The 131197-nt window shown below is 43.2% G+C and overlaps 5 protein-coding genes across 7 annotated transcripts; 1 reads left to right on the forward strand and 4 right to left on the reverse strand.

The window, feature by feature from the left end:
* Window positions 1-31641: 31641 nt before the first annotated feature.
* On the forward strand, window positions 31642-53431 carry DAPP1 (dual adaptor of phosphotyrosine and 3-phosphoinositides 1). The gene is made up of 9 exons (XM_058838285.1): window positions 31642-31725; window positions 40055-40177; window positions 43008-43141; window positions 45831-45961; window positions 47262-47309; window positions 47549-47611; window positions 49531-49616; window positions 50165-50252; window positions 51225-53431. The coding sequence occupies exons 1-9, from the start codon at window positions 31664-31666 to the stop codon at window positions 51273-51275; spliced, it is 786 nt and encodes a 261-aa protein (XP_058694268.1). The 5' UTR covers window positions 31642-31663; the 3' UTR covers window positions 51276-53431.
* LAMTOR3 (late endosomal/lysosomal adaptor, MAPK and MTOR activator 3) lies at window positions 53224-58131 on the reverse strand. The gene is made up of 7 exons (XM_058838286.1): window positions 58046-58131; window positions 57757-57810; window positions 57528-57562; window positions 56822-56880; window positions 55930-56063; window positions 54793-54856; window positions 53224-54078 (listed from the first exon to the last, which is right to left on the reverse strand). The coding sequence occupies exons 2-7, from the start codon at window positions 57763-57765 to the stop codon at window positions 54005-54007; spliced, it is 375 nt and encodes a 124-aa protein (XP_058694269.1). The 5' UTR covers window positions 57766-57810; window positions 58046-58131; the 3' UTR covers window positions 53224-54004.
* A 5809-nt stretch (window positions 58132-63940) lies between these two features.
* Window positions 63941-87174, reverse strand: DNAJB14 (DnaJ heat shock protein family (Hsp40) member B14). Of its 2 annotated transcripts, XM_058837756.1 has the most exons (9): window positions 86864-87001; window positions 84992-85122; window positions 81006-81180; window positions 71861-72006; window positions 68722-68907; window positions 68278-68372; window positions 67520-67629; window positions 66148-66320; window positions 63941-64505 (listed from the first exon to the last, which is right to left on the reverse strand). In XM_058837756.1, the coding sequence occupies exons 3-9, from the start codon at window positions 81161-81163 to the stop codon at window positions 64381-64383; spliced, it is 993 nt and encodes a 330-aa protein (XP_058693739.1). In that variant the 5' UTR covers window positions 81164-81180; window positions 84992-85122; window positions 86864-87001; the 3' UTR covers window positions 63941-64380. The 2 variants fall into 2 exon arrangements, with proteins under 2 accessions (XP_058693739.1, XP_058693738.1); XM_058837755.1 differs by lacking the exon at window positions 84992-85122 and having other exon boundaries at window positions 86864-87174.
* Window positions 87175-88325: 1151 nt separating this feature from the next.
* Window positions 88326-90594, reverse strand: LOC131579097 (histone H2A.Z). 2 transcript variants are annotated; one of them, XM_058838592.1, is made up of 5 exons: window positions 90400-90594; window positions 89969-90046; window positions 89461-89574; window positions 88875-89004; window positions 88326-88723 (listed from the first exon to the last, which is right to left on the reverse strand). In XM_058838592.1, the coding sequence occupies exons 1-5, from the start codon at window positions 90400-90402 to the stop codon at window positions 88662-88664; spliced, it is 387 nt and encodes a 128-aa protein (XP_058694575.1). In that variant the 5' UTR covers window positions 90403-90594; the 3' UTR covers window positions 88326-88661. The 2 variants fall into 2 exon arrangements, with proteins under 2 accessions (XP_058694575.1, XP_058694574.1); XM_058838591.1 differs by lacking the exon at window positions 90400-90594 and having other exon boundaries at window positions 89969-90096.
* LOC131579202 (uncharacterized) lies at window positions 90507-94191 on the reverse strand. Its single transcript, XM_058838835.1, is given in 7 exon segments — window positions 90507-90696; window positions 92978-93101; window positions 93104-93133; window positions 93136-93324; window positions 93327-93461; window positions 93464-93485; window positions 94066-94191. Coding segments are annotated over 7 exon segments (816 nt in total).
* Window positions 94192-131197: the final 37006 nt, after the last annotated feature.

A 131197-nucleotide genomic window follows, 5' to 3' on the forward strand; every position in this document is an offset into this window, starting at 1 on the left:
TCACAACTTATAAAACAACATCCCAAATTTACAGTACCTGAACACTTAGGTGAGCGAGCTGGCATTGGGCTGGTAACACTGAACTGAGGTGGGGGAGAGCTAAAGTGATTTCTGGGACCCAGGACCTTACAGCCGCGTGCACTGGCATGGTGTGCAGCCCCGCCAGGGATGCCACAGGAATAGAGGAGCCGAGATGTGAAGCTGATGCCATCCCAGAAGTCTTCCCAGCACTGTCCATGTCAAAACAAGGGTTTCCCAGTGCTTTCAGCTCCTCATCCCACCCTGTAGCCAGGCTGCTCTGTTGCTATCCTCCCCATGGGCTTGCACTGTTTCTGCTGCCTCCTGGAAAAATGACCTGCCTTCTTTACTGAAGCCATCAGAGCCTTGTGAGGCTCCCTGCAGCAAGGGCAGGTTCATAGCCTGTTTCAGATAAGGGTCTCTGCTGCCTGGAGGAAAACAAGAGAGGTGGCTACAGTTTTTAACACTCTGCATAGATACAGGGTCATTTCTTAGGCTGTAGATTGACAGGATGGAGAATATTACTGAAGCACCACGTGATATTTTAACAGAAAGACACATCCTCGAAACCTGGAGGGTTTGGAGCAAGTCAGGTCACGTGCAGTGACCAGTGCTCCCCAGGCAGCAGGGATAACTGATTTCCATCCTTACTGAGTCTGTCCTGCCTCCGGTGTGCTGTTAACGAGAAGTTGGGCCCCAGCTTTTATGAGTACTGGGCTTTCTCAGCCTTAATCTTAGCTCAGGTTTATGTAGCTTCAACTCCCCTGGTACACACAGCGACTGCATTTCTCCACAGAGCTGTGGTAAATGGCATCCTCATCCCTAAAAACTTCACTGGGTCTCGTGTCCCATCCACACATATTACAGGCTTGCCCCTCTGTCTCAGGCAGCCACAATAAAATTATGGCATAACTAGAGAAAGACAATATTTTAGCATATTTGTAAGAGACATCTTAGTTTTAATTGATGATGGGCTAAGAGTAGATCCTCAAATACAGTCCTTTCCAAATGCCTGGGATGCCGAGGAATGCGTTTTAAACCCTGATCATTCATTGTACTTGGGTGACTGCTGGCAGCTGTAGCAGCCTGGCCTTCTGCTCTGCCTCTGCCTTCTACCAAATGCCTCCTCTCAAGCAAGGTCTCCACCCCAAGTTCTCAGTGCCCCCACACTCTGATCTCCCAAACCAGGGTCTCGGGTGTCAGTCTCTCACACCTTACTCTGCCCTTTACTGCTTGGTTTTCCTGCATTAAGAGCACACAATGAATCAGCTCTTTGCTTCCCAAACCTGCACAATAAAAACCGGTGCTCTTTTTCGGAGTAACAGTTGTTCGTGTGTTCCTGCCAAGATCTCCAGACAAGATCCCCACCAAAATGAGCATCGAAACTTGACTCTTTATTTATCTATTTTCACAGTCTAGTTTCTAGCTATGGCCCTGAGATATTTTTTTCTGCCCTTCTCCTTTGGTGTTATCTTGAACCTAATCTACTCAATCTTATGAACCCAGGCAATGACTCTCACAACTGAGGCAGAAACCACAACGGAGCACTCATACATGTATGTCTATAACAAACTTATGTCTCCAGCACAGGGAATTTATGCCCCTGGTGACAAAAATACATACATAAAATCCACAGCTGTTCTTCTCCACTGTCCGTCATGGCTAGCCCTGGAGGCCTGCATGCCTTAGGCTGTCAGATCAGGGTATTTCCCGTGGCACTAAGACATCACTACATGGTACAGAGCCACACAAATCCTAATGCCAGTTGTAAAAAGTGAGTCTCTGACACCCAGCTTAAGTGCTCTAATCACTGTATGGTGTTAGAAGAGCGGGGGAAATTAGAAGGATTTCCTCTTTTTTTTGTATCAGAAATTTCTGCACTGATGCGGTGCCAGCTCCTCTGAGATGCTTTGCTGCAAGTCTGGCCCTGAGCAAAGCATAAAATTCCATGGGGTTTAGGCTTAATGCCCTCTCCTCAGCCTTTTCTCTTAGCTACCATGAGTGTCAGCTTTTGTAAAGCCTGTTTTGGAGATGTTTAATAGCCTCCATGCATTGCATCAAAGCTTGGGTGCACAGCTTGGACCCAGGGCTGACTTCCCAGGACTGCTCTCCTGTGGCACTGCCTCACAAGGGATCAGAGTGCTTCAACAGCTTTGCAAAAGTGTAGATCATTTTGGGTTTTTTTTCTGTGTCTATTACAGTTGCCAGAAAAACTCCATAGCAAGCAAAGTGATAGACCTGTTTGTTCACAGCCAAAAGTACACAGGAAAACTGCAGCTCCATCACATCTTCTCACAAACAGCAATTTCTTGCTCTGTGCTGGCATGACATCTCCACTGATTAATAATCAGATCAATGTGATTTGGTTAATAATGTGGGATATAAGTAACTAACATGTCATCCTTATGGTTCTTGCAATACTCAGCTGAGGCGTGCATTAGCATCAGTGGTTTCCTTCTTTAAATCTCTCTCACTCCCTAAAAGTACTAAAGTCTAAGATTTCTGCATCCAAATCTGTCATGAAGTGTTACCGGAGCTGTCCTCACAATCACAGGAAACCTGTATGTTTAATGCCTTTTGTAACACAGTAGGTACTCTTAAACTCTTTCTGGTAAAAGTAACAACATACACTCTTAAAACACATTCCGTCCTTTGCTCATAGAGGTTAGGTCAGACAGGTAAAGGTGATGGGGAAAATGCAGACAGGCTGAATTAGCTATGCAGCTTATACATTACTCATGGAAGTAGCAGGGAGGTGGGATTTAAAAGGGATTTGAGAAGAGGCACTTAAAAGCGGAATCAAGAGATGAAGAATGAGGTCAGGGAGGCTGTAACTATACAGTAAGAGACCATACAGAAGAAGGCACAAGGGTTTTTTCCCTTCAACTGAGACAGACAGGGAAGTGAACAACTGGTGGGAGAGTATTTAGTTGAGCTTTCTCTGGCTAGGGAAAGGTAAAATATTAATCTGTCAATTTAACCTTAGGAAATGTTAATCCCCCTTTACATATTTTAGTTCTTACATTGTTAAGTCATCACAAAGGAGTCATAAAAATCAGACTCATACAGAAGAAAAATCAAAATATTATTTTCATAGAGAAGACAAACATTGTTCCAGTAACTAACGTGGTCTGCAGGAGAAGTTATGCTTCTTGCATGGAAAGTGATGTCTTTCACAAAAGATAAGGAAACAGCACAAGGATTCTGTTGGATTCTGTGCACACAGCAAAAGATGCTCGCTATAGGTCCAGAGAGGCATGAAGAATAATAGAGTCTTGGGGAGAAGCTTTAATTTTTGGATGATTATTCTCTTGAGTAGTATTTGAATACTGCTGGATTAAATTTTTCTATCAGTAATTTTCTGGTAACATTCCACATTGACAAAGTGAGCTCTGTGGCAAACTTCACCTTTGAAATCAAAGCAAAAAAATACATTACTGAAGTTTAGATGTGTGTGTTTGTGCATGTGTGTGTTAAGGAGAAGGGAAAACTGAAAACAGTACCCTGATTTTTCTCTCAGGACTAGTACCCAAGAAGGAGGGAGAAAATGCCATTTTGGGAAAAAAGAGGTGGATTTGTGGTTTATTAATAAATAGTGAACCCCAGTACACATTATAAATCTCCAAGTGCTACCAGATACACTGAAATGAAATACTATACCCACATGTGTGTTGGTATGGAAGCTTTCTAGCAAAACCAAGTGAAAATAAAATCAGATTTTTCTGGCTTGCACTAAAATAGTGTTTCTTACAGCATTTAGCAGGGGACTGACTGAAAAAGTACTAAGCAAAAACTGAGTGAAAACCAACACCTGGATGTCTCTAGTCAAGGACATCTTTCCTTTTCCATCCCAAGCCTGTTGAAGAGATTGAGGGGCTCCTAACACTTAACCTGCAAATGTAAACCAAATGTGCATGCCTTCTTGGCAGACCTCTCCCCCTCTCTGAGAGTCAGAACTTTCAGAAGAAACTCCAGAGCTGGTTGGATTCCAAGACCCTAACCTGAATGCTTGAGCTTGCAGGATCCAAAGGCCTTGGCGTGGCTTTCGGAATGGGAGGCCACTTTTCCTCCCAGGATGAGATAGGATCAAGTTCTGGCCACTGCCTTACGCTCTGCAGTGTGTTCCTGTGTAACTGAGCCCCTGTGAGCAGCACTGGCTGAAGTGCTGGTGGAACAACACCCCCTGTCCTCCCCACGGCTCCCTCTGGCCCTTGCTACAGGCAGCTCCTGCTGGATGCCTTACAAGGGTTGCAGAAGATATACATGTTTTTAAAACAGGTCCTCCCCCTTGCTACCCATCCTTCTCTTCCAGACCCCAAAATCTCGTGCCAAAACAAACAGGCAGAAACATAATCCCAGAACGAGTTTAGATTTCGGCCGTACTTTTCAGTTGTGCTGCAAACACAGTCTAAATATGTGTTCCTGTATTTATATGGGGTGTCTGCTACTCAGACAAAATAAATCAAATACTTGCTGAATTTTGTGCATGTCAGATTAAACTGTGTCTACAATGTGATACAAGAGAATATTCTGGCGGCTATTACATGTAGACAGCAATAGCACACACAAACTGCAGGAATCTGTTGAATAAGACTAATTATAAACACTTCATTGCTTTCACAAACATCCTGGCAGGTGCTTGTCCAGCCTGCACTGACAAACTTCTGCTTGCAGAGGCTTCCACAGGTCATCTCCCTGGTACCTGATTGTCCATCTGGCTTCTCCTTGCTGGAAATCCATTATTACTGCCACAGATGAAGGAAGAAGATGATTCCTACCCCATACCACAGGTTTTTTTTCATAACAAAGGGTGACCAGTGTGCTTCCTTCACTCTCCAGCTTTTCACTAGGCCTAAGCTGACTATAACTTTACCCATGGGACACACCAGCTACATCTCCCATCACAGCTCTTTGGGTGTCCCTTAGCCCATCTATAGGTGCAGTGAGAAGTGGTGCCTACAAGATAACAGGGTGGAGCCTCACCCACAGTGAGAAGAGAGAAGGAATAATTTTGTGTCCTGCTCATCCATTCCTGAGTATCATCCATTGTTTTCATGCTGGCATGATAGTGTCCTTCAGCTGGGCCCTATCCTGAGCATGTTTTCCATTCTTCCACCAGGTCCTAATGAAAGTACTGAACAAACACAATGGTGTTGACCCCTGTAAATTCACTGCTAACACAAAGGATTCAGTATTTGTAATTGACCTTCAACTGACAATCCAAACAGTCTTTTCTCACCTCATAAAATCACCAGCACAGTGCTTCCCTACCTGGGTAATAGAAGAGAATCACGCTCTGTGAAAGGCAAGCACCATTTCTGTTCTCTCTGCAAAGTTCATTGCCCATTTTAGAAGAACTCACCAAGAACAAATCCCATCAAACTCACATTGTTATTTATCCATTTTTTATGTTTCTCTCCCTTTGCCTACAAGAGTGCAAGTTTAAACCCACATTGCTCCAGGAACTGAAGTTATGCTGACTGATTTCAACTTTGCTGCTCCTTCCCCCAGGTCTCTCAGAGTCCCTCTTCCATAGGAACAACTCTCCCAGGTGGCTGGGTCTGTTCAAATCTTCAGCCATGGGTCTGCTTTGGAAATGAACTTTCCTCAGTGACCCTATTCTTTGTACAGTATTATTGGGTAACCTGAGAATTGCAAAAGTATCTAATTATTTGAACCGTGGAGATGATTGCCAAAAAAACCCGAAACCGTGACCTTTCCTTGAGTTGTTATCAGCCAAGCTTGTGGGGGGAAAGAGAGATGATTTATCACTGTTCATTAAAACTACACAAAACTGGTTACAGAGGTAGATTTCAGCTGAAAAGTTCAGGCTCAAAACCTGCCTGCATAGTTCAGGGTATTTGGACATGAGAAAACAAGGAATTATCTCTTGAAGCAATGTGAACGTAAATGGATTATATTTTTATGATGTTTTGTGTTATATTTTGAAAGATATCTTTTTTATACTCCAGGTGTTTTTCTTAATTTCCTCACGGTTTGTTAATTTCTTATTTTTATTACTAGATTTTGTTTAATTTAGTTTTAATATTTTAATATTTTTAAAAAATCCATTTTTAACTGGTCAGGGGCCATCACATGGAAACTTAAAGCGGTACCATTTTTTTTTTCCCTCCACTTACTTAAGAATTAAAATGCAAGCGGTCAGTCTGGATTTTACATGGGATAATACCATTGCTTTATGCAATCAACTGCTTTTCAGAGGGGTTTTGAACTCTGACAACAATTTGTTGACAAAGAAGTGCTCCTACAGACGAACGTGAGCTGGAGAAGTCAATTGCAAACCCGCTCTGAGATTGTAACATGAAATTGCCACACTTTGGAGAGCAGCCAGCGTCGGATTGGGATTAATTTGCTCCCAGTGTTCAATAAATAACGTCGGGAGGGCCCCGTGGAAGGCGATCCCTGCTGGATATGCAGCGCTCCTGCCACGGGGCCTATGTTTGGTCAGCGAGCCTGGTGCGTGCAGCGACCGTCCCAAGGCATTTCTCACTGGGCTTACAGTAAAAGCCAGCTAAAGTGCCTCCCACTGCCTGGCAGTGACAAGGGGGATCAAGCAGCCCCCGGAGAGAAGCTCCCTCGGGATGGACGGGGCTATATATAGGGGAGCTCGATAAACACCATTATGATCCGCACGCCCTGTGCCTGCCCGGAATTAGGGTCACATCCATGCTTTTGTGTGTGGTTCTCCACTTGGCTCGCTCGGCTTACAAATTAAAGAGTTGCAGGTGAGAAGCTGGCTACGTAATGAGGAGTTATAAATCCAGCCAGTTTCCATCTGACAAAACCTTTTAGTCAGTACGTGAGGCAACTGCAGAGCAAAGTAAGAATTAGGTTTTTAAATCCACGTGTAAAATCCATTGTAAAGGTCAGGTTTATAAGGAGACCATCCCAAAACGCTAATGACATGACAGTTTTATGAGGCTGGAAAATGATAGCTTGGCAGAAGCTGAGTAACACTAGAGCAAGGGATTTATTTAAATTGGACTACTTTTATTTATTTATTTATTTTTATTTTGTCCTTGATCCTTCCAGATCTCACAGAGATGAAAAATGTGTTAAGTAGCTCCCCACATTCAGCTGAGGTAAGAAAAGGTTATTTACGTGAGGTGTAATTTTACCCTCCAAAGGTTTTACATATTTTTCTGCAGAATATGTTGTTGAAAGTTATACAGATTTTAATGCCTATATTTTGCAAAAAATACATGAAATACCATCTCTTAATAGCTAGCCTCAGAAACAGAAATAGGAAGAGTTTCTACAGGAAATTTAACAGTTTTAACCTATAGAAACTGCATTTCTGCATAGAACAGGAGGACAACCTATTCAGAAGAGCTTCTAGTCAAATATATTCATTTAACAGAGGTGCATGCACACCCTAAGAATAAGCCTTTGTGTATCTAACAATAGCAAAATAAATTGCTCTTTTTCATTTGCAATATAAAAATCTCTCTCATCTTAATACTGTTTCTCAAAAAAAGCAGTATCAACACTGAGTCTGGATTTGTTGGCTTATTTTTTTCTTACCTTGTACAATGAGTTCATTCACCCTCTAGAAGGCTGCAAACACCTGAACACATCCTTCATCACCTGAGCAGTTCTTGTCATGCTGAAGCTTAATGCAATTTTCATTAAACTGCAGTTTCACATTTGCCCTTAAAACATACAATATTTCTCAATCTAAACACAGCTGTAGTTATGCCATAGCGTATTACCTGTAGTTATACAAAACACGCAATATCTGTCTATAGTTATGCTACATATTTGCATATCTGCTTCTGTGTTTCCCACAATTCCTTTAATTAATGGAGAAAAACAGGAATATTTTTTAAAGCTGGCAAAATAGGACTACTTTAAACACAAAAATGGTGTATTCTCTTTTCTGCATGGAGGCTGAGGCTCTCTCTCCAGGCCTGCTGCTTTCCCTTACCACAGCATTTTGAGAACATGGACAGTGTCTCGGCACCCAGGGGTGTAGGGTTTAGTAGGGTGCTCTGCACAGGCCTGATCCTGTGAGGTGTTGAGTGCTTCCCAGGAAGCGATGAGCTCTCTGAAATCCCTGTGGCTTACATCCCCAGGCTGGGCAGACACTGACCACATCTCCCCCGACACCCTCCTGGGAATCCTCTTCTCTGCAGCATGCACCAACCTCGTCCTCAAGTGTCTCCTTTGTGGAGGTTCTCCATTAATAAATTGATCATCCTGGTAATGAGGCAGGGTGAATTTTGGGCAAATACTGGCTGCTGTGGAGTTTGTTCTTGCCAAAATACTGGAGTATTTTCCCCCTTTGTGGCTAAAGTCTGTAGCTGCTCAGCAATGAGGGCTGGTGTGCTAACCCCCTGGGGCGATGGGCTACCTGTAGAGCCCAGCTGGATGCTGCAGGTCACTCGTCTTCCCTCAGCCCCAGAGCCCAGGACCAAACCAACCCCTGTGGGGCAATGCTCCCACTCCAAAGAAGCCTCCTCTGCTCAGAGGCTCTTGCACTTGCCAGGTTGTTTCTTATCCCTCCACCTGCACCAGCACACCGTGGCTGGGGGATCATGGAACTGAGCATGGATTGTATTCTGCGTTGGATAACTCCCAAGGCTGAGGGAAATAAGAGGGAAAGCCTTCCCCTTCCTGTGTCTGAATGGTTTCCAAACATCTCCGTGCATCAAGTTTGGGAAAAGAAAGCAAAAAACCCTCTCTGTTACAGAAAATCTGAACACTTAACAACTCTTTCTCCTCTTATGAACCATTTGCTGAACTTAACCCAAATTAACAGATAGGTCTGAAGTGTTCAGTTAGTAAAGTGACCAGCCTAAAATTGTGTTTGGCCACACTCTTGTAATTGTTATCTTTTATTACCAGTACAAGCCTAGATGGCACAAAGGGTTGCTACCCAGTGACACAAGGAACAACTGTATTAGCTGCTGGCTGCAGGGCAGCACGTAGCACAGAGATTCTTGAGATAGCTTTAAATTGGCTAGCTGGGGTGCTGGCCATTTGCTCACCTGCAAAAGCAGAGCAGTTAAGTTGGGGTATCTCATCTTTGGACATCTTTATGTGAGCATTTTTTCTTCATCATCACAATGCAGTCCCTTCTGCAGCAGTGAAGACCCTTCAAGGGCTGAACCTGAGAATGTGCTCCTTGTCAGAGAGATTTTGTTTGTTTTAGAATCTGTGATGGGAAAGAGATTAAAAATAATTTTTAAAAAAGAGAGAGTGCACAGATTTATTTTTTTTTTCACAAAAGCTATTTCACACCTGCTACTCTCTACTTCAGAAGACAGGAAAACTAGAACTTCAGCTGTTTTATTTTTTTTTTTAATTAAGTTTTATCCCTTTACTTTACATGTTTCCATTCCTATGTCCTGACCCTGCCAGTACGAAGCCCAGAAAGGAGAAAATGCTTCTAGAGTATAACTTTTCACCAAAACTTAAAGAACAACTGGCAAAGGGAGAGTTCAACCCCCCAAAAGTCCTAGATGATCTGTCATTACCAGACAGTAATTAGCTTTTTACTTCAGATGGTCATTTTAGTGCATAAAGGCATGTATTGTATACATAATTATGCACACCGCGGGGTCTTAGTAAAAAGATCTCCCAGAGGGGTACCTCTGTCCGAGCTACTTTGTGCTTTGGGATGTTTTATTGAATGGTATAAAACCATATGAGTGGGTTTGCATGGAAAGAAAGTAATTATATATGAGCTTAGTGCCTGATACCTTGACAGCACTGCAGGGATATATTTAGCTTGAATGAACTCCTGAGCCCTGGTTTGAATGCATTCAACTAGGGCATGTTCCTCTCCATGCTGGAAAAAGAAGAGTCCATTAAGGTCTTATTCTGGTGCACCAGCAGTTCAAGCCACTTAACTTTCCATGCAGTAAGTCACATGAATTGAATAGATAAAGAAAGCAGAGAACACAGCGTAAAGATTTTTCTGTCCCTGCCTGATAAAAAGAAGCACATGCTGATCTTTTTGGACAAATCGCTGCTCTCAGCTGAAACCTCCATACCTCCTCCTGTGAATATGTTGAATAGGATGGGCACTTAAAGTGAGTGGTTGGGCAGAAATCCAGCATCACTTGACAATAAAGCCTTACTTAACACGTATCCTGTTGCGGCTGTACAGTTGTTTCAGTGATCAGATACAGCCAAAAGCAGTCACAGGGATATGATGGCAACCTGAGTAGAGCTGTGCAGCAATGGAGAGAGTACAGCCCATAGATTGAGCCGAGCAGACCAAAGCTGATCTCTACTGTACGTGGCCAGGCTCTCAGGTTACATGATTAGGCCACTGCTTACCGGGCGTGATAGAACTAATCGCAAATGTTTGGGGGAAAGGCACGATTTATCAGATCCTAACCCACAGGTTCATGTTCTCTCCCTTTACCCAGAAACGATGGTCATCCAAGGTTACTGGAGAAGTAGCTGGGAGATCAGCAGCAGCTCTCCTGGCAGCTGCCTTCATCTGTTAGGCAGCTTTGTCACCCCGTGGTTTTGCAGCTGGCACAAAAGCTGGTCAGACAAGGCAGAGGCACACGTACAAAACCTTTCTGCCCCAACATGCATTAATGCCTGCTGAAGACACAATGGGCTTTCACAAAGAGCTCTCTGGGTACCAGTGAGGAAGAAAGTCATGACATTCTTGTTTTTAGCAAAGTAGTTTGGTTCCCAAGCTTGGTTACTCAGGAAAGGTTTGGGGAGTTGAATATTCGGTACTGTCACAGTATGCTGCTGCAAGAGGTCAAGACATGTTTGTCCTTTATCACATTCTGCCCAGATCTTATTTTCAGATGTCATGTTTATAAAGTTAAGTACTAGAAGTAGTGAAAAAAATATTTAGTAAGAACATATTAAAAATAAACCCGTATTAAAAGAATGTCTCAAAAAGGAAACCGCTAGAAGTTCAAGAAGTAGCTTCTTCTATTGTGCTTGTCAGAGTATGATACCTGCAACTGAAGCCAAAAACCGTAGCTTTGTTTTAGGAGGAAAACATCCCCCTCTTCCATTAGCAATCAGAGAAGTCAGCAGAGTTACTAGAATTCCTTATAAAGCTCTGATTCAAAGATTCATGGAAAATTCTGAATTGGAAGGAACCCACAAGGATCATTGAGTCCAAAGTTTGCTGCAATTGTAAAACCTTGCTGTTCTTTTTGTGCAGACTGTTTCCCTGCAAAAGAGTATTGTTTACAGAAGCAAAACACAACATCCTTTTAACATAAATGCTTATCAAATTTCTTGTATTTGCAAACTAGAGAAATAAAACTATATCCAGGGCTCGCATCTGGGTACTTTCCATTGATCAGGTGCCCCTGAATGTGAACTTTCTCCCATTTTGACTGGAGGAGCAGCTGTTCTGTTATTTTTACAGCACATCTCCAGATTTACACCAGCAAAAAGTAGAATTGAATGCTCGTTCCACCTGCTGAATAACCTGCAGCACTGGCTGCTCCAGCACTTCCACCAGGCACCAGATGGAGGTTTTCACCCAGCTGGACATTACCTGACCTAAGTTTCTGAACAAAAGAGCATGGCACTGTACCGTGTTGGATTTGTATTGACCAGGCAGCATTTTAGCAGCTCTCCTCAGTCTAATTTTAAATAGAGTGTACCATAGCAAGAATCCCCACTATCTCTTTTGTGCTGGACAGGACCAAAGCATATCTCAGTAGAAGACAGGAAAAATAACAAGTGAGACATACAAAATTTTTTTGCCTTAAGAACCTGGTATTGTCCACAGGCCTTTTTGGGTTTTGTTGGTCACATTAATGTGGTTTTGTCACCCAAGTGTTGAGGCAGGGATGCAATAGCTGCACCAGCTATTTATAGAGGCACTGTTTAAAGATCAACAGATGTTTTCAGCACAGCCATGTACTTCAAAGGTTACTTGCAAAGTCAGAGCATTAGAAAAAAATGTAATTCAGAAATTCACAATAAAACCCCTGAATTGCTGATGTTTTCTAGAGGAAACTAACCAGTTGTTAGGCTAATTGCTGTTCTAGTCCAACTGTTGGGGGCTACTTCCATTTTGATCAGTATTGGTTTGAAACATGGAAGTGTGGAAAAGGCAAGCCAAAGTTTGTGATGTTGTCAATAATCACAACAACACCTCAGACAATGTACATGTTAAAGTCTTGGCTCTTGATTAGAAGTTAATTTTGTTGTCAGTCACAAACATTTAAAATTGAAAATTAATCAGATTTTTTAAAAACAGCATAGATAGATGTACTGGTCTGGAGCATCCATTGGTCATTGTCAAGTTCTATATTAAATCACAGGTAATTTTTTAATGAGAGCTGACGCTGAAAATGGACCTACATACCAGAACACAACACCAATTCTGCCACACCATGGCAATGTTGCAGTGCAGCTATAGGTTTTCACTAAAATCATAGAGCAAGTTCAAAGTATCCCTTTCAAAATACAGCACGTTTTGGTGACAGACTGATTGCAGAATGCTTCCAAGGCAAGTTTCAGCTAAGTCAGTACAATCTTCTTCTCTTTGGGTTTATTTTACCAACTCTTATTAATGCTAAAGACTCTTGCCAAATTTGCAGGGTGAGCTGTCTAAGCAGTAAGTTATTTCAGAGTGCTTTAATCTGCAGGGTAAGTGCGTGCACCATGTCTGCACAAAAGCATAGGTAGTGCAGGCTGAGCAGCCCTCTGGCATCTACATGGCCAAGGCTTTTTTATAGGGACTGGGAGCTAAGCGTAAAAATGATCATCATTATCACTGTTAATGAAGGATGAAGAGCTCAAGCTAACCATCTGGTAGAGCCATCAGGAAGGATGTCAAAAATTGGCTAATAAAATTTAGTAAGTGTGAAGTTCATTTGACCTTTCCATATGGAAAGTGAGCTCTCCACACAGAGTACGCTCTCAGAGCTGCCAGATGGGAGGAAATATCTGCTACAATACCTTCCCTGCTCTCAGTTTAGCCTGTTGAGCAGAACAGAGCTGCTTTCACACATCTCTCGTTACATCTGACGAGCAGCATGGATAACCATCAGGGAGAATACTCTGACCTTCACTAGACATTCACAGAGCCCTGAGCCAGAAGTGACCAACTTTACCAGTGTCCTGATAAAATTCTCCATTTGCACTTGAAGGCAAGTCCCTTGCATGGCTGCTTGTGCAGTGGTACAGAGGAGAATCAGATGAAAAGGTTCTGTCCAGAAGGTCCCAGTGAGGCTTCAGTAGCCTTCATTAAGTGGTCACTATCCTTCTGCTGTGCTGGGCCTAAATTACAGTCCTTGTTGCCTCAAAACGCTCCAAATGGTACAAAGAGACGGAAGGCACAGTTTCCCACTGAGGGATTAGAACTGACCTCTGCCCAAAATGCTTGACTACTTTTGCCTAGAACGAGGCAAAGTTGAGCTGCTTTTGCTTTTGCAGGGTAAGGATGGGAACTTACTTTATATGAACTTTTTCAAGCTGATCTGACAGTCTCATGGGAAGTCCCAGAAAAATTCAGGTTATTGTGGATTTCTCCAACACCTTCTTGTCTCCCAGCTGTAATTGATGGCTTAAGTTCAGTTTAGAGGTTTGCCTCTTACAGGCAAATTATTGAAATAATGCATGATGCAACCACATTTTAAACAAGCTAACTCCCACCATTCTCCTGGATGGGACCAGTGTCTGCAGGGACCTTGCAGAGTCCCCTGCTAAGCAGCAACAAGGGAGGTGCATTTAGGGGCACCTAAGGGGCAGACTGGCACCTGTGGGACAGAAGAGACATCTGTTGTGCCCATATTTTAACAGCACTAATCCGGGTCAGGAAGAGCAGGTTTGAAGCCCTTGGGGTCTAAGTCAATCATATTGAAGTGCTGTGGGCGGTAGATGGTCTAATCAAGCTCTGCATGGGTCATGTTCATTCAAGGCAGAAGACATTTGGGAGTTCTAAGGAAAGCTAAACCCTTGCCAGCCGTGCCTGGCTGAAGTAGGTGGCAAAGGGGAAGAGAGATCACTTGCAGCTGTCCTGTCTTAGTGCAGGAGCGCGGGGGTGCCTGTGCAGCTCTCAGGAGCTATTTGAGAGGCCCTGGCTTTGGGCACGGGAACAGCACGGCAGGAGGTGCACAAGGACACCCAGAACGTGCCCACTCGATGCAGGATGAATGTGTCCCCCATTCCTGCACTGTGTGACCTTGCTGTGCAGCAGCACAGACCCCAGGGGCAGGGATTGTGTCCCACTCCATTCAGCTGAGGCGGCTCCCTCCTGCGCAGTGCTTGGGTTTGGTGCCTACGTTGCTGCTGACTCCAGAGCCAGCTTACCTGATGTTAACTTTGGCACCTCAGCACCCTGCTCCCTTGCACGTGTGCTCTTCACTCACTGGAAACTGAATTTACTGCCAGCACCAACAGCCTCAGTCAGGCTCACAGAGACATGGAGTTCATCCAGCTTTTCTCCCTATGGCCTGGGAAACCGTGCCACGTCATGGCTTGCCTTCCACCCTCTTTTCTAAGGAATCAACATTTTCCTTAACAAGCCCCTCAGCATTCAGCAGGGCAGCCTAGCTAAGTAAATGCTACTATAATAATACCTAGTGCCCACTGTACAGCACTGTTCATATCCAAGGACATTTAAAAGTATTGAGTTTCTGCAGCTCTGAGGTAGGGACATTTATGATCCTTATATCTCTAGGTTGTAAATAATTCCCGAATATGGCGAAATGCGTGCAGAAATGGTTAAAGAGATAATGGCTATAAAGCCACTAGCAGTTTGGGGAAGAATATAACACATGTAAGTTCTCTGAAAGTAACAGGGCAGACCAACTTTGACTGCACTTTTAATGAGAAAGGCTTATATGTCTTTGTAGAGAAATATCCTTTTTGCTACTCTTATAGTTTATGGATGTGATTGCATTTCATCCATTTCCTTTACAGGCCACAGGGTGGCAAAGATTGCTTGGTGCTTGGCTTCTGCACGGTGAGATGACAATCTGCAAACAGAGGTCCTCAGCACTTGGATTGGTGGAGCCACATGGAGCTCCCACTGCCCTGGAGCGAACAGAAACTGCAGCCACCGCAGCATGAACTCCATCGTTTGGATATGCAAGTTACAGGCCCTTCCCAGAGGAGGTACACAAGATGAGGACCAAGACAAAGCTTCAGATGCAGAGCAGAAGATGGGCTTCCAGGTGGAGTCCATAAAAGGCCAGGTCTTCATGAGTTCCAGGTCTTCAGAGCCTAAAATGGACTGATGGCACTTCAAGGCCCCGCTGATGATTCATGCTACAAATAAACTTCAGGAGGCAGCAGGTGCCAGCACTCATCAGAGGATGAAGTGCAATTGTTTTCTAGTCAACAGAGTAATTTGAAAAGTATTTGTGCCATCTTGCTAAAAACACAAACTGTGTCACATTTATTTTTAGGAGCAGATATCCGTCCAGGAAGAAACCACAACCAGTTATGTCACACATAAATAAGAGCTACCTGCTGATACCATCACAGAGCTTACTACTGTGCTTTTTTAAGTGGCCAGCTACCCAAATCCAAGGTTATGTTTTTCCTTGCCACATGGCAAGGTATCTATCTAAACTTTAACTTGCATCTGAAATTTTCTGATTTCTCAGTAAGTAAAATACTCCCTGGGGTAGAGGTGTTGGGCAGGGAAGAGAAACTATGAGGAGCAGGGTTGTAGCCCTCTACTCTTTGACATCCTTCTATCCCACACTTTTGTATTTTTAATCATAAAATTATCCCACACTCTTTTAGTCATTAAAAAAAACCCCAAACAACTCCTATATCATCAACAAAGCTTGTGTTACAGAGAAGATGCATAAGTCTGAGGAAAGGATGTGTGAATCTACTTGTATATGAATGAGGAGGATTATGTCAAAAGAAAGAACTTTCTGAAAGACTTTCTTAAAATTTTCTTTTTCTTCTTGCATCATATGCTATTGACAGTACTGGCAGTACCAGTACAATGGTTATCCATTGTCCCGCAATTCCAGTCCTAAAAGGCTGTTTGACCCTCAGTTCTTTCTGAAAATAACCATATCATTCATGGTGCAAGGTTCTGAAATTATGCTTTCACTATTGTCACCAAAAATTAACATTTTTCTACATCTTCTTCACTTTTTTGAAAATTAGGTCAGCAAACCCAGTGTGAACAAGCACTACTTAATTCAGTAAGGTTGTATGTTTTCTGACTACATAAATAATTTTGAATACATACCTTATTTTGAATACTTAACCAAAATGCAAACAAGATGCAAACCCACACATATCAGTGGGTAACATTTGGGATTCATACTTGTCGTTTAATTCTAATGTTAATGATAGGGGATTAAGAGTTAAGAGCTACGATGTAATTTTGTCTTCTTTTTCCTCTGAATTTTTATCATCATCCTCGCCTTTTATGGCTACATAATGAGAGAATGATGATGCAATTACTGCACTGACAAAAACCATTTTTAAAAACTGATACAAGTGCCCTTGATAGGTGCAGAGAGAGTGGGCAGCAGATGGAAGTTGGACTGGATGATTTCCACAGGCTGTTCTGACTTTAATTTTCCCCTAATATTTTTATATGCCTATTTATATGCCAACATTTAATATTACCCTTCTGTACATCAGTTCATCCAAACAGAAATACCCCCACAGGACAGAGAGGCCTTGGAGGGTGACATTGCTCCACTCCTCCTGTGCCTTGTCAGACCAAGCTCTGAGGAAAGGCACTGTGCTCTTCTCTAAATACCACATGGGCCACATCCCTGGGGAGCCCTGGCAGCTGGGAGGATGGGCACACAGACCTGGCAGCTATTGGCATGGAAAGACCTGTAGAGAGAGCCAGTTCCTCCAGACACCAAGCCTTTCTTTTCCTTGCAGGCCAAGGACGAGGTGCTGCTGTGCATCATCACATCCCCCAGGATGAAATTTTCCAGCACGGGGGATGCTCAGGATAAGGAGTGCTGAGCAGGGTCTCCCCAGCATGTCTTCTGTCATCATTCACCTCTTGACTTCTACCTTTGTCTCTGTCACTTCACAGCTGTCAATGGCCTCCTGACCCTGCTTCTGGAGTCTCATATTTCTGAAATCCCTTGTCTTTTCAGTCCAGCCCATAAAACAACAGGAAAAAACCATGAGTGCTTTGGCACTGTGAAAAGCAAGAGGGTCACTTCCCTCTGTTAAAAGTGGCTGTTCTCCCAAATAGGTCCTTCTGCAGCATGATATGGAGAATGGCGGGCACTGTGTTCAGACAATGCCATCCCTGTCCTGCTTCCCAACAGTGCAAGCAACATATGGTTCCTGTGTTTTCCAAATCATAGTCCATCCTGGATGGAAAACTGTAAAAATAGAAAATTCTCCTGTTCCAAATATCCAGCAGCTTACTACCTGCCCAGCACCCAGTCAGCACTTTACAGATAGCTGTCTGAGGAAGAAGCAGGTATACCAGCCTTTCTTCAACTCCTGCCTGCTGGTGTTCTCCTCCTCCTGGATACATACACACATTAATGCATCACAGGGAGTCCTGTGTTACACTACATAATTTTGGGAGCTACAGATTACAATGGAACCCCAGTTTTTCTGCCAGAGACTGAATATGATCCAGAGAACTTACAGTTAAAGTTAAAGAACAATATCATTTTAATTAAGCCAAAGATTAAGATTTTAATTCTCATTCTAATGGAAGTATATATTCCCTACCACCATTCTTGAAACTGTAACACTAGTCCCTCCTTAAACCCAGGAGCAAATCCATCAGATATTCTTAACCTATTAACCTGCATTAGGATCCCTGAGACCAACACATGTTTACAAATTCCCTTTTTTATTTCTCCTCAATGACATTAGCTTTGAGGAGGAGCAGCTGCTTATACCATGACCCACAGGTACTGAAAGCTATTTAAATATAGTCTGCAAAAAGTAATTGCTAGGACTAAGACTAGAACCAACAAAGAGGCTCTGGGTTTTTGCTTTTGTTATGTGCCTCTCACCTCTCCACTCCAGGTTGTTTCTTTCCTCCATCTTTCCTTCTTCATTACTTCTAGTTCCTATCTACCCTGTCTTTACTCTTTTGATAGCTTGTCTGGCTCCCTGACAATTTGCCTGCAAGTGTGATGGTGCATGTCCTGTGCTGCAAGAAAACATCTGAGCTTTCCTTTAGTCTCATGTTTCCCAAGAGTTCACAAACTGCTTTCAGCACCCAAGCCCCCCAGGCATGTTATTAGGCTGCATCAGTGCCTGGGGCTACTCTCATCCATCTTTCCTCTCCTGGCACTATGGAAACACTTGTCCAGAGCATCATTTCCACCCCTCAGTGCAGAAAGCTTCGGTGATTTAAAGGCTCTTTTTCCATGTGGTATCTCAAAGGATTTTTTTCCCCAGTGGTATCTCAAAGCATATATCAATCAAATGCACATAACTTTCCTACCCAGTTCAGAATTTGATATATTTTATCTACTCTAAAGTAACTAGGAACAAAATACTGTTCTAATGCTTAATTTTATAAAAGGTATGACATTGCCTGCATTTTTCTTTTGGTAATATTTTTTTCTCCTTCACTGTTGCTTTAGTGCAAGTGGTAAAAGCACTTAAAATACCATGAACTTGTTGGTTATGAAGTTAAGAAGGTAGGAAAAAGAAGAGTGCTTGGAAGGCTGTTTTCTGCCCTCATAATTTCTTCACTCCTTTACTTCCTCTCATGATATTATTCTTTCCCCAGTGTCACAGAAATGCTCAAAGTCTTTGATTTTGATGAATGACTTAATGGTGGCTTGACTTGAAAGGCATTTTTTTTATTCCATCTTCAGTGAGATGGTAGGGGTACAGCCTGGTGCAAGCAGGACTGCTCACCCTTAATTTAAAAGGCAAACCAGAAGTCCCTGGCTAATCCCCAAGACATGGCTGTGACCCTCTGAACCTCTCCTTCTTCCCACTCACCTCCTGTGGCCCAAAACAAGGCAGCCTGGAGGTCTAGGTGCAAAGTCAAGAGCAGCTTCAGCCACGTTGCATTTGTTTGGTCTGCAGTAGGAATCCTTTATTTTCTGCTCCTGCTGAGATGAGGCAAGGATGCTGTGATATGACAGCTACACAAAGAGCACAACACCTACCTGAAATCCTGTCTGTGTTTGTCTCCTTGTTAACACATAAAACAAACAAACAAAAAATCCTGACTAGGTAATGAGATAAAGAGGGAAACTCTGTAAATGTCAGACAAAGTCCTGCCAAGAAGGTCAATTCAATTTTTCCCACCCCTCTGGCTTCAGACTTCATGTGCTAACTAACCCCAGCTGCAGAAATTTAAATCTGGTCTTTAAATTTAGGTGACGGGCCACCTTTATGGTTCATCTGGACAGCTGCAACTCTATCCCAAGTGGAAGGGGAGGGATTCAGAGCAATTAGGAATTGATTAGGTATTGCCTTGAAGAGTTTCAGGATGCTCATACCCTTCAGAAATTGCGAACTGTCATTGCTGTCTCTACTCTCTGTCTGCTCCCTTTATACTTTATTTCCTATGACTGTATTAGTTATATTCAGGATTACTCACAAAATATCAAGTGCCTTCATTTGTGCATACAGCATTTACCTTTCTGATTAATGCTCCCCCCAAAAAAGGAGCTCAGAGAGTTCCTGACCATCACCACTACTACCACCATCACACCTCCAGAAGCCTGTGACCACTCTCCAGGGATGCCTGTGACTGGTTTCCCTGCTCAGATGCCTGTTTGCAAAAGCAGAGGTGGGTGAAGCACGAGTGCCTCAAACCTGCACTCTGTACCACTTGGAGAGGAGCCAGTTCTGCCCAAAACCAGCAGTAGCAGGCCCATGAAGATTTGTACTCTCCTTCACTGCTATAGGAGCAGCAAGCCTTACAGCTCATGTCTATCATGGCACAGCTCAAAACAGCACTGTGATCAACAAAAGAGGTTTGTCCCAGCTTCCCTCAGTGTACATGAAGGCACCGAGTCCCAAGGTGAGAGTTCAGTAGTGGGAGAATTCATGGTGCCAGAAAGCAGCCCAAAGTTCTCCCACCACAGAAACCCATTGCTAACTCATATTTGTGCCATCCTGGGCCCAGTCAGTGACAGGCAGCTGCCTGGCAGTATTTATACCACAGCCACCACTGCGGTATCTGGGGAGTGCGGTATAAATACAGACCCAGCAATAGCCAGGGAAGCCCAAAGAGTGGGCGAGGAGGGTGAGTGGCCAAGGCAGCTGAGAGACCTGTTGATTGAGTGCACCTCCCTCAGCTGTCCTCAGCAGCAGGTTGCCATGGATTAGAAGTGGGGAAGATTGAAGGAACTGATCTTTCTTTTCCCCCCTCCCCTTTAACAACTCTTTCTCACTCTTTACTTGAGCCCATAAGATCCTTCATTTGAGTCTCCAGCCACAGCACTTTGTGTTACTACAGAAAGTAAGCACATAACTATTCTTCCTCAGGAGAAGATTTGGCTCATGCCTGCCAGCCTGCTGCACTCAAAAGATGAGGTCAAAGTTGTCATCCCTGATTTACAGATGGGGAAATCCTCCCAAAGGGAAAGTGCAGAAAGCACCTTCCCTCAGAAGGCCTGCAGCTCTGCTCAGAGGAAGGAGGTTCATGATTTCACTCAAAAATCCAGTCGCAGTGCTTTTAAGACAACAGGTAGAAATGGGTTGAAATGCAGGGGAAAAGGAAATGGTTGTTCAAGAAAAACTCCTGGACATGCATCTCTCTGTGACATATTTAGTTCCTTCCCAACACATATTAAAGACAATGATTTTCAACTATCTGAACAGCTGACTTTCAGCAGTAAAATCAATGAGAAATTGAAATATGAGCTCTGCATGTTGATTTCTTTCTTTCCTCTAAATATATTACAATTCTCTGTTCTCAAAGGAAACCTTTGAAATGAAATACAGGTGGGGAAGAATTCCTCACACAGACAAGGGACTTGCTTCAGGTATTTGCAAGCATGTAGCTGGCATACAGGAGCCCATCCAGTCTAACAATACTTGAGTACACCTCCTCGCTAGGGAAGGAAGGGCACTTTGCTCTATTTTTTCCACTCAGAATACTGTATTTTCTTCTGAAACAATGTGGATGCCACAGCAGCCTACCCACTTGCTGCAATTGCCACAAGGGTTTCTTTTTTGACTCAGCTGCTCTGCAGGGAGCTGGTCTTGTCAGCAGCACCCTGCTGCACAGATTAAATACTTAGCAACTACTTTTTGTCACCCCTTCAGAGCTTCTTGTACAGATGGAAAGGCTGGAATGAACTGCTCTTTAGAGTAAGATCAGGTTCGGGATGGTGAGATCAGATTTGGAAGCTCCTTTCTGCCTGCAGCAGTGGAAATAGGGGAGTGCATGGACAGCACTTACAGCACAAAACTTACCTATGGCTCATGGAATTATTATCATTTGACTAATTTGAGCTATTTCTGCCCTTGCAAAAGAAATAATCTACTTTGATGTTGCTGGAAAACACTAAAATTACTACTCACCTCTTTCCATTCAGAGGGGCATATGGACATTACCTCTTGTGAACAGCATTTCCCCATCTGTCCTGGCTTGATTTGCTTAACAGCCTGGCTAAGGACTCTGTCCCTGGTAATTTGGAACGCCAAGCTCTTTACTAGATAACCAAGGTAGTCTAAACCAAGCCCAGCTTTATGTGAGGCCCTTTTATCCCTGTGCACAATCACTGGGAGAGCTTTTGGGAAGAGATCTCTGACAGATATCTTCTTAGCCCACTCTGAGTAAGGTGCCACAGCACCAGTTTGCCTTGGCTTGATTGCAATGCATGCTCAATAATATTTTGCAAGTACAGGACATTTTTGCAAAATATCTGTTTTAGACATCTTTTCCCCAGTTTTGCAGCAGGCTTCAGAGGCAATTTCCACAGTGACTTTGCTGTGGAAGCTACTTTTTTTGCAAGATAAAAATCTGTAATAAAAAAAGATCTATTTATCAGCCTGTCAGTATGAGGGCTCCCCAAAGCCACAGGGTTTGATCATGAAAGATCTGATGCAGCCTTTATTTCCTTGCAATGTGTGCTCCTGTAGATAAACATCTGCTCCTGTATCAGTCTGAAGTATCTGACAGACCCCACAGCACCAGCTATGTGCCAGCTCCTCCTGGATAAGATTTCCTCTTCCCTCCCCTGCTGCTGCTGTTACTCGCCGATGTGAGTGTGTGTTTATGCTTAGACATCCCTGAACACAGCTCTGCTTCAATGTATTGTATTTCTGTACATTTCCAATGTCGAAACAAAATAAGAGGACATAAAAATAGGGGGTTTTCTGGTGTCAAGCTGTTTAACTTTCAAGGAGGATAGTTTACACTCCCTGTATTTCGATCCTAAAGGAAGCATGGGGTACTTAACTACATGTGCTGGTGGCAGCCAGCAGCCAGCTGAACCTTCCCACAATGTGAAGCAGCCCAGAAATGTGAGCAGAACCTGCCACTTAAAAATCCAAAAAGCAGTTTTCACCTTGAATCCCAAACAAGCAAAAGCTCATTTTCCAAAGTGCTAATGGGGGCTGCTGCTGCCTAGGTTATTTCTTGCAACCGTGATAGCAGATGAAGAATCAAAGTGACATTTTACCTCTTGGCATCAACTAAACTGCCCCCACCTTCACCCTCGCACCTGACTCCACAGTTTTTTTTTTATCTGGAGATGCTGATTAAGATCCCTATTTGTGCGCTGGTGAGACATCTCCAAGGTATGCTGGATGTGCAGCTCCCCTTCGATGAACATGATTATGAACATGCAACTATTATTCAAATGGATTTTTATCACTTGCAGAATAAGCCATGGAATAACTGCTGTTCAGCTTTTTAGAGCTTTGTTACACCCAGCTCAATTGCTTTAAAGTCATTGTCTGCAGTTTTGCCAGAAACACTCTGACATGACTTGTGACCCATACAGAAATCAAAATAATGTTCACTAACTCAAGCAGATAAACATTTTGCTATATTCTGAGATCTCTACATTGAACCTGCATTTTTTATAATGAGTGGTTTTGTTCAATGAACTTTTCATTTCCAGAATTTCAGTTTATTTCTGTCAGCCTCAGGACTGCTATTAATCCTGCACTAAACCAACCTTGAATTTCAGCAGCATCTCCCAAACAGCTGAACTTCATTTTAGCAGCTTAAAAATAGTTTCAATCTGATCATTGATTTTCCTTGCCATGCCACTTCCATCCCAGAAGACAATGACTTTCAAACTTTCATTAGTGATACAGAAAGGTGTAAAAACACCTGTGTTCTGCTCCCAGCAGTGGTACAGGTTGCTTGGCTTTACCAAACCACACAGCCCACCTGGGCTTCTGACTAAGTATCTCCAATATTTGGTGTTACTCTGTGCCCAGTTTGGAGCCATGCCAGAAGACAGATCTCTGTCTGGCACTGGCCCATGCTGTGAAACCGTCGGGTGACACATTTCTGAGTGTTTCAAGTAAAACAGCAATATACATGTGGTGAGGCGCTACAGGTGCCTGCAGCTCTGTAGGAAAGCCTCTTTGCTTTGGTGGGTGTTTAGTGTGACTTTTACCTGGTCTTCAGGGCTGAGAGGATAACTCCCAGGGGAAGGACCTTATGATCCCTACAGAAATATGGCAGGGAAGCCGGATTTATACATTAAGCTCTCATGCTTTTTGTATTTGTGCAATATTTAATTTTTACAACTGTTAGTAAAATGCTTTCTCTGGGTATGGCACATATACTTTGGCCAGGATTATGTTTTTATAAGGCTGCAAAGATCTGAGCTATTATAGAAATGTTGTTTAAATAACTTAAGTTTCCTGGATGTAAGTGGGGGCTTTGGACCTTGTGCATAATTACACTTCTCAATAGATTATGGACCATGGGGTTTTGGTTTTATTCCAGCTCTGGAAAACAAAACTGGACTATCAAATCATTTTAAAGCAAGAAAGAAGTTAATTAAATTTTAATGTTTATAAAAATAATGATGTAGAGAGCTAGCACCTTGTGAATTTCATGTTTCAAACTTAGGATTTCCTGGGAAGTCACACATAGCCCAGTCCCCCTCCAACCCATGACATGCCCTAAATGTGAAAGCTGGAGAAATATCAAGAAATAAAGGTGGCCTACAAGAGAGCCCAAATTCTGGTTCCAGGTGTTACAACTTATTGTTAGAATTGAGAAAGAAAGCTGACTCACACACTGAGTAAACATGAAAATTGAATTTCTGAGTTCAAAGAGGAGATTCTTAACTTTCTGAAACAGAATCAGGCCATAATAACAATAAAAGCTCCATGTTTCTAAGGATGTCCTCCACTTTCTTTACAGTATCAAGGTTGTGTCTCAAACCTCAATTTCCTTAATTCTTCACCTTAAACCATAAAAATCCTTACCAGTTCATTCTCAGGTCATCCACAAATTCTCTCTTTGTTCAATTACAGCTTGCATTTCAGGCACCTGTACCATAGGATACAACTGTCTTTTGATTAGTTTCGCCTATCTGCAATGAAATTGGATCAGTGGCTGGACTTGGAGCACACCCACAGTGTTGACAAGGCCTGAGCTATATCAGCTTCACAGCAGTTAAACAGGAGTGCACCCTGCTCTGCCCTAAGGTAACAGAACCAAAGACCACTACCTGAAAGCTGTATTTCATTCAAACCAGAACCAGTCTACTATGCCAAAATCATGGTGACAAGGACACATCTGAGCAAACTCCCCAGCCCCTCACTACTTTACCTGTTTATGTCAATCAGTTTGGGGATTTTTAACTTTTGAGTTATGTTTATCTGAACCAGTTTTCAAGGTCTAATTATAACACATGAAGTGGGGTGAGATTGCTGCTATGAAAGTCGCAGTATAAATAAGAGGGCTTGATGGGCTGAAATGTTGGCACAGGCCAGACCTGTGTGTCACGTGGGTGCCCAGTGCAGCTGTTGTGGTCCATGGTACAATAAATAGCTATGGGGAAGGGAAGCAGCACAGTCAGGCAGGATTTTTTAATACCCCCTCCTGTGCTACTTGGCCAAAAGCACTCACCTTGCAAAAAAAAACAAACAACAAACCAAACACCAAAAAAACCCAATATCTGGAGTTTAAATACAGAAACCACATCAGTTCTGGTGCTTTTTGAAGGTTCTACAGCAAAGCATAGCATATCTGCCTGCATCCACTGCCCTCTCCTCTTTTCACACAATTCTCCACAGATGACCCAAGCTCGGCTTTCCCTCAACAAAACCAGCAGAGGATGTGCTCTCTTCCCCTTGAGCACAATGAGAGAATGTGCTGAGCACAGCAATGTGCACAGCCTCTCCCACTGCTGCAGGAGAGATCCACCGGAGTCACCCTGAAATGGGCACGCAAAGATCATGCCTGCAAGCACGGGCAGACGGATATCTCAGGTAGGACCAGGCTTGTGGAGAGGATCTCTATTTATAACCTGGACCCTGCCAGGAGACTGCTCTTGGGTGTTAATGTGACAGAGTGTTGGTTTTTAAAGTTGCTGAAATGCCTGAACATGGAATGGAGTGGAAGATAAAACTGCTGCTGGCTTGCAAATGGTCATTGATGCCATGTGCTGGTAGGAGAAGCAGCCATCCATACCGGGCATTTGCAGTGCATTGAACAACCACTAGACCAATTATAGTCCACAAAATGTTAGTTATAAAGCTCCTGCACCCTTTCTAAGGTTAGGCTCTTATTCATTTTAGAAAAACATTGACCTCCCACAAGGCATACACATCTTTAAATTGGCAACTGGCAGTGAGCTGTGCTTTTGATGAGGCACTGGAAAATGCCTGGCATCTGTAATTCTAGCAAGATGTCTTCTGGGATAACCCTAACATATTATGCTCATATAATGTTAACATATTAACCCATGCTTCCTCTGCAAGGAAAAGGCACTATAATTGTAATCATTGTTCTCAGAAAGCAAACTGCATCGCTGTTTTGACCCAGATTCTCAGTATCCTGCTTTATGCATCAGCAGTGCCATAAAATGCAAAATGATGCAACATTCAAATGTTTTCAGAGCTACTGATGTAATTTTACTTGGTTAAAATAACTTTTTCTCCTGAGCTCCTTTCTACTCAGGTCTTGGTATTACTCCTAAAGCTTGTCCTGGTATCCATAAATGGTTGCATAGGGTAACAGGGCTATCAAGTTTGATAAGGTGCAGATATATTTATATATTATTATTATTATTATTATTATAATTATCATTATCAGTTATTGTATTTATTAGGTATTGTATGCTATTTATTATATCATTATTTTATATATATATTTATTATCATTATTGTATGTTATTTGAACATAAACTTTGAAGTTGCAAAAAGCACAAATGAAAAAACCTAGCTTTTGAGCTGTAATAAGATTGCACAACAAACAGTTTTACAAAACAGCAAGTAAGACTGTTCTCAGCCTTTTTTTCCCCTTCCCCCCTTCTCTAGAATAAACAATTTAATTTCGTATTTTATGACACTTTTACCTAAGCCTAGCTTTTCATGACACTTTTACCAAAGTCCAAAATCCCATGCTGCATCTCCATCAGTTTTGATGTATGGTGGACACTGGTGTGTGTGGTCAGTTCTGCTCTGGGTGCAGCCTCTACCTTAGGCTGGACAGTGGGTACTGCAATGCCATTGTGAGGAGCTGGGAGCCAGAACAGAGGTGGAGCTGGCACCCTGGGCTTTGCTGCCAGACAGAGTTATGGGTTGGCTTCATAGGCAAGCAGGAATCCCTGGAGCAACTCCCAGCTGGACTGAGGACATTCAGGACCCAACTCTGAAGGTGCTCCCCAGCCCAGATCACTACAGCCAAGAGCCATCTTTGAGGGAGTCCGGAGAGGCTCCTCCTTTCTACATCTTTATTTACTGGGTGATCTTGGAGCACAGACTTGCCAGCCAGGTCTGATTCCTCTTGGACAGAGGCTGAGCTGCCAGCAGGTCACTTGGCTCAAGGCACCACATGGCCCACAAGAGGAGCTGCCTGTCTCCAACCTTGCCCTTCACCCTGGCCTTTGGCAACAAGACCTGCTCTCCCCCACCTCCTCATGTGTGCTGCCACTAACAGCCACTGAAACCCACATTTTCCAATTTAAAGATAATTTCTAGGTGTTTGGGTTTATTTCTGGAGATTATCTAGGGGTTTGGATGGACAGGAAAACCATTTGCACACCATCTATTCAGAGAGCAGTTTTCAAGAGGCTTTGGCTGCGTCTAAGAAGACATGAAAAACGTGAAGGCTTCAAGCACACATGTACATTAAACAGTGGATTGACAAAGTTTCTAGAAAGTTTTCCTTGTAGAACTGAAACTGGAAGCACATAATCTTCACATCATTATCCACATTATTGAAACTGTGAAAACCAAGCCATGTGCAATAACGCAGCTGTTCTAGCAACAGGCATTTAATCTCCCACCATCATCTCAAAATATACATGCTCCAGCTCCTGATTATACACACAGCAATAAAGGGCTAGGAAAAAAAATTAGCAAGCATCAAGGGAAACTTCCTGTACTTATTTCCATGTCCCTATTTAAGTTCAGAAACCAGAAAAAAAAAAAAATCCTCCTGTACTTAGCCCTAGAGGAATTTCCTAGAGCAAATAAGAAGAGAGAGTGTACTGTGTTGGAGATGATAACTATGTTTGGTCCCAAAAGTTACATCATGAAAAGTATGAAGAATGCTAGTTTTTTTACTAAGAGCAAAGTTAAGAGGCTTATAAAATTGAATTATTAAATCAATATCTCTGGGATCCCATACATAATCATATTCCTTTGTGACATGGCTGGGCCTATCCCACTTGGCAGGAAACTCCACAAAGACTTGGGAGGGCATGGCTGTTGCACCTCTTGCTGTGCCTAGGCAGAAACATGTTCCTAATCCAAGTCTGGGGAATGAACCCTGACAGCAACACAGCTATTGTGATCTTTAGTTATAGAAGCCCTGCCCAAACTGTGGAGAAAATGGGGCAATTTCCTTTTGTACAATTTGTCTTCAAGCCATTTTCCCCTAGGAACCTGGGTAATTTCAAATTCTTTTTCTCACCACTGTTCTGTGTTTCCTGTCTGAATAGGTTGCAGTCAACACAGGTCTAGTTGCCACATTCTGGAAACGTGTTGATGGTGGACATTAGAAAAAACATTAAATAAACATGCCTTAGGTGTCTCAAAATCCACAAAGTAAACCAATCACCATGTTGATATCCAGTATCTGAAGTGTTTTTCAGCATAATAATTGTTTCAGATAAAGACTCCGAGACAATCTGTGCCACATTCAGAAGGGAAGAATCAGGATAAATTCAGAAGAAGATATTAGTGTGCATCCTGTGTTTAAACACGGTGGAAAGATTTCTGTAGCTGCTTTAGGGGTTTCACAGAATTCCATGGGGTCATACCTGAGTGCAGTAGGGATTAGATGTCTTGGGCACTGCAAAATTGTCAGATACAATCACCTTAAAAGGAATAAATCAATGGCCAACTCTCTGTTGTGTAGGAAACCTGTGCTCTGCAGGTGCCCACTGTGCTCCATCCCAACCTGCCCCTCGTCCCAATTGTGTTAACAATGTCTTTGTAATACATCTCTTTCTTTTACTTTCATTTGGGTGAAATCACTGTCTTTGTGACTGACCATCTTTGCTTGGAATGGTTCACAGCTACCTATAATCTGTTCAGGTTATTGGAAGGTGAAATAGTAAAAGACAAGAAATTTTCAATTATTTCCTGCCAAGTTCTGTAAAGTAACTAGAGTTATTTAATTATACTTTTGCAGCAATCATGTCTATCTATTAGTCACATGCTTATCTATCCCAAATTTTCCTTTATTTAGTATATTTAAAAGTACAAAATTACAGCTACCTGAAAAAAAATTTAAAACTTTCAAACAGTTTTAAGCAATTGCTGCATAAAAACTGGAAAAACTTAAAGAGCCATCATGATCCTGGGATCTGACCACTTGCAGGACACATGTGATATAAGCTCACCTAGCAATCCCACAATTTCTGCCCAAACAGAACACACAATCTCCAAAAGCACATCATAAAAGCAAACACCTGCTGGACTGAGAGACTTGGTGGCTGCATTGTAAAGTATTTACTGAATTTTGAAATCTGCTGGTAAAAATGGCATTGCAGAGTACCATAGTGTGACACAACACAAGGAGTAATTGCACAGGTATTGATTACTATTGACCCTCCCCATTTTGATGGCTGTACTTCTCCTGTTTTTCATGACCTAAATTTAAAACATAGGGGTTTGGTGTTTTTTTCCTGTGAGATGGTGCAGTTAGTCAAGAAAGACTGGAAGAGACTGTTTTTTTAAATTAAATCACACTTTGATTTTTAGCTGACAGCTGTGAGGGGATGAGTGGAGAGCCAAACTGTCCTTCAGGGGTGCTCTGTGGCCAGCAGCGCTCGGGCTGAGCTGCAAGCACCAGAGCACTGCTGCTATCTACAGGTCTGCTCTGACAGCACTGACACTGCACACGGAACCAGTGCTCCACCAGGGATACTCGTGCTTGGGAGCAGCACCCAAACACAGACACTAAAGTATTCTGGCTTTGGGGAAGTGCAAGATGGCAATCTGTAGCCTTTCTGTCCAGGGGCTAGCCTGTGTCAAAAACCCAAAATCAAGTGGACTTCATTAAAGGGAAAAATTGTCTCTGCTGCACGAGAGAACAATTTCTGCCTTTTAATTTTATTTTATTTATTTTTCTACAAATGAAGAGGAAACATTGCCATCTCAGGTGTAGAGTCCCAGATGGGAGCCCCCTCTCACCACAACACACTGCACAAAAGATCATGGTGTACACAAGGGCTGGAAAACACCTTTGAGCCTGCATTGCTGAACTTTTAAGATCATTTGTGATATAATTAGAATTTACTAAAATTTAGTTGTGGCTTTTCGTTGCTTGGATTTTAATTAATTTTTCCTTCTGTGCCTTTTCCTCTGTAATCCAGAAATTTTCATAGGTGCTTTTTTGCCTCTATCAGTAAGACAGACAAGATAACCTGGAATGGGTTCATCACTGCTGAAATCAAACACAGCAGCTTCAGGAACAGGAGAACAATAATAAAGAAATCTATCCAGCAAATACAAACAAACAGCGGAGACATGAAAACATCTATTTAACTAAATGTTGTGGATTTCAGAGTCAGGTTAACAAAGACAGTATCAGATCACAAGTTTTCAACAAGCAATAGAGGAAGTGGCAAACTAAGAAAAAGGAAAAAAGTATTTTTCCCCACTATTTTTTTTCCCCCCTAGTAAGGAAAAAACCCCAGCTTATTTGCAAAATCTTGATCTACAACTGAATGTCTGCCTGTCAACATGAACAGGTAAGTACAGAAGCAGAGCACCTTGCAGCCACAATTAGAAGCTCAAACAAAGGGCAGTCTGATCTGACACATGGAACCTCTCTGAAGTTTTTCCCATTTGGGAGGCTAAAAAAACTCTTTTCAAATTCTCCAAGATCAGCAGGAGCTGCAGGCTAAAAAAAATCCTATTCCAAATGACTCTTAGCTCCACACTGAGCATGCAGTTCATATGACTGCTTGTGGGAAAATAAGTAGGTGTTCTGTCCTCTTTAAATACCATATTTTTTGGAAACAGCTGACTTTCAGTACTGGATACCAGATGAAAACTTCAGTATGACTGGAAAGGAGCATTCGGGGTTTGTTTTATTTTGGTGGTATTTTTGTTTTGGTGTTTTGGTTTTTGTTTTTTTTTGGTTGGTTGGTTGATTTTGGTGGGTTTTTTGTTTTGTTTTGTTTTTGTTTTTGTTTTTGATGGAGTCCTGTCCTTTTGTCAAAAAAGTTTAGTAAGGAATTTGCCACCTGTAATAATTACTGTCCATGAAGTATTGGGGAATACAAATAACCTCTTTAGTATTGCAGGAGATCGTTTAAGCGTTGGAAGGAACAGACACCACATAACGCTCAGAAATTTCTCATCCACAAAGCTCAGCCCTCTTGATGCTTCCAAAGAGGGAGTGAAGTTGTAAATTTCTAGCAGTATATGTTCCTATTCCTGTTTCCGAAGGACAGCGTGACGCCTTCAAAGGCAGCCCGGCGGATCCCCAGGGGAACCAGCGGGTCAGGGAGCCGGGGCCGTGTCAGACCCTGGGCAAGGAGCATCCCCCTTTCCTCGGCAATCCAGCGGCAGCGCCACGGGAAGCTGCGCTCGGAGGGGCAAACCACAAGCTCCCTGGGTTCTGGGGGCTGGCCGGGGATAGGATTGAACACCTGTCACAGAACAATCCACAAATTTCACCTCCACAGATTTCCTCGCTGGGTACTTTGGCGGACACAGAAGAGGCGAGGGGCATTTGTGGATTGATGGCGGGGGAAAAGCGAGCGGACAACGAGATACCAACCTTTGGAATACGAACATCTGGGAGGGGCAGATAAAAACAACGGGAAGTATGAATTATTCTGGCCACAAACCAAAGTGTTAGCAGTATGGGGGCGACACCGGGCACCGCTGGAAGCCGGGGGGGCTCTGGCTGCTCCTGCTGAGGGTGGGGGTCTCCCCCTCGGGCCGGGCCGGTGAGGCGAGGCGGGCCGGGCCGGGCCGGGCCGGGCCGGGCCGGGGAGGGAGGGGATGGGACGGGCCGGGCCGGGCCGGGCCGGGCCGGGCCGGGCCGGGGAGGGAGGGGACGGGCCCCGCCCGGGGAGGTGCCGGCCCGCACTTCCTCAGCCCCGCGGAGGCGGTGAGCAGCGGCGGGAGCATGGCCCAGCGCCGGGAGCCGCGTCCCGCCGCGCCGCCCCAGCGGGAGCTGATGGCGCTGGGGTAAGCGGCGCTCGGGGCAGCAGCGAGGGCCCCCTCAGGGACAGCCCCGGGCGTGCCGGGACTCCCGGCGGGGCGGGCAGGGTGGGAGCTGCTGGGTCTGGCTGCTGGGTCTGGGTGGCGAAGGGAGGGATGAGGTAAGGCGGGGTCTGTCCCAGCGAGGCCCCGAGCGTGCTGTGAGCCCTCGGGGAAGCCCAGCGCCTCGTCCCGGTGGCAGCGCTGAGAGGCTGGCACAGCGGACCGGGACAAATAAAGAATAGCTAGAAACCGGGAGTGCAGACACACGGTTCGAATGTAGTGGAAAGCTGGTGACAGGGGAGCAGCTTCCCTCTGAGAATCCCTGCGGCCTTGAAGCCATCGCCATCGGATAGAGCCCAGGCTGTGCCGTGCCACATCCCTGCCTTTCCAGGGAGTACCAAACCCAGAGGCTGTCCTCAGATCCCTGTCCTCCCTGTGCCATCCCTTCAGCTGTCTCCTTGGAGCTTGGCCTGGGCCCTGGTCTGGGGAGCTGCTGTCTTTGCCGGGCCCCGGGAGGCAGCAGGATTCCCAAAGGTGCCTGTGGCTCCAGCAGGGAGAGCAGCGGGCGATGCGCAGCCACTGCGAGCACATCACGCTTACCGAAAAGCAAAACCCCAGGAGCAAAAAGGAAGGCCGAAGGTTGCAACAGACCTTGTTCCCTGTCTGATGCGACTCGCTCATTTTCTTCTGCCGGTTAGTTTTGGTTTTCACAGGAGAAAGGCCTGGCTCACTTTGTCGCCGGCAGCTTTGCCGTGGGCAGGAATAAACGCGGGCTGGAGGAGCAGGGCAGGTGGGTTCAGGCAGGGTGGGATCAGTGGCAGCAGTGCAAAGGGGAGGCAAAGCAGAGGAAAGGCCAGTGATCATTCTTACAAAGCAAAAAAGGCTCTGGTGTCACCTCTGCGTTCAAGCAAATTGATGAAAAAAAGTAAAGGTGTTTTGCTTCCTGAGTACTTGAGGATTAGGACCAACTCATTGCTTGTATTTGTGATTAATTCGCTTAGCAAATAAATTAGAGTGCAACAAAATAGCTTGAAATTAGTATCTCTACAGTGGTGCTACTTTCCTGTATTGGAGAAAACCTTTTCATTAAGTGCCTGTTAACTGAAGCACCTAACAGGTATGAAATTAAGTCGCTTCGCAGCTGTACCCAGAGTAGCCATTATATAATTTTTCATTACATCTCTTAGATTATGCTCATCCTAAAGCAGTATTTACAGGGAAGAAGGAAAGAAAAATTAGTTGGAGCTGTTGTGGGAAGCATGATTCCCAATTACCAGACTATTTGTTTACTGACTTACACAATGTGGTCTGAGTTAATATATGCCAGTAACGTGTGCCTATAAGCAGCAAGGAGCTCATCCTCATAGACAGTCTTGTAGAAATGCTGCTTGATGTGGTACTTATTGTGGTATCCATCAGAAGGAAGGAGTACAGATGAGAGGACTACAAATATGCATTTTTAAAGCTGTACCTTCTTTATTTTACTTCTACTTCAATGGAAAAAACTTTTCACCCTTCCACAGAATACTAAGCATCTCCTTCAGGGAAGTGTGTTGAATTAAATAGATTAAAGGTGAATAAGCAATACCAGGCAAAGAGTCCCTTCAAATTATTAAACAAGGCCCTTTCTTTTCAGCTAGTACTAAAGCCACTTTTTTTTCCTTCTTTTTTTTCCCCTAAATATGAAAAAGTTCTCATGCAGCAGACATTCTTGCAGCATAACCTGAAAGATCTCTTAATGTAAACACCTTTTCAGCTGTGACAAGTAGGTATGTCACTCTCCAGACCATAAAATGAATTTCTCAGTCATCACAAGGGTTTTCCATCCTAAATTCAGTCCCATATTCTCACAGTGCAGAGTTCCCCTGACAGCTGATGCAGTATGCAGCATGACTGAGACTCAGTTGTGGTGAGGAGTCTCCAACAGAGACAATGGTCATTCAAATGAGAAGTAGCTTCAACATTAACGTAACTTTGGGGGGAATTTGAAGCAGTTTATTTTAAAGCTTCTGCTTTCTGGTGCAAAAATCAAAGAAGTTGGATAAGGTTTAAAGAAGTGTGAAATGGGAAGGACTTTACTCTTAAGAGAAAAGACTGAGTACCAGGACATGCTCGTAGTTTACCAGGTTAGCTGTTCAACAGAATGGAAAGTTGTCAGCAATGTAGTGAAAACTCAGATTACAGTCAGCTTCAGTGTATTGATGTGCATATAGGTGGGTCTAATGCTTAATGAAAAGGGAGCTCAAAAGCAGAACACATTGTTAAAAACTTGTTGCCTCGCCGATTAACTTTGTCCCTAAAACTACCAGAATATTTAAAAGGGAACACTAAAGTTTGCCACAAGAGACATAAGCACCTTGGCTCAAAGGAAAAGGAAACTGAAAATAGGATTCTTCTCTGAAGGCCTCTTTAGTTATTCCTGGATTCAACCTGTTTTCCAGTGGCCTCTGTTGCTGTTAGAGCTGACGGCAGTGTGGAGCTCCTGTGGCTGAGCACGTACTGCGTGAGTTTGGGGAATTCCCCTTTGTTATTTGCGCAAGAGATGAGAATGTGGAATATCTCATCAACCCAGTAATTACAGGCTGGTCTGGTAGCACAGTTTGCATCCCAATACAGCAGTTTGGGTGACACTGTCTGTTGAAAGTGAAAGGCACAGGGCAAATGGAAACAAATTTTTGCGACCTTTTTTCCTTCTACAGTCCAAGCTTTCTTTGTCACCCCTTGCAGCTGAGCTCTTATGCTCTTCCCGGTTTGACAATACCTTCACAGATGGTATTAGTAAGACTGGACATTTCATGCTTTGTTTTAGTAGCAGAAGAGAAATTAGGCTACAGGCCTAGATTAGGTGATAATTAAATTGAGGAACATGTTAGACTGGAACACAGTAAATGGTCATAAGAATTTTTTTCTTCATCTCTGTTTTTGAATTTAAGAAAGAGAAAAATTGAAGTGACTAGAAAGTGGGCCAAATAATGTGTGAAAATCAGAATGAAGGCAGTTAAAAGAAGGGGGAGAAAAAACAGAAGTGAAAAGCAGAAGCTGAACTAGTGAAAGTCTATAGTTAGAAGACAGAAACGTTAAGACTGGATATATGATGTTATTTCCTCTTGTTTCTATTTTAAAATTATTTTTCCATATAATGGCATCCTTGTATTCCAGCAAAGTACTTTATACAGGTTCATGATTAAGTGTTTCAATGTAATACATTGAAGGGATGTCTAATAAGTACCAGTTTGGTTGCCTGACACCTGTAACTTCTGACTTGGCATTCTTGCCCTTTTGGAGATTCTCTAGAGCTCTCTCAACACAGGCACCATTAAAAACATGGCCAAGACTTCACTTATAGTGATGTGAGGTACAGAGAACACTTTTGCAATTTTCAGATGATGGGCACTGGAAAAAAAAAATTAAAAATTAAAAATCCCAAACTACTAAACTTGGCAGATGAGAGCTGGAAGTTACTGAAATACAGAACGCCAGAAATAGAGAACTAGTGAGTCAATTTTACAGTAATTTTTGGAGCAGGGGTACGTGAAGAGCATTGCATCCAACCAGAGGAGATAAGTCAGTGCTTTCCCTTGTGCTCCATTGAGCAGTACTACTGCTTTAACCTAAGAGTAGGAATACATCTTTGAGGCTAGAATATAGTTTCAAAGTGTAGGCAAATTCAACTCCTAGTGGCAGAAGATATATTTGATTAAAAAAAAACAAAACAAAACCAAAACATAAAACTTGCCAGCATCTATCACTACAAAAAAACCCCCACAAACAAACAACAAAATATCCAATCAACCCAACTGAGGGTAAATAACCGCTCTGGGTAATATTGGAGTAAAGTCCTACTGGGGGCAGAGGTGGCTCATCTTCCCAGCCATATGGGTCGTTGTTGCCTTTCAGAGGTGGACAAGAGATGAATTAGACTTGCTGTGTTTCTGCTTCAGAGAGCCAAAGTGCTTTCCACCCACCACAGAGCACCAGCACTACTGGCCCTGCTGCAGTAGGGGAGGGAGCCTCTGGGAAGAGAGCATAGCTCACCCAGCTGAACACCAAGAATCTCCTTCTTGCTTCACAGAAGGAACTTTGAATTGCCTGACTTTCACCAAAGCAAGCCAAACATGCACACAGTTTCTAGTACTGAGAACATCTTATAAGGACACAAAACCTAAGTGTGACCTCTGCCTACTGCATTTATCTGGTAGCTGGGTATACTGCAGAGTTATCACTCCAAACACACCAAATAGCAGCCAGAACTTCCAGCTGTGCTCTCTTCTGGTGCTACTATCTTTCATTTTTATGAGGAAGAAAAGCAAGTGTTTCTACTGGATGTTACACAGTTTGCACATAAAACTGGCTCAGAAGAGAATTGTGCAAGTCACTCAGCATTCATCCTTTCATGGATAAGTGTGTGTGCTCCTTGTGTATTCTGTTATTGTTAAAAAGTTTATCCACCTGATGCCAGCTACAAGTTTATACAGCAGCTCCTCTATTTACCCAGGCAGATCTTTTTTGCAAAATATCCACATGATTTCTTTGAAAACAGCATTATCAGAAATGACAGATGCCATACCTAAGGACTTTCATCTGCAGGGGACATAGAAATGAAGTTTCATTATCATTTTTCATTGGAACAGCTTGAGTTGTTAAAGAATGAACATTTTGAGGATGATGTTCTAACCTAAACAGGGAATTTCTCACCCCAGACTTTGCTGTAACATATTCCTGATCTTCAGCATAGTGTAGGTAGCTCTAGCTGCTGCATTAACTACACAGAAGTCTTCTTAAGAAGAGATTTTAATGTGAGTACATCCTGTTCTGGAGTTGTGATCATTAGCACAGCTGCAGCAGCCACTGGATTATTCCATGGGGAAACCCCACTGGTAACTGGAGGGGCAAACCTTCAGGGCAAGGCTGTGTGCTCTGATGAGTTTGGGCATTCTGGGGCACTGGGTTCTTGTTTCCTTCTCTTCCCTGTAAAAGATGTCACTGAAGTCCTTCCTCCATGCCATCACCAATGCAGTGTGACCTAAAGAATAGGCTGATATCTAAAAATGCTTTCTTCTTCAAGGGGTAGCAAAAGTGTTCTCACTTGCTGTGCTTGTCCATTCCAAGGCATGCTTATACTGGCCATTCCAAAGAGCAGGAAAGATGGCAGAGTCATTCAACAACACATACAGACAACACAGCGTGCTTACGTGGACCGGATAAAGGCATTTAACATCATTTAGGATGAAGTTAAAGTAACAAGAATGGATAAATGACATCATCTATAAACTCTGAGCCTGAGATTGCTAGTCAAATTGCAGAAAAGGAAACCCAAAAAGTTGACTACACTTTTTTTTTTTTTTAATAGACAAAATGAAATAATCAGAAAGGAGAAACCTCCCAGAGATATGTATACATATCAGGAGGGTGTACAAGGGCAGCCAGAAGAAGTGGCTCTGAAGGAGGGAGGGAATTTCACCCACCTTTCTTCTTGTGTTTCTCAGAGAAATCTCAATCAAGAACCTCAGGCAATTTTTACACTACTGATGATTTTCAGTCTGAAAGCTGTCAAAGTACAGAGCATATTTCTGGACTTGTTTTGTAGTGAATACAAGACTCTATAAAGATGACTTTTGGAAGGACCTTCAGAAACACCCTGATTGTCCAATGTTATCCACCATGTTCAAAACCAAAGATTTAAGACAATCCAGCTTTATGAAGGACTTTCTAGGGGCTTCAAAGAGATGGATGTTTGTGAAGCATTTTAGTTTCCTTAATGTCTTGTTAGAAAATGGCATAAAGGTAGATACAGTACTGTGTTTTGTATCAACTATTTCCTGCCCCAGATAAATCTCAGAAGACAACCAAAGCTTCAAAGCTGAAGGTGGACTGCCTTTTACAGTTTTGCCAAATGAGCCATAACTCCCATCTTGATTTGCTTGCCAATTTCAAAGAACTGCTTAAAATTTTTTTTTGAGACAGATAAATAGAAGGAATGAAAAAAAATTATGCTGAAGTGTATCTAGTAGTGTCTAACCACAGGACTGTTTGAGTTTATTTTTATGCCTGGTGATTTCTGCTTGTACTGCCAGCTCAGGCTTGATTGTAAGAGCAGACTGCATAGGTGTGTATTTGTTTATCTTCCTGGTGGTCTGTGGTGGAAACTCTAAATTTTCTCCAGCAATTCAATATTTTACCTGTGTTTATGCAATTGGAACAGAGTTTGTGTGACCATTTTCACAGTGGAACATCAAAGTAGCCTGATCAAACCATCTGTCACAGTCAGGAAGAGAAAAAGCCCAAAACTACATGTAACAGTCCCTTTGACACCAAGATCTGCATTACTGTCTCACATCTACTTCCATTTTTTGAGCTGAACAAGAGCAACACAGTAACATTTGAGGGATTTTTGTCTGAGACAGCATATTTAGGCAAGAAACTGGTGCAGCCTTGTCATCCAAGTTTTAAAAGTGCACCTTCAAACAACAGTATTTTCCCAATTAAGGGTTTTTGTTGTTGGTTTCTGGTTGGTTTATCTATTTTTTTTCCATAATGGTAACATTTCATTAGTGCCTGGCCTTTTGTGTGTAAAGAGAGAGCGGATTTAAACACAGCATTTTTTAAACCTGAGTGACTTCTCTTTCAAAAGTTTAGTAGAAGGGTTTTTTTTTTTGGAAATAAGGTAATGACACAGTTATGAGCCACCTCAAACTAAATTTGCCTCCTCCATGACAATGACCACTCACAGATTTTCTCAACATCTGGTTCTTTTGCACAGAAGTGAGCCAAAAAGCGTCAGGAAATCCCACCCCAAACGCAGTGCTGCATTCTCAGCTGCAGGTCTGGCCATGCTGATATGATCCTCCCCACATCAGGAATGATCTGACCTTTGCCTGTTACTTACTTGAGCAGTTAATCCCTAGGCGGATTTTGGCTAACAGGTGTTCCAGAGGATGACACTTTGATCTTTAAATATTCATTATTTTATTCTACTGTGAGGATGGACCACATTCTAGAGCCAAAACAGCATTACCCTGCCTGTATTGAGTTTCACATGGATCTTCTCTTCCTCTGGGTTAAGAGTCTGGAGATTCTCACAAAGCAATTTATCAGCCAGCTGGCCTTTCAAATGGGCAGCCGTCCAAATTGAGAGTTAAAGCTTTGTGCGAGAAGCCAACTTTGGTGGAAACTTGGGATGAACAGCTAAGGAGAAAGAGGATACAATTACACCTGGTTTCATTTCGAAGACTGCCATGATACAAGTTCTGGAAAGTGCTGCAAGGGCACTTCTGCTTTCAGGGAAACCGTGTTTCTTTGGCTGAAGCAGTGACAGGCTTTGAACCCAATGTTACAGGAGTTTTAAAGGAAGGGAAAGGTGACCTGGCAGCACTCCACATACAGACAAGGGAAGCTTGCTCCCAGCAGAGCCTTGGGTATAGTATCCCTCCCTCCTTCTGCTCCAGAGCCTCGTGTGTGTGTGCATGGCTATGGTTATTATCGCATGCCTTGCAGGATTGCAGCTCCAACCTTTTATAGCTCCAGCTTTTTGTGCTCAGTCTCAGGTTCATTTCCAGTGAGATATTTGCCTCTTGTGAAAAAGAGGGTGTTTCTATTGTGGAGCATTCTGAATGGAAACACACCCATAAACTACGCTTCCTGGACTTCTTTGCAGGATTTTCTTCCGGTGAAGTCCTTGCAAAACTTTTCATATAAAAATGAAGTTAATTTTCACTGAAGATAAATTGAAACAGTGTTTAGATGTTTTCCTTTGTTGCTCAGATCACACCTGGCTGAGAGACAACAATAGCAAAATATCTTAATTTTCACTGAAATTCTGTCAGTTAATTTTGATCCCTTTAATTATGAGCTTAGGCAAACAGGTTTAATTGCAGAACTTGGCAGTGAAGATGCGTTGAGGAAAATAGAGAGTTTATGAGGAGTTTAGGTGCTGCCTGTTTGCCCAGAAGTGTACCAAAGAATATACATATGTCCGCTTCTGAAAATAGACAAGGGATTCTGTATACCCCCCAAAACTGCTTTCACCTTCTCAGCGCAGACCTGGGTAATTTGTTGCTTGTGCAAGGAGAAACTGCAGAGTTTTTATATCCAGTGAAACAGTCAGCTGTTCGTACACAACTTTGTGTTAACAAAAACCAGTTTTTTGACACTGTCAAAAGGAGGCCACTGCCAGGGGCACTGATCTGTGTAAGCTGTGGGTGCCTGTGAGAAAGGGGATAACACAAAATTGTAGAGGAATTAACCCTGCTCCAAAAAGCAGCAGCAGCCAGTTAAGGGCAGAGTGAAGGATGCTTAACCTCTTGTGTCTCCCCAGGTGGTACCATGACAATCTCACCCGACACGCAGCAGAAGCACTGCTGCTCTCCAATGGGAAGGATGGGAGCTATCTTTTGAGGAAGAGCAATGAAAGGGAAGATCTGTACTCCCTCTCTGTAAGGTAGGCTATGTGAACTAATCTAATGCTGCAGCTGCTTCCATGTTTGAATGTCCCATGCATTACAAGGTGGTTTTTTTTTTTCCCTAGGGTTTAAACCATTTTGAAATATATTCCTATTGGTATAATCCCACTGAATGACATTTTTCTAGAGGAAAAAATTGGATTGGATTTGACAACTGCTCTCATTTTTCCAATTTATGAATTAGTCTTATTGGTAGAAAACGTAATTCTATAGAATGGCTGTAAATTTTCAGTCTGAGTGATAAAAATATGCATGACAGTTAAAAGAGCTTAAGAAACAGCTGGTGGGAGTAGAGAAGTTTTAAGATGAGGACAGCAGCAAACATTTAACAGATGCTAACCTTACTAGTTTCTGAATCCCTGTATAGGAACCATCATCTCTGAAGGATGATCCAATGTTTGACTGGCTGGTTTCACTCCTCTGTTCTGTGCTAAGGTTCAGTCTTAGCCAAGTCTGTGTGGCTAAATTGAATAGCATCTTGTGAGGGATCGATGTCAGGGCCTTGAAGTCAGTTACAGCAATTCAGGACACAACTGTTCAAGATACAACAAATACAGAGCAGAGGTAGCCTGGCCTGGTTACTTCCCTACTGAATCACATTTAAAGAATCTCCCAGAAGGAGAAAAGCCATGACATTTTAGTGAGGCAGCCTAAGGACACACGCATTAGACATGATGGAGTGTTTCACCCATTTCTGACTGAAGATCTAGAAGCAAGCATGCCTATACACACACTGTTGAAATTATTACTGCTACAGGCAGCCAGTTATACAAAGGGTGCCCAACAGGCCTGAAGGTGAGGTTACAAAATGAGTATTCAGAGTAGCAATGACTGAAATGACTGCAAGTGTTGTCAAAAAGAATAATGACATTTATAAGTCCTTAAAAAAAGGTAACTTTAAATTAATCATTGTTTTTCTGTTTTGTTTTTTTTCACTTCAAAATGTTAAACATTATTTGAGATAACTACCTCGGACAATTTATATATATATATATATATATCTTGAAGGTAGTTTTAAATAGCATTCAGGAAACAACTTATTATGATAAACCGAAATTTAAATAGTTATTTTAATAGGAAACAGAAGTGTTAGTTAATGAATATAAATTTTCTGCTTTAATGGATTTTTAGCATTAGAAGACCTACACAAGTCTATTTCAGGCCCATTCCAATCTCTTGCTTAGCTCTTCATGTAGTGAGAATTACTTACTGCATTACCATATGAACTGAGCAGCCCGGTCTGAAGTTTGATCTTTCATTCTGTTCTGTTACCTTCTGTTGTTTCTGCTGGTGCATCTCCTTTGAATAATGATTTTGATTTTTAAATGTTTTACAGTTTTTCTACTGGTTAATTTTACATTTTCTTTCAGTTTTTTGACGAAAATTAAAACTTAATTTTAGAATAAGTAATTCAGTTTTGTTCTGATACATTTCTGTAGAATGGATAATTTCAGAAATTCTAGCTTTTTCCTTCTGTCCCAAAATATTTTCTGTAGTTTTTACGTTATTTTCTGCTTCAGCCTCATAAGGAACTTTGGTCATGATTATATTTTGGGGTTTTTCAAGGAAAAAATGCTTAGCCATCCCTTGAGGTTTTTACTGACAGCTGTAGGAAGAGAGATCACATATTGCCTGAAATCCCCTCCCCCGGCTACATCAGTTTGAAAAGGAAGTAGGAAGCAGAGTAGAATTTGCTCTCATTGCAACATCATCTTGAGAAATTAAACAAAAAGATGGGAAACCCTGTAACTGCAGCAGAGTCACAGCAGCTCTTCCCTTGAGTGAAGCATTTGCACTTGGCTTGTTGTGCCCCTGCTGACTGTAGCACAAAACACGTGGGACGCCCATAGAGTCATCTTCTACAGTTTCATAAATACTGTTCAAAGATAAATATTTAAATACCTTTTTGAAATCATAATCTTCTTTGGAAGTGGCAATAAACAGAGATATAAACAAAGAGAATGGCAATAAACAATGAAAGAGAAGCTATAATTAATTTTCTTCATCACGTTTTTTCAGTATATTTGCTATTTAAGATTTTCCTCAGACAAAGTTTACTCAACTATTTTCTGTGCTAGTAACATTAACAAAAGTAACTTTTTCACTGGAGAAATACTTGAAATAAGTGCTTCACTGTCTTCTGAATGCAAAATAATTGCCTACCCAGGAAGTGAGACCTTGCACACTTCTCTAAATGCTATCAGGTTTCATAAACAAAAGCTGTTACTTCCCTTACAGAACAAGGACTCTGGTTCATGTTTGTCAGTGCCCATCCTAGTGGAACCAATCATCCAAGTACAGAGACAAAGCCAACAAACCCTAAAGCCCTAGGTATTTAAAAAAAGGTTACTAAACCCCTGCTTGGGTGCAAAATGGAAACTGCCTTTTTTTTGAAAGGGAAACAGAAGATGTTTTCAATGAGTTTGGGATGCTACTTGAAAACCAAGATAGATACTGAGTGCACCATCAAGACTAAAGTCCAGTAAGTGAAGGGGTTTAATCCTATTTAGGCAGAAGGCTTGAAATCTCTTTTGTGAGTCTTTTTGCTGATGTAAGAGTTAAATTAACCAACTTGGTCTTTCTAGGCTTCCATCGTCTCATATCTCTAAATCAGCAATTAAAATCTGATTTTCAGATGTGTAGAGTATTAGTGAAGGACAGTAATGGCAGTAGTATTACCACTAGGACAGTGATTGTCTGCCTGTGATCTGGGTCAGATTCCCTGCAGTGAAAGCTGCTATTTAAGGATTGTAAGCGCCAAATGCCTTTGGCATTTACATCTTGACAAATTTTCCTCTTCTATTTTAGGGGAAAAGATTCTGTGAAACACTTCCATGTTGAATGTACAGGAACTTCATTCAGATTTGGATTTAATGAATTTTCTAGCTTGAAGGAATTGGTCATGCATTTTGCAAACCAGCCTTTAATTGGAAGTGAAACAGGTAAGGAGAGCCATATTGTGTATATGAACTCATTTGTAGCCGTTCTTCACAAAGATCTAACTAAAAGGAGCTTTTGATGTGTTAGCAAATAGATGTTCTGCTAAAGTGTTCATAAATTCACATCTGTATTTGTGTCTAAAAAAGTTCCACTTCAAAAAGTCTTTCAAGGTCTTTGAAGATAAACCACATTGAGTTTTGCTATCCAGGGCTGTGAGCTCCTTTCAATTTCTCAGAGGAGGAAGCATTTCAAAATACCAGGAAGATTAGAATGTTCTCAAAAATGGCAAAACCAAAGCACGGTGTTAGTGAGGAAATAAATATGCATCTATGAAGCTGAAATCCCCCAATAAGAATAAATGGAAAAGCAACTTGAAATTGTTTCATCTCACTATTCTTTGTCCAAGGAAGGAATCTACAGTGTTATGCTCCTCTTTCCTGTAGGGAATGTGTTTTTAACTAGCTCTCCTGTTCTTCCTGCAGTGCATCACCATGCTGGTGCCATCTGCCATCACAGTGATTTTTCTCTTTTAAGAGGAGAGAGAAAAAGCACAAATTTCTTTAACAACCAATGTGCTGCCTGAATTAAGGGTCAAAATATTAAACTTGATTCCTACATGTGAATTGAACACCATCAGACTAGAATCCCTGAAGAAACAAAGTGGATATGATCATGATAATGTCAGTTTTATGTTTAGCTTCAAGTGTAAGAAGACTTGATTGATTGAAGACATGTCAGTACAAATTAATGCCAAAAGCTTCTGTATCCTCTGTGGCAAGTGTATGCAAATAACTCAGAGCAGTACTAATTATATATGCAGGAGCCCAGTTAAGTGATAGCTGGCACATGCAATAACTGTAACACGTCACACACTAAATTTGCACCAGTGCTCTGCTAACACAAACATTAAATTCAAGGGCTCATTTGCCAATTTCTTCCCCCAAGAAAAATGCAGCTGTAGACTCAATATGGCACTTGTATTTTTCAAAATACTCTCCTTTTAAATTGCTTTCAAAACTGGTTCAAACACAGAGCTCCTACATGTATCCTCTGTGCCAGTGAGCTACTTTTCCTGGGAAATCAGGCATGCACCCACAGGCATATTCACCCACATGAAATCTCCGTAAAGATTTCAGAAGACATAAAACTTGTATTTCCCCATTCCTCACTCCTTCACTACAGATGAAGATATTAATAAACAAGACATTGGTTTTATCTGATCTCTATGGATGGGATCAAGACTTGCCATCTTAAAGTTTCCTAATCAGATTCTACTGGGTGTGTGAAAAATCTAAGTCAAATGTGCTACAGAATACTATATATATATATATATATATATATATATAACACCTCATATCAAGAAACCTTCCACCTTACCATACCATGGAAAACAGTAGAGGAGGAGACAATTAACACTCAGGCAATACTCCTTCAGATACAGGTGCCAAATTTCTCCTGAGTCATAACCATCTTTTGTTAAAAATGGGGTAGGGGACTCATCAGAGGCAACTCCAATCCAAGCATCAGCAGATGCAGACGTGGCAGAATAATCTTGCTACAGTGCAGTTTTTGCCAGATCTTGTGTATAATTGCCAGACTATTCTCTACAACTGTCTTTGTGGAGGAAAAAGAAATTCACAGAGAACTTATTAGAAAACAAATACCGTATGAAATGTTATATTAGTCCTTCCAGTTCTGCAATGGGACTTTTTATCCATTTTTGTATCCATGTGTACAGATGATGATACCCTGATTGTCTGCAACAGCTTAGGAGTATTTTCTCTGGAATGGTGATGGACCTGTTCTCAATTTTATTTTGAATAGTAAAGCATATTTTTTCTGCAAGTCCAGATAGAATTAAACCAATGTCACTTTCCACCTGTGGCAAGTTGAATAGATCACATTTGCATACACGCCCTGTGTCTGCAAACAGATTTCAGCTGCTTACTTCAAATACAACTTTTCCACTTCTCTTTTTAGCCCTTCCCATTACAGAATACTTTTAAATTACTCATACATCTGCAGGTTTAAAGTCCAACTTATTACCAGTTCTAGCATCCCTCCTCTTTAAGAGCTGCAATATCAGCATGAAATGCAAATGGAGCAGCATTTGGTGTGCTGTGACATTATTTTTAAAGAATGGAGTTAGACGGAAGAGCAGTTGCTCTTTTAAGGACGTCCTTCGCTATTTTGAAAAGTACAATAGGTTCACTGTTGAGAGTGCAGCTTTTTTCAGGGAACATGCAATAAACATGACCTTACTTGGAGAAAAGGAAGAATGGCTATAATGAAAAGGTTTAACTGGGAGGAGCTGTGGTAAAAACAGTTGAAGGTGATGGTAATGTGGGTTTACTGTTACGAAGCCTGTAGCCAAAGGTCTGACAGATTAAGTGATTTAAGCACTACCTAGTGGGATGTTGGCAAACTCAATGACTCTTATGGCCTCCGGTCTAGTTTAGCATCCTGACTATATACTCCAAGCCAGCCTCTTGGGCAGGAAAGGAATTTAATGAGTCAAGAGATTTCATGCAAGCATTTGCAAGGGTAAAGGTTTTGAAAAGGTGCCATATATTTACAGTTTTTAATTTTAGGAAAAGGTGAAATTAACCATTCCTCAGAGATGTAGCGACCGACAAGTTATTTTCTAAGCTGCACTTGCCAGATGGATTACTCCTGCTCTTTTCTCTCCAGGAACCTTAATTGTATTGAAGCATCCCTACCCACGGCAAGTGGAAGAACCTTCCATTTACGAGTCCGTCCGTGTTCACACTGCAATGCAGACAGGAAGGACAGAAAGTGACCTTGTCCCAAATGCTCCCTCAGTAAGTTGTGTTCTGGTGGGAGGGGTGCTTCTGGCCTGAGTCTAGCACGATTGCTGGAGTGAGCTATGGAGTAAGACTGGTTATTAATCCCCTTATGGGTTTGTAAACACAAGAAGTCTTTGCCAAACAGGGAAAAACAAATACAGACTTGCTCGCTGCAGTCCCATGGCAAGTAAAGGCTCTTATAATTGTTGTCACTTCAGTGCTGTCCCTGGGAAAACATTGTCTGCAGCTGACTTGGGTGAGTCTGACTATCCAAACAAAGAATATATGAAATATTTTCATTCTCATTTTATCTTTTAGAATAATTTATCATTATTAACATTATTATGAGTTTTAAAAAAAACAACAAATACACACAGAAAAAAAATCATCATATACATTTGGGCCACCTATTCTGACATTTGAGACTTACTTGAACAGCAATTAGAGTCTCTAAATCCCTTGTAACTCATATCTAAGTGAGACAGCTGATTTCTCCAGAACAGTTTGCCCTGAACAGAGAGGAAAGTTAATTATATACTGTACCTTTTGTGGAAAAAAGGAGGAGTTATGTTAATATGGGCTAATGAAGTTGCTAGAAGAACCACTTCTGATGTGTCTCACAATAAACCTTTCATCACTTAGCTACATTTTAACCTCCAAAGAAGCTTGACTTCCACATACCACCAATAAAAGATAATATTTTTTCAAGTGGCAGCTTGGCAAGATTTTGATTTTCAGAGATCTGCAGTCTCACAGACAGGTCCCTACACAGAGTGTCAGTATCTAAGAAGTCATAAGGTCCAAGTGTCACTCAGGACGCCAGAGAAACAGCTCAAACCCCAATTTTTTTAAGAAGCACATTGAATATAACAGGTTTTTCCTCTCAAGGGTGGGCCTGGTTGAGAGAAGAGAGCAGCTCAGTGAAACAGCACTTTCCCGTTTGCATTTGAGGAGCATTTTCTGGGGATAATTCCACTGTCAGTTAAACCCTGTGTGCTTCTGTTCACAGCACGTACCAAGGCAACCATCCAACTAAATAAATAAAGTTTAGCTGCAGCTTTTTTGCTGTGTTTGGCTGAGAAGGTGCAGGCCAGAAGCTCCCTGGGGGAGGCACAGTCCAGGGGGCTGCCTTCAGAGCCAGCACAGCTCCATGTTTGATGGCTGCATGGGCCCGAGGGGAGCACTGAAGTGAGGGCAAGTGGCTATGGGGAGTTTCCCAAAGGACTGATCCATCCTCCTGATGTAGGCAAAGAGAAGGATGTGGGAAATAGAAGCAGAGCCTCTAACCCCAATCCCTTTCTTTGTTACTTCACAGCTTGGTACCAAGGAAGGATATTTGATAAAACAAGGCAAAATAGTCAAGGTAAGGAAAACTCTTACTTGTTTATTCCACTCTGTGATCACCCACAGAAGCTAAAGATGATGTGGAGCTGAAATTGCTCCATCTGTGTTTCCCTGCAGAGAGGAACAATTTGTGTTTTGAGCAACAACAAAGCACAACTGTAAACCAGAGCAAGCCAGCAGCTTTAAAAGGTTTTCTTTCCTAAGGAGTGTCAGACTAAACTCTCCCAAAACAGTTACCATTTGTTCTTGATCTTTCAGAGCTGGAAGACAAGGTGGTTTACACTGCATAGGAATGAACTTAAGTACTTCAAAGACCAGACAGTAAGTAGCAAACACCAGCTCTACTGTTTAAACATCACACAGGCAGCTGCAGCCTCCTTGTATCCCTAGCTTCTCACATTTGCATCACAGCTTCTCAAGTTAAAGCTTTCCATACCGCCAGTGGGGTCAAACCTGCCAAGTAAAGTCAGTTCTGCTGACGACTTCAACAAGAGAAAGTAAATTTTACATCTGAAAACACTGTGTTCTGCCAGTCTTAGCTACTGGATAGAGTTTACAGGGCTTTTTTACTCAGAATAGTTCTGGTTGGACGGGACCTCAAAGAGCACCTCCTTCCAAGCCCTCCACCAAAGGCAGGGACACCTTCCACTAGACCAGGTTGCTCCAGGCCTTGTCCAGCCTGGCCTAGAATACATTTTTGGGTTGTTTTTTTAAGTTGATTTTAAGCTACCACCACAACACAACCATTATTGGCAGCTTAGACACAATTTAACAGAGAGCATGCTGCTAAAATAGTACTAAAAATATCATAGTATCCTTTGCCTTCTTTAATTTCATCCTTTTGTTTTAAGTGGTCTCACAGGATACATAGGAAACCATTAATTTAAAAATTACTTCTTACAAAAATTAACCTACAGCATCTGGGAACATTGGGTCCTTACAGTTGCTGCTCCATTTCTATCTTAATCTGCGTAAAGATAAGAAACACTTCTGGAGTTTCTTTGCCCTTACAATGCCTCTGTTTGAGGTTGCTTCATAAACACAGCCTGTTCACCTCTGCCAAGCCCTATTTCAAGCCTCTTGATGTTTTTTACACAAGAGCAGATACAACTGCCTTCTCTCACCAAACATTACCATTTATAAACAGCTAGGTTTTTGCAGGGCTTTCCATCAGTTTTCATTTCAGTTCAAGACAACTTGAATTCAGTTTGCAGGGTAGTATTTCAAAGAGCAGCACTCCTTTAGAGACTTACCAGGCAAGAAGAATTCCTGTCTTTGCCAGGAATATGACCTCCTTCCAGGCAGCAGCTCCCGTGTCTCTTGGCACTCCTGTTGTTGCTGCAGGGTTGCAGGTACCCACACGTGAGCAGCCTGCAGCCGACCCTGGGATAGCATTTGCTATCACACCACAGCACAAGAGGCTTTCTTCTAATGTAGGGTATTACTAACAGCCACTCAGTCAGCAAAAATATTAAGGGAAGATTAGAAAGAAACACACACCTCTATATACCCAATGGAGGACCATGGAAACAGCTAAGTGTGTTTGGGCAGAAAACAATTAATTAAGCTGCCTCTTCCGAAGTATTAACAGTGTGAGGCTGAAACAGATGGAGGAAGAACTCTCACAGCTGGGGAGAACAAAAGTCCTAAGGGAGATGAGTTGCACCTGACCTTGTCCAGAGAAACTTTTATATATACGTGTGTGTATGTTTGGGTACACATGGACACACAGATGCTCCTCAGGCAGTCAAACCTATCATTTCTGCTGCAAACACTACTTTGGCTTTGCTTCTACATTTCTCCTTACCCAGCTTCATCCTTTTAAGGAATTTAGGAATTAATTAAATCTCCAACAGCTGGCTAGTCTGATAAGACTTATACCCATGCCTTTGTCTCTGTAAAGCTTAGCTGAAAGTGGTACCAGATTTGCTGCTGTCTCAGTTACATTACACAGCCAAACCCTCAGCAGCCTCCATGTAGCTCAAACATTCCTGCAGTAGAGATCTCTGTTGCTTGTCCAGATGTGAACTGTCCTGTGTTTTTCATGTTAAGCTCACTTCATATCATGATACCACTGATGTTATGCTTGCTAGTTTGAGTTTATAGTGTTGCAGCCATTGTAACTATGCCTGGAAAAACCTGTGGAGGTGCCTATAAAGGTCTAGATGCACTGAAGATGAACTGAGAGCCTTATCTTCTATTTTCATGTGTCCACATTTTAAAAACATTTTCTCTTCAAGGCTACGGAACCAATTCGAGCACTTGACTTAACTGAATGCTCAGCTGTGCAATTTGACTATTCCCAGGAAAGAGTCAATTGTTTCTGGTAGGTTGTAGGATTTTCTCCATGTTGCTGGGAAGTTCAAAATAGAAGGGGAATTTTGAAATGTAAATAGTGCATGCTTCTGAAAGATCCCTTGGTGGCTGCGATCCTGCTCATCCTCTAACTCAAAAGTCTGTTTCTGTCAGCCAGTTTCTGTCAGTCCTGCATGGCTTTGACAAATTACTCCAGCCAAAAGGTAGGCCCATTTGTAGTGGGCATTTCTAATTCTATAAGCATCTGTAATCATCATCTAGACTCATGGATCTTGGGGTCAGGCACTGATACAGGTCACATGGTAACCTCTTCTTAGAGGTGCCCAAATGTGGATCTTTTATCCTTAGAAGGGTCCTTAGACCTGGGCTTAGAAGGCCCTGGGCTGTAAATGACTGTCAGCCATTCTCTTGGTTAACCTCCCTCCTGGTGGCTGAACGGGAGCACAGCCTCCCTGCACTGCTCTGTCTCAGTAAATATTGGTACAGGCCAGCTGGGCTCAGTTTTGGGGAGAACTGCCAGTTGTTCTAGCAACTTAAGAAAGCTTTGTTTACTTACAGTTTAGTGTTCCCACTAAGGACATACTACCTGTGTGCAAAAACTGGGATAGAAGCTGACGAGTGGATTAAAATCCTGCGGTGGAAACTGGTAAGGTGATGTGTGCTGTTACACGGCATCCCGGGCAGCAGCACCTGGTACTGCCATCATAACCCCCCCAGGACTGTGGCACCCCAGTCCTACAGCTCTCAGCACCTGCAACAAGGGAGTACTTGTTCTGGCTGCCAGGCCAGCTAGATTGGAATATGCAGTTTCCACAGAATCACAGAATCAATTAGGTTGGAAAGGTCCTCTTAGGTCATCAAGTCCAACCCTTGACCAATCACCACCTTGTCAACTAGACCTGGCACTGAGCACCACACCCAGTCTTTTCTTAAACACCTGCAAGGGATGGTGACTCCACCACCTTCCTGGGCAGCCCATTCCAATGTCTAACAAAACCTTTCTGTGAAGAAATTCCTCCTGATATCCAGTCTAAACCTCCCCTGATGCTGCTTAGGGCTATGTTCTCTCACTGGCAGCCTGGGAGAAGAGACCAACCTGACTACCCCCTCCTTTCAGGGAGTTACAGAGTGGTAAGGTCATCCCGGAGCCTCCTCTTCCCCAGGCTAAACACCTCCAGGCTCCATCATCTGTTCCTCATAGGATTTATGATCGAGCCCCTTCCCCTCCACTGCCCTTTTCTGGACTCAGGCACCTTCCTGAACTGAGCGGCCCAGACCTGGACACAGCAGTCAAGGTGTGGCCTCATCAGTGCCATGCACAGAATAATGGATCTGCCTGCAAACCCACTTCAGTGTTTTTGGAGTGCATTTTTAACAGGCATGCTCATTAGTAAGAAAAGATTACTTCCATCTCTAAGGATGTCATTATATGTGCTTGGTAAACAATACGGCTCATCAGCCCAGACCGCATGTTCTAGGTCACAATAGCAGGAATGAGAAGACAAGAAAAAGTCATAGAAGCACTGCTTCCTAAAAAATACCAGGAATTGGGCTGCCTGTACTCACCCACATGCACGTGCACGCAGACAAGCAGTAATGGACTGTCTTTCCATTCCAGTCACAAATACGGAAGCAGCTGGAGGAACGCAATGCCACCCTCAGTTCCTAGCTGTGTGCCAGCACTCCTGCTCCACTGGCAGGAATGGCCTCTCTCCAAGGGGAAGCCTCTTACCAGTGGGCAGCCTCACGTCTCCAGTGCTGTCTGTGCCCCCACACAGATGTCACCCAGCTCTGCACACACAGGATCCTGCAGCTCTAGGGCCGCCGAGTCACGCGTGGGGATGGTTGTACAGAGTGTGGGTTTAACACGTGTGGTGTATGCTTGTAATACACTTAATCCAAACACCTGCCAACTAATCACAGAAGTGGTCACTGTTCAAAACTTTTGTGGTTATTCAGAGCACTCAATAATTTATTGCAAGCTCCATCACAACAAAGGATCAGTATCATGTTCTGTAACCTTGAACCTTTTATTTAAAAGAGGTCCTTTCTGGAAACATTGTCTTTTTATTACCTGTTTAGGCTTTAAACCACAAGAAAAATGACAGAATTACATTTTGTAAATAGTATCTATATTGCAATCCAGAAAGTAGTATTTCAAGGCCCTTTTCAAAGTGACAGATGTGTGACACTTAGTTCTGGTCCGACAAATTTTTATATGGTTTAGCTTTATACCACAGTGATGGCTACAAGGGAATGTTTGTTTCAAACAGCATCTGTAGGTAATGGCGAGCAGCATCATGTAAGCACACTTATGTGTTATGCCAGGGTTATGAGAAACAGTAGCTGCTTCCTGGCACTCACAGGACACACATTTAACAGCGTTGTGGCTCACTACAGAGACAAGAAGTGCAACCCCATGAGGTTGGTGCTGTACTCAAAACAGATGTTACATTTTGGAAGCAAAGTTTGACACACTGGAGAGGCTCAAGACCAGCTGCAAGATGCCCTGAGCAAGATCCCCTGCGCAATCCTGTGCCTCCTCAAGGGGTGTGCAAAGAGGGGGTGTTTGGTAATTGCCTTTACTGGGAGTGCAGAAGAGGAAGGCAAAAGCACATTGGAAGAAGTAAGAAAATCTAGATTTGGACATATAAATAGCATTTTATTTCAACTTAGAAATTCAAAGTATTTGTAAATAATTTTATACAGACTGTTTTCTGAATAAAATGTTGTTATAAAACTACCACAGGTCTTTTGTATTCCTGTACTGTATTTTTAAAGGTTTGTCCTCCTTTTTCCCTTAATGAGGCTTTAACAAACTGGCATCTCCCATTTAGTTAAAAACCTTTGCCGAGTTTGTGTGAGAGTGAGACAGCAGCATCACTGTCCTTTGAACACTGCTTGGAAATGGAGCTTGTAGAGAAACCACAAACGTAGCCTTCCCTTTTTCACAGCAACAGGCTGCTTCACAGAACATTGGAAACAAGTTCAGCACGTGGTGTCACAAACTGAAGCCAGTGACCTTGGGTGACAAGCAGAGCAGAAGCAAACAGCAAGGGGAGGCCTTTGCTGGAACACAAACACATTTTGCCAGAAATACACACACCTTCCAGCTGCTTCTGTAAGGACCAGCAACAGAAGTCTCATTCCAGCTTAGTTTAAATGGAAAAGGGTTGACTGACAAGCTGTAACCTCCTTTTGAGCCAAGAACTCCCAGTTGTCATTTCCAGCACCACTGTTTCCCTCATCTGCCTGAGGCACCAAAGGTTGATGAGATGTGAACACAGGGCCATGGCATCCCTTTTCCCAGCCTGGGGCACAGACCTGCCCAGAGCTGTCCCTCAGATCTGCAATGCTTGGCAGTTTTCATAAGGGGACATGGGAGGGAACAACAGGGTGGGGCTAAGTGCACAGGCTTGAACCCCAGCAACAGGATCTCTGCACTGCCCTGGGACTTGATATCCTTACTGCCCAACTGAGAGAAGCACTGGTTAGTTTTCAGCCTATAAATTCATGGATTTTGGACATTTACAAACAATTAAGAGACCTGTTTCTCTCCAGAGACAAGCAGATGTGCTGTGGGGTATTACAGTGCAACAGAAGAGTGGACCAGGCTCTGTCATTTAAAAATACTGTTTTTTATTTATATTTATTTACTTAAGAAAACCTAAGGGTAAATAAGCTGTCACCAGTGATGAACCCACACAAAGACTATGAGACATGAGATCTTCACAACCATATTACACAAAAAAAAACCATGAAGAAGTGAGACATTGTTTGGGTGCTTTTAGCTAGGCATCATGAAAGTCCCTAAAGCAATAGCTTCCATAGAAACAGCTTTCTTCCTAGTGGAAGCAGGATGCAGCTAGCATCCAGATTAGTAGCACTCCCTTGCCAAAGTACACCCGGTGTAAGAAAGCTGGGATACTGACTGATTGTACCGACACATCACCGCTAACACACTTGCTCTCACAATGCCTCCAACCACGTCTTTGCTCACTCTCTCCACCTGATCTGCTTTCCCACAACCTAGTGGTGGCCGGCCTGTGGACACACCCTGCCTGGGTGCCTGGTGCCCTGTAAAACAAGAGATCTGGGGGTCGCTCCTTTGAGCCAAGGGCATCGCACCGACCTGGCTCAGCTGGCTGAGCTAAACTCCATGGGAGCTATTTTGGTGGGCTCTCCAGTACTGCACAATACAAGCATGGCCTAAAGTAACATCCACCTACAACACATTGGTAGATCATTTCAGATTCAGTACTATGTACAATTTACTCTTACTTAGTATACTAAGGAGCTGTGGTATTTCTTCCGAGACGTGTTATTTGACTGACGATTATTGAATCTTTCTGTCCACTGGGCTGCAGAGGAATGCTGCACTCTGGCAATACCATCAGGTTAAGAAACTTCAACAACCTGCCTCAGTTCTTCAAACAGGGGCGTGAGCTCCTTCTCCAAACTTACAATCAGCCCTGGAAAGAGAGGAGAGACAGAGTATTCCATCAAACAACATCACTGAGAAGCCTCTCTCCAAAGCCTGCAGCTCCCTCCCCTTCCCAAGTCACAGGCAGTGTTTTCCAAAACCTGAAATGTTTCATGTGAGCTACTCACTTTCCAGTGAACAGGGGGCAGCACCCCCAGGCAGGGTGTCTACAGTCCCTGGCACTAAAAGAGGCACCCTGACACTAAAAGAGGCACAACTCTCCCCCACTACTGCCTTGCTGCTTCCCATAGCTGCTGTGGCCCAAGAAGCTGTACGAGAATTAAATCCCTTCTGCTCATATTCATTAGCCAATGTCCTCACGAGCAAGGCTAGAGTCTGGCTGAAGGATTTCCCCACCCCACAGAACTAAAGACAAATCTGCACATGTTCCTGAAGACTCTTAACTTGACTGACAGGAAAGAGACCAAACAGCTGCCTTGTACAGCACAGTACCTGCCCGTGCAGCAAGGGCAAGGTTAATCACAAGACAAACTTGCTTAGAGAAGAATGGTAACTCCAGAAAGCCACCTAAATTCTGTGAATTTTTACTCTCACCTTTTCCTTCTCACCTTTCACAATATGCTAACTAAATTCACAGCAGGAACAAAGTTAACTTGAAGTGAATTCAGGGAATTTATTTTCAATTATTAAAATACCCAGGCCTTAAAATACTGCAATCTTTAAAACAAATATGTAAACTTACCTGTATTGGCATTGCTACTAGCAATGAAACTCACTACCAAAGGTAAGCGATTGAACTGCACCACCTGCAAGGAGAGAGAAGTGCTCAGCCAGCAGCTAACACATCTTGGATGTCAGGGCTCTTTCCACAGATTTTTTCTGCAACAAGTAGCCTCCTCGGTTTAAAGGACAAGCAGGAGCAAGAGCCACAGACGTGACTTTTCAGTGTTTCTGTTTCTTGTATCTGACTCATGGTTAAAAACACCAACACAACTTACAGTACAGTCCAGGGAGCTGCACATGCAAAACCTGACATTTCCCTCTGCCTCCACGTTCTACAGAACCCTACTTCAGCTGCAGATCCTGCAGATTACACTACGGAGACCACACCCTCCACAGGAAACAGGAGGGTAGGCAGGTTTATTGTTTTAAAATTCTGTTCCCTGAACAGAAGTATCTGTCCTCCCATTAAGAGGGCACTGGCACCCTGGACACAACAGTAAGCTTGTAGCATCTAGAGAGTCAAAGCAATGTACTGATGTGGGCAAACTAACTCATTCACCCACTTAATTTCCGAACAAAGCCTGACATGCTGTAGGCTTAACAGCTGTTCAATTTACTGCAGTCATAATTAAAAGATCTCAGGACCACCAGAACTCATGAAGGAGCAGAAATGTAGTAGATGATGGACTTCTGGACACTAATAATCAATTTATTTGTGAAAACTGCGAGTTGTATTTCAAGGCTTCCTTACCTCAAAGCCATACTGGCAGGAAGATTAGCTATGAATTAGGCTGCATGTGCTTTAATTAATGTTAGGTGTCACTAATTATAAACATTGTTTATAAAAGAGAATATGAACCTTTCATAAAAGATTCAGAAGACCATTTGAGCAACACCTCCTGCAAATTCAGAGTTACTACACTTTCCCACTGTCAACCAGTAAATCTCAAGTTTCAAGAAATATAACTTAAGTTTAATAAATATTGTGAAAGTTTGGCTTAACCATTTAAGCTGTGTAAGAAATAAGCCAAAATTACTTCAATAGCAGCCTAGTGAAAATCTACCAGAGCTTAAACAACCTTCTTTCTCTTGCTCAATCAATGTAATGCAGGAACAGCTGAAGTCACTGAGGACAGGGCACACTGAGGTTACTCACCTGGTATGTATTGTAATAGCAGATGATACTTTTGTTTTTAGAGAGTCCTAACTTACTGCCCTGATCTGTGGCAAGGGCAAACGTGGACAAAAAGCCAGGTCGCAGTGCATGTTCTGGAGCATTATCATTGGCAACTAGAACAAAACAAGAAAATCCTTATCTTTACATGGTGTCTCTGACTGCATCCCAAACCCTCATCCAGCTTAGTGCTCTGCCAAAAGCAGAGAAACATGCAAGACATCTGAGGTGCTCCCACAGGAACACCAGACAGTTTTCACAAGCTGTACATCATTTAATGCTCTCTGTATGATCAAAGCTCGTTACACCAGCATCCTTCTTAGCATAACTAAGAAAGAGTCTCTTCCTTTAGGATGCACAGCCTGTGCTCACATCCCTTTGGTTCTGAGCCCCACACTGTTTGCACCCATTCCAGCCTTTGAATACCCTGGGGCATTGAACAAAATAAATCTGCAATACTTGAATCTTTGTATCCTTAAACTATTGTACTCACAAGGAAAGAACATCTGAAACAAGGGCTGCAGAACATAAAAACTAAAGTACTAAAAAAGCCAACAAAACACTGCCAAGCTCTCTCTCCTACTTAGCATCAATCAGCCTGTGAGGGACTTAAAGATACAAGGACCTTACAGCACTCCAACCCCTACCACCCAGGAAAACTTCCATGGACTACAATTACTGAGGGCACAAACAACAGGATCTATTTAAAAAGGTACATAATCAACTACTGAACTTTTACTTAAAGTCCAATTCAATTCTACCACTTGGGATATTTAGTTATTTTGCATAACCAGGAAGATTTTTCTGTACTTGTCCACCCCCTGCTGTTCAGTCAGGATTTCAGCTGCAGAGCATAGTGAGAAGCTGAAGTTACCTTTGATAACAGGCACACCATCTCTATCTGAGACTACAATAGCATGAAGACCTTCAACACTGCAAAAAAACGAAAGGAAGAAGAGATACCATTTAAAAAACACAATAATTAGTAGGAAAGGATTTTTTGTGTGAACAAATGTGCAAAGAAGGGGAAAACATTGAAAAAATCTGATGCCTTCACTAATTTAGTATTTGTTCTATTTAGTACAGGTCTGGTGGCCCTAACAATAAGAACTGCTGGACCAAGTCCAGAAGAAGCCATGAAGTTGATAAGAGGCCTGGAGCACTTCCCCCACAAAGACAGGCTGAGGAAGTTGGGGCTGTTCAGCCTGGAGAAGGGAAGGTTGAGTGGAGACCTCATAGCAACCTTCCAGTATCTGAAGGGGGTTTACAGGGAAGCCGGAGAGCGACTCTTCATCAGGAACTGCAATGACAGGACAAGGAGTAATGTGTACAAATTGAAAACCTGGAAATTTAGGTTAGATATTAGGAAGAAATTCTTTACTGTGAGGGTGGTGAGATACTGGGACAGGCTGCCCAGGCAGGCTGTGGATACCCCACCCTGGAAGTGTTCAAGGCCAGGCTGGATGGGGCTCTGAGCAACCTGGTCTAGTGGGAAGTGTCCCTGCCCACGGCAGAGGGCTGGCACCGGACGGCCCTCGCCCTGTCCCCGTGTGCCCGCCCCCCGCACGGCCCCGCGTTACCTCGGCAGCTTCTTGTACAGGAACCGCTTCAGGTCCTGCGGGCAGAGACGGGCGGCGCGTTACTCACGGCCGCTCGGAGCGGGCGGGGCAGCTCCGGAGCTCCCTCCCCGCCCCGAAACACCGCCCGCCCGCCCGGACAGCCCCGGCATCCCGACCTCGGCATCCCCCGACCGCACCCCTGCCAGAAGCCACCGCCCGCGTCCCGCCCGCCCCGCGAAGCCGCACTCACGTCGGCCATGGCTGGGGCCCGCCCGGTGCTGCCGCCGCCGCCACCTCCGCGGGCCTGCGAGACAAGACGACAGGCCGCCCGTCACCGCGGGCGCGGCCACCGCCCCCGAGGAGGGGAGCGGCCGAAGGGAGGGCGCGCTCCGTCCCCGAGGCCCGGCCGGCCGCCACCCCCCGCTCCGCTGCGGTGGTACAGCCGCTCCCAGCCGCGCCGGGGAGGGCGCGCGGTTGGGCCGAGACCACCGCGGCCCGGGAGGGGGGTGCGGGGGGCACTCCCTCCCGCCCCGCCGTACCTGTCCGCGCCCCCGGCGCGCCCCGCACGGCTCCGCCGCCGCCGCTTCCCCTTGGAGCCGCTGTCACATGAGCTACGGCACCGCCCTCCCGGACCCGGAACCGCTTCCCGCCGCCCCCGCCCTCCGCCCCGGCAGCAAAACTAACCAAAACCAAAACAAACCGCAGCATTTTTGTTAAAGAACATCAACAGCAGAGAGCGAACGTCTTTTTCTGCCGAGTTTCTGCCAGTTTTACTCTTCCAGTGTTGCTTATTTCTCGTACTTTTGGATCTAGTCCATCAAAACATGGACCTCCAGGTTAATAATGTAACAGCTAATGTGAAGAAATAAAATATATTAATTTAGTAGATGCCCACAGTGTAATAAAATAGATTAATTTAGTAGATGCCCACAGTGTAACAATGGTATCTGTTTTCAAAGTCTTCTATCAGCATGCAGAACCCTTGTGGTAGACTAAAAAAACCCCAAGCCTGCTCAGCACACAATGCTTTTTCTCTAAAAAACCCAAGCTGCTACAAGCCAAGCACAGAATCACAGAATCATTTAGGTTGGAAAAGACCTCCCAGATCACCGAGTCCAAACTATGACTGAACACCATCATGTTAACCAGACCATGGCTCTGAGTGCCACATCCAGTGTTTCATCAATCACCTCCAGCAACAGCAATTCCATCACCTTGCTGGGCAGCCCATTTCAGTATCTAGTCACCTTTTCTGTGAGGAATTTCTTGCTGATGTCCAACCTGAACCTCTACTGGCACAGCTTGTAGTAATTTCCTGTCATCCTGTCACTGGATGTGTGGGAGAAGAGGCTGACCCTCACCTGGCTACCTGCTCCTATCAGGAGTTGTAGAGCAGCCAGGTGACCCCTCAGCTGCCTCTTCTCCAGGCTAAACACCCCCAGCTCCCTCAGTTGCTCCTCACAGGACTTCTGCTCCAGACCATTCCCCAGCTCTGTTGTCCTTCTCTGGACACGCTCCAGCACTGCAATGCCTTTCTTGTAGTGAGTGGCCCAGAACTGGACACAGCTCTCGAGGTGTGGCCTCACCAGTGCCGAGTACAGGGGACAATCCCTGCCCTGCTCCTGCTGGCCACACCATTGCTGATCCAGGCCAGGATGTCCTTGGCCTTCTTGGCCCCCTGGGCACTGCTGGCTCATGTTCAGCTGCTGTCACCCAAGGGCAGGACTCAGCACTTGGCCTCGTTCAACCTCATTCCATTGTCTCAGCCCATTGACCCAGCCAGTCCAAATCCCCTGCAGAGACTTCCTGCCCTCCAGCAGATCAACACTGCCACCCAGCTTGGTGTCACCTGTGGATTTACTGAGGGTAGACTCAATTCCCTCATCCAGATCGTCAGTAAAGATACTGAACAGGACTGGGCCCAATCCTGAGCCCAGGGGACACCACCAGTGACTAGAGCATTGTTGATACCTGAAGATTTTGCTTAGATGCCAGTATCAAATTACAATTTTAAAAAGTGTAAGTTATATATGTGTATATATACATATACATATATATATATATATATATATATATGTGTGTGTGTATATATATTCACTTGGAAATTGCTAATGTTTCTAAACATATAGGTCCAGTGAAGTTTCCAAAAAGCCCAAAACAGAGATAAGCCACTTTATGCAAGTAACAGAGGAAAAGGTCATTCAAAAGAACAAATTTATTTGAATACTGAGAATTCATACCTCCTTCTTAATCCAAGCCATGCACACACAGCAATTTGATAAGGACTTGGTCATATTAGAGAGATACTTAAAAGAGAACCCCATAAAATCATTGTGTGAGCTTCTGCTAGTATTTTTGAAAATGCTACCTGGGACAACCTTGATCTTCTCCTTTATTAAAATATTCCCCACTATACACTAAAAAGGTTTAAAAATGCAACTTTTTTAAAATTATTTGAAGCCATGATGCTCAGTGATTGATTTTACTTATTTCCCTGTCACATTTTGAATAAAAGCTATGAGAATCTATGAGATGGCTCCTGTATTGCTATTAATGGGAATTTATTTTCCCATCCCAATGTAGTCTTTCTATACAAGGAATAAGCCAGTACTGAAGGAAGAAGGGTATTCCGTACGAAGGATAACATTATAACTAAACAGTGTATTTTAATATTACTTGTAAAAATGTGGAGAAGCCCAATCCTCAAACCCAATTCCTGCCAAACTGAGAAGTATGGGAAGTATAGCTTATAATGGTGTCCTGCTTTCAGCTGGGATAGGGGAGTTACTTTTCTTCCTAGCAGCTGGTACAGTGCTGTGCTTTGGATTCAGTATGAGAATAATGTTGGTAACACACTGATACTTTGGCTGTTGCTGAGCAGTGCTTACCCTAAATCCAGGATTTTTCTGTTTCCCATGCTCTGGCAGCAAGTAGGTGCACAAGAAGCTGGGAGGGAGCAGGGCCAGGGCAGCAGACCCCAATTTGCCAAAGGGATATTTCATCCCATGGAGCAGCTCATGGTCAGCGTATAAACTGGGGAGGTTGGTCAGGAGCTGCTGACTGCTCGTCAGGGACAGGCTGGGCATTGGTCAGAGTGCGGTGAGCAATTGTACTGGGCTCACTTCTGTTTCTTGGGGTTTATTTCTCCCTCTCTTGTCTCCCTTTTCATTGCTATTGATCATTGATATTTGATTTTGTTTTGATGATTGAACTGCTGTCATCTCTGCCCCCAGGTTTTACCTGAGTTTGATTCTCCACCCCGTTGCGCTGTGGGGGTGAGTGCACCTGGCTGCACAGTGTTTCATTCATGGCCAAGGCCAATCCACAACAAATGGCCTGTTTCTTTCCTATATTTATTACATTACATTACATGGAAGTAAGTTATAGCTTCAGGAATTAATTTATTTATTATTACCTGCTTTTTAAAAAACAAAATGCTTTTACTATTACACTTTCCTTCTTTTTGACAGAGCTACAAGAAGTCAGAATAACAACTGCTTAAAAGTGAATGAAATTCATGAACAAACAACCTTAAAAAATATTCTTGCCCTCGTATTTTAATCCTTTTACAGCATTTGTTACAAAATTGTATTAAAAATATTTATAATTTAAAGTTGTCTTTGCTGTTTATTTAAATGCATCTGTTGCATTTTTAGTGCTGTGATGTTCTACCATTTCTTGGAAACTTGTAAAATAAAAAAGACTGTTTAAAAAAAAGGTAAAAAATTCCAATTTAGACTTGTTTTACCCAAACAGAGAACTTGTAGGGAAATGTTCATCAGATGTGAACACTGAACTCTCTTGTGACTCAGGATGCTCCATAAATAGAACACATACTGATGTTATATTTCAGCAGATGCAAATCATCTCCTTTTTTCATTAGGCTATGTCAGAGTCATGCCAAGATTTTTCTCTTTTTGCAAGGCTTTTCTGTCTGTGCTTTTAAAGGACAAAACCAAGAACCCATGCTTGTGCTATCTTTAATTCTAGATTAAATGAAAGGTAATGACTAAATAAAAACAGTTAAGGAGCAGGTAGCCAAAATGTTGAGGGATTTTTAGTCAGGCTGTTCAAAACCAGTTTTGCTTTCCCCTTTTTTTTCCAGTGTCTTATTTTAATGAGAGCTTTGCCTTCTGAAGAAAGGTCATCTGAAAAGATTTAAGTACTCCACCCTCTTCAATTTGCATTTTGCTCATGAGAAAATGAATTCTGAACTTTCCAGCAGATTCCCTCAACAAATCCAAGGAAGATATTGACATTTCTGAAGAAAAAAAAACCCTTCAGACTTTAGGAAAAAAAAGCAACAATCATGAGGAGAAAAACACCCACTTGAAATATTAAAAGAATGTTTGCAGGCCATATTTAGAGCAGCTTAATCTTTATGCCACAGGAAATCACAGCATCCTTTTGCACATTACTACATATTTCAAAGTGTGCAACTATTTAATCTGTTAAATGCTAAGCAGCATACTTCCACAAGTATAAACATATTATTTCCTTCTCAGAAAGTGCTAATTGCAATAGGTAATCAAATGAAATGTTGCAGTCTAGGTCTCACTTTTAACCTTCTGGGGTGTCTGTGTTGCCATAGGGCACAGCCACCACATTATTCCAGTTTGCAGAGGAACTGATAGCAATCGAACCAAGCTGACACAGCTCAGCATCCATCCATTTCCACACTTCTCACCTGCACCAGAAGTGGCTGCAGGGCAGACACAGCCCATGGGATTATTATAGGCAGCTTTGCTAAGACCATCTGTTCACTCTGACTTCACAGTTTCAATATTTGATAAATGTGTTATATATCCCTTTTCCTGTTAACTAAAAGATCACTTGCAAACTCAGACTCATTTGTACACAGGAAGGCCCAAGTACTTGTTAAAGCCCCTGGAATAAATTTCTTCTTTTAAGAAGACACAGGAGTACCAGAATGTACTCAATAGTTTGTTTTCATTAATATAATTACAATACATTCTGGACAGTTACAAAATCTGGGGAATCTCGTTTTCTCCATAGATTTTGATTGCATATTTCAAACATCTGGATGCCTTTCCATTTTATCTGAACCCTTTTACTACAGTCTTGGCAAGGACATTCAGTACAGCAAACCTTTTTTTGGTTGTTGTTTCAGGAACTTTTAGTTCTGTTTTGTGCCCCAGGCTTTCATGTCCACCTTGAATGCTGGCTTAGCTGCTTAGTTTAAAGCCTGCAGCCAGTCTCATGTTACACCAATTCAAGAGAAGACATTTCCACTGGGACAGTTTAGAAAATTGATATATGCAAAATGTTTTCTGGGTCACTTGGAGCAATAGCATTCAGTGTATTTGTAAAGTCAAACATACCCTGCTCTGGATCAGAAAGAATTGCAATGAAGTCAGACAAAGTATTTAAATTTAGGAGAAATACTTGGCTCCACATGAACTGACAGCATTGTTCAAAGACAGCAATTTTCTCAAACAAAATATATTGCCCGTAATACAAGCTATCTGGCATTCTCAAATACAAGAAACGTTCCCCTGCATAACACTGTTAAAATGTAAAAAACATCAGCTACTGGACCTAAAAACATTTTCAATATACTTTGATAAACCTGAAGTACATTGTACTTAGCTGCTTCAGAACACCTCTTTGCATCAGCAGGTGTGGCTACATATAGTTTCCATTTCCAGGCCACTGAGTTACATGATCTTCTATACAGGAGCCAAACAGTAGGCTTGCTCATTTCTACGAAGTCAGTCCAGCTACATTCTGGTCCCAAAAAATGCATACCCTATCTCTTCTGACAAGTGATAGGGCTCTGACCATAGGAGCACACTGCAAAGCAGCAAAGCATTTAAATAGTTGGCAAAATTGAAAGGCACATAGCTTGTCCTTAGCAAAATTTCCCTGTTCCAATTGCGGTGCCCGTTGAGGAATCAGTACTGGGACCCAGCTTGAAATAAAAAAGTAGTAAGGAAAATGGAAGCCTGCCAGGGAAAAAAAAAAAAATAGGTTGCCTTTTTATTTTAGTGTTTTTAGTGTTGCATGTTTTCCTCTACCTTTCCAGTGAAAATTAAGGAAGCTATGGATGCATGTTAACCATACGTATGGACTTACTACTACTGGAATACCAAATGGTAGAGCTGCTGTAAACTGTTGCAAGTACTAAAAGCAATGTTTATAATGGTCTGTACAGCATTTGCAAATATTTACTTTGAAAAGAGATTAGTGTAGTTCTTATTTTTCTCAGCATTGCTTAGAAATGCTAAAAAACTACAACAGCTAAACTGCTACTCTACACCAGACCAATATACCCCAACAGATATTTAGGAATATATGCCATTATATTTAAAAATACCAAGTTCCTCTAAGCGGTAAACCTAGAAGATTTTACATAGAGTTAGAGATAAAATATTAAAAATTATTGTTTCAACTCCACACACTTGACATCTGAATAGGAGTGATGTAATCATACTATTTATTCCATCAGTGAGACAAAATGTAGTATGGAACTAAATTTCTGAGATTTTTAAATAGAAAGTCATTTAACTCGTATATACACAAAGTGTTCTTTCCATAGATATTTACATGGCAAATATGTTAGAGGAGAACCACTATGACTAAGTCTCTACAAGTATAGCATCCTTTCTGAGCTATTCTCTCTGCTGAAAGAATTCACAGAAGCTTTGAAGTAAAATCTAGACAATTAAAGTTACCTATATTTCACAGTAGGTAAAGAAGCCGTTAAATGATATTTCAGCATAAGGTTTCTGGAAACAGCTACACAGTAGAGTTTTACATCCACCCTCTTTTCCAGCATCCACGGTGAAACTAAATCTCTTGTCAGTTTACAGGAGAGATAACAGCATACGTAAGGTGTGTGTGTAACTGTAGCTCATTCTCCTCGGTAGAGGCTGGTCAGCCGTTCTAGTTCTTTGCAGTTCTCCATGGACATGGACTCTGCTTTCTTTCGGAGGCGGTCGTCTCGATATACTTTTGCTGCATAAAGTAAGTCTGTTTCTTTAAGGAGAAAAGAGAAAACATTCTTTTGGTTACAAACTGAATACTTGGAACATGACAGAGTTGTACAAAACACCTGAGATTTTTACCCTTGCCCTTTTTTCCTTCCAACTTCCCTCAGACTAAACAGCACTGCTACAGTTTTCCTTTGCTGGATCTTTGTAACAATTCCATCTTTTTGAGCAGTTAAAGCCTTATCACCCTTACAGCTCCCTCAGAGTTCATAAAACAGTATCTGATTAAACAGAAAAAAACACAACCTACAAAAATCCTCAACAACAACAGAATAACAAAAAATGCCCTACTACTTCTGGTCAGACCTCATTAAATATTACAAATATAGGGCACTCTCAGTGATCCTGCAATGTTATTGATAGTTCTAGCATCTTGTCTGTGCCCTAAAAAATCCAATCTGAATGTTAAGCCCTTTCCTTCAACTGATGCTGATTCAGACTGTCAGTATTCAGAGCTATTAATAATTAAGAGCTCTCTGTATTATACTGGTGCTCAACAGCTTGACAATGCTGAGCATTTTAATTCTGTAGAAGATTTTTTGTCACTTCAACTCAAAATGCAAGACATTCTTAAACGTCAATCAACCCCAGATAGATTTTAACTGTCACGGAGATTTAACACACAACTGGTATTTCAAAACCACAAAATCAGCTGTTTCTATTATCAGAAAAAAAAACCATTAGGAACCTCTTATTCAAAATCAGTTTAGGTAGCTTTCACAACCTAATAAGTTACAAGTACCAAACAACTGCACTGCAGAGACTAAAACTGGGCGGGAACACGTGATCTATTCAGAGAACTGCATTCTATTTGCTTTTGGTCAGTTTACTGACAGTTCATGAATCAATTATTTTTCCAGTTAGCTATGACTGAAGTTTACCACCTGAAAAGTTAAAACCATCTGGTTTCAATACTAATGTAAATTTTAGCGGTTCTGTTCCCACATAGCTCACAAAATGGTCACAGATAACAGAATAACTGGTTAAAATTGATGCTGATTTAGAAAAGTCTGTTGATCTTCAGTATTTTTATGCTTTAACATTGAATTGTAGGTTTCTGAAAAGAAGTAACTCATTGTATAATATTAGATTGGAGAAACAGATGGCAAACTAAACCCTCTTGATTTACAGGATGCGCTGCCTGTCCTTGGTTGCCTGGAAAAACAGTGTTTGTATCTACTGTCGTCCAAGGAAGATTCTTTTTTTGTCTCTCTGGAAACACCTATGTAAGCTTCTGTATATTTATTTACTTATATAAAAGCACTTAGGGAAATGAGTTATTGCCATGATAAAGTAATGTGGAAGACATGAGAATTCTTAGAAATTGCAGTGAGTCAATGACAAAAGCTTTATCATAATCAATTTAGTGTAGTCTAATTTTCTGAGAAATGGACACAGATAATAAAGCAGCAGGTTAAAATTGCTGATAATTTCCAAATGGTTGTTAGATCACTGAATAAAATTCAAAAACAAAGTGACACCGTGGACAGTTTTAAAGTGAGGAACAGCAGGGGACTTACTTTTGCATTGAGATATTGTAATAATACAAGCACTTCCTTCTTGCCTGAGGCAATTTAATTTTATAGTAATGCATGACTTCATGAAATTATACACATTACCAAACTTACTTTGTTGCCTCTCCTTCCAACAGTTATTACGAATGTTGGACACATAATCCTCTTCCACACTCTTTTCAACTTTCTGTAGCGACACTCCTTTGTATTCATTTCTAAAGTCCTTATTGACATAATAAATGACACCCAAATTTTCTGTCTGCATTTTTATGGTCTGCCCTGTACTTCTGCAAAAAAGAAGGGAGGGGGAGAGAAAGACTAAATATTAATTTATTTTTTTTATACCACAAATAGACTTAAAAAAAATACTGCTATTACAGAATAGTACCAGCACATTCATATATTTGCCATTTTGAGACAAATAATGAAAAGAATGGCTCTATAATCTGCTAGAGAATAAAATTATTGCATTTACCTGATCATTAAACTTCTGCTGCTTAAACACTTGATCTCACAAAAAAAATTCCACTTTACTAAGACATTTATTTCATATCTCTTTAGGCAAATATAAGTCTTAATAAAAAAAGAAATACATTCAAACTCAACAGAAACAGGTCACTGTTCTGTTGCAACACAGTACAGGCATCTCCATTCTGAAGTGTTTGCTGCCAGCCCTGATAAATTCATTTTCCTGCTGGCATTCTGCAGATTAAAAATCAAAGATTGGATGCAAACATTTTGGCAGAGAAGCTTTTCTAAGCATTGCAACAGCTTAGTTACAGAAGGGGAAAACATCCTACTCCAGAAATAGAGAATTTTGAAAAACAGGAGGAAAAAAACCTTTCTGTTGTGGGGCTGAGAGATCTGCAAGGAACTTAGAACTTCTAAAACCATTGTGGTGAGTGGGCTAAGTCTACTACCTAGCTGCATGCTTGATTCAAGTTATTTATTTTTCACAAGAAAAAAAGGTTTAAATATCCTACTGTACAAAATAGGTAAGTTTCACAAGTAGAATTCTTCAAAAGAAAATGAGGATTTTACCATCACCTAGAATGAAGCAAAAAATAGACAATCTTCCCAGCCATCATCAAGTTTAACACTTAAATAAGGATAGGGAAGTTGCTTTCAAGTTCTTCACCTTCTGCAAACAAAGATTACCCTCAAAAGAATAATGAGCCTTAGCAGATTTCAGGTTTTGATTATGTATGTTGGAGATGTAAACACCTTTACAACATGTCATGTTGCATGGACCCACTGCCTTGTACTAGACCTCCTAAACTCCAGGTACCGCTGACCATTTTCTCAACTACATCCTCACAGCACCTAAATTTTTTGTTCTGCTTCATCTACATCTTCCCTCCCTTTCTTCACAGTAGGAAATCAAAGATCAACTAATGAAAGACTCTCCACAATGCTTCTAAGTGGGAGAGGGTGATTACAATACCTTCCCCTCTGCTTTAAGGTGATGTAATTAAGCGTTACTTACGATCTTGGATATAAGGCGTAAGGAGGGTTAGATACCATCAACTGGCTCAACAAGGAGACAAAGATCAACACAATAATAGGCATCAGCTGAATGACCATAGAGAAACCTCCCTAAGGAACAAAACAGATTCAGGTATTTCATAAATCATCAAGCAAACAAGTAAATTTGACAATACTTAATGCTAAGCATGACTTTTTGCTTTAAGCCTCCAAAGCTGCTAGGAAAACAGTAACTGCAAACACTGTGGTATTATTTGAACTTTCAAATACATACACAATATTGACAGAGTGCTCAGGCTGCAAGAGTTCATGGGTTAGCACATACACACAAGCAACTACCAAATAAAAACTGGATTCAGCTACATTGTATACCATGATTTGGTCTCATCTATACAGTGATATGTGATTATACAGGACTAGACATAATTCATGTAGGTCAATATTGAGCCGTAAGTTCAATACTTACCTCAGCCCAAATAAATGTTTAAATGCATACAAGGATTAGTGGCCAGAATTAGTGGCATATTTAGGTTAATAATACCAGTCACCAATAAGAAAGTGACATACAACAGATTTACAAAACCAGGCTATTACCTTCTCAAATTTGCATGCCTGTTTATCAGTCAGTAAGCCAACCACCTGCTGAAGTTTAAAATACCCAAATGGCAGGTACAAAGTGGTCTACAGTACAGAGCTCCTGTACAATCACACCACTGAAAGCAGATTTCATAGTTTAAAGCCAATGGTGCTTAAACTTACATCACCCCTCTCTTCCTCCCTCTCGTGCCCACTCTGACGGTGCTGGTTTGGATGGCTGTAGCCAGCACGACCATTAGAAAATGAGTGTACACTACCTGAGGAAGGAACAGCCACATTTAAATCATGTACAAAAATACGATTTAGAAGTCAGTACACAAGCAACATAAAGCACTTTACATTACTGCACAATGGCATATAAAATGACATTAAGGTATCTTACATTTTCAAAGTTGCTTAAAAGACGTATTTTAAGCTCTACGATAGTAACCCCAAAGAACTGACATTTTTCGGATTTAGCAGCGTTTGAGGGAAAAATAAACTGATGCAGATTGTAGAGTTGGGGTTCAAGGCTGGCTGGAATTATTCTACTGTTTTATAATGTCATAAGCTCTAATGCCACTCTGGCCAGTACATCTCGACAATTATACTGATGAATACAAATACCTGTTGGAAAGGCCCCTCCAAAAAACATGTTGAACAGATCCTCTGGAGTAATATCTGCCTCACAACCTCTATGGAAGTTGAATCTGCCATTGCTAGGGTGATTGCAAGTTTGCTCTTCGCTGCCTGTAAGGTCATACTGCTTTCGTTTTTCTGGATTACTCAGCACAGCATATGCATTTCCGATTTCTGAAGCAAGGAATAAAACACAACTCCCATAAATGCATGATAAAAGCTATTCCAGCATGAAAATTGAAATTTCAAAGTCAAAAACAGGCAGCAAACGATGTAATTCACTGTATGTTACTACACAACTAGAGTAGAACAAGGTCCAGAAACATCTCCACTTTTCTTAGAATAGCTTCCACAAAGTTTCCCACCAATGCTATTCAAAGTCCTTTTATCTTGTTAAACAAGGCAGAAGAGCTTTGTTTTTCTAGGGGAACACCTACACTTTTGGAAATGTTCTCTCTCACTGCAGTTACCAAAAGAGCTTCAAGCATTACAGTGAGACTCTGAACCTGGGTAACTGCAGTTCGCTCTAGCAGCCTAGCTTAAAAAAACATCATAGACTTGGCAGGTTTTCTTTGGTTTCATTTGGTAAGGGGTCATTTCTTGGAATGCATCAACTTCATTGTCTACAAGAGTGTGAATGTATTTCTCTTCATGCTTCTGAAGGTATTTTATGCATTACATTAATAACACACAGTTTTGCATGATGTAACATGAGGAATACAACATGCATGTGTGACAGGAATGCATGTGTTTTTTGGCCGATCAGTATGACCTCCGTGTCTGGAGGGCCTGGCCTGGATGCTTGTCCCTGTTTATGCTATGGTATCACAAATGAACAGCTTCAATTTTGGCAGTAGAAAGGAAAAAAACCTCACTTATATAAGCATGGGAAAAATCAGCAAGAAAACCCACATATTCTACTGACTTTAGAAGCCTCTTTCTTGCTGTGCACAGACATAATGATCTTGCAGATTGATGGAATGTTTGTGCTGCCATTTGATGAACGATCTTCACTCAGTCATATCTTCATTAAACCCTTTCTGCCTTCCTCTCTACTCTCTCCTCCAGTCCTCTCCAAAAAAACGACCTCTTTGGCAGCCAACCAACCCAAGGCACAGGAATTATGATGTTCAGTGTTGAAAAGCCACAGTCATCAAAAGTTCGTGAAAGGTGCAACACTATAACCTCAACACAGGCAAATAAGACTGTGGTTTTATAATTAATATTTTAAACATTATCCAATGTAAGCAAGAGTTAATGAGTTTTAGCTATGTATCTTTTAAAATGCCCTCAGGATAAAACATAAGCAATTCCTTTAAGGGGAGGAGAAAACCCAAAGAAATGAAGCCTGGTATTTTTCACTGAAAGCATGATATAAATCAACATCAAATACCACCCTGTTGCTCAATACAAGGATAAAATTGGCAGTAAAAATTTAGATTTTCCCAACAATTAAAAACTTAGATAAATCAGGTGACTGAATATAAAGTCAAGTCACCATACTGTCACAATACGCTTGTTTGTTACTTGCTCTTGATTATCTGGTGCTAATTCACAACAGATTTTAATTGAATATAATTTTCTTTTCAAAAAGGACATAAAAATAAAAAAAAAGCCACTGTTCAAAAGTTTCAAAGGAAATATTCTTGACTAAATTGGTAAAAGACAGCAGAAGTTATTATATTTGCACAAACTTTTTGATTTAAAAATTCACTTCAGTGAGACTGCTCAGTACAATGGAACAGTAGCACTAGGTAGGTCAAGATCTAAGTACCTTACCTATCATGAAATTCAATTCTGTTTTAAAATGTGACCTTTCCTTAAAATAAAACATTATTATGAAATAAAACCTATTATTATGAACTCCTTTTCTCAGATGGATGTCAAAAACTCATCAGACACCTTTGAAGGAAAACTAAACCATAAATTTACTCAGCCATACAAAATGATTATGATAATTTCAATGCAAGAAAATGCTAGTTGTCATTAAACAATTTTTGGTAAACAAGATTCCCCTATAAAATTTCCTGTTTGTTTACTCATCTAGTTAAAAACTAGAAAGTGAAATTTAGCTGAAGAAATCAGACTTGTACAAAGTGCTCATGTTAAATAAAATATTAATAAACAGATTTTAACATTTTAAAGATGATTTGAAATGCTATTAACAAGAAAAACTATTTTATTCCTAGGGCCCGATACAATTTTATAGGAATAGTATCTTTTAAATAAAGATATCACATAGCTGTATTAAATGACTCAACAGTAATCAACTTTACTGCTTTGCTCTATCTACTTTTCACCTGGAATTGTTAATATATTATTATAATTACCTCTTAAAGTCTGTATCAGAAGTCTTGCTCAGGACTTTTTTTTTCTTTTTTCCCTCCCCAATTTAAGTGTTTTATCCGAATGATTTTTTCAAATGTCTGCATGTAAACCTCACACAGGAAAAAAATAAAAAGATGTACCACAATCAGATTGTTTATGCATCATCATTTCTTACAGATTCACATTTTTCTTCACCTGAAAGTGTAGTTTCCTTTAAAAAGCTTTTCTTCAATAATTTCCCCTGTGCAGGTCTAAGCTGGGCAAGGTCAAGTCAGACCGTAAATTTTACCTAAAAAGTGGTCAAAGACAACTCCTAGTAAGGCCATGATTGAACTCAGGTGTTTTGTGCAGAAAAAGTAGTAAAACTACACACATACAAAAAATGCTATGGAAGAGGTAACAGCGTGGCATGTGTTTCAGTAAAAACTACATTTTGTTATCAGGGATTTCCATTTTTCTAGCTCAAGTACAGTAAAGATCCAAGGTAGTAAAATTCAATGACTACATTAAGTGAAAAACAGTAAAAAAGTGCAATTGGGTTTCACAGATCAAGTGTTTGTTCCCCATACTGAACATTACAGTCAATTTTATGAAACCAAGCCCTACTGCCGAAGTCCATGTTTACTTATCTATATTTCTAATATAACAAAGGTCAAGTATTTTCTTCAATAAAAATGCCACCTTAACAACAGCTAAAAATACATTTACATTTGTAAAAACACAAGTGACCAATGCAGATAAATGTTTTATTTGGATGAAGCTTAAACATAAAGAAATTTAAAGTAAAAATGGGGTTTACTTTTAAAAGCCTCTGTTGCTCCAGGTGCATGGTTTTTGTCTGGGTGGAATTTCAAAGCAAGTTTTCTATAAGCCTTCTTTAGGTCTTCTTCACCCGCGTCCTTTGACACTCCAAGGACTTCGTAATAATTTTTACATTTCTTTATACTGCAAAAGAAAATGACATAAAATGTTGCAAACAAAAGATGCAGAAGTAATGGGTTAACATACAGCTGCAAATGAGGTCATACACTACATTGGTGCACCACATTACATCTTTTGCTTTCAGTATAAAATATTTTTTAAATAGCCACTCTAGAAACAAAGAATGTATTTTTTTCACAATAAACTCAATATTTAGCTCATTACGTACATTTCTTTTACTTCTACTGTAGAACTACCACAGCTGTAAGAAAGGGTTTCAGTTTGCAACTACTGTGGCATTTTCTCATCCACAATTACATTAATACTGCTGTTAATAATGCATAAAAAGAAAGTTCCAAATTTACTTTGCACAGCTAGCAGGTAGGATAATCTGTTTGGACTGTAAACAGCAAATGCACTTCAGTATAAAGGATATAGAACAAAGCAAACAATACCTCCCTTTCTCCAAACAAAAGTCAAATCCAACCACCACTCAAGCATTTACTTTTCAGGGAATAAAACATGTGAGAATACTTCTGCTGCTGGGAATGCACTGGATCTTAATTTATGTAAATTCAAAGTCACAGTAGCAGCTCCAGCAATTACATATTTAACTCATCTCATATAAGCAAGTGTAGCATTTTTCAAAACTGAAACCTCAGAAATATTTTTTGTAGGCTGTCTAACCCAGACAAGAGAAGTAAAATCCGGAAATGATGTAATGATTTAGTATACTTTAAAATACCCCAGAAGAAAGAAAGAGCACTTACAGGAGAAGAGAGAACATTAATTCTATGTGGGCTGGAAAAACTGATCCAACCAGTAAATACAGCTTAACAATCAAACCAAGTCACTTGGGTAAGAATTCAGAAAGAAAAGGCTGAGTCCCAAATTTGCACTGCAGAAATGAGGCACACTGACATTGAGTGCATGCCAAAAGAAATGGGCTGGTCTGAGCAAGAAATAGAAATTACATCCATAAATACTTTAAAAGCTTCATGTGAGTCGCTTCACATGGCTGTAATTGTATCTGCATTCTCTTGCATGCACAAATTTCTACTTAAATTTGGGTTTCATGTTTCCAAGACTACACACAGGGCAGCCATGTGGAAAACAAGGGGGCAAGCAAGCCTTTGGCATTCTCGTGAAAGAAGAATGGGTATCCCGTAATTAAGGAAATGTGAGCATCACAAGTACAACCACACCATCATGTGTGGCCCGTCCTACTTCACAGATTGATCAAATCAAGTTTCATTTGAGGGATCCTATTTCCTGTGTTCAAATACAGCAGCTTTTATGGAAGCCTTGGTGCAATGCTCACAAGAGCACTGAATTGAATGTATGCAGGCAGCTGCCAACACAAACATCCTGTGAAATAAATATAGCTCATTATATTGAAGTAACATTTAATAAGCTCCAATTAGGAAGCTGATAGAGCTAGCTAAAAAGAACACCATGAATCCATCAAGAAAGGATAGAAAGAAAATACATTAAAATATACTCTTGAGTACTGGAAACCTTTTTTTTTTTTGTAATCTGTATAAGCAGAAAGAACTGTGGTAGTGTACAGATCCCTTAATACCTAGCCTCAATGCCTGGATGTCTTATGAACTGTATCAACAGCAGGTAGCTTTATTTAAATGTGTAACAGTATCAAATTAAGCTTTCATTTCATTAAGTTGCTATCTCAGCATCCAATCTAACTTTTCTTCAATAATTGTTTCTGAGCTATCTGTTTGTGGGCCAGACTCTTCAGAACTTTGGTTGATATAAAATTACATAGCAAGCTGTCAATGCTTAGCAACGTTGTTATTTTTTTAGCATTAAAACTCTGGTGTTAAACATTCATTCAAGTATTTTTAAACACTGTGCATCCTCAACAACTCTCTCCCTTAACAGCATATTGTCATTTTTCATGAAAAAAAAAAAAAAACCTAACACAGAAGTTTATTTATTTACAGACCCAATATACATCCCTTTCACAACTCTAAGATGCCAAGAGGAGAAATATGGGGAAAAAAAGAACAATGCAATAGATGCCAACCTGTTCTTCTAACTACCCAAAACCCACTTGAGAGTTCCCTCCTGTTCACAACCAGTGGATATTCCACAGTAGACAACCCTCAAAGGAGAAATAGAAATGATGGGTATCAACCAAAAGATCTAAAGGATTAAATGCAATCACCTCCATGCAACAGCTATCCTTGAACCTAGCCCACAAATGAGGTATTGTTATTATCGAGAAACGTGTTCAGCTGATGTATAACACATTTCTGGTTTTCTTTGCTAGTGGTAAATCTTTTCTAGTGGTAAATGAAAAATTCTACAAACACAAATGTGGAACATGCATATACATATGGAAATTTTGCAGTTTACCGGGACTTTGGATTAGGCAGATCAAGTTTTAAAGCTAAAAAACATGCACAGGGGCCAAAACCCATACCTAAGCCTGGAATTTTCAGCAGTGCCCTTATGCTACGAAGCCTTTGCCACACTCTGCCATTAGCCAACAGTTTTACACAATTGCTTGGTTACTTCAAGGCCAAAACCACCTGGACTGTAAGTAGCTAGCATCTGGTCAATGCAGTTTCCTCCTGGAAGAGAGCCAGTGACTTTTGCCAGCAGGTTCCTGACAGAGCATAATTCAGGGCAATCATAACAGGACAACACCTCCATTTTTCTCCCCTCAACTGAGTTCATATGAGTTTTGCACCAAAACTTGCACTGATCCCCAGTGCAAACGATGCATGAGACAAGCAAAGATGATTAGAAGGTGCTTTCCAATTAAACAAAGTTATCAGTGCTTGTGATGTACTCCTGAGAGGCAAAACTTGAATGCATCACAAACTGAACCTGGTAAGTCAGTTTATCACAGGACAAACTGAGGGGTCACCAGGACTCAGGTCATACACGGCTGCACAGCCACAAGGCTTCTCTAACACTGCTGGACCACAAAGCCCAGCACATCAGTGCCTCAGATGTCCCACCCCTCTGCAGCCCTGAAGAGATGCTCCAAGTCTTCTTCCCCAAAACTCCACTCTCCTGATGAGAAATTTCTCTCCAGCTGCTGGAAGCTGTTGGAAGTCATGGCCAACTTGATCCTTGTCCCTCAGAAGATGCAGACCTTTCTTGGACATATTCCTCACATCTTTACTCCAGTAGACTGACCTCTGACAATCCTCACTCAGCCAGAATCCCTCACCTGCACCACTGAATTATCCTGTGGAGATCTGTCTTGGGAAGGCAGGTCGATAGAAGGATCCACTGCTTTTTCACCTTTCTTTTGTTACAGGGTACACAAATCAGCCAGTAAAGGCATTGAAAAATTAAGGGTAAAACCAGTGGAGGTTCTGGAAAAGCCCCATCACAGATGTTACTGCTGGCTTTTAATTGCACCTGAAACTCCTGCAACACTCTCAGCATGAACAACTTTCTGAATGCTGAATTTCAAATTGTTTGTTTGGTCTTGCTGCCCTTAAGGCACTGCAGTTCCCACTGCTAATCTTCTTGCACACATAAACTCCACAAAGACATTTCTTTTTAAAATTCTAATGTACACATCACTTGCTCACTAACTGCCCATTTTGTATGGAACAGGTTATTTTTGTTCTTTATTTCTGGCTTGTTTGAAGTTTGTTGTTTTCACTGATACTTTGCTTGGGGTTTTGTTTTTTTGTGAATTGCTTTTCTTTTGCTTTTCATTTCTAGTTGGATCACTTCTGTATCTGAATTACTATCAAATTATTTCTGTTGTTTAGGTAACTTCTCTCCTTGTTGAATTGTTAGTCCCCTACCACCACCTTGGCACTTGTCCTTCTGATTAACAGATTTGCTGGCTGTTCCTGAAATAACAGCTGACTTTTACAGAATAGACTTCTCAAACAGCATGAGAGCAAGTGATGGCCTTCCTTCATCCCCAATCTGTTGACAGAGGTATCTCATTGTGACTTGCAAAGCTCCACTACCCCAGCTTGCAGCTGACAAGGCACCTGCAGTAGAACTGGTCAGTCAGCTTCACACTGCAGCACCAACAACTCCACTGGGCTCCTCTCCATGCTCTGATGGCTGACAGCAGAGGAAGCCCTTCAGGTCCTGAAACGTCTCTTCTCAGCTGCAGAAGCCCTAGGGCTACCACCACTGGTTCTCCTGTGACTACAAAATTATGTGATCCTACTGCTGTGCTTGTCAGATCACTTTTCAAATCTACAATTCAGATTAGGTCAGCACTTTTATCAGATTAACAAAACCTATCAGAGATGCTTGCCTTACTGTATCAAATACTGCAGCAATGCACAATCATGAAATTTGGAGCATGATGAGGTATTTCAAAGGGTCTTCCGAAGCCTCACAGGAACAGCCCAAAAGACAAATACTTCAATCAGAAGTATGTCGAGGGAGCCATAATTATTTCTCCCAATGGAAATCTGAATTGAGCAGCAGTGAGCAGAAATGTAAATGTCAGTGACAAAAAACCCAGCAAGAGGAAGCCATACTGACTTCTGATCCTAGAGTTGAGCAGAAAAACACAGTAAAATGCAGACCAAAATCTATGCAGGTCAAATTTCCGATTATGCCAGAGAGTCTGATACAAATGGTATCTCGCAGCTGAGCTGGGAATGTGCCAATCACAGTTTGGGTAACATAAACATGGCCTGAAAGAAGTACTCTAGATTGAGCAGAGAAGGTCACAGCATTGTCAAAGAACTCGAGCTGGTACTGGCATATCCCTAGTTTCTGAAACAAATGCAGCAGAAGTCTCAGATCTCTGTTGCACTGATAGATTCAACAACACATTAGGGTGCTTGTCTTACTACCTTGCTCTTGAATGTAACTGAGCAGATGGTTTCTACTGTGTGTATTATATGAAATATTCAAGGCTGTGTTTACATCAGCATACTTTTCTCCAGATTTTATTTAACCTTTTATTTTAGTTACAACCTTTCTGACAAAGTCCATCATGTCTTCTCTGCCACTTTCATGTGAAACGCTCTATGATTATGATTTCCACCTTAATTTCTCAACCATTAAACTGGATATTTCAACAATTCGTGGCAGCTCTACAGCCTAATTAAAGGCATGCCCCGATTCTTTGCTTTGGTGGTTTGGGTTTTTTTAGCACATATTGATTGCTGTTATTAATCCACTTTCAGTTAATTATCTTCTCGACACCATGCTGGAAAAGAACCAATATTTCTCTTTTTGCTGGATTTGCAAAAGTGTCAGCAGAATGCCTGGAAGAAGTCAGTCACGTAATTTCTACTATTAGTTTGATCCATGAAATATGTAGAAGCAATTTTTTGGTTGACTACATGAATTCAAATCAAGTTATTGATAAGTCCTGACCATTACTTGATGACACTTAATCCTGCCTTGCAAGGTTTCTATAGAACTCATGCATCTATTCATTTGTTTTGGTTCTATCTCAACAATCCAAATAAAAAATTTGATTATTGTACTTTCTTCCAAGAAGCAGGCACTGGCAAGGCAGGAAAAGCAGTATTCCACCACAGTTTTCACAAGACAACAATGCAAATTTAGCATACTACTTGTCACAGCAGTTTTCTTTCAGACGTCAAAAAGGCAATATGGAATACATGCTGTGGTTTATTGACTAAAAAATAAGAGACCAGAGAGGTCAAACACCTTGTGTGAATTTTAGGATCATTTAAATAGAGCCTGTATAAAACACAGAACATGAAAATGCTTCATGCTTCCTATTTTTTTTTTTTTTTTTTGTGCACACGATTCTCACACATTTGTCTTAAACTGCCATTGCTTGGGTAGCTTTCAGTTGCCTAGAGACACCTAGGGCACTTGCTTTAAAATGACATTAAATCTACTGTGGGTCCTAGCATATTTCTGCTAGTCTCCTGTCAATACCTCCCACATGCAGGTCACCTAAGGGTGTTAAGGCAACTTGATCCAGTTCTCAGTGACAAGGTAAGAATCATTAAGAAAAAGATGCATGTCCTACAGATGGGATTTTCAAAGCATTTCCATTTAAAAGCAACAAAGTGTTGTGGTATCTCTCAAGCCTCAAACCGTCACACTGAAATAGTGAGCACAGCTCCCACAAAGAACAGCATTACCCAGCACTTATGCAATCAGAGGAAATATGTTACATCTTACGCTTCTCCCTGCTGAGCAACTTGCAAGCTCATGTAATACTCTACAGAACTGTTATGATAACTTGCTAGTGATCAGTGTCCCCTGTGTACGTGGAAAAAATGAAGCCAGCACAGAGGTGCTTGTTTGTACTGATACCTACTCACATTACTAGAGCAACCCTGATGAAAATTAATGCAGCTAAATGAGTTACATTGCTCCAAGCATGCTTTCACTATGCTTCTTAAATCTTCTGTCACAAGCAAATTCATGATAGCTGTACAACTCCAGGAACTTTAATCAGTGATCCAAGCCAGGGAGCTCACAGTCAGTTCCCCTGTCTGACAGCTCACTAAGGCTTACCACAGAAACATTAGAAATGGCATGGAAGCGTAGTTGAAATCAGAAGCACTTTCCCTATGTCTACATTCAGTTACTGGACCAAAAACGCCTACAGGAAGAATATTAGAGGATAATGACCTTTTGAATCATGCACATGCAAACCAACTCTGTTCGTCCAATGTCAAATTCATGCTATGTGTCAGAATTTATTGAAGTTTGGAGATTTTGCTACGTTGCTGTCTATAACCTTCTTCCCTTACAGGAAAAAGAGACTGGGCATGAAACACTGTTTAAAACCACCTCTTCTCACACACTATTTCTTTAACCAATTCAAACATCTGAAAACCATTCCACTGCGGTATGGCAGAAGCATATGGTGGTGACAAACTCTATTCTCTAAAGAATACCCTCCCCAAAGGGGCATGTTTCATTTAATTGGAAAAATCTGGGCTTGACTGAAGCAATATCATATGCTGCCTGTCATGTTTCCAACTAGAAAGCTCATTCTCATTGTGGTTTAAACATGAACTTTCTCTCAATTACCATCACTGAATGTGTTATATTTTTACATTTACTTTCAGCCCATTGTTTGCATTTAATTCTGTTCTCCTTGGCAAGGCACACATGTTTTTTAATTCTTAACCATAAATTTTTTAAGTGGTTTGTTTATGTTACTAACTAATACCATGACAAACATTTCAAAACTTCCAACATGAACTGAAAACTTGCTCTGTTGATCACTGCTCATCTAAAGAAAAATTCCATCTCACTCTAAAGGTTTATGAACTTCTATATTAAAGGACAGCAGCGTTCCCCAAGTGAAGGTGAAGATACTATTTTAACACATGATTTTAAGTGGTATGTAAAACAAAGAAACGTGGGTTGTTCTGTAAGGTATTACATTTGCCTATTTTGCAAAGATCTTGCTAGGTTTTAAAACTCCATATTCAATATTCTTGAAGGTATATTCCATCAAATTATTCTCATTATGCAGTTCTTGAATACCCCTAACACTGGCCCTGATCTGAAGAAACTGGATTAAGTTTATATAGTATCTAACAAATCCCTTCAAGAAAGCAATGCTCAATACCACAAAAGCCTACCAGAGCAAAAGTTAGCTCTACAGCACCACTGATCTCAAAACAAAGTAGGCAACATACCTTTTGCTAAAACAAACAAACAAACAAACAAACAAATCTTGCAGGGATCCTGATATCAAAGCAGATTACAGCTCAGAATGGCACATCATAGGTGAGTGACTGCTGGCACCAATACAGCTCCCCTTGCAGCAGCTTTCTGGGAGTATGTTACATATCTTACTTTGACCTAAGCTGCATTTAGAGAGAACTTTTTTCTGGATATTTTGTCTCACACACGTGTGTACACAGACACATTCTACATTCATTTTAACAGTTGATATAAGGTAGCAAAAAATGTACAAGCTTGTCCAGGTTTTACTTTAGATGTATCACAAAGGACAATAACATTAATAAAGTGGAGAAGATGGTAAAGGAAAAGCTCTAGTAAATGACACCAAGAGAATAACCATGTGAGAGCTACTGGTTTCTACCTGCCTGAATGCAGGACTTCTGTATCAACCAAACTTTGTTGATACAACTTCAACTTCTTTCCTTGCTGTTAGCACAGCTGAACAGATTATTGAACTTTAGGAAGATCCCAAGATAGTATCAGCAGTAACATACATTCCACAGATGCACACAAAAAAAAATCCCCCACAAATTTCTGTTATGCACAACAGTTCATCCAATATACACAAACTAGGAGACAGGGACCTCTTGATTTCCCTTAAAGCTCCCTTGAAAATACTTGGGCTAGGCTTATCTGAAAATAGCAGGGTTTGAGGTGTGCAATTTCTTCACTATATCCATAGTTCTTTAGCAGAAACCTGGGCACATATCAAACAGTATTTTTCTTGCTCCTACAGCCAGCAAGTGTGCAGTGATAACATGACTTGAGTTACTCACCTCAAAAGGACATTTTTATTGACGTTTGTTTCTTTTCACACATCCTTTCCTGATGTCACCTCATCTTAATACTATCAAGCTGCACTAAGCAGGGTTTATCCTGCAACTCAGACTATGTGCTCCAGATTAAGTTGCTCAGGAGCGTTTATGTCCAAACCAAAATAATTTTAACACTTGTCTAAGACCCGCCTGTACAGCAAGATTAGCTTGAAAATAAACTTTAGGAGTGAGCATGTATCTTTAGAATAAAAATATTGAATAGAAACACTGTCCTGCAAGTTGTACAACAGAATTTTCACCACTTTTCCTATTTACCATGAGATCTACTCAATAATTATTTAGAGTATTATTCTTCCATAAAGTAGCCTTGATAGTTTGAAGAAAGGAGTAGAATCTTTCTTGCAGAAAGTGACAGTGTCTCATTCAGTGTTTAAAACCAGCAAAACTCTCCTCTTCCTTCTAGTCCAAGTTCAGTGCAAGTAACCCCGCTGAGTAAAATTCAAACTTCCTGTGGCTCCTTTAGATGATAAGAGTTGAAAGGACAAGTACATAATACACAGAATGAAAAGCAGTGACATATTTAAGCCATACCTTAATACTCCTTCCATTTGGTCTTTGTTGTAGCCTTTTCCACTTTCACCTGCAGCAGATGCATTGCCCTCCTTCGTGTTATTGGGCTTACTTTGATCACTGCTACTGGCTGATTTTCGGCAGTAAGCGCCTCCCCCAGCAGTACTTCCATTCTTCATAATAGCTTCCAACAGAACTATAAAAACAACAGTATATTATGGTATCACCACAGGTATTAGTGATTAAGTCAGGGCTCTCCAGCATCTTAGATGAGAGCACCAGATTCCAAGACTAGCTGCTACATCCTCCTTCCTTATCAATCACCCTTTTGTGCCACAAATGTTTCTGCAGTCAGTAAAACAATTCCTTTTTGTGGCAAAACTATGGAAAGGTGTTTCAAAATTAGTGACTGGACTCCTCCCATCCATCTCTGCCAAGGTAATGTAACACTGGAGAGAATTTATCCAGCTGCTCCATTTCTAGATGTTTTTTAGAGGCACTAAACCCGTGCCTTGGGGTGAAAAACATCTGAACACCCGAATAAGCAACTATAAACTGAAGAGGAACTAACGTTCTATAGAAACTGCAAATTATTCCTCACAGATATCAAGCCCATCTACAGCACATTTCAGTTCCTACAGTACATATCTACCTGTAACCTGAGTCATTAGTAGCCACAAACTGATGCTCTATACCTTACAGGCAATATCAGCTGAAATTCAAACCACTGTTAAAATGCCACAAAAACCACTCGGGACCAGCCAAGTACACTCAACTCAAGACCTGAATCTTGAAAACTGGTTGGCTTCTGCTAACTCTTAAAATCCTCTTTCAGTCCATGTTCTGGCAGATCTCAAATTTAGCAGCTTTAATAAACATTATACACAAAGTCTGGTTTTTCTTTCTGTACATAAGCCTGTATTTTGGGGGTATCTGTCTTAGCAATGAATCAGAAACAATACCATTCTAACATAAGGGACTGCACACAAAGTATAATATAGATCAAAGATTATTAAATAGTCCACCTTTCCTGAAAACAGATTCCTTCAGAGCAACATGGCAAACTACATAGGCTAAATTTGTTTCATAAAGAAAATGAGTTACTATCTCCATTAAAAATGCACTAATAAAAACTGGTAAGGAAAAATGTCCCATGCACTGTGAAAGCACAGCACTTTATTCTAGAAAGCCAGTGGGAAGAATCCTTAAGATTTTTCTCCTAAATTAAAAAAAAAAATTCTCCTCTGGCTAGCATGGTCTTTCTTAGAGCAGCAGGAAATATGGATCCTACACATCATAGCCTGTATATCACAGGAAGAAAAGAAAGTGAAGCTTTGTTGAAAAGGAGAGCCACCACTTCTAAAAAGCTCCCCAGTGTTTACTTTTACATTCACTTATAAGTGAATAGCTACACTCAGTCTGAACAAGAAAGTCAGCTGACTTCGGAGCTAGTCCTGCCCTCCACGTGCCTCAGCAAGGCTCATTGATTGATCAGATCAGGATCTTTACAGCAGATATAAGGAATTAACTAAGCTTTAGATTTCTAGTTGTAACAGAAGGGAATGCTTTCATTACAATTGAAATCTGGAGCTTGGAAACAGGAGAGCTACAGTTGCATTGTGGATTATAACTGAAGGACATACTCAATATTTGCAATACTTTATTCTAATATCCTCTGTTGTGGCATATGAAGTTCTGAGGTAAATGAAATAATAACAATTCAAATGAGGTGATCAGGTCTGCAGGCTAAGAACTAATCAGGAACAGAGCTTTGAACACACAGCGCCCTCAGAATGAAGCATTTCAGTCCAAATGTGCTCCAAAGTGCTATCAGAAAACGAAACAAAAACCCGATTATTTTTCTATCCAGTGAGTATGGTATCACACAGAATCCTATTGAAGATGTGACCTTCTTGAAAGAATGCTTACTCAAAGTTTTTAATTTCCTCCTTTTATACTAGTATTGCTCTAGAAATTTCTCATCCCTGCACCAACATTTATGCAGAACCTGTGGGAGCAGAAATGGCAGAAACGCAGGCATGGGTGATGGTTTGCATTTTTAACATCCAGTGTTTCTTCAAAGCAAGTGTGGCTCCAAGTCTCTTAATGACTAGGTTTGGCTGCAGTATACCTTAAACACTACTATTTTCTAATCCCCTTCTCAGACCTCATAACAGTGCTGCACTGCTGAAAATACAATGCAGGATGCTTAAAAAAAGTAAAATTCAAATATATCAGTGTGAACTTCTTAAAATAGCAGGACACAGCACATACAAACAAACATGCTATTGTCCTACAGTGAAAAAGAAAACCACACAAAGGGTATGGGGCCATTGTTTCCTTTAAATAAAAGATACAGTTCGGATATTCAGAAAAAACTCTGACTCTTGCTGGTAGTAAAACCAGCTGTTAGAATTGTAGCACTAACAATGTATTAAAGAAAACTTTCAGTGTACATCTAGTACTTAAAAATAGGGCATACAGGGAACCAAAGACTTATTTTGTTAACAGGTAAGACAACGATTCTTATCTCTGAATGTGTCTGAAGTGTCTCCTGTGTGTACTATTACCTGCTGTTGAATGAAAGATCTTTGGACTACATTTGATTCCATTATGCATTGAACATGACCCCTCTGCCCCCTCCCACCCCCCCACATTCACTAATGAAAGAATTCTGTTTTAATTCAGAATTTGTCCTAATGCAACAGCCTAAAAACTAAGCTGACATGCTCCAAGAAAATTTGTTTTTAGAGGCAGCATCAGAAATGGGGCAAGAAAATCTTAAGAAGCACTGAAAAATAAAATTCTCTTTAACATCATTTTCTTCCTAAAAATGGCAGCTAATGTTTGAAGGGCACCTAAGTTTGAAAGGGACATTTTGTCCTGTTATCTTTAAACCCACTCTTAAAAATCTTTTCCAGATGAGTGATTGGGCTCTGTTCAGTTGCAAGATGAATCATTAGCAAAAATCAAAATCAAACTATTTTTTGAACGGCTGAAGCGTAAAACAATTTTCTAGCAAAGAATGACGTCAACATGGACACTGCTACTATGAAGTCATTAGCTCAGTATCATTAAATAAGCACTGACCTTACATTTCACACTAAAGCCTTAAAATAGCACTGCTGCAGTCAGCGTATTTCAGGCAGAAGCTTTGTTTAGCAAAACTAAACTTCACTGATGACTGAACTAGTGCTGAATGCCCTTTAAATGTAAATGTTGCCAAAAGCAGATCACACATAGTATTGTTTTAGAGACAATCGTTAAAACCTATTCTCTGTCCTTTTGTAATCCACTGTAACATCAGGAGGAAGAAGCTCCCACCAGTAAAACATTCAGCATTACCATTCTCATTGCTTTTATGACTGATAGAACTTCATTTGTGAAATGGTGGGCAATTGTTCTCAAAACGATCCTAAAGGTACAACATATAAAGAATCTGCAACTTCAGTGAGAAATTAGTTCAACTACTTTCTAACCCAGACTCCAGAGGAAAATAAGTGAGCAGAGTGACAACTGGGGCTGCACCACATTGTCATAGCACCACATAAACCAAACACTTTATGACTGTAAAATCAGAATTTGTGTCAGAACTAAACGGGCTCACAAAACCTTGACTGCTTCTTTCTCTCTGGTATGTGCTGTGACACATTTTTGATTACCTAAATTAAGAATCATGGGTTGGATTTTTTTCTTCAAGTGGACCCCCCACTAAAAGATGCCAATGAGAGCAATTTAATTTGTTCTTAGTGGAAAATGCCAGTTGTGATTTACTGCACCCGTTCTAGAACCTGTCTTGAAAAAAACAGTCTGTGTCCTTGCACCTTACTGCACTTTTATGAGGGTCATTTAAGTGCCTCAGACTTTAAAACCAAAATAAATTGAATGAGTTGGTGTTATTTGGGGAGGAAATGAGATGAGTTTAAAAAGATTTAACAACCTCCACATCTAGGAAACTGAAGCACAGAGATATTACAAGTTTACAGAGTCCCCTAATTTCTAAGTACCTAGTTCAAATCAGGCCTAAGGCCTGAACTTTTTCAGTGGTATAAGGGCATCTGCAATTCTCTTTAGCTTCAGATGGAGCTTTAACTGCCCACCAGTTCCACAAATCAGGCCCTTCTTTCAAGCTGAATACCTGAAAAATGAAGCACAAACAATTAGCTGGTCACTAATGGAAATGGAGTGAACTGACTTATTTAATATCACAGAGAAATTCTGTGAAACTTTTAGTTTAAAAGACACAATTCTCCAGATTACAGCCCACTACCACAAGGCCATCTTCTTTTCCCCCCAAGTCTGTGCCTCATTTGTGATTGACTTTGCTAATTTCCACAGTGAATAAAACAAGTGTCCTACAGACAATAGCCTAATTAGCCATCTATTTCTTGCACTGAATACTTTATAAGGGTGGTTATGTACTGGCAGTCCTACTTTAAAAAAAAAACCAAAAAAAAAACCAAAAAAAACCACCCAAATGTTCATAACAATTCAGATGAAGTTTTTTTTTCCCCTGAAAGCTACTCTAACTCTTGTCTTTGTGATAGAAGATGATAACAAGCGGAGTGAAGTGTACTAAGCTATTTGGTCTCCTTGGTGGAAAAACCTGAATGGAAATCCTCTGCCTCCTGACCAACACAGATTCCAAAAAGCTCAAAGTATTTTCATGCATGTCTTATTCTCAAGCCACAGAAATTTAGGGGAATATGGCAACATCCATGCTCTTGCAGGAGAAAAAAACAAAACACTTGAAAAATTAAAAACTAATTAAAAAAAAGCACCAGTGAAATCTTCCTTTATTGTTTGCATATAAGAAGTCAGGAGATTAAGATGCCCAAAAATGTTCATTGCATCTCCTCACAGCAACTTCCAGTGAAGATATTGCCTCAAACTTACACTGCAGAAATGGCAAGTGCTGAGGCCTTTAAATGGTACAGGGCACTGAAGTTGCTCCTACTCCTTCCATAGCAGAGACCACGTAAGTGAGAACCAGAGGAACGCAACAAGTCCCTGCTGTGTCCAAAGGTGTTTTAAGCTGACTTCTGGCACTGTGTGACAGAAAGGCTCCAAGACATGTAACAGTTCTACATACACTGAAACCTTACTACTGTTCCTTTTAAACAATTATTTTTAAACACCTTTTGCTAAAAGGCTGCTAAATATTTTTCAAGTTTTTAGCACAGAACAGTCAGAAGAGCTAATTAAGTCTTGGCGGGGAGCCACATATTCCATTTTCTCAAGGAAAGGTAAACCCATGTGCAATTCCTATGTGGCTGCTGTACAACCAAAAGGGAACCAAACCCAAGAAAACCCAAACCACGAGTATATCAGAGAACGAAGACACGTTCTGAAGACACTCTGAAGCTGCAGCTCTCATTGCAAGCTGTTAGAGAGGGGTGATTCACAGTGACAGAAAAAAAGCCAACCCAGCCTGTCTCGGCCTGGGGCCTGCGATGTCCTAATGTTAATCGGCGCTAAGCCTCGTCTGTATGGCTGCGCTTTTACTGATGGCTGTAGGGAGGATCGGGAATGCAGGCGAGGAGCTGGGTCGGCCCTGGGACATCCCCGCTGGCACCGGGGGAGGTAAACCCACTCCTCCGCAGCGCCTGACGCCAGAGTCATGCACTGGCGGGGGGAAGGCACCTGCCCTGAGCGCTGCTCCTGGGCACACACTCCGGCCTCCTTTCCCAGCCGAGCCGCGCGCCCCGCCACAGCCCCCGGGGCTGCCTCTGGGGCCGGCTCCCGCTCGCCTCATCCTGCAGGGCCCCCCGGGGGAGGCCCCCCTGCGCCCGCCCTCCTGCGGGCCCCGCGGTCGCTCCGGGCTCGTCCCGAGGAGCCGGGCCGCGGGCAGCGGGAGCGGGGAGGGGGCCGGGCTTCACCTCGGGCCGTGTCGGTCGGGTAGAGCTTCTGCGCCTTGCCCAGGAAGCGGAGGGCGCGGTCGCGGTTCCCGGCCTCCAGCGCCTCCCGCGCGATCCCGATGCACTTCTCGGCCTCGTCCCGGTTCCCCTCCATGGGCTTCTCCTTCCGCCGCCTCCGCCCGCCGCAGCGCAGAGAGAAGGGGCCCGAAGCCAGAGCGGAGGCGGGCGGGGCGGAGGCGCCGAGAGCGGCGCGGGGCGTCAGGCGGGGCTGCGCTCACTCCGCAGGGCGCATCCCGCCGCTGCCCCGGCGCTGCCGCAGCCCCAGCGCGGCGCTCGCACCGGCGCCAGCCCGGCCGCCCCTTCCGGGCCCCGCCGCGCATGCGCCGCCCCGCCCGCCCGGGGCTCCGCCGCTGCCCGGCCTGGAGCGGCTGGAAGGGCCCGGGGCGCTGGGAATCGTCGCGGCCGGGAGCGGCCCCGAGAGGAGCCGGCTGCCATGGAAAAGTACCGTGCGCGCTGCCGCAGCCCTGCAGCCCCGCACAGAAGTGAGAGGAGCCCGCGCGGTGCCACTGTCAGTGCCTGACTAGGCTTTAAGGTGCTCATTAGCACCTCGTAACGGCTTATTGTAATTAGTGACACCAATTACAGCCCGGCAAGGACTTCTGTGCTGCGAAGGAAGCATTCGGGTACTATTCCAGGGAAGCACCGCAGCGCCAGAGGAGTGCAGTCAGCACAGGTCTCACCCGCGTCTCCGATCTAGGTCACCGCCTTCCAGCTACAGTGCTGCAGCAGAGATTATTGCCTGCCAGAGCTCAGGGAAACACAAGAGCCTGTTCTCAGCAGCAGTCTCTATTTGCAGTGTTTCACTGCTGACTGCAGTTCTGGAGGACAGGGAGCTTGCTTGCTACCCGCAGCCGCACACAGTAACCATTCCTACCACAACAGGCAGGGCTTTGCTGTAGGAAATGAACTGGCTAAGTGGGGGACAGCTGAAGGTGTGCCCAGACCTCCCTCTAATCCACTGCTGCTGAGGCTTCTACTGCATGGCAGAATTTAAAGGCTGCTGCAGTACAAGTCCCTGTTTTCATCAATGTCTGTCCAAAGCTTTTGCAAGCTGAAACGTAAGACGGGGCCAGGCTCTAGCACAAAATTATTTGAAGCATGGAATTTCTACACCCCTTCATCTGATCATATACCCTCCTCCAAGACAGACCCTTTCCCTCGATGGTTGACAGTAAAACTGGCTTTAAGTAACACCAGCCTTTCATCAGCCCAGCACATGACACAGCAGCTTGAGTTAGGAAGAATGTAACTTTACAGGACAAAGCCCTGGGCCCTTTCACTACATGGTATTTAGTAACTGCAGTATTCTCAGGCTGTATTTCAAGATTTCCTGTATTTCAGGAAGGGTTGTCAGTTACAGCCCCTTGAACAACCCTAAGAGCTGCACAGTGGAGACATTTTCCAGCTAATGGAAAGAGACAAATCAGTCTTGACATAACATTTATTGAGTATTTCCACTCTAATAGATGAAAAGTCTGTACAAAACCAAACATTTCCTTTACTTAAACCAATCCAGAAACAGTCAGCTCAACTACAACCCACTACAAACACAATAGCTTCTTTGAAGCCATGGTAACACTTAAATATGGTTAAGACTCCAATGCAGAAATTTGGTTTGTTAGAAAGCTCAAGGGAGCTTTAGCTTCTCAAAAGTTAAAAAAAGGCAAAATTGTGTTTCACAGATACAGTCCACTGGAATCACCAACACCGGACAATTAAGTACTTCGAGTCCTGAGATAACAAGGAATTCTGGTATCCTTTAGACAGTCTTCTGTTGTCCTTTCTTGCCAATGAGGGACTTGTGGATATGTGGTATTACACCTAAGAAAGAACAACAGTTAAGACCATGTTATATCTCTTCAACAATTTTCCTAGATTTCATACTTTAGGTAAAATGACAACACTAAGGAACTTCAAGTCTGTGACAGTTCATGCCACCCAAGTACCCCAAGAAAACAAGCAAATGACATACCACCACCAGCAATTGTTGCCTTAATCAGAGAATCCAACTCTTCATCTCCTCTAATGGCAAGCTGCAGGTGACGAGGAGTGATACGTTTCACCTTCAAGTCTTTGGATGCATTTCCCGCCAGCTCAAGGACCTGAAACAAGACCATTTTTCAATGGTTACACAACCAACGAGACCAATATCACAGTCTTGGCTGTTTAATTCTCTATTCCAAATACAGTGTCACTTGTCAGTGACACCAAGAGGGCAAACAATGTCTCTTTTAAAGGGAGTCCTCCTTTGGAGCTCTGCATTTAGTTTTCCCAATGACAGAGTAACTGTTCTACAGTAAATATGATGTGCTGTAACGGCCCATTTATAAAGTTACTTCACACACTGCATTTTTCTTACAAGTCACACTGCAGGATTTGCATGAAACGCAGAGAACTTGTATTTCACAGTCTCCTGCTGACGTATGCTCTTAGAAGTGTCTCAAAGCACACAAAGAAGTAACAACCAAGTACAAACTGTTCAAATGGAGTAGGCACTGGTCATTATGCCTGTCGAAGGCTCACCAACTTGCTTGCACCCCCCCTTGCAGGCATTTTACCTCAGCTGTCAGGTACTCCAGGATTGCAGCACTATACACAGCAGCTGTGGCTCCTACACGCCCATGGCTGGTTGTCCTAGACTTCAGGTGCCTATGGATGCGGCCAACAGGGAACTGGAAAACAACAGAAACATGAACAGGCTAGGAAAATAGAAAGCCTCTATGCAAAACCGCATCCTGGGCAGCAGAATCCCAGTGGCGTAAGCAAGGGCTGCATCCCAAAACTTGAGAATACATATAATACACTGCATGCCACACTCACATCAGCAACTTTCACGATTTTCAGTACAAGCAGTAGCAAGGGCCAAAAGGGAATTACTTTCCTAGTTGCACAGATTTAGATAAAGGTCTAAAACCGGTTGGGTGTGCTAACGTCCGGTTTATGATCCTTACATCATTCCAGACAACAGCCAGACAGCAGAGCATGAAGCTTTCACCCTGTACAAACAAACCAACAGATGGAAGGCTAGCTTCACTTTCACAAACTCACATCCCAGCCCCTACTCACCTGCAATCCAGCCCTTTGGGAACGGGACACTGCTTTGGTCTTGGTTTTCCCGGAGTCCTTCCCAGCTTTCCCACCAGCCTGGAAACGCCGGGAAAAGAGCAGGAATTGACGTCCCCCATCGCGCATGCGTCCCGCCGCCGCCCCCTCCCCCCCCGCGCAGAGCGGGACACGCGGCTCCGAGGCGCGTGCGCACCGCCCGCCGCACCGCACGGCACAGGCCGCTCAAAACGCGCATGCGCGGCCACCGCTCCCCGTCCCCGGGGCGCCGCTGCCCGTGCGACCAACCCCATCCCCCCTCCCCGCACCCCAAATCGCCTCCACCCTCCTCCCACTAAGTCCGCACGCGTTCCCCCACCACCATCAGCTGCGCGGAGCTGCCCCGGCCCCAGCCACCGCCGCCCGCCCCCCGAGCGGCCCCCGTGGTTCCTCACCATAGCGAACCGGAGCGCAGTGTCACGGAGGGGAAGGCTGAAGCAAAGAGCGTCCCGCACGCACCGAACCTGGTCGACAGCACCGACCTACCCCGACCCGCCGCGATTCAAACTGCGCCCACTCCCGCCTTCTCCCGGCCCTTTATAACCGCAGCGCGCGGCCGCATCCGGGAACCCCGGCCTCGCCGCCAGCCAATGGCGGCGGGCGGGGCGGCCGCTCTGCCCCAGCGACAACCAATGGCGAGGCGTGGCGGGGCCGGCCGTTGGACGCGGGGAGCGGGAGAGGCCCCGCCTCCACTTAAAGAGACAGGAAGGGGGTGAAAGTGGGGGAATCTCGGTCATGTGGCCCGCGGCTTGGGGCTCCCTTCGCCTCGCAGCCTGTGCTGGGGATGGGGCTGCAGGGGGTCACGGGCGGGAGAGACCCTGCCCAGAGTCCCTCCACTCATTTTCCTGGGGTTCTGTATCGCCAGGTCCCGCTCCGGCACCGAGCCTCGCCTGTGCGCTCAGATCGCTCCAGAGCCGCCGCACTGCCGGCGAATCTTTCTTTGCACAATAGAGTTAATTGGCTTTGTGTGTAAAGCGCCTCAGGAGCAGCCTGAAGGAGATTATGTCCCGGGCGTGGGATGAGGGGCTATTACACTGCGTTGGCGAGGACACGAGGCTGCTCAGGGGCGTCGAATAAAGCTCGCATCAACTCCTCAAGAGGATTCCGGGGGTGGGGAAGTGCCAACAACTACACACGTACACTGATGATTTTTTTTTTTGATTTTTTTTTTTTTTTTTAACCTCTGCCGTAAGCAGGGGATGCACCAGTGCTGAGGGCCACTCACCCTCAGACCCCTTTGTGTCGCCGGGTGTTTCACAAACTAGTTAAAAGCAGTTTATCATTGATTCTGTTCCAAGTGTAATAATTAATGCAGTGCAAATGTCCTCACCTTGGGCACTTTGAATCCCTGCCTGTGTTTCCCTAAAATGAAGCCTTAACCCGCTTGTTTTTTCAGAGTGCCATTTTCAGTACATTACCATTTAACCTCAGAGCTCAGCTGAGGGTGTTCTCGGTTAATCCTATTCTTTCAATTTCAAAAAAGTAACAATTCACTGTGCTCTTCCAGAACACTGTAAGTCTGTTTTATTTGAGAGATTTACTGTTCATCTGTGAGCATGCAATGAGCTCAGGGAGAAACCTTGGCCCTTAGATGGCTGAATAGCTCTTTAGAGGGAAGAGGAGCTGGATCTGTCATGCACTTTACCAATCTGATCACAAAACACCACTTTGGTAGGTGTAGCTTGTATTTCCTCTACCTTGTTATTGAAGGATCCTGAGCACAATGAATACTCTTAGAGCCAAACATTTAATGGGAGATAGACCTGAATGCATAAAGTTCTCTCCTCGCCATAACTTTTCCCCTTTATTTAAGTCTACAACAGTCGAAGTACTCTAAGACAGGAGGATATGTCCTGATCCCTACAGCTTCACTTAAAGGTCTTTCCAGCTGTTCACACAACTAGTACAGATTTAGTACTTTGTGGCTCTTTTTCTCCAATGTCTAACTGCAAATACTTGGTCCCTTGGCTACAAAGAACCCTTCGCTTCAATCTCTACACAGCCTAAGGCCACATCATCAATGCCTTCAACACCCTGTTTTCAGTTCGGGCATCTAGTCCCAGCTGCTATCACCGCAGGGTGGGGAGACCTACTTCCAGGCACATTCACAGATGTGAAGAGTTAGGCGGGACTGAATTGAGAGCAGACACTCCTACATGCATGGATCTGGCACAGATCTGTTTTTATGTAACTATCTGGTGCTTCTGTCTGTTTGAAGCATCAGTTGTTTATACTCTCCTTCAGCAAGAAAAAAAGATAAGAGGGTTTGAAAAATTTTGGGGGTTTTTTAAGTTTGAAAACAAACCTCAAGATTTTACAAAAGCCTGCAGAACTCAAGATTTTGTTCAACGTGGTGTTTAAAAAGAATTTCTGTTCAAAATCAAGGATCCAATTGCCCTTTACCTTTCATGAAAAGAGAACCAAGTTGCAAGCCATGATACCACTGTGGGACATCATTCAAGATGTAGTTAAAAAAAAAACAACTCTTTGGTTTATGTCCACAGAAGTGCTAGGAAGAGGAACAAAAAGATCTCCTATCAGATGGAGACAACCCCTGCCACAGACATTCCCTGTCTGTGGAAACTTTCCACACAGCTCACTTTGGCTGCATGCTTTCAGCTGCTCGGAGCTCCTTACAGCTGGAATTACCAGGCAAGGCAGCCTAACACCAAAGGTTAAGCTAAAGCAAGGATGTGTATTTACCATACAAATCATGTTAGGGATGTGTCAGGTAGAGTATATGAAACCAGCCTCAGATCAGCTTATGCCAGCTAACAAGACACTCTCATAAGCACAACCTGAACTCCCCTCTCTGCTATTTAAAGAGATAAATTGAAACAAATTTAGGTACACAGGAACAATCCCAAAGCAACTTCAGACCCCAGTTGTGAGCATAAATAACCTCACAAAATCACAGAATTACTAGGTTGGAGGAGACCTTCAAGATTATTGCGTCCAACCCAGCCCTAACACCTCAAATAAATCATGGTACCAAGTGCCACATCCAGTCTTTTTTTAAACACATCCAGGGATGGTGGCTCCACCACCTCCCTGGGCAGATGATTCCAATACTTTATCACCCTTTCTGTAAAAACTTTCTCCTAATATCCAACCTATATTTCCCTTGAGACTGTGTCCTCTTGTTCTGTCAGATGCTGCCTGGGGAAAGAGACCGACCCCCACCTGACCACAAACACCTTTCAGGGAGTTGTAGAGAGTGATAAGGTCACCCCTGCGTCTCCTTTTTTCCATGTTAAAGCCCAGCTCCCTCAGCCATTCCTCACAGGGTTTGTGTTCCCAGCCCCTCACCGGCCTCGTTGCCTCCTCTGGACACACTCAAGGGTCTCAATGTCCTTCCCAAACTGAGGGCCCAGAACTGGACACAGAACTCCAAGTGTGGCCTCACCAGTGCCGAGTACAGGGGAAGAATGACCTCCCTGCTCCTGCTGGCCACACTATTCCTGACACAGGCCAGCAGCCACTGGCCTTCTTGGCCCCCAGGGCACACTGCTGGCTCATGTTCAGCTGCTGTCACCAGCACCCCCAGGTCCCTTTCTGCCTGGGCACTGTCCAGACACACCATCCCCAGCCCATAACATTGCAGGGAGTTATTGTGGCCAAAATGCAGGACTCAGCACTTGGACTAATTAAACATCATCTTATTGGACTCTGCCCATCCATCCAACTGTTCCAGGTCTCTCTGCAGAGCCCTTCTACCTTCCAACAGATCGACACACGCTCCCAGCTTAGGGTCATCCTCAAATTTACTAATGAAAGACTCAATACCCTCATCCATGTCATCAATAAAAATACTGCACAGAGCTGGCCCCAGCACAGACCCCTGAGGGACACCACTGGTGTCTGGCCCCCAGCTGGATGCAGCACCATTCACCACCACTTTCTGGGCCATCCAGCCAGTTCCTAACCCAGCCCAGAGTGCTCCTGTCCAAGCTGTGGGCTGCAGCTTTTCCAGGAGTGTGCTGTAGGAGACAGTGTCAAAGCCTTGCTGAAGTCCAAATAGACACATCCACAGCCTTTCCCTCATCCATCTGGCAGGTCACCTGCTTATAAAAGGAGATCAGGTTGGTCAAACGCGACCTGTCCCTCCGAAACCCACACTGGCTCGGTCTGATACCCTGGCCATGCTCTAAGTGCTGTGTGATGACACTCAGTATAAACTGCTCCATTACCTTAGGGGTACTGAGGTCAGGCTGGCTGGCCTATAATTACCAGGATCCTCCTTGCCACCCTTTTTGTGAATGGGTGTCACATTGGATGGTTTCCAGTCATCTGGAACCTCACCAGTGAGCCAGGACTGTTGATGATGGGGAGTGGCTTCACAAGCTCATCTGCCAGCTCCCTCCTCCCCCTGGGGTGGATCCCATCTGGTCCCATAGATTTATGAACATCCAGGAGGCTCAGCAGTCCTCTGACTGTCTCCTCTGGGGTATCAGGGCACCATTCTGCTCCCTAACACTATCTATCAGCCAAGGAGGATAGCTGTCCTGAGGAGAAGCTGTCTTCCCACCAAAGACTGAGGCAAAGAAGGTGTTAAGTACCTCTGCCTTTTCCTTATCTGCAGTTACTAAATTTCCTCCCGCATCCGATAGAGAACAAAGGTTCTTACCCTTCCTTTTACCATTAATATGTTTATTAAAAGAAATTTTATTATCCTTAAGAAAAGTTGCCAATTTAAGTTTGAACTGAGCTTTGGTCTCCCTAATTTTTTTCCTACATACCCTAGCAATCCCCTTAAATACTTCCTGAGAAATCTGACCCTCCTTCCAAAGATGATACATCCTCTTTTTATTCTTAAGTTCCTTCACAGCCTCATTGCCCACCCAGGCTGGACATTTACCTCACTGAGGTGTCTTTTGGCACACAGGGACAGTCTGTTCCTATGCCCTCAAGATCTCTGTTTTGAAACATGCCGACCTTTCCTGAACTCCTTTGTTTTTAAGAGCTGCTTCCCAAGGAGCCCTCTGAATAAGTCTCCTAAATAGGCCAAAGCCTACCCTCTGAAAGTCTAAAGTAAAAGTCTTATTGGTGTTCCTCCTGATTTCACCAAATATTGAGAGCTCTCTAATTTCATGATCACTATGTCCCAAGCTGCCTCCAACCATCAAATCTTCCACCAGCCCATCTCTATTTGCAATCAACAGGTCTAACGTAGTCCCTCCCCTAGTAGGCTCACTCACCAGCGGTGACAAAAAGTTGTCATCCACACACTCTAAGAACTTCCTGGACTGCCTCTTTTCTGCTGTATTCAGCTCCCAGCAGATGTCTGGTAGGTTAAAATCCCTACCTATAGTCCTCAATCCCACATGCACAAAAGGAGCCAAAGGGAGCACTTACCACCTCCATCTTCCTAATGATATTTGTAATATTTGTACTGAAAGCCTATTCCCAAGTGTCTTACCTTTGGAGGCCACAGTGGTGAAGGGCTTTGCATCATTTATGTAGCCCTTGTGCCCCTGCTTTTTTACTGTGGAGTTTTTCTGGTGCTTGTCATTAAAGATGTTGTGTGGCACTGTGTGGGCACTGCAGCACTGTCTGTGCTGGGTAGGCTGTGCCTGAGCTGCTTTTGCTGCAATCCATCACATCCAGCATTCAGGCCGCTGCTGCCTTGTCCTGGACCGTGGTACTTCCCTCCTGTCCTGGGAAGCTGGATGGCTTTGCTGGTGCCCTGCCTGAGCTGGCTTAGGGCAGGTCCTTGCTGAGAGGCTGTCAGCCTTGCAGTGTGAGCTGCTGGGTAAAGGAAGGTTACCTCTGCCTTGGAGACAGAGTTGTACTGAGGGACCTTCAACTGCCCGGCTATGTTCTCAGAGCCTTAGGAGAACTGGGGTGTAGTATTGCTTTCTTTTCTACTCTGCCTACTACTTGGTATTATTTCCTTAGGAAAAAGCACTTATTTCCAAATGTCTCAAAAATACAAACAAATTCTCTAAAGCAGGTATTACTTTTCACCCCTCAATAAGTACTGAGCTATGAACTTTATTTATATTGTTTGGACTTTCTTGAATGCATTTTTTGCAGGATCTTGGTTTCTGCAGAAGTGGTGGAGATCATCTTTAGTAGACTGATGAAGCATTCCCAGAAAGCTCTTTCTACCACAGCCTTCAGAACTTTGGAATTTCTGTATCCTGCATTGTGGGAGTCAGCCAACCTGAGCCAACCGTGGACTTAAGGCCGTGGGAAAAACCTTGTTAGTTAGGGCAAGTAAGAGTTAAGTGCTGTTGCACCATGGAAGTTCTTATGCTAATAGAGTTATTTCATATAAGGTTGTATTTCTAGTTATGGTTAGTGATTGATACATTTTACATATATGGTTATGTTCCCAATTCTCTTTTATGATTGGACCCCTACCCTCAGATCATCCCTTAGATATTGTTAATGTTTGCCCTGTCTCTGCATCTTCTGAGGTTGTCTCTATATTGTGCACAGCTTATGCTCCTTTGTTATTTTATGCGTTATTAAAGTCCTTTATTTTTGGGCAACCCAGTCGTACCCATCCCTATTTTTATTTTGCCACACGACCCCCGGCTGGACTAGTCTCTGTGTTGTGGAGCTGAACATGACTCTTCATAAGTTTAAGTGGGAGATACACGTCAAGGAACTCAGCTCTGCCATGGTATTCCCAAGATACAAATCTGGATATCTGTGGAACTTCAAAAGCCAGGCATTTGAGAAATTAATTTTTTTTAGGTGACACCTAAGCAGTTCAGTTTTTAGTACCCAGTTTTAGCCAGAGGTTTTAGTGTCAAACTCTGCCAAACTCTGAACTAACTCCCCTTAGGTGAGTAATATAGCTCGTTAGGGTTTTTTTTAGACACCACTTAAATTATTTAGGCTCTAGTTTTTGTGGTAGATGAATTCCAGTATGACTTGTATTTGCCCCGAGGGTTCTTCCCCTTGCAGAGGGCTTCCCTTGTGCCCTTTTCCAGGATCTCTATTAAATAACAGGGTTCTGCTCAGCTGGGTCTCCCTGCTGGCTGCTGTATTTGGGCTCAGGAAAATCCCACCCTCTCTGGCTGCACTGTTGTATTGTTTGTAGTGATGAATGGATTCAATTGTTCAGCTTAACAGATATAGCTATCAATCTGTTATCTCTAAACAGCTTCACACATTGTAGGAATGAGATATGGTGGGAGATACATGGTGAAGGAATTGCCATGGGCATGATGGCCTGCTGATGGGGTGATAGGTTATCATATCTATAGGTTGTAGGTGATTCTTATCACTGCAGTCCAGCTAGAAGAGGGAGTACCAATCAGGTGTCACAGTCCTGTTCTTGGCCAAAACATACAGCCTTTGTAATCTCTCCTTTTGTAACTCTCAACATTCCTCATTTATTCCTCATTATAGTGTCTGCCCCTCCCCTTTGTGATAGCAGCTAACAGAGTATTTGACTACATTCTCACCTCCACTTCTCCAAAAAATGTGATTTGGTATTTGAAATCCTCTGTGGCAGAGGTTGAGAATATGACTGCCTCACAGACAAGCCAAAGGGTTTACTCTACTTGTCTCTACTCCTCTCTCCTTTCCCCAAAGTTAGAATGCCTCTTTGGTTAGATTTGCACCTCTAGAACATACCTGGAAACATTTATACATAGTAATATATATTTGTATTTTGCACATCTAGTGAATCCATTACTGCTGATCTGTAAGAATCTTCAATCTGTTGTTCCAATAAGCTGCACCGTTTGTGAATCTACATTCATGCAAGTTCTCCTGAAGCCAACCAGACAGTGTCTCATTGGTGAGCTGCACTATTTGTGAGCCTCTGATTGTGAATGAGACCCACTGTATTGGTGCCTCCGGGTTCATACTGAATGCAACTGAATTTATAGTGCTGAACTGATAGTAATAAAAGAATTAAACCTAGCTGCAACCAGCCCCTCTGAGGATCAGCTGGAAAGCAGGAGGGTTTATCTTCTGATAAATTTCTATACTAGTAACAAAATATAAATCTCTCTAATAGTTCTGCAGAAAACACTTGCATACTGAAGTATTTCAGAAAATACTTGACCTACCCCTATACCTGCACTGTTGTTCATGGTACACCCTTATATTTACTATTAATAGTGTCAAAATGACTAGCCTGAATAGATTTTTACCTTGTTCTTGTTTAGCCAGCTCTGAAAGGACACTACAGCTAGTTAGGCAAGGTGAAATGAGAGCCTGTCAGAAATAGTGACAGCTAGAACTCCTTATCCTCATTCTTCCCATTGTCTTACACAGAAACTTATCCCTCAACACTCTCTTTTTGCTGTTTGCTTTGGTCCTCCCCCTTCCTCATATACGATCTCTTTTCAATTTAGTAATTAAAGCTATATTTACATGATATTTTATGTTGTCAATGAAGTCATTTGCAAGCACCTACTCCAATTATGTTCAAATTGGGGAGCTCTCGAGTGAATCTAATTTGTCTTGTGATACCTTTGTCCCGAGGACATAGTAATCAAATAAGCTGTTTACCAGCTATAGAAAATTCATTATACCAGTTTCTCTGTGTAAGAAAGCAACCTGGAAAACATGAAAAAGAAATGGGAAGAAAACGGTATTTTCCTGAAGGAGGCTTTTTCCAGGTTTTCAAACAAAATGCTCCCTTGCAGGAGCTGGAAATGGTTCTACACAACCCATTCTGTGAAAATGAAAGGAAAAAAGAAATGCCCCCTGCCCTTTAATAGTCTGGAGAGAAAATTCACTGGGGGGGCTTGCCCTTTCCTTGCCAAAGTCATTGCAAGTAGAAGGGTTCCAACTCTTCTCAGGTGGTAGAAGGCAGCTACTACAGCTGTAATTTCTTCCTGGTGTAAATGGTGTAAAATTGGGTTTTGTAGAGAAGTTCACAACTGGAATGAGATGCTGCACCACACCTGTCTTGTAACACAGACAGCCTAGCCCTCACTGAATAGTACATAATTAATAATAACATGTTCTCATTTTTAGTCATCTGCAACAAAGAACTGCAAGCTCCAGGGCCTGTTTTATAGTGAGAAATTACCAGTTTCACAGAGCGAGTCGGGGTGTCAGCACAAATTTCACTGGACTCTATAATTCCTGGCATGGCCCTGGTGGTGGGGGACCCCCACCACCAAAAAGACCAGATGGAGGGGAGAAATGAGATGTCATCAGGACCTCTGGAAGGGTGGTACATTTCTTCCTACCCCATCATTCTCTCCCTGTCCCCCACCTCCCTATTGCACCTTTCTTCCTACCTACCTTCACCATTAAATGAAACATATCAATTTTTTGGCACCAACATTTAACTTTTTGGTTTTAATCACTTTTTTTGGGTGTATTTTAAACCTTTCTGAGTTCACAGAGACTTGGTTTCCTCTGCTCTTCTGTGTTTAAACGGGATCGTAATTTTTCTCTCGGGTTTAAAATAAAAATCAGCAGTAGAAAGTTGCAGTGCCCCTAAGGATGCCATTTCATCCCTTGTGGCAGCAGCAGCAGGCAGCAATCCTAACAGCAGGCCAACACCAGAGCCCTCCCAGGAGGACAAGAGCACACCAAAAAGGTAGGGGTGACACGTGCAGGCTGCAGGGTGACCGGCAGGGGTTGGGGCTGAGGGTTACACACCAGGAGTTTGGGGTTACAGGACCCAGCAGTAGGGCTGGGTACAGACAGGGCAGAGTAGTTAGGGACCAGGTTAGGGTCCAGGGCCAGGGTCCAGAGCCAGAGGTCAGGGATAAAGGATCAAAGGTGAGGGGTCATAAGTCAAAGGTCAAAGGTCCAGGGTGGTAATTGCTACAGACATATCTTTACAAATAACACTGAGATTAACTCAGGAATTCACTTCTGCCAAAAATTGGGATTATAGCTAAGGGCATCTCATTCCCAAGAACAGTGACTCCCAGAGATGTTGTTTTTGGTTTTTTTATTTCTCTTTAAATTTTAGTAATTGTGCCTAAAGAAGGGGAAAAAAATGCAAGTAGGTAAGTAGACTCCTCACCTTCTTTCATTTCTTCTTTACTGTTTGCTGCAGTGAAGGGCCTTTTGTGCTGGAGTTGTTTTGGAAATTTCCAAGTCTCCTTAATGCAGAGGTTTGCACTTGGAAGCATCTGATCTTGCAGTATGACTGTAACTGCCCAATTAAATTTGATATACTGTGAAAATGAGTCACACTTTGACCAGGGCTATAAAGATGAATCTCTTCAACTGTAAAGGAGCTGTGACTGACCAAATGATATTGTCCCAATGGTGGCAGCATAACATAAGAAATAAAATACGAAACTATGTAGGTTTTTCTCTTCATTAAGGCTTTTTAGGCTGAGTCATCATCACCAAAGAGGTATCCTTGTTCTCTGGGGGTGGGGTTGCCATTAGAACCAAAGCACAGCACTTATCTTGATGTAAAATTGGAAAGAAAAATATTTATTTTATGCTGTCAGGAGACCAGGCAAGGTCAGCATTTCACACGAGATGGACCTTGCCTGGCTGCCATCTGGTTAAGATCCTCTGCTAGGACTTCAGAGCAGGAAAGATAGCATGCATTAGGGATCTTGTGTTAAGAAGGGATTTTTTTTTCTTTGATGTGAATGCAAAACAAAATTTAGCATGTGAAATTCACTAGGTGAAGTTACAGCAGATGAATAGAGGCATAATTATGCCACTATAAAATGATTGACTTTAACAAGTGAGCTATTTTCTAGCTTAAAAAACCCCTCCCATCCTGTCAAATTTTGTGGGGGGTTGTATGTCCTGATAAGTTTCAATTATGCATCATTGCATCTTTTCTAATTTTCTCACCTGGGCCTGCATGGTCTTTGCATTTATCCCAGACCCACACATATAAAAAGCAGAAAAAATGTAAACAAGTTTGTCAAATACAACCATGGTGAGACCTTGCAACACCTGGGAGCAGTCTGAAAAAAAGAGAAGTATTCAGCACAGGGAGAGTTAAACATTGGTGGTTTGAAAGGCTTTTGTCAGGACCATCTTTTCTGTGACTCTTCAAGGGGATGTGTATCCATCCCTCTTATCTTAGTGAAGCAGCTGGGCTGCTGCTGCCGTAAATCAGGAGCAAAACTAAGGGATAGTGATGGGTAAGAGTTATGGCAGGGTGGTGGTGGGTGCTTGCTGAGAGGGAGGGAGCAGCTTAAGACGAGGTGCTCAGACTTGCTGCCAGAGGGAGAGATGGAGGACACGAAGCCTGCAGCGCGATGGCGACAGCAGGGAAGGGGCAGAGCTGACACCTGTGGAGCAAATCTTTCTCCGGGGAGTGGGAACCCCCACCCCCCCAGCTTGGCATGGAGCAGCTGGGAGGTGAGTGTGGGAATGGGCTCAGGGTGGGAGTGCTGGCAGCAGGTGTTATGTCAGTCACACCCTGCCTCTGAAAGCCACAGGTGCCAGAGCGGGTCAAAGCCACAGGAGCTGCTTGCACACAGTAGCCTCTAGAAATTGCGAGGCTTGCAATGCCCTTCAGCATGGGGAGGAAAGGCTTTTGCTAACACATAGTAATGTGGCATCTTCAAATGCAGTGATTATGACTGGGACATTTAGGCATTCCTCTTGGTCATCATTTTGATCCTGTTCACCTGGCTTTGGCACGTGGGTGATGGTGCAGCCAAGAAGCTGAGGGTGCTGTATAGGAACATATGCACAGCCCAATTCACCTCCCTCACAGCCTGGTTCCTCAGCAGAGCCCCAATAACAGCACTGGGCTTCCCTATGCTTTAGAGCAGCCCCAAGGATGCAGGGCTTGAAACATGCAAAGTGCTTTCTGATGGGTTGCCACAGAAAAGGGTGTGATGAGCAACTGAGAGCTGCCACCCAGGACTACAAAGGTTGTTTCAGGGCAGTGATCTGCTTCACATCTCTGCATGGGGCAATGCAACAGGCTCTCCATGTTCCTTCCTGCATTTGAGGTAGACTAATACTTGTTGCCCAGCTGGTTCCCTGAGGAACTCTTGGTCTCAGGGTCTGTTGGTGCCTTTAGTCCCTGGTGCTGGCTGTGAGGGCAAGGGCCTGCAGAAGGAAGAAGCCCAAGGGACTTCCATCTCCTTCCTTCATCCCTTCTCCAGACAGACCTTGCTTCAAAGTGACCCCCTGTCCACCAGCAGCTGTATTTCCCTCCTCTCTTGGTCTTGGAGACAGTTTAAATAGCACAATATTTACCTGAGCTCAGATGTAACCACCGTGACATGACAAAGGAGTATTTTTTCTAATGTCTCTGCTGGTATAGGACTAGCTGTATGCTTGTAGATGCCTTTTTAGGTAGTGGTGGGCAGCCAAGCAACAGCTGTTTGTGGTACCATCTTCTGGAGCTGGGATCAGGGCACTCCACCTGCCTTTTGTCATGCATAGGTCTCCCTTTTTCTTGCTGTTTAGGAAGAGAAAATAGAAAAAAAAACCCAACACACAAACACAAATTCCCCCAAACAGACAAATAAGCAAATCAGATTAGGGATGCTCAGTTATCGATTTCTAAAGGAACTTCCTGTGAAATGTGATCTTGCCATACAGGTCAGTGCTACACAACTGCAAAAAGCTGAAAGCCTCCCCTCAAAAAACAGCTTGGGACAAAAGGGGAACATCCAGAGAGGAGCCAGGCACAGCATCTCTGCAGTAGTGAGGGTGGAGGCTGCCAGCAGGGCATGGCTGATCATTACAGATGTCGTTGTGGAAAGGTGGTGTCCCACAGAGAGCATATATGCCAGGATGTACCCCCATGGCACTGGTGCATGGTCACAGAGGTTTCCCCTGTGACCTTGCTTCTGACCATAGCCTTTCCTCTTTCACCTACTTGGTCATTTGTTGGCTGTTACATGTATTGGATGTACCAGACTTGCAATAGAAACAGCTCCTCCAAAATGCTACATTTCCTACTCCTTTCCTGAGGCTTCAGGCAACTTATCATGGAGGACAAAGGAGAACACCACAGCTGTGAACATCTTGCAGGTCACAGATCTGCACCTATAGAAGCACTGCCACTGCCTCTTGCGGTACGGTGCGCTCTGTCTCCTGCAGTCACATGAAACATTCCCTGACATGTTCCAGCCACTGCAACAGTGACAAAATAGCACAGTAACAGCCCACAGCCACTGTGTGAAACAAGACTCTTACTCATCAGCTTTTGCACTGCTTCAGAAGCACTGTCTTACCCTTCACCATGGATCTGTACTCAGCTTTGCCTGAGCTGGACCTTTAACATCAGCCACATCTCCAGCAAGAAGCATTTTTTTACCAGGAGTATAATTTCCTCCTCTTAAATAAGACCAAAAGCATTCAACAATAATCAGTTTTGATCTATGACTTACATTTCTTTTTGGGCTTGCCACTGATTTACAGGGATTGACATACCCATCAGCACTTTCAAAACAGCACCACACAAGCTGAATGGGGGAGTGTGTGTGTGTGTCCAAATTTCCTACATCCCTAAACTTATCAGTGAGAAAATCAAATATTGAGGCATTTGCATGTCATTATTGCTCACCTATTTTATCTATTTAGCCTAATTAGATAACTAGGCTCATTTAATCCTCAGCATTCACTAATCCAAATTAGAAATGGGCCCAAACCAGGACCTGGGTCTCAATTAGGAGCTAACAAGCTCTTGGCAATCTGTGCCTCCAGCAATTCCTGCAGCTGATCGTCATGTGTGGGAATGCAGGAGCCCCCATGAAACAGCAAGGAATTGCAGACCCACATCACCTCTGTGCTCAAGCTCTAAAGACAACTGAGCAGTAGATCAGAATCTAAATGCATAATTTTCTTTGCAGTGGTCAGCAGATATCTTGAGCACTACACCCCCTCCCCCGATCAGTGCTGATCAGTCTCCCCGGCCCCCCTAAAACGTGAAGGAGAGTTGGTTTTTGTACCTGTCCGTATCAGTTGCATCAAACCATCCAGACTGGCCAGAATAGCCCCTGACTATTAAAGCTCTTATATCTTGTTATCCTTTGCAGCTGCTTGTTGTTCCCTTGGCTCATTCTGAGCATGACATGGTGACGAATGCGCGTATGTGCTGTAGCACTATGTGCAAGTAGCTGAAGCAAGAAATTACGCCCAGATGAAAAAGTGAGCTTGTTCTGCAACAGTTGTGGGCAGCTGGACAGGCCTTGGGGCTTGCTTCTGTCTTGGCTGTTAAAAAGTCTGCTCTGCTTCTGTGTGCAGAAGGGAGGGAGAGTGGCATGCAGAGCGCCCGCAGACACTTCAGCATGTCCCCATGAACATCAGCTCCAAGAGTCCATCACTGTTTCACCAAAGCTACAGAGCTGAAGGATGAGGTATTAATGGTCTCCTGCAGATCCCACACCATCTACACGGTTTCTTTCAGCACAGTGTGGCAGGGAGAGACTGATCAGCACTCACCTCCTTGATGTTTCCAAAAAGCCCTGTGGTCCACTTAGGACTGTACCTGGTCAATCTTCCCCTGTAGCAGGGAAGGGTTTTACCTTCTGCAGGGCTGACACCGCTAGTGAGACATGTTGCATCCCCCTTCAGGGAGGCAAAGGGCTTCTGGAAACCTGTGCAGGCAAGAGGCTCCACGTGGGCCTCCTACAGCCTTTTCCTAAGTATGTTCTTCTTCCCCCAGCCAGGAACATCTGACTCTGCCAAGATGTGGATGCATAAGTTGCCAGCTCCTCTCACTGGAAGCTAATTGCTAGCTCACTGAACAAAGAAAATCCAATTTGGCATAAAAAAAAGCAAACAGTCTTATTCTGGTCTCTCATTTTTTTTCTCTGCTGGTACAGCTCATCAAACTTTTCACTGATTTATACCTTGGATGCAAGAAGAGTTTCAGACTCAAGGTTATTCTCCTTTCAGGTGTAGGCGTGTCCTCACTGTGACACAGAATGAAAGGGTTTATGAGCTGTGGATGTTCAAAGGGAGAGAGACATGGAGCTCCTGGAGCAGGTCCAGTGCAAGGCAGTGAGATCAGGCTGAGGGAGCTGGGCCCATTCAGCCTCAAGAAGAGACAATTTGTATTTGAAAGAAGGATGTCAAGAAGAAGGAGCCAGGCACATCTCACTGGTGCCAAGCAATTGGCCAAAAGGCAATGAGCAGAAACTGACACACAGGAAATTCCACCTGAATATGAGGAAGGACTTTACTGTGCAGGTGACCAAACACTGGAATAGATTGCTGTGGAGCCTCCCTCACTGGAAATATCCAAGAACTGTCTGGATCCAATCCTGTGCAATGTGCTCTAGGATGACCCTGCATGAGCATGGAGGCTGGACAAGATGACACTCAGTGGTCCCTTCCAGTTTGGCCCATTTTGTGATTCTATGAGTGTTCACTTGCATATGACAATTATGTGGGCAGTGGTGGGCCACAAGTCCCCAGGTGCCTGGAGAATGACACTCCTTCTGGCAAGTGTCTTTGATTAATTGTTTCTAAAAGCCTGATGGCACCTTAGGGTTTCTTTTTTTCTCTTTTCTTCAAGAGGACCACTAGAAAATCAAATGATTGTAGTTTCCTTTGCCTATAGCAGAGCTTAGAGGGGAAAATAACTCAGGAACTCATACACTGCTCTCTGAATTCAGCAGGGCCTTTTCTGCCAGCTTCAGTGGAAGTTCTGGAGCCAGCTCTCTATCAAAGGTGACTTTGATTTTCTGTGGTTGTGTGGGCCTTTCCTCCCATTTCTCTGTGGGGAATAGTTTTGGGAGACTTCAGAGTTCAGATGAAATATTTGCTGTAGCACTCAGCTTATTTTCTCCCTTGCATCGTGACTGTTCCTCTCTTTTATAGCTGGCAGCTGTAATCACTGCTGGCCTCCTCCTGCTCTACATCCCCCTGTGCTACGAGGATTTCCATTTCCATGTGGCTCGTGTGTATGCTTGCCTGGGGTACCCCAATGCCCAGCACATCCTGGGACAGAGGTATTTGCAAGGTAATGTTTCTTCAATCTGTGGCTAACTTCTTGCCAGAGTGTGCATGCTTATAAGCCAGAACCACAAACATGGCTTTGTGGTAACAACACACTGCTGGATTTTTTTGGACTGTATTTCATAACCTGTCTGTGACTTTGCTACCTTGTCTCACACCCAGGAGCTGGAGTGGAAAAAAATGAGGACATGGCCATGCACTGGTTCAGGTGAGGCACAGAAATCCCCCAAGCAATTCCCGCCATGAAAAATTCTCTCCTTTTGGGGAAAGGGTACCTGTGGTATGGGATGAGGAAAAAGCTGGCAGTGCTTTTTGGGGAAACCTGCACTGAGCTGTCCTGTGCTGTTGGGAATAGGTTCACAGGTGGCAGCAAGGACAGCAGGAGCTCCTGAGCTCCTGACTTCTCACTGTGGGTTGCATTCTGCTTTGCTCCACTTTCCCCACCTGCTATGCTTTTTTTTTTAATCAGTGGAAAGAAAGGAAATATCGTGACAGCGAGAGTGCAGAGGGATGCTGGTGCTGCTGTATGGCTTTATGGGGAGGTTTGAGCTGCAGGAAGCATGCACAGGTACAGGAGGGGAGTGAGCCAGGAGCTGCTGAGGGAATGGGAAATCAATTTACAGCAGTGTATTATTTTCCTGCTCTCAGCACACCCTCCCAAGAGGCTTCTACCACATGAGTGACACAGCCATGCCTATGGGTGCATTTGTTGTGGTACCCATAGTAGTCCCACCGATGGTGGGAGCCTGGGCTGAATCCCCTGGAATCCTGCCATTCTTGGTAAGAAATGGCAAAAACTAAAGACAGGGAAATTTACTGTGCTACCCAAAAAGCAAGAGGATAGGAGTAGACATACTGGATGGTGTCTTTGCCTGCCCAAGACATAAAACAGCATCAAGCTGCTGGACTTTTAGGGTTGAAAGAACTATGCCTGTGACAGCAGGAGATGTAATTCAAGGAGGAATCATAAAACATATCCATACCTAGAGAAATGCTCAAGCCTTCATGCTTTTCTGAATAAGGATGTTTCCCAAATCAGGGCCTGAAATTTCAAAGGAGTCACATTTCAAAAAGTGAATTATACGTAACTTTTCCCTTATTTGCTCTGTTCTGGTTTAATCTCAGCTAGCAACTAAACACCATGCAGCTGCTCACTGGTTTCTCCCCTTCTCTCCCCCTCCTGTGGGATGGGAAGGAGAACTGGGAAGAGGTAAAACCCATGGATTGAGATAAGAGCAGCATGATAATTGAAATAAAGTAAAATATAACAATAGTAATAAAAGAAAGGAATAAACCCCAAGAAACAGAAGTGAGCCCAGTACAATTGCTCACCGCACTCTGACCAATGCCCAGCCTGTCCCTGACGAGCAGTCAGCAGCTCCTGACCAACCTCCCCAGTTTATACGCTGACCATGAGCTGCTCCATGGGATGAAATATCCCTTTGGCAAATTTGGGTCTGCTGTCCTGGCCCTGCTCCCTCCGAGCTTCTTGTGCACCTGCTTGCTGCCAGAGCATGGGAAACAGAAAAATCCTGGATTTAGGGTAAGCACTGCTCAGCAACAGCCAAAGTATCAGTGTGTTACCAACATTATTCTCATACTGAATCCAAAGCACAGCACTGTACCAGCTGCTAGGAAGAAAAGTGACTCTCAGCCAAAACCAACTCTCACCTTGCTTGAGAACATTTAAACTCTTGGTTTTCTTCTCCTGTACTTCTCTTACCATTTTCCATGCTTGTCTCTTCCTGGCTGTAGGCAGGCTGCGGGGCAGGGCCATCCCCACTCCTCCTTCAACCTGGCGGTGGGGACACTCAGAAACATGACCACAGCACTTGAAGAAAGGTGAGATAATCTTCTTCCTTCCCATTACAGCTTCACTCCCAGCTCCTCTTGGGGACAGGGGGAAACCTGGTGCTGTAGGTACTCCATGCATGAAGCCACTCCAGCATTTCTAATGCCCTCTTTTTGTATTGTCAGTAATGCAGCCCTGCCTGCAGCAGGGAAATGGGAAAACACAGTCCAATGACATTTTAAAAATAGTGTGTCACAGTACCTATAATGCCCATGGTCTGATTGCAAGTGTTTCTCCGTGATGATTTCCCAATGAAAGCAAGGAACAAGACCTATATTGGTATAGAAAGAGCTGTTGAAGTGACATGTGAATTTTTTGCTATAAAGACCTGTCTTTCTCTTATAAGGGAGAAACTCTCCCTTTTCACTCTCCTTCCATCCAGTGCAGTCAGTGAGAAGCTTCCTGTTGACTGCCTGGGAGTTGGGTTGAAACTGCCTGGCATGAGTTTTTCTCCCTGATGTGCACATGCACATTTCACACCAGTGTTCCCAGCAAGGCCCACAGATAAAGAAAACTTGCTTTGTGATTTGTATAGTCACTGTGGCAACTTGTCCTAGGGCTAAGTGAAGCTGAAGAAACTGATCCCATCACAGTGAAACCCAGCCCTTTTTTGATTTTGTGTATCATTTCATTTTAATTATTTTCATTTGCTTCAAGCCTGAAAATAAAAACTGAGGCTGGAGAGAGCATTTGTACTCTAAATGAAGCTAAAAAAGTGTTGTTTGGACAAACCTTGTGATTTGAAGCCAGTGCATTTTGTTGCAGTCTCCACTGCATATTGCATGATCAGACTCACATATTGGGTGGTATATCAAGAACTCCAAAACCATTTCTCCTTCAACTAAGATAAGAAAAAACACCAAACCCAGAACATATGTACTCAAACCACAGTAAAAAGCAGAAGGAAAATCAGATCATATTCTGAATAGGGGAGAGTTAACTTTACAGATGTTTTCATATTCAGTAGCTGTGTTCCTCTTATAAAAGCCAGTGTAATTAAAATTTAGCTAGGAATGAATTTAGGATTTCCTCCTAGATTTTCTTGATGAAGGTTTCATGTCCTTCAGGGAAGTGGAGAAACTCCTCAGTGTGGCAGCAGCCCATGGGCTCTTAGAAGCTCAGCAACTTTTGGAAAACATCAAGAGCAGAAACCTTCCCTGAATGACTGCTGCAACACCGATGCTTGTACAACCTTGTCTTCTTCTGCACTCAGCAACCCCGCCTTCTCCTTGCTGACTGCCTAGTCTTCAGGAATTTGAATCATTCACTGGACATTACATCTACTTTGTGATGCATCTTCATGGTCAGGTCTATAGCAGTCATGTGCTGCTGCTCCATCTCCATTTGCTTCCCAGCTTGCCACTTGTGAAGACCACTGGAAAGGTGAGATGGAGGAGATCAGTAGCCTTCAAGGTTATACTGATGATGAGCATATAAATATTTTTGAAAAAAACTCCCATCACTGTTGTACCAACTCATCTGCTAATGCTAAGTTAGATCCAAATATTCATTTTGGCTTGGTGCAGTGTTGCTTGCATGTTTGTGCCACCTTTCATGCTCTGCTTAGGCATTGCGACAGCTGATCACGACTAAGGCTGTAAATCAGCATGACATGCATGCATGATCCATTTGTACTGGAAATGACTGTGATTTAATAGAAAATACAAATTATGCTTTCACTTAGCAGCTTGTGTTCCTTATCAACATTACCATTGTCATGCCAGTTCTGGGGAAAAGAAATTCAATTTAACGGAAACTACCTTCATTTTCAGGGTGGTCGAAGTTTAAAACCACAGTGAGCAATTGCATTTCATGGGATGTGTGCTCACTAAACAAAGACGTGCAGAGTTTTGCTAGCAATAAAATTGTTTCCCAGGGCTTTTGTTGGTGTGCAATGTTTCCCTTCTTCCTACCATGATTATTCAACTCACTTGTTGCATGACACAAGGTCCTGCACTCCCCTGGGTGCCTGAGGCCACACTGGTGGGCCTGAGAACAAGGGGCTGCCACTGAGGGAACAAATGGGACGGCAAGCTCATGGTGGGGTTCAAGCTTTGGTTTCTGAGAATTGCTATTGTGCCATGACTCGTAGGCAAAGGTGTGAAGGATTTTATCCAGGTTCCCATTTTCCTGTCCCCTCTTGGATGTCAGCCTCAGTATCTTTTTAGGGTGATCCTGGCAACAACTGGGGGGTATCCCAGCTGGCACAACATGCCAGCCCCCTGCACAGTGGAGACTGGTGGAGGTTGTGTGATGGCCACACATTAAGGAAGGGATGGCTGGGCTTTGCTTCTTTTCCTCCTGACTGTGCCCAGGCTGGGCTCCTCAGGGCCAGCTCTATATCCTGCTCCCAACAGGGGAGGAACAGAGAGGAGACCTCTGGCCTGGCTCCCTCAGCTCGTCCCTGTCAGCATGCTGCACACCAGCACTCTCAGTTGTGGGGCAGCTGCCTGCTTTCCCCCACTCATCTCCTTTCTCTTTCCCTCCCACACAGCCCTTTATTAAATCTGGTACCTCAAACTGCACAGCACAGCAGAGCTCCAAGTGAGTTTCCCTGTTTCCTACTCCTCAAGCAGAAAAGCAGGACACCATTTGCCAACTCAAAATGGAGCTTATTTCCATGGCCTCTTTCATGGCCCTGAGCCAGGACCCTTTGAAGGCAGGGGAATATTTCCCTTGACATGAGGCTTGTACTGCATCACATCTCATACCCTGCCCTTTATTTCTCATATGCATGAGCAGTAGCTCCTGATTTAGAAACCAGACCTATGCTTTACATCTCCTATATAGAAATATGCACCAATGAAGTCCACTAGGCATCCTTTCCAGGCCTGTGGTACCCTTCTTTCTGTGCCTGTGAGCAGGAAAACCTTGTCTTGGCCTCCACAAAACAGCATCCACCTGGCAAGTAACATGAGGAGCTGTCTCAAAACCCCACTGAAATCCAAAACCAGTGTGTGCTGCCACTCTTCTACCCCCAAAATCATCCTCCTTGTTTTCTCCATCCTCCCTAACAGCAGTAGCCAGTGTCAGAGGCATATCCAAGCATGGTTGCAGAGAGACATATGCTGTTGCACACTTCTGCCAACCAGTGATGGCCAAACTCATGCACCTTTCACACCTTTCCTATTGCCACTGGGTACAGGATGATGCTATTAGCGGCCCAGATATGACATAAGCTCACCTGGGTATGTGAGGAGCAAATACACAGAAGGCTGGTAAGCAGGGTCATTGTATTTCACAGTGTGCTGGATTGCCCCTGGCTGGATGGCAAATATCCATCAACGCTATTCTCTCACTCCCCTCTGCAACTGGGCTGGGGAGAGAAAAATGCAGCAAAACGTTCATGAGTTAAGGACTGGAGGATGTCACTCATCAAATACTGTCATGGGCAAAACAGACTGAACTTGGGGATATTAATTAAATTTAGCACTAAAAAAATCAGAGCAGAATAATTAAAAAGAAAATAAATTTTAAAGCCAACTTCTTCCTCATCCCCCTCTACTTCCGTGGCTCTATTTCCTCTTCTCCCAGCAGTGCAGGGAGATGGGGAATGGGGGTTATGGTCAGTCCACCACAGCTGTTTCTGCCACTGCTGCCACCTCAGGGAGAAGAGTCCTCCTACTCCAGTGTGAGGTGCCTCCCAGAGGAGATGGTTCTCTGCTAACTGCTCCAATGTAGGTCACTTTTCATGGGGTGTATCCCATGTGCTTTGGCCACAATTACATCTGTGCAGTAACTTTTTTTCCCCTTCTTAAATATGTTGTCACGAAGGCATTACTCTCACTCCTGACTAGGCCAGCCTTAGCCAGCAGCATGTTTACCTTGGAACCAGCTGGCATTGGCTCTGTCACACATGGGGGAAGCTTCTGGCAGCTTCTCACAGAAGCCATCCCATAGCCCCCCTCACTATCAAAATATGGCCACACAAACCCAGTACACACAGGACTTAAGGAATCACCTTTTACAGTACCCCATCCAAAATGAGAGAGCAGGTTTTTGTATGCTGATCAATTTTCCCACCTGAACCCTTGCCCAACAACAAAATTGGCACTAGCAACCATAAGATTCTGCAGCCACCAGGCAACAAGTCAGCCTCAAGGTTCTTGCTGCCTTCACTTCAGTAACAGGGTTTAATAATTTTGTTTACTTTTTTGTTTGCTTTCTCAAAAACCCAGCTGTTTTGGAATATAACGTATCAGCTGTAATTTCCTTACTGGTATACATACTTGTAGAATGGGTGAGTGACCTATCATCCATTGCTATCTAAGTGGCCCTATTTACTAAAAAAGGGGAGTAGTAAGAACTGGACAAGAAATCTTTGCAAACAACTTTGCACATGATTCAACAGAAAGAAAACAATTGTTAGTTTAATAAAGTCAGTTATCAAAGCAGCAGAAGGAAGCCATTGGGACTCAAGGAGATGATGAGATTTTACCAGAAAAAGATGTTCACTCTTTTCCTGCAATTTACAGGATTAGTGCTTGCATTTTTACCCTTGCACCACCTCCTCTTGAAACACAAGTGTCTCCTGCCCTAATTGCTGTCCATACAATTTTTCCCTGGATGCTCTTTCAGTTCGAGGTATTGCAGTTGATAGCTGAGAGTGCACACATTCACCTTCCTCCTGTTTTTTTTCTTTTTCTCCCCAGACCTGCCTTGCCATGGCTGTTCTGGCCTCTGGTAGATGTGGGCACCCTGTTCCCCCTTCAGGGAATGGCCCCCACTTGTGGGGCACTTATCCCACACAGCAGTGGCTGGACCTCCCTGACAGCTGCCAGCTTTCCCCTCCTTGGCACTGCCTGTACTCAGGCAATTAGAAGGATTTTCTTTCCCAAAACACAGCTCCAATTATAATCTAATTTATTTTATTTGAAGTACAGTTTGGTAGTATTTCCATTATGCAAATATCAATTTATTATCCTCACATTATGTTTTGACTACAGTTGTGCTGCTAATTAGAGGTAATTTAAGTGCTTTTAAAAACCTCATCCTTTCCTCTCCATGCATCCTTACTTCCTTGCAAACCACACAGTGCAGATATTTAGCACGGAGTCAGTGATGAAAACCTGCAGTTATCAGCTCCGTTTGCATCACTCTAATTGACTTTCATTATGTTAGAAAGCACTTAGAAAGCACGATTTTTTCTGATTTACTTGGGATTGGAGATGGAGACATGAAAGAGGAAGGTAACTTACTCCAGCTGCATTTCTAACATTTTTCTGCTCAGACTTTCAAGCGCATTTGGTGTGGCTCTCCCGGTACTGACCACTCTGCTGCCTTTGGCTGAGGAAAATTATATTAATGCTAATCTAGGAGAGACAGCACATTCCTGTCATAAGAGAGAGAGAAAAGCTGACCCCAGGAGTTTGGCTGAAAAAATCCTAAACCTGGCTGTTGTGGAGGTATTTGTGTGTCCTGTTTAGCACCACCAGCAGAGGCCCTAGGAAACTAGGATAAACCCTGTAACAGCAATTCCCATCTACTCTGGCTGAAGGCAGCGGGAAGACTGTAGGTTTTGGTCATGGAGGCTGCCCAGCTTGGTATGGGCCTTAGAAGGTGAGCAGTGGAGATTTTTTTGGGGAAAAATGAGGCAGCCACAGGGAGATGTGTGGAAATAGGGACTGGGCAGTGGGAATCTATGGAGGGCTAAGAGAGTCTGTCCCTGCCATCCTTAAAATCCTCACAGGATTACTCCTCCCAACCCCTTTTACATTAAACACATCTGCTATCCACTTTTCTTCTGCAGACTTTTCTGTTGGGCATGTTAGGGGTGTCTGCTGCCACAGCTCGGGGCAGGGAGGGATCCTACCTGCTATGCAGGTGGAAAAAAGGTTTCTGCCTCCCAAAGCATCCCCAGGGCCATCCTGGTTTGATTTGGCTGGCATGTTTTTATGACCACTGAAATGTTGTTTTACCAAACATTTTGAGGAACTCGCAGAGCTTCCCAAGAAGATGACTTTTAGCAGGGGAAGGGAGTGTTATTGCCTGTAATAAAAGCCCACAGAATGATCAAACCCATAGATGGCTAAAGAAGCTATGCAGCTCTGGCTTTGAAGTGCTTGCTTCAGCAGTAGCTGAACATTAGGGGTCCCCAGCGGACTTTCAAAAGCTTTGTTAAGGAAGGAAAAAAAAAAAAAAAAAAAAAAAAGGATTGAAGCTTTCCTGAATTTGTCTACAATATAAATCCCAATACCCCACCTACCTACCAGGCAAGCTCTGTTGATACCAGGGGCGAAACAACAGCATTCATGGTCTGACGTAAAAAGAAGACAGCAGCCGCTGTGCTGTGCCTACAGAAACCCGGGGCTCTCAGAGAGGGCCTTTTCTTTCTGCCCAAAGTCAAGCTTCAAAGCTTCCTGCTCCGTTTTGTTCTTAATTGAAAGTATTATTGCAGTGGGAAGGGTTGTTTTTGTTTTGCCAATCCCCTTCCCCGCTTTTAGTTCATTTTCCTCAGGAGACATTATCTTTCATTTGCAGAGTGAATTCAGCATCCTGTAATGGAGACTTAATGGTTGTGGGTGGGTTTAGGGGAAGCTCTGCTGTGGCACTGCCACACTGCACCAAACCTCCTCCAGCTGGGAAGGAACTGGCCTCTTCCCGCAGGAGAGGAGTTGGTAGTGTGGTTAAGCAGATAATTTGCACTTTTTGCATCCATCAGATGTTGACAAGGCAAGGGCCACAAGGCCTGGAAAAGTTCTCTGTGTCTTGGGAAACCTGCTCAAAGCCCCTGGCTGTGGCATTGGTGTTGTTCCCATCTCTGGGAAGGGAGGAGATCTTACCTACAGTGCAGACGACTGCAAGAAAGCCATTTTTGTTAAACATTCCACCACTATATAGCAGTACTTTAAGGAGACCCCCAGAAAGGGAAGACACAATGGATTTGTCTTCCTGAGGCTAAAATAAGTATTAAATTAAAAGTGTCCAACAAGACCTGACAGCACTTTAAAGGGCTGTCATTTCAGTGTCCTGCAGCTGACAGCTCTGTCATTCAGCTCTCAGACATTATCGCATATGATACTCCACATCGCTTTCACTTATGAATTAAAAAGGTACAAATATTGTAATACAAGTGTCCTTAGCACGCTAAGAATTTCTTAAGGTAAGACAGATGCAAGATGAGCTTTGCATTTCTACTTGGTTCATGTTCTGCATGGGATGCTCCTGGCAGCTGCTCAGAAGAATTTAGGGCCTTTTGCAAAACCATCTCTGCCACACAGTGGGGAACTACTGGGACAGCAGCTAGCAACATTCCCTGTCCATTGGCAAATTCCTTTTTTGTTTTATTTTGGTGAAAGTCACACCACCCTGAAACTACTCAAGGTTATTGAAAGCCTGGATGGGAAGATGTTAATTAAAGGTGGGCCCTCAGGCCTCTCTGGGAACACACCTTGGCAGGATGCTGAGTGGTGCAGGGGATGCTGCAGCCCAGAAGAGCTGGCAGTGCACTGTCAGCCCCAGCACAACTTTGCATCACAAACCCAGCCTTAGAAGCAAACACTGAGGTGTGTCTGGCCTCATCCCCTGCCATGTACAGGGAAGAAAAGCAGTACAATGCAAAAATCCAGTTCATCTCTCTCTGCTCCACCAAATGCCCTGGTGGATGTCCCGTGGCTCTTTTAGACGAGCACTGTAAGATGGAGGGGCTACTGGGTTGAAACCCAGAGAACACACTGGACATGGGGAGAAAAAAAAAAACCTTCAAAGAACAAAAAAAAAAAAAGAAAAAAAAAACAAAACAAAACCAAACTGTAGGTCTTTTTCTCCCATTTTTACTATGCTTGCCTTCAATATGGGATTAATAAGAGGCATTGAAATATAGTCACATTATAACCCAAAATGAGTTCACAAAAGGAATTAAGTTATCCTTTAGGAAAAGACAAATGTCTGGCCACTGTTTGGAAACTAAAAGCTAAAGTATCATCTACAGCTGAGGTACAGCAGCAGGTGGCTCTGACAGAAACAAGGGTATTCTCTCCCTCCTCACCTTTCATCTTGTCTGCCCAGGGAAGAATTAGTAGATTTTGGGAGAAGAGCCTCTCAGAAGTGGAAAATATTTTCTCAGAGTTCAGAGGAAATAGAAGAATTGGGATGACAACCTCTACCTGTTGCTACCACACATCTAGTACTTCTCCAATTCCCTGTAAAGCAACCATTTAATTAAGGAGTCAGCTTGACAAAATTAGAATAAACTCTGCTGGAGCTTAATGATGACCAGATCCTTTTTACTGACAGTTTTCCTCCAAAATGAATTGCAGGCTGTCATGGACTCTGTCATAGCTGACTTTCACCTGGCTCTCCCATTTGCCACTCACATCAATATGGCTGACTGCCTTAAGAAGAGCAAAATTAGACAAATTTCCCCCTTTCCCATATGACTCATCCAGCACAACAATGGTTGGTACTCATTTGTTTCCCAAAATGCCTGTGTGGTGGTGTCCAAGTTATCACCAACTGCATTTTTATGAAACACTTTCAGCAAAATACCAGTGGCTTTGCCCAAGCTCTAATAAATATCTGCTTAAGATGAACTGAATCCAGCAGGGACTTGACTCTTAAGTCCCAGTTCAGCAACACAATTAAGTCCACACTTAAATTATTTTCTATTAAATTATTTTATAAAGTGGGATGAACAAATGAGTTAGGACCTTGGGTCCCTGGTATGTTCAACAGTTCCCAGGCTGTTTGCCCAAAGCTTAGTCACAAAACAGCAGTAAGAACTGTAACAGAACTCAACTTTTCAATGATGAGGGGCAAACCCAGTTGCACACATTTTCCTTCTTACGTGAGGTAGGAACCAGTAAGTAGTTTCCTGTAGCCATTGAAAGATATGATTTAGGATAATTTTTCTCACAATATATATATAATGGCTGAAAACTGTAGAATGAAAAGCCTTTTGTGGATGCTCCAATATTTAGAAAATACTGACTAAAATGTATTCTCATCATCCAAAGGATGAGTGCTCGGCAGAGAGGTGGAGGAAAGGCTCCACTGCCACTGAGGACAGGCCAGGACAGCTGATCCTTTCCTGACCACCTTTACACCTGACTCTATAAGGGCAACAAGTTTTGTGAGCAACTCTCCCTTCTTTCTGATACCCATGGGCAAGGACCATCTTGTCCTACCCTCTCCAGAGGATGAGGAAATTAATTCAGTGTGAGAAGGTAGTTGAAGAGCCACCCCATCCTGGTAGCCAGCTCAAACAGCAGGATTTGTTTCTCACTTCACGGCATGAGGGTGCATCATGCTGGTTTCTGCTCTCCAGTACTGAGCAGGCTAATGTACTTCAAACTGAAGCAGGCTCCTCCAAGCTTAGCATGGCTCTGATTGCAGAGCCTCTGTGATCTTGAGCAATTATCATTGCCAAGGGCTCCTCAGAGTTCGGCACAAGGACCTCCAAAATTGCAGTGCTGCAGACAAGTCCCCTCCCCCAAAATTCTTTCTGATGGTCTCTTCTGTTTCTGACCCTAAGTGTTGCTGGGAGAGTTGGGAAGGGAAAGTGTGTTCAAAATAAGACGGCCAGATAAAGAAAGGCCTCCTTTCTTCAGTTTCAAGGGTGCAGCACTAACACACCATTTTTCCTGCTGCTCACAGCACTTCTCAACACCACTGTTCATGGACCAGCTCATAAAGGGAGGGGTTGTTGTTCCCACTGGCTGGGACCATGAAGCACATAGATGACTATGAACCATAGGTGGTGAGCAGGATTTCACACTGCAGACACCCTCTCTTGAAAACTAAAAGTGTAGTCTGGAGTGTCAACACAGACAAGTTAATTTCTTGAATTTAAGGGTAGGGCTATGCCAGCAAGCAACTGCCTTCGTGAAACTAGAAAGATGAGGGTGGCAGAGGAGGCTAACAATTCACGGCAGTGCAAAGATCCAGCCCCTGCAAATGACATCCCACTTGAAGACACTGCTTGACATTAAACCCATCATGAGTGCAAAACCTGATTGCTCTGGGGGTGGGGGTGGGCATAGGATATTTTCCTGTAGCTTGAACCACAGCTCAGCTGTGACATTTTGCAGCAGCACAGGAAAAAAATGGAGAATTACTGGATATTTCAAAAACTGAAGAGAGAAAAAAAACCCAAACCAGCCACCAGCCTAGGATTTGGGGGAAAAAAACATCAGCTTGAGCTGCCAAGGAAGAACAGAGAAACCAGCAGGGAGGCTCTGGAAAAAGCCAACAGAGGAAAGGTCAAAATACTGACGCTTTGCAGTAGAGCTAAGGGATGGATGCCCAGGGCAAAGTCACAGAGAAGCCTCAAGGCCAGAAGGTTCAGTTCCTCTGCCAAAGGAGCTGCCTTTCACTTAGTCCTGTCCCTGAGCAGTGACAGGGCAGAATGCAGGGTCAGGAAAGCCCCTCCACCTAAGGGCATTCCTCTGATGCTGCCCCTCCCATTCAGTGTCCCTGCACACCTGGGGAAGCAGCCCAGCAGGAGCCTGCAGAGCCCTCCCACTGCCAGCATCCTCTCCTGCCCCCTGCACGGCGTGCCAGAGCCAACTCACCTCTGAACTGTGCTTTGTTGGAATGTGCTTCAGCAGCTTAAGCTATTTATTAGTCCATGCATCATGAAGCCATGCATCACTCATGAGGTTTACCTGGAAAGCCCACAGTGTTATACTTGTAATGAGGAGTCTGTAGTCAGTGCTGAGAGCATCCCGGTGCAAGACCCAAAACTCAAGCTGTGTCACTGCAGGAAGAGTTGCACTGTCCTGGGTACAATGCTCTGGCTCCACAAACATATTTGGGTTCTGGGTTTTTACAGGGTCCTTTTCCAAAACCCTTTAGGTAACTCGATGGTTCATAAATCTTCTTCTACTGAGAGCCACCGGGGTGGGTGGATGGCCAGAACAGTTCCAAAAGAATAAAAAATATTAGTCCATGGCTCACTAAGTTAGCATCACTGCTCATCTGGAACACAAGAAGTTGCTTCTCCAGATCAGGAAGAGAAAGCTCATTTTAGGCACCAAAAAGTTTTCCATGGTTTCCTGCTGGAATAACTACAGCCAGTAAATTCACTTCCAGGAGAAAACACTCAAGAGTCCACAGGGATTCACAACTGTATGGAGAAACAAGTGCCTCAAAAATGTACAGGTTTTTTAGAAAAATAAATGTTTGTTTTACCTCCCTCTTGGAAAGAGAAAAATAAAAAAAAGGAACACTCAGGCAAACAATTCTATTGATATTTGCATAGAACATAGGTGTATATTTGCCCAATAATGTGTTAACTAGAGAACAAACCATCTGCAGTCCTCCCCCCACCAAAACAAACAAACAAACCTCCTAGGTGTGAGTACCAAAAAATCCTTCTAAAAATCTTCTGAGCTAGTACAGCCCCAGGCCAAAAAGAAGAAAATAAACCCACCCTACTTCTACTCCCTTGGAAGTGGTTCATATTAGCACTGGCAGCTTTGCTCCTCCTTGAAGCCACATGTGGATAACTCTCATCACAGCCAGCTGGTGCAGCTCACCTAATCGTAAGGTGGGTTTGTTCCCCTTTATTTGGAGACCAGCTTTGCCATTGGCTTGATTTGGCCTAGGTGGAGCACTGTGCTCCTGTTGCTTATGTCATGGTTTTGACAGCAGTCACAGTGACTGACCTGTGAATGATGTTACTCTGTCCCGGTTGTCTGCCAAGGTTTATGTGCATGACCTTGGTCCTGAGAACAGAAGTCATAGGCAGAAGTGCCCAAGGAAGAGGAGCTGAGATGTTTTCTTCTTTTTTTTTAATCTCTTTTGTTTGTTTTAAAATAAAGTTTCTGCTTAAGCCAAAGGAAAATCTGAGTTTGTGGCCTGCCCACTCCCTGTGTACAGCAGCAAACCTCTTGTGCACCACTGGGCTCAGGACATGTGGCTAGCTGCAATGAAACACAAGTTTCAGGAGACCTTGTTTATCTTCTGCCTTTCCCAAAAATTATTGCTGATGGTTTGTAGAGTCTGTTGAAATATTTAAGAGGTTGAAGTCATTGACCATGATTTCTGACAGTAGATTCAAAGCAGAATATAGTCTCCCTCTGTGAAGTCCTGTACTCCTGAATTAGATGAAATGCTGATGCCTTTGGGGGCGATAAAAATAATTCCAGCTAGTGACAGAAAATGAATTATAATTCAGAATAATTCTTGGTAGAAATCATATATTGTTTAATTACAGCCATAACAGCTATTTGATTTTGAGATAAGAAGTGGTTACCATAGTGACCCAATTCTTAGAGTTAATTTTTGCCTAACACTGTATAAAATGCTGTATGATACCTGCCTTCACAAGAAAGCAATTTATGAAGATGAGTTTTCCTAGTGTTAGGCCTGGGGTATGAACAAGCAACATAAGCTATATATGGAAAAACATTCCCTGTCTGGTTACTGCCTGAAAAGTCCTATATGCACATTTCCCTGCAAGCACACTCATAGATGTTGTCTCAGATCCAGAGCAAGCTACAAATCTTGCTCAGCTTTCAAGACCATGTAGACTCTGTAGAGGAATTTCAAACCTCTGTGGAGTATTAGAAAAAAATGAGAGAAGGAAATCAGAGACATATTTGTTCCGCAGAACAATCCTACAGCCTACCATCAGGGAGGGTAAAAAATGGTTTTACTTTGAACAGTCTTTGAGGAAACATACTCTGAAATCACAGCCATTGCTAGAGTCAAGCAAAAGCACATTTTGATGCATGAAGTGAAATGCAATCCTCAGTGAGACTGATACAAATTATCATTTGTCAAGACTGTCATCTTTTTGGGGCTTCTTTTGGTAATCCTTTCCTATTTCCCCACATCCCTATGGTGGATTTAGAGGGACTGGTCTGCAGGATTGCTGTGGGGATTGCAGACCTGTCCCTGCACCAAGCTGTGTGGAAAGCTGGGTGTCTGGCTGCCTCCCACCAATAACGTGTCCCTGGCAGCCCATGAGGGTGATGCAGCCCTTTTTGGCTTGGGTTTCCCAGTAGGGAAACCAGCTTGCCCATGGGCAGGATCCTGTGGGCAACCACGGCCATGGTCATGGGGCTGAAAAACAGGGCTAGTTACTGGAGCTTTGCTGCCTCATGCAATCCAGTTGCTTGTCTGCCCTCAGATCAAAATAATTTTGGTTGTTAGAGAAAGTCAGAGAGAGAAAGAGGCAGCACTGACTCACCTGGGTGGAACATAGGTTTTCTCATGTCATTGTAGGTTTTCTTTTCATGAGTGATTGCAGTGCTTTGGTATACAACATCCTATACTACATTCAACCTTCTTTCACTATTTCATGGCCCTTGCTCTGATCCTCAGGGTATCCCTGATTTGGGAGAGTACAGAGCTGACAACCCCTATCCAGTGAACCCTGGGTTTCTCGCTCCATGAGCTGTCTTCTCCTGCCAAAAATTTCTGACAAACCATAGCTAATCATATGAAAACACAAATGCTCTATCTTCAGGTGTTTAATATACCAAGCCAGCTCAATATGGGCTTAGTTTAGGCTGTCGGGTTTTATTTTTGGAAGTTAATAGATGCAAACTTCTTCCTTGGCAAAATGGAAAGGCAGTGGGTATTTCAAAGGTCATGCACCCTGCTACAGAGGTGATCCACACAGAAGGAGATGAAAGAGGAATGTGGCCTTTGCAGCTTCCCTGGGATGTGCAGTGAAAGGGCAAGAAGTTTCTCTCCCTCTTGCTACTGAGTGATAAATATTTGCAAGAGCAGCTTTAATTAAAAAGTGTTGGGCCTTAAAGTAGAGATCTCCCAGTCCCTGATGCCACTGTCCAGCAGCGATGAAGGAGATCAAGCCCTAGAGCCTTCAAATGTTTGACTGACTAAAATCTGCCCCTCTTCCTCAGTGCTCCCCTGTCCCTTACCTGTGATGACACATTTCTGCTAAAAGCCATCCAGTCCTGTCCCAAAATACACACGGTACTAAGTCCACTTAGACAACCTCAGCTGCACCTGGAGCATGAGTGGGCACATGCATTAGCACATGGGATGTTTCAGACTCCTGTAAATCCACTTCATCTTAAACACTTTTGCTTTCCAAAAATGTGAGGTCCAAAGGGCAGAGGATTAGATAAGAAAAATCCTAAAGGAGATTTAACACTTCATATTAAAATGCTAAGATGCTAAAACAATTCCAAATATATATTAAATATATAAAAAAATCAGTACCTCATACCAGCCTCAAAGCATTGAATATGAGAAATGAAGGATGTGGATGTGATGACCAGAGCAAGACTTTGCATCAGCTCCCACAAACAGGACTCAAAATATTGGGAAGGCCATCAACACCCACTCTTAAACACTCATGCAACAAGCATGTTGCCAATTATCTAAAAGCAAAAATCGTAATAACTGAAAAATTGTAAGAAATTATCTTTGTCATGTAAAGCATGAGCTGAAAATATCCTTATTTATCACTGGATCAATTTCCACCATTCTCCCCACACCAGAGGGCACCCAATGGGGTTGCCCTCAGCACCAGGGGCTGAGGAGCATTCCTGCATCTGGCAGGGCTGAGATGGGTTCCCTGGTGCTCTCAGGAGCCCCAGCCCATCCCTCTGAACACAGGTCCCGTGGCAGAGTGGTTAGAAGGCAAACTGATTATTAATTCTGCTTTTTTTGCTGTGTCACCTTGGAGAGCAGAGCAGGGCCTCAGGAGGAAGGTGCTGTCCTTGGGAGCAGAGCAAAGCTCCTCAGCCCTGTTGGGAAATGCTGTCAGAGGAATAGCTGAACACCTGACAAAGTCAAGATTTCAGAGACTTGAAATAAGGATCTGAATGGTTAGATAGTTTCAACAGTTTGAAAAACAACAAACTCCAACAAAGTTGGATTCTGTTTTAATTGCTATTTACTCGGGTTCAAGTTAGAGCAGTCCCATAAGAGTTAAACCAGCAAGAGACCAATAAAGCTGGAGGAGGAGGGTTAAGGAAGGGTTTAAATTTCTCTTTGCTTTGGGCAGCTGTGTTTTGGTGTGGGTTCTTTGGGCACAGGAAGGCTCCAGTGGTGCTCAGGTGCCTGAGGCTGAAGGCGGCGGGAGGCGCAGCAGTGCCCGTGAGGCCGCGCGTGCGGAGCTGTGTCCAGCTGGGCCCAGCAGGAGCGGGATGTGCCTGTGGAGCAGGGCTGGAGGCGGCCCTGGGCATGTCTGGAGGCCTGGGGCAGCTGTGCTGTGCAGCCAGGCTGGGAGAGCCGGGGCTGTGCAGCCGGGAGAGGAGCAGGGGCCGGGGAGGCCTGACTGTGGCCTTCCAGTGGCCAGAGGGGGCAGAGAGCCATGGGGGAAGGGGAAGGGTTTTAGACGTGGAAGGGGAGGGTTGGGAGCAGATGTTTGCAAGAGCTAGGAGTGTGGTGAGCCAGTGGAACAGGCTGTGCAGAGAAGCTGTGGATGCCCTGTCCCTGGAAGGTTCCAGGCCAGGCAGGACAGGGCCCTGAGCACCCCGATGGAGCAGGTGGCAGCAGAACCAGGCAATGGCTGCGGTGCCTCCATGGCCTTCTGGAAGTGCATGGGCGAGCAAAGCGGAGCCCCGTTAGCTGGGCATGGAATGTTGGCACCGGTTGCCAGGGGCACTCCTGCTCCCAAGGTTCTGTTGACACGGAGTCTGTTGAGCCAGTTGATGGATTCTCTGCTGCGCAGCAGACACGGAGCATCCGTCTTCTCCATCCCGAGTGGGAATAGAGAGACGTCTGCTGACATTTGCGAGCCAAACTCTGGAGTGACTGTACAGGTGAGTGCAGACAACTCTTGAAAATTCTGACTGTCATGCTGAGGGGCTGGTCTGGGCTGCAGCATGGGCTGCAGGTGGGCTCAAGTGCCAGAGTCACAGACTTCCCCTCTAGCTTTGAACAGGACCTGAAGACTTGGGAATGGGAGTCTTGGGGCATGGGGGTGTTCAAGAAAGCTGGCATTCCAAATAGATAATCACCCTTGTTCTTTTCTGATAGGTTTGGAAGAGCTCTTTTCTGTCACTCCAAAAAATCTGCAGTGGGCAGCCCAAAGGAACCTAAGGGATTGGTCACATCCCTGACATTCCTTTTCCGGGCTTTGTCCCACCTACTTTGCCAGTGCATTTAGATCAGAAAACACCATGAGCTCAGTAAGTACATAGCTGCTCAGTGCTGATCTGAATCTTGAAATGTTTTCCAGGGTACTTCTAGAAAGGATTTCAAGAATTTGTAGCAAATGAACAGGAATGGAAACCTTTGAAAACTTAATGTAATTTCATGTCCTGGGATATTGAAGGTTTTGGATCTCTGTGTGTATTAGCAGTAATTCAGAAATGCTTAGAGTGTGAGCAGGAGCCTGCTAGAATTGGGAACTGGTCTCCTCATTTTCAAGCCATTGGGACAGGCTCTTTCTTGGTGAGGCAGCTTGTCAGAGATCAGGGGTGATGTCTTTTTTCTGAGGAGAGGCACTTAGGTGGGAATGGCTCATAGCACCATTGGATGCATCTTGCAGCCTTTGCAGGAGTGTTTTTATATCCTTGTGTGCTGTCATTGGTGTGGCAAAAAGCAAGTGGCATGTTAATATGAGTGCGACAGAAAATGCTAAGGCTTTGTTCTCTCACAGCAACAGTGCATGTCCCCCGGAGGAGAAGTTGATTCCAGTCCAGCTCACAAACGGAGCAGGCTGCTGCCCTCCAGAGCAACTGGAACATTGCAGAGAGAGCCTAGAGACCTTGAGGGAAGTGGTTCACCTGCTTTGGAGCCTGGTAAGAACAGAACCTGCTTCTGGACGGTTGGAGTTGAATTGAACATGTGCTGTTGCCAGTTCCTAGGCCCTTTTCTGGGGAGGAAGGAAACCTTGGGGTTGAGGAAGCACCTGGTATGGCATCCCTAAACAACCAGCCCACTGACAGCTGTTTTGGTTTGTTACTGAGCTCTATACCTTGGCCTCTAGTGGGAGATGAGCTGTGTAGCAAAGGCCCCAGGTGCTGCTCCAACACCTGAATGTGTGCTCTGACGAGCTGGCAGTGACTGGAGCTGCCACAGTGGAGGTGGCAGGCTGAGTTTGGGATCTGCCAAGCTGGAGAAAGATGAAGAAAAGTTAGTCATTAGCTGTGGCCCATTCTTCAGGGGAGCATGGACAGCATGGTACTGTAAAATTAGCTTCCCCTCTAGTTTTGGTTGTTTTTTTCTCCTGTGTGCTAAACATTCCCCTATGTGGGAGGAATAATCTGTTGGGGTGAACCTGCCATAAGCTGTTGTCATCCAACAGAACTTGTGAGGAGCTCAGGTGCTCTTCCTCTTGTTTTGCCTTTTCAGAGGACAGGGCTGGCAATGCTCCCTGTGGATATTGAGGGCAAAGCTTGAGAGAAATGTTGAACACATTCCTGAAAAAAAGAGACCTTAGGCACTGTGAATCCAAGCACAGTCTGTTCCACAGAGGCAGCCCATTTCATTCCTCTGCCATCTCTGACCTCAGTTCTAACCTTCTTTTTCAATTGGTGAAGAAATCATAGATCTCACAGGTGAATCTTCTGAGCCTGAAGTCATCACCATCAATGACGATGAATCTCCTGTGGTAAGTAGTGACTGGCACACTCCTCTTCATATTGCATTCAAATTAGTTTCTCTTGAGCTCCTGGGCCTGTCTTCTGGCTTCTATTTCTCTGAATATCACTTGCAGAGAGTGGAAGAGTAATCTAAAAGAGCTTATTGCTTCAGTGATTTAAAGAAAAAGCAGAGGAGAGGACAGGAAGTCTTTGACTTCCCAAATAGGAAGTGTTTTTGCTGCAACATCAGGTTGTGATGCACCTGTCACTGAGGTGCCAAGCGCAACTGCAGCTGACTGGGGTACAAACTAGTTGCATATCTATTACTCCAAGAAGTCTTCAAAAATGTCACTTTTCATTTCCCCTACTATTTGAAAGAATAGTCCTTGATCCAGCCCACAGTGTAGTTTATCCCATCAGTTTTGGGATGTCACTGCTGCCGTGCAAAGCAGAATATGCATCAGGCATTGTGTAAAGGGTGCCTCCTGACATCATTATTCCTGAGCCTTTGCAAAAGAAAGGCCTCAAACTTTACTACAGAACCTGCATGACCCTGCTCCAATTCCACCAAAAGCAGGTTTGGGTTTGGGGTTGGTTCTTTAGCAACTGTTAATCAAATTTGCCAGTTTTGGGGAGGAAGAGGAAAAGAAACAGCTCCAGGCCTAAATGCAATTAAAAAACTGAATCAGGAGAGCAGGGAGTAGTGTTCAGGTGGTTTCCAAGTGTGTCCATTTGTACCCCACTGCAGGACACGGAGCAGAGCCAGCAGCATCCACATCTTTCCAGAGCATCAGAGAATTCTGCTGAGCCACTGGCAAGGAATGATGAAGACGAACTAAGAGATAATGATGAGTATGTGACAGATAAATTGACTCTCTAAAATCTATTTCTGATACATAGCAGAAAGAGTTTTTTTGCCAAGCTGTAGCGTTCTGCTTGATTCTATGCCAAAACTTCAGAACTGGAATAGAGTGGCCTGATGGAAAGAGAAGTAATTAAATAAAAACAAACAAAACAGCAAATAAAATCCAATAGAAACCATTCTTCTCTGTGCATGAAGCCATTACTGAATGTTTCCTCAGTATGGCTAGAAATGCTTGCAGTATGTAAAAGCTCTGGGAATGATTTTGTTGCTGGGCTGGGATGTTGCTAAGTCAGAATAGGGGATGTTTCAATTCCTTACAAGTTATGTATTGATAACCCTTGATGGGCAGTGGAATTAATGGCTACATGTTCTTTCTGGTTCTGTTCCCTCTAGTGCACAGCCATCAGGTCCTGCCAGTCCTTCGACTAGTGAGGATGACAACTCAGAGGTGAAAATCCACATGCTCTCATCATTTCTATTTTGGAGGAAGGGGAGGGGACAGAGGGGGAGCTGCACAAGTCAGTTGTCTTAGGTGGGATGCCACAGGCAGCTGGCTGGAAGCACAGCCCTTGCTGGGCAGCTCCAAGTTGGCCATTCCTGCAAGTCCCTCCTTGGTGGTGTCCATAGAGGGAGAAGCCCTTGCCAGGATGGCACTGGCAGATCCGTGTGTTCCTTATAGTTCTAGCACTGACTGACAGACTGCACATACTCCAAGTCCTGTTTGCCTGGTGCCACTAGAACGACAAACTGGAATTCTTTACTCCCACTTCTGTACTCCCAATTACGCCCATTGTGCTTTCCATTCTTTGGCAGCAGTTCACCTTCTACTGAGTGTTTATGGATATATCACATTTGAATTTTCCCTTTTGAGGGAGAAAGAGGAAAATAAACAGCTCCAGGCCAAAATCCAGTTAGGGAGCTGAAACAGGGGAGGAAGGTGTTCAGGTGATTCTTAATCTGTCTCCATTTCTACCCCACTGCAGGACAGAGAACGAAACCAGCAGCACCCACATGTTTCCAGTGCAGCAGAGAACTCAGCTGATCTACTGGCAAGGGATGATGAAGAGGAAGCAAGAGATGTTGATGGGTATGCAAGAGAGAAAATGTCTCTCTAAACTCTAATTTCTGATACATGGTAAAGCCAAATTTTTGCCAAGCTTTTGGGTTCTTCTTGATTTTGTGCAAAACACTTCAGACCTGGAATAAAGCGGCCTGTCTGGAAAAGTAGTAACTAAAAATAAAAAAAGAAAAATCCAACCTGCAAAATCCAGCAGAAACTTTTCTCCTCTGTTCATAAAGCCATTTAGCAGAATGGTTTCACACACCCTGAAATTCTTGCAGTACATAAACGTTATTGGAATGATTGTATTCCTGGGATGAGATATTGCAAAATCAGAATAAGGAATGTTTCAATTACTGACAGTTTGTATACTGGTAACTCTTGGTTCATAATGAAATTGACAGCTGCATGTTCTTTCTGGTTCTGTTTCTGCTTCTCTCTAGTGTATGGACAGCAGGTACTGCTACTCCTCCAACCAGGGAGGATGAGGATTCAGAGGTGAGGATCCACATGGTGATTTGTTCATCCAGCATGAAGTATTTAGGGCTATGACAGCAGAATTTGCTCTTTTGGGGGAGAAAGAAACAGCTCCAGGCCAAATTGAATTAGGGAACAGAAACAAGGGAGCAGGGAGGAAAGTGTTCAGGTGCTTCCTAAGTGCCTCAAATTCTATCCCACTGCAGGGCTGGGAGCCCCCTCATTTTTTCAGAACAGCAGAAAATTCAGCTGAGCTACCAGCACGGGATGCTGAAGAGGAACCAAGAGATAATCAGGGGTATGTGAGAGAGAAACTTTCTCTATAATTTCTGATACATGATAAACCAGTTTTTTGCCAAGCTTTTAGGTTCTGCTTGATTCTTTGGCAAAACATCAGACCTGTAATACAGTGTCCTGAGTAGAAGTAATGAAAAAACCAAGCAGCAAAATCTAGCAGAAGCTATTCTTCTCTGTGCATGAAACCATTAGTAAATGTTTCTTAAATAAGGCTTGAGATATACTGAAATGCTTTCAGTACATAAAATCGCTGGGAATGATTGCATTGCTGGGCTGGGATGTTACTAAATCAGAACAGGGAATGTTTCAATTTCTGATAGTTTATGTTTCAGTAATCCTTGGTGCCCAATGAAATTAATGCTGCATGTACTTCTGGTTCTGTTCTCTTTAGCAGATGGCCAGACAGTGTATATGTTGCTCAATTTTGGATGCGTTATTACAGAGAAGTAAGGACCCACACCTCCAGCCCAAGTCCAGTTAGGGAACTGAAACAGGGGGAGCATGGAGGAGGGTGTTCAGGTGGTTCCTAAGTTGCCTCCATTTCTACTCTGTTGCAACAGAGGTGGTATTTGCGGCGACAGCCACATTTCATCAGAGCAGAAGATAATTCAGCTGTGCTAGTGATGGAGAACAATGGAGAGGATCAAAGAAATAATGAGTACGTAAGAGAAAATGTCTCTTCAAAGTCCAATTTCTACTATATAGTAGGAACATTTTTTTCCAAACTTTTGGGGTCTGCTTGATTCTGTGTTAAAAAAGTCTGACTTGGAATATGGTGGCCTGTCTGGAAGAGAACCAACTAACTTAAGAAAAGCAAACACCAAAGTCCAGAAGAAACCTTACTCCTCTCTTCAGCATTATTAAATGCTTCTTAGAGAATGGCCTGAGTTGCACTGCAGTACATAAAAGTTTTTGGAATGATTTTGTTGCTGGGCTGGGATGTTGCTAAGTCAGAATAGGGGATGTTTCAATTCCTTACAAGTTATGTATTGATAACCCTTGATGGGCAGTGGAATTAATGGCTACATGTTCCTTCTGGTTCTGTTCCCTCTAGTGCACAGCCATCAGGTCCTGCCAGTCCTTCGACTAGTGAGGATGACAACTCAGAGGTGAAAATCCACATGCTCTCATCATTTCTATTTTGGAGGAAGGGGAGGGGACAGAGGGGGAGCTGCACAAGTCAGTTGTCTTAGGTGGGATGCCACAGGCAGCTGGCTGGAAGCACAGCCCTTGCTGGGCAGCTCCAAGTTGGCCATTCCTGCAAGTCCCTCCTTGGTGGTGTCCATAGAGGGAGAAGCCCTTGCCAGGATGGCACTGGCAGATCCGTGTGTTCCTTATAGTTCTAGCACTGACTGACAGACTGCACATACTCCAAGTCCTGTTTGCCTGGTGCCACTAGAGCGACAAACTGGAATTCTTTACTCCCAGTTCTATATTCCCAATTACGCCCATTGTGCTTTTCATTCTTTGGCAGCAGTTCACCTTCTACTGAGTGTTTATGGATATATCACATTTGAATTTTCCCTTTTGAAGGAGAAAGAGGAAAACAGCTCCAGGCCAAATTGAATTAGGGCACAGGAAGATGGGAGGAGGGCGGAGGGTTTTCAGGTTCTTCCTAAGCTGCCTGTGTTTGTACCCTGTTGCATCAATGAGAGCAGAATCAGCAGCAGCCACTTGGTTGTTTTCAGGGCAGCAACTGTTTATGCTCCTGCTTTGAATGTTCTTAAGCAAACTTGGAGGGTGATAGCCTAGCCTTCCTCACTCCTCTGCTGGAACAACTTTCTGAGCTGAGGTTTGCAGGCAGCACAGGGGGCTCAGCAAATCTAATTGTATTTTCTTTTCTTTCTCTTCTCATGTGCATCAATGGAAGTTTCCTGAAGGTGAGTTGATGTTTTACAGTTGGTAATGGAATTGTCCTAAATGTAATTGTTATTTTTTTTGCTGTTTTTTGTTTTTTCCAAGAACCTCAAGCAGCAGGGGTTGAGACTGCCTTTAGCAAATGGCAGAGGACAGTGTTTTAATAGAGCAATAGAACAAATGTTTTGTGTTGATCTGTAACAGAATAGTCACAATGTCTGGAAGGGTTTAGCCTTACTCTTTGGGAAAGTAGTTTGTTTCAGATTGTTTTTAACCCAGATGAACAGAGTCCATTTAAAATAGGAACCATTACTGACTACTTCTAGAACTGATTTGAAGGGTAGCTCCAGGGAGAGAGAGAATAATAGATCTAACTTCTGAAACTTCAATGACAGTGCATGGACAAGACAGGAGAAATGTGGCAGTGAACAACCAGGAGCAGGTGGATGGCTCTGGTGATGGATCAGGGGCGAATGATGCACCTGTGGCTGATGCAGCCCCTGCAGAACAGGCATCAGCGGAGGATACTGAACGTTCAGCGTACGTATGGCTCATGCCCTACCAAACACAGAATGTTGTGCTTTTTGTTCTTTCCTGTGTAGGACTAAGTTATACTGCTATGCCTGGTTTATCTTTGAAGCCTTCCCTACTCTACTTATTCCCATACTTCTCCTGTGTTGCATGATGATCAAATGATGCCATTTGCATTTAGGGAGAAAAAGGCAGCCCAAGGCAGACGCCACAGAACCTTACAGATGAGAGTGGGGCTATAGCAAGGAAGGGCATTGGTCACAGGCCATAGCTCAGGATTGCATTTGCTTTTTCTGACAAGTTCTAGTAGCCACGTTAGATATGGAAATACTTCCGTTGCTGTCAATGAGGCTTGGCATCATGGGGCCAGCAGGCAGCAGCTGGGCAAATTCCAGCAGAAATTCCCTACTGGAATGGTGCCAGCTGGCTCCCTTTCTCCTGCAGCTGGAGCCCTCCTTCCCAAGGTAGACTTGCACACAGGCAGCTGTGGAGGTCATGCTTTTATGGCCAGTGCTGGATGTCACAAGCCCTGATTTCTTTGCTTCTGGCATGGAGATCTTGCAGTTCAAGTTGGGTGCCTGCACAGGAGAATCCCCGTTCTGCAGAGAAACAGCAAAGTCCTGCTGGAGGAGTACTCCAGCAGAATTAGAAAGATGCAATGCATTAGGCTGATTAAATTCAACCAGGTGTCTGTGTCACTAGGGAGGACAAAGAACAGGAGAATGAAGATGGAAGGTTTTGTAAAGGGTTTTTTTGGGGTGAAAGGGAAAGGCATAGGTTTTAATAAAGCTGGTGTGCATTGAGCCTTTGGGAAAGGCAATGTAGGAGAGAAATGGAGTATGGAACTTTTAGGTGTCAGGTCTTAAATATGCCACCCAGAGGGCTTTCACTATTCTTAACCCTAATGCCTTTTGCCAATGAATTTGTACATGTTTAAGTTTTGGTGAACAACTTGGTTCAT

This window comes from Poecile atricapillus, chromosome 4 (assembly GCF_030490865.1).
Source record: "Poecile atricapillus isolate bPoeAtr1 chromosome 4, bPoeAtr1.hap1, whole genome shotgun sequence".
Lineage (NCBI taxonomy): Eukaryota > Metazoa > Chordata > Aves > Passeriformes > Paridae > Poecile > Poecile atricapillus.

What these genes read in the sequence shown, in the direction of transcription:
- DAPP1 (XM_058838285.1), top strand. Translation starts at nt 31,664, where the DNA reads ATGGCCCAGCGCCGGGAGCCGCGTCCCGCCGCGCCGCCCCAGCGGGAG. An exon ending in TTTAATTGGAAGTGAAACAG is followed by an intron (nt 43,142 to 45,830) that starts GTAAGGAGAGCC and finishes TTTTCTCTCCAG; the next exon opens with GAACCTTAATTGTATTGAAG. An exon ending in AGTACTTCAAAGACCAGACA is followed by an intron (nt 47,612 to 49,530) that starts GTAAGTAGCAAA and finishes TTTCTCTTCAAG; the next exon opens with GCTACGGAACCAATTCGAGC.
- LOC131579097 (XM_058838591.1), bottom strand. Translation starts at nt 90,094, where the DNA reads ATGCGCGATGGGGGACGTCAATTCCTGCTCTTTTCCCGGCGTTTCCAG. An exon ending in CCCAAAGGGCTGGATTGCAG is followed by an intron (nt 89,575 to 89,968) that starts GTGAGTAGGGGC and finishes GTTGTTTTCCAG; the next exon opens with TTCCCTGTTGGCCGCATCCA. An exon ending in TGGAGTACCTGACAGCTGAG is followed by an intron (nt 89,005 to 89,460) that starts GTAAAATGCCTG and finishes GTCTTGTTTCAG; the next exon opens with GTCCTTGAGCTGGCGGGAAA.
- DNAJB14 (XM_058837755.1), bottom strand. Translation starts at nt 86,996, where the DNA reads ATGGAGGGGAACCGGGACGAGGCCGAGAAGTGCATCGGGATCGCGCGG. An exon ending in CCCGACCGACACGGCCCGAG is followed by an intron (nt 81,181 to 86,863) that starts GTGAAGCCCGGC and finishes TTGTTTTTATAG; the next exon opens with TTCTGTTGGAAGCTATTATG. An exon ending in AGCAACAGAGGCTTTTAAAA is followed by an intron (nt 68,908 to 71,860) that starts GTAAACCCCATT and finishes TCCTTGCTTCAG; the next exon opens with AAATCGGAAATGCATATGCT.
- LAMTOR3 (XM_058838286.1), bottom strand. An exon ending in TGGTGTGCCTGTTATCAAAG is followed by an intron (nt 56,064 to 56,821) that starts GTAACTTCAGCT and finishes GTTTTGTTCTAG; the next exon opens with TTGCCAATGATAATGCTCCA. An exon ending in TAGTAGCAATGCCAATACAG is followed by an intron (nt 54,079 to 54,792) that starts GTAAGTTTACAT and finishes CTCTCTTTCCAG; the next exon opens with GGCTGATTGTAAGTTTGGAG.